We start from the raw sequence: 141,546 nt of genomic DNA on the forward strand, positions 1-141,546 counted from the left end.
TATGCGCAAGGCTTCTTCGATAACCGTTTAGTCATATAAACGCAGGGAAATTAATAGGATTTCACTCTCCCGTGATATCCAAGAAAGGACGTACCCGATGGTGGCTGTTCGGGGTACGCGATGCTCGGTCCGTGCGGGAGCCCGAGCACGGGGCTGTTTTGTACCTGAGAAGAAAGGGGATGAGGAGGGCACCGTGCGGACATTTCTCGGCCCGAACCCGGTACCCGGTCCGGACCTCCGCCGCCCCCTGGCCCGCCATGTGCGAGAGGGCGATGCATTCGCCCTCGAGCGAGCTCCGCGGACGGAAGGCGCGAGGCTCTTTGTGTCTCCTGAGCCCTGGCGGCGAGGCCGAGCGGCGCTCCGGGGCGCTCTCGGCGCCATCCCGCCGGTCCGGCCCCCCCCACCGTCTCCCCGGTAACGGCGGGGCGGACGGGTCGCGCGCACCAATCGGCGCGCGGCAAGATGGCGGCGGCGGGAAGTGCGGCTGGGTTGGGCGGCGGACGGGCGGGCGGCGCAGGGCCCGGCCCGGCTCCGCAGCCTGCGCCGTCTTGCATGGAGCGCGGCGGGAGCAGCCAGCTGGACCCTGGATTCTCGCAGCAGGGCACGCCCCTCCTCATCGTGGAGGACTCGCAGCCCCAGGGCGCGGAGGCGGACGCGGAGCCGGACGCGGAGCGGGCTAGGCTCGGCGTGCTGGCCCGCCGGCTGCCGGCCCGGCGGAGCCCGAGCCCCGTGCTGGTGAGCGCCTGGCGTGGTGGCAGCATCACTCGGCCTTGCCCAGCCCGGCCTGGCCCGGCGCGGCTCTGACGCGGCCCCTGCCTCTCTCTTGCAGGACGTCGTCCGCGGTCCTGCTGGCAGCCGGGCGCCGCGGGAGCGACTCGCAGGTAAGGGCGGGGCGCGGGGTCACGGTGGGTCCGGGTACCGCGGTCGCGCTGACGGCGCTGTGCTTGCAGAGCCCATGGAGGGCCCGGCCCGCCCGAGCGCCTCTGGACCGCGGGGCTGCGCAGCGGAGGAGTCTCCAGCGCCCGACCGGGAGAACAGGTACGTGGGGTGCGCCAGATGGCGGCTCTCGGCCGCCGCCTCTCTGGCCTGCTGCAATCTCTCTCGTGGAGGACAGGCCGAGAAGGCGGGCTCGCTGCTGTAGCGGCCGTGCTCGGCCCTGGCCAGGACGTGCGGTGCGGAGGGCTTGGAGCGCCTGGTCGGTGCCAAGTGACCCCTCGGAACCAGCCGCGGGGAGGCGGCCTGCAGGAACGCAGCGAGTCTCTCTGTTGCAGTGCCCTTGGAAAGGCCAGGGAACGAAGTGAAGATGATGTTGAGGACTGTGCTTCTTCGCCGTGTGTAGAAGGTAACCAACCCATTTCAGGTCGGTTTTTTGGGTTTTCGGAATTGGATCAACTGTCTGTGCAGTTTTTCAGTTGAGCTGACTCACTTGTCTCACCAGGGGTAATTATGCCGGTAGTAATAGGTCAGAAATTGACATCCTTTTCTGAAAGTTTATTTGTATGCTTTGGTGTTTGAAAAAAAAAAAAAAACGAAAAGAAGGTTGATTTATTATTGTTAGAATGGATCTTCAAGATTGAAGGTGGTTTAGAAGAAGCAGGGATGCATTGTGGTTATTAGGAAATGGAGCCTTATTATGAACTGGCATAATGGTCGTTGTCATCAGAGGATTTTCAGACACAGGCTGTGTGCTATCAAGATTATTTTCTATTCATGGAATGAAAGTCTGCTGCAGCTCCTAATGGCATTACATAAGCCCTTGCTGATTAATACAGATTTTTGAGTTAATGGCCACTGTCCCTGTTGTGATACCATATTTTAATTAGTACAGCTGAGATCAGATCAGTTAGTTTATTCAGAGTTCCAGCAATAGCCTAAATACTTTGCATGTTAGAGGGTATATCTTTTGCCCTTGCAAAAGTGATGGATAGCCCTTGATTTTTTCTTTTTGGTATGTATGTTTGTAATGGATTTCTGATGTTAGATACAGGCATGTCGCAGCTCCAGTTCGGAGTTCTAGAGCTGTCGCAGAGCCAGGACTTTGAGATTGACTTGGTGCCCAGTGAGGGAGATGCTAGGCATCAGCTCCACGCTGGACCCACTGTCGTTTCTTCCAGACTTGTTAAGAATGAGTCTAAATATGGTAAGTGAAAATGATCATAGATGTCTTCTTGCTGCTATGTAGATTCTATCTAGTTTCTTTAAATTATAAATGTTATGGTTTTTTGACAGGAAGTACGGTACTAGTAGTTTCCAAAAATGAGTTCACAGCTCACTGGTAGTTGCAAAGAATTTTGCCCCCTCTTTCCTTTGGACTAATTAATTTGTTTTCTTGTACCTCTCCAAGGGCTGTCAATGATTCTTTCACTTCTCTTTCCTAATTGATTTCCAAAATATTTAGACAATCAGATACTGAATTCTCTCCCTGGTAAAAACCTCATCCTGTTTTGTTTTTTTTTTTTTCCTTCTTTTTATCATAGATAGTTCAAAATTAATTTTTTTAAATATAAGGCTTGCCTTGGTATTTGTGTAAATTACAGACCTACATTTTCTTATTTGTATATGAATCCAGGTATTTTTCTTTTATCTCTCTAGAATTTTGTGCGGACAACATAGAAACTGACTCCAGCACAGAAGCACATACTGCTTTGGAAAGCCAGGCAGAGAAGTCTGAAAGGTAAAGCAAGTCTGTCTTTTCTGTAGGTTGTTTGCTGTAGGCACACAGTTTGTGGTAATTGGGAGTGGAGTGGGGCTGCGGCCCAGCCTCATCCCCAATGGGTGCAGCTGAGAGCAGCACTGACAGCAATGAGCCATGGAGTACCCGGGTGTGCTGAGCAACCACTCAGGGAACAGAGGGCACACAGGTGCCATGCATGAGCATTGGGAGTATAAAAGGTTGGGCTAAAGAATAAGAAGGGCAAATGCTTGAAGCCTTCTGAAGTGGTATGGTGTTACTTTGTATGGGCAGAAGCTTTCTGAAATTGTATGAGGATACGCTGTGTAGCGTGGCCATCTCAACTGTGACATATGCTGTGGCAGTTTGTGGGCATTCTGGAAGGTGATTTGTTTTTGTTTTTTTTTACTAGATTTTTAGATATGGAAGAGGGTTCAAGGCAAAAGAGAAAGGGAAAGATGACATACTGCTGAGGCCTTCTTGTAGCAGTGCTGACTAAGGAATGCTCTTAGTATTCCCTGGTGAGAAAAGATGTGATGTCAAACTCCTAAACACAAAGATATTGATAAGTTTGTTTTTAAGGGCAAGTTCATGGCATAATAAAATATGCCAGTAATTTTCCTAAAATGGTATGACTGGAATATGCTAGAAGCAATAATTCATTTTGAGTCACAGAAGTTATTGTAAAATAACTTATTGCTGTAGCATGGGCTTTCACTGCACAGGAGAAATATCGAGGCTAAGTGGTGAGTATTCCAGGATGCTTTTGCATATTTGCTATTGTAAGCTTTGTTTTAACTGTTTTAAAGTGTGAAACTTCAGTTTGTTGAACAGTATTGATTCTCTCTGGCATAAAATTTATATAATATTTACCTCATCATGTATTATCATATTTTGCTACAAAATAATGTTCAAGAGGTGAAGTGAAATTCCTAGACTGCATTGACTAGAAGTCAGTAGAACATCTGCATTCCATTTAAGCATTGCTTAGATTGGTAGAAAATGTGAAAAACTATTCCGAAAATATAACTTATCAAGGATGAAAATGTTATTTTGCCAGAGAAGCTGGTTTTCTTTCTTCTTTCCTTTTTTCCCCTGTGTTATACATGAGTGAACGCCTTCTATCTGTTACTGATAGATTTTCTTTACAATGCTGTGGTCTTCATATTTTGAATTTCTCAGGTCAAAGATTGTGTCTTGCATTTTCAGAACTCTGCAGGAAGCAGAAGAGCATACCAGAAAGGAAACACCTGTCAGTGGTGCCAGTAAAACTGAGGAATCCCTTGGTTCTGCTCATGAGGAGTCAGATATCTTGTCAACACAGGAAGAGATGTTTCCCGAGAATCATGCAACAGGTAACAACAGACAAGCAGAACCAACATGTCCATCCCAGAGCTAGTTATAGACAGCATACCTACTTGATCTTCACAGACATTTAGTGTTTTAGGGTGTAGAGCGCCATGAGTATTTTTCATGTAACTACTGCTAAAATTGAAAACACTTTGGAAATGAAAGGCCACAGCCTCATTTAGTATAGTATGGAACAATATCTAAACATCACTTCTTGTTAGAACAGCTACTGGCTTGTTAAATATATTTAATTTCCTTTATTTCTATGCCCCTTGAAGAGCAAAACCAAAACCTAACTTTTACCATCTTCTGAAACTAATGATGCTCTGCCTTTGTAATGACGCCCCAGTGTGGATAAGTAGTGTAGGCAGTATAGGCAAACTTCTGCCCAGTGGTGTCTGTTCTGGCCTGATCTTGTGAATGAACCTTCTGTATCCACAAGATTCAGTAACAACCTTCTCCTCACGCCAAGTCAGTGGTCAGTGCAAGGTGTCTTTCTTACAAGAACCTTGCCTATATTTGTATTTTAGTGCTGGATCAGGTGTGCTGATATTGGAGCCATTGGGGATTTTTTTAAAATTCCCAGGTAGAAGCACTTGTACAGTCTAAAATCTATTCAGATTTTTCTTTTTCATCTGAACTATTTTGTGCTCACATTTCACATACTGAACTGTCATGTGCAGTCCTTCACCAGCTCTGAAAAATCAGCTTGTTGTTGCCTATCTGAAAAGGAGCTGTGCAATAGCATGAGTTTAATTCCTCAGAATTGTCTAATCACTGTGATTTTTGACTGTATTTCTGTTCTTTGTTTTCTTTTGTTCAAAGCAACTGCAGGGAGTGGCTCTCTGATAACCAGGGTGGAAGAGGGAAGTTCTCTGGAGTGCACTCCTGCCCGCAGTCTGCAAGTCCTGCAGCTCTCTGGGCAGGCATTCCTTGTACAGGAGGGTGATTCCACGTAAGTGAAAAATCCCCAAGCTCTTTCAAGAATTTTGTTGTAGTAGTGCATTCCCCCTACTCTCTTCATTATTCAAGGACTTGTGCTTGATTTTAAGCAATCACTGTTTTAATTTTTGCGCTACGAAAGGAGCATGGCCTTATTTTGCAATGGAATGAACTAATGGTGGCCATCTGATCCCTGTCACTAGTCTCTTACTGGCGAACACCTGACGCTTCCCTTTCACGAGAAGAATTGTATTGTGGCATGCTGGAGCTTGATAGGAGAACTTAATGCATTTTTTAGTGAGGTGTGGTTTTCATTTCCCTGTTTCCTTTTGGTCTGCAGTGTCTCTTCAGGCCTAGTTATTCCTCCTCCTGTTTCCTTTGGACCCAATGCCCTTGTCCCCAGCAGTCCTACTGAACAGGGGAAAGCAGAAGGTAATGCTTTTCTGCATACTGTCTGTGGTCGTGTTTTTGTGCACTGGTTTTATCAGAGCTTGCAGCCTTTTCAAAATCTGTTAAAATTATGTTTAAAGAATAAAGTAGAACTGAGAACAGTGAAGGAGTAGATGGAGATCTGTATTTTTGACTCTGTTGTTTAGGATTCTCTATCTGCTATTGATATTTCCTGCATAGCTATCATAATTAAATTAGTACTGTTGACTAGTGACCTTTCATTTGAAAGATTGGAAATGCTTTGTATAGCATACAGATTTCTTCTGGCAATTATCTTCTTTAGGAACAAGCCATTCTTGCTACAGGCAGAAACCTGTATTAAGTCTATACTGTTAGGGCAGTAGGAAGGACAGATAAGAATTGCATCATAATAGGTTATTTTACCTTAATATAGACAACTTCCACAATATTTGTAAAACCTTTCGTGTGCTACAAGTGTGTATCCTTAATTGTGTTGCCTAAAGAGAAATTATTCTATGTGATACATTGGTTGTTAAATATTTTCTCTAAGCACACATTTACCATCAAGGATAAGATATCCATCCCTGAAGGTTTTTAGTATGATACAAAATCAAATATTCCTTTCTGAGAGATTCCTGTCACAGAATGTGAAATACTGTTTTAACAGATATTTTGTTTGCTGGGGTCTGAATGTAGTTGCATGTTAATAAAGATAGCAAAAGGAAAAGAAATGCCTCAGAAAAATGCTTTTTTTATAAGTTGCAGACACTTTTTTCCTAATTGTAGAAGTTCTAGACCTGTAGCAAAATAGTCATATGAATTTATAACAAAACACTTACTTCCCCCTTTGAAAGTAAGAGTACGGATATTTTTGTTGATTTTTTTTTTTCCCTTTACGAAAAGAATGCTGCTGCAGACAAGATTTTACAAAGTTGAATACACCACTGAAGACAAATCTTTTAATAAGATGTTGAAAACTTCAATATAACACAAGAATTTAGTGCTAATATCTTTTCTGCTCATTTAAACCAGATGAACAGATGGATATATCTATCCCTGCAGATGGAAGAGAACTGATGCAAAAGCAGAAAGGAGATATGCTGGTGGAGATGGCCTTCCCTTGTATCCCTCCAAGACCTCTCGTTCAGCCACAGGCTTCAACTCCAGTGTCCCAGAGTGCCCCAACCTTCTTTCCTGGATCTTTAGCTATGCCATCACAACCAGAGTTCTCTCATGTAAGGGTTCATGTATACAGCTTTTCTGAGGTTTTTATATAGCTGAGGCAGAAGATGTGTTTCAGTCAACCTCTGTTCTTTTATGTTGAGCTTCCCTACTAAGCTGTTCCCACCAGTTGCAATTATGTATTAGTCATACTGTGTGGCAGTTTTTCCTGCAGAGAAAATGCAGAACAGCTTAAGAGGGCATAGTGAGTTACAAAACATAGAAGCTGTTGACTTAGACTGTGCTGCCTTCTTATGCTGAACTGGCCATCCTGCATCTCAAACTGCATCATAAATTAGTTTTTTATTGGGCAAGACCTTAGCATAATTTTTGTGGAGAAAGGGAAGCTGTTCCATAATAAAGTATTTTTATTCTACAAGGCTAGAATTTATTTACTGCATTTTTCAAGTTTCTTATTCTTGCTGTTGTTTCCTTTGTGTATTTTGATTCTGGAAATTATAACTATTCAAAAGGATTTAACAGTTTGTGGGTTTATACCTAAATATTATGAGTGTCATGAACTTGCTAGAAACTTCACTAGTTGAAGCAGTGCTTCTCCTCAGCTGAAAACAGCATTTGTGTTAATATAATATTGATATCACAGAGGCTCTTTCTAAAACCCTTGGTGGTTCAAGTAAAAATAGCTACTAATTTGCCATATTGGCCCTGTATTTTGTGATTTGGTAGTGAAAGATACCAAAGATTGTGTCTGACTTTGTCAAAGATCACTAAATAGTAATTCATGGTGATAATTTTTCTCAGCAAAATCAGATCAATCATGGCTCTCATAAATGTGCGGAGAAAAAAGTTTTGGATGTTTTTTGTTTTCATTGGTTGTTTTTAATCTGTAGTTTTGTACTAAACTTGCTCTGATCCATAATCTAGTGTAATTTTTTAGGAATAGTAAACAGTCCTACTTGGGATACCCTAATACTCCATGTCTCACTTTTCTCATTTTAGGATATCTTTGTTCCAACTCAGAGTCCAGAGAATAAGCATGGAGAAGGAAAAACTGCTGGTTTAACCCCTTTATGCTTACCAGGAGACCTCTCTGGATCTACAGATGCTTTGTCAAAGATGTCTACAGATGACTCTGTGTTACAGCCTCCTGATTCCTGTAAACTGATGCTTTCTGCAAGTGCATGTAGCCAGCCCCCGAATACAGACGTCAGTTCAGGCTCTCTGAACACGGGCCAAGACTGTGAGACCACACAGGTAGAGAGGATTTCTGAATGCAAGGCCTCAGACTCAAGACTCTCCTCTGTGGACAATGATAAAATAAAACTAAAAGTGAATGCAGGTGATCAAGCACCCTCTGAAAACTGTGAAAAAGCAAAAAAGGAGGATGTAGAGACTGCAGGAATGCCTGTAGGACAGTTTGTTAGTGCAGGTGTTGGAGAAGATGGGCCATTAGCCTCTGCAGTTCATCGGGAGATTGAGTGTATTTCTGGAAGTCAGGCTGCTGCAGTTCAGTCTGGTCTGCTTGAGATTTTGTCATATGCTCAAGAGGCTTCCAAATCTGAGGCAGTTCCTGAGACTCAGTGTGAAGAACAAGAAGAGAAACTGCAAATAAAAGAGAAGCAAATAAAAGAAGATAGGTCTCTTGTTAATATAACACTTTCTCATAGGTTTATTCTTGAAAGGGAAGGACAGTGTCATGAAGATAAAGAAGTGAATGATTCTTGTAAAAATAGCAAAAATGTAGCCCAGGAATTAGAAAAGATTGGACCAGAATGTCAGGGAAAAGAAGCTTTGAAAGGTTGCACTTTTGATGCTGGAGAGGCAAAGAGTATGGATAAAATGACTGCTAACATGGCAAAGCTCAATGAAGTTTTAGCTAAGCCTTCTGTAGGGGAGTTACTGGAGCAACACGATTTGCCTCCAAAGTTGAAGAGTGATGTCCAATCAGAAGTGGCATTGTCTGCCAAAAACCATCCTGATTGTTCAGAACTGGGACAGGTAGTGATAATAAGCAATCAGCCATCACTTCAAGAGAGAGGGTTTGAAACACATGTGGTTCAGCGTGAGAATCTGGTACCAAAGAAAATGGAGGATACTGTTACGACAAGGAATCTGGAGCAAGAAGAGCAAATGCAGCCACAGGAGAAGGCAACTTCTAAGTCCCCCAGTCCTTCCAGTGGTAAGTGAATTTAGGTTAGTAGTTCACAGGTGTATATTTTGAGTAATGTCAAGGACAGCTGTATACAATCGTCAGTGTTTTCAGGGAGCACTGCTATTGGATGCAAGTTGAGCAGCACTCTACCTTACTGTGTTACATGCTGAACATGACTGCTGGTTTCCCCTGTGGTGTAATTCTCATTCCTGACTCTCACTGCTTTAAGGTAGAAATGCAGGGCGGGTTGAAGAACCAAAAATGCTGTGACCTTGGCAATGTTCAGGGATTTTTCTGACTTCTCCCCCACTCAAGAAGCAACAACAGCAGGGTCCTTGAAAGGAATAGAGTGTATGGTAGTCAGTATTTTCCCTTTTGTAGGTCTCCTTGATTTTCAGTGGAGACTTTTCTTTGTGGGGGTGTACAGAACAACTTTGAGCTAGAAGCTAATAAAGAAGTTTTTTTCTTGAGATTTTTTTAAAAGTAGAATGGCTTTTCACTCTCATGTAAGCTCTGGCTCAGCAGGTATTGTCGTGACCCATTAAAATAATTTAACATGCTGTGTGTCATTATACAAGATGTGGGATATTACACCTGTTTTATTTGTGCCTCTTAGCTGGCTTCATCTTTAAACACAGGTTTTTTAAGACAATTTGGCATAGTCAGGAGAACAGTTCTGGTCTTCAAACTTAAGAGTATGGGATTTATTAAATACAACAATAAGTTTGGCAGTACACTGCTGAAATGATGATAAAGAGAAATAGCTGCAGTTACATAACAAGGTTAAATGTCAGGTTCCACTTCAGTATTGTCTTTCACAATTTTCACAGTCCAAAACTTCCTTTTTAAGAGAAAATAAACATAATTGTGTTTGACTTTGGATAATATTTCGCCTCTCATACTGTACTGAAAATGTTTTGTTTTTTTTTCTTAGACAAATCTGAATGCAATTTAAACACATCACAGTTGGCTGGGTTTACTTTTAAAAGGGAACTATAAGCAAATTTTTAAAGAAAATGAATTCCAAAATTAATGCTTCTTTGTGTTTTATGCATTTCTATTATGCTGAAGGGCTGATTGGTGTTAGGAGAGAGTTCAGGCTTTTGGCCTACTCTACCTAATTGCCTTCAGACTCATGAAGCATGGTGGAAAAAGTATGTAGAGTGGTATTTGCTCTCCTGACATCACTCAGTCCTTAAGGTATGAAGAGCTGTAGAGCATCCCTCTACTCTTAAAGCAGCTTTGTTATTGTAATAATTATTTTCATAATAAATATTTTAGGAGACTAATCCCTTATCAACAAACTATGAAGCATAAATCAGTAAGCACAAACTTTAGGTGGGGGCTTGCTAGGGGTGCACTCTGTACCTTCATCCAGGTCACTGACGAATACGTGGAGGCTGGACCCTGCAGTGACCCCTGGGGACACCACTAGCTGCAGGCCTCCTGACTAGATTCTGTGCCAGTGATCACAGCTCTCTGAGCTCTCTTGTTCCGCCAGTTCTCTATTGACCTTGCTGTCTGTTCATTCAAACCACACTTCCTGGGATTACCTATATGGATGTTTCAGGAGACAATTTAAAAAAATCTTCCTGAAGGCAGTGTAGACACCGTGCACTGTTCTCTTCTCATCTACCCAGCTGGTCATTCCATCACTGAAGGCAATCTTGTTGGTCAAGTGTGATTGCCCCTTGGTCAATCCATGCTGACTACTCCTGATAACCTTCTCCTCCATGTGCTTAATGGGGACAACCGGGATGATTTGTTCCATCTTTCCATGGATGGAGGTGCAACTGTGGCCTGGTTCACTGAGTCCTCCTTCTTGCCCTTTTTGAAGACTGGAGTGACACTGGATTTCTGTCCTGAGGTGACTCCTGTACTCCATGACCTTTCAAAGATGAGGGAGCATGGCTTAGCAGTAACATCTGCCAGCTCCCATAGCACTCATGGGCACATCCTGTCAGGGCCCATATGGATGGTTGTGGGTGTCAGATTTGTCTAAATGATCTCTAACTTGATCCTCCTTGACTGAGGGGAAGCCTTCCTTTCTCTATACTTTCTCTCTTGCCTCCAGGATCTGGGTTTCTGTGCCACTGGGCTTATTAATAAAGACTGAAGCAAAGCAGGTATTCAGTAACTCTGTCTTCTCTGTATTCTTCATGACCATGGCATCCACCTCACTGAGCTGCAAACCTGTGGTGGTGGTCGCAGGGGTCCCAGGATGAGGGAAGAGATGAGAATCTCGACTCCGTGTTTCAGAAGGCTGATTTATTTATGATATATATTATATTAAAAGAAAATTATATACTAAAACTATACTAAAATAATAGAAGAAAGGATTTCATCAGAAAGCTAGCAAAGGAATAGAAAAGAATGATAATAAAATCTTGTGGCTGCTCACAGCCTCGATACATGTGGCTGTCATTGGTCATCAAGTAAAAACAATTTCCCATGCTGGGTAAACAATTCTCCAAATCACATTCCAAAGAAGCAAAACATGGAGGAGCTGAAGCTTCCCAGCTTCTCAGGAGAAAAGATCCTTGCGAAAGGATTTTTTCATAAAATATGTCTGTGATACAAACCCACATTTTCCTTAGGTTTCTTTTTGCTAGTGATGTTCTTGGAGAAACCCTTCTTGTTGTCTTTGACATCCCTTGCCATATTCAATTCCAAATGGTTCTAAATCTGTTACAGGTTGATGGTCATAAGAATGTAAGAAAAGTTTAACTGTTTGGATTAACTCTTGTCATTGATAGAACAGTTGAGACTTCAATGTGAATGAAAGCATTTAAACCTTTAGTTGAGGCATTCACATTTTTTTCAGTTCTTGTGAAAGCTTGTTTGTATTCTCTTTCATGGTATCCCTTGGTATAATAATTAGAATATGCTGTTGGTCATTGTCGCAGACATCTTTTTGTGAAAATCTTTTCTTTGGGATTTTTTCTCTTCTGAGAAACTGAGGCCTCAGAAAAAAAATGTAAACAATGGTTATCTGCTGCTGTGGAATGCAACAGGTGGATCCGTGATTGGTCTCCTGTGGATGTTTGGATTTACTGACCAGTCACAGCAGAGCTGGCTCTCGCGCTCTGTCCAAGGCAGCTGCTTTTGTTATCATTCTTTTCTATTCTGTTCTTAGCTAGCCTTCTGAGAGACGAAACCTTTCCTTCTATTTCTTTTTAGTATAGTTATAATGTAATATATATATATATCATAAAATAATAAATCAAGCCTTCTGAATGTGGAGTCAACATTCTCGTCTCTTGCCTCATCCAAGAACTCTGAACACTGTCACAGGTCATCACCTGTGCTGGTGATCATTTGTTACTAGCCTGCCAAATGTGGATTTGTAGGTTAGAAGGGATTGTGGTAGCTAAATCAATATTCAATTGAGTTGCTTCAGTTCTTAGATAAAAGACTTTTTAAATGGAGACATGCTCTAGGCCATAATATGACAAGCATTCATAAACTGTTTGTGAGGAGGGCGGTTTGCCTTACAATGTGTGAGTACCATTGTGCTAGAAGGTACCTACCCACTGCAAAAATACAGTGAAGTTCTTGGGTTGGTCTTCAGGATGTTGCAGTTGCTCAACTTAAATGTCTTTAAAGCTTGTGGTAATCAGATAGGTGATGGTTTTCAGAGTTTTCAAACAGATAATACATAATTGTTTGCTGATGGGGCATTTTTCTATGAGAGGATTATGGACGCTACTTCTCTATAACATTGAAAGTTTGCAAGTAAATGCATGGAATAAGGCAAAAGAGCATTTTACTAGGTTTTTGATTTATTTTATTTGTTAAATCCTGCAACATCTGCACATAGTAAATCCACCAAGGCATGGTTTCCCTGATGCGATAGGCCACCTCAGCCATCATTCTGAGTAAGTTTTAGGTTATCAGTTCAGGCAACATGTAGCTTTGCCAGTTCATTTTTGTTCTAATCTTCATTTCTGTTTTTGACCTCATTTTCATCTTCTTTGGAAAATCCTGAGCATCTCTGAGGGAAAGCTGCATTCTGTAGAAGTCCTATTCACGTCAGGATATTTAGTCTTCCTTTTATCTAGCACCTGTGAGCAACAGCATTCAGTTGACCACAGTCTAGATTTTCACTGGGAGAGATTTTTCACATAAAATGTGAGGATTAACAGTTAGAGCAGCTGTTCAGGGGGGGTTTGTACAGCACCGGTGTTATGCTTTTTCCTATTTCCACAGCACAGTGAATATGTGCTTTTGATACTTGAGCTAAAGTAGATCCTCTAAATTACTAATTCTGGTGCTCTGTGTCTTTTAGGAACCCCGTTTCATTTTACTTTGCCGAAGGAGGGTGATGCCATTCAGTCCTTAACTAGCATAACACCACCTCTTACTGGGCATCTCAAAATGGGACCCAGGAGACACAGCACACCAATTGGTGAGTTTGACCCAAATGGCTCTGTTCTGCAGTGAAAGCCTGGAAGCTTTTGATTCTTGGTGCAGTATGCATCAGGATAACTCAAACCTGCCTTGGCAAAAAATTGCTACATTCCCCTTCAATGGGAGGGGGGGCTTATCCCTTTCCCACAGTTTCCTTATCATGTTTTCTCAGTCTCTAGTGAAGGTGTTTGCTCCCTGAGTACAGGGTGGTATGGAGCATGTCTTCCTTGCACTCAATGTGATCCTGAATACAACTCCATTGAAGAATGTCAAAGAGCCTTCTGAGTACCAAAAGAAGATTGCTTCCAGTATTCATCATCTTTTATCAGAACTTTCTCTGCTAGATTCACAAAACAGCACCCTGCAAGTGCTAGATAAAAAGAAGTCTGTTTTGCTTGGGTAGTAGTAAATTATTCTGTCATAAACTATGGATAATACCTCTGCTACAGAATTTTCATGCTTCAGATCTCTAGAAAGGAATTTCTACTACTGCAGCATTACTAATAATGCATGCAGTGAAGTGTCTTCAAACCAAAACTAGGACCTCAACCCCAGCAATGTGAATGACAGTAGCTACTTCTTGTTTCTTGTTTTTGTTTTTCTGTTTTCAGTGGATGATACTTGCCCAGACAGCACTATAGCAACCAGTGATGTTACAGCAGAGGGCACAATGCGGACCAACGATGTCACTGTGGAAAGTGCAGTGGTATCAGCAGATGTGTCACAAGTGTATGAAAAAGGAGAGTCTGGTGTGGTTCCTGAGTTGGATGCAAAACTTTCTCTGCGAATGAACCTTGTGACCCCTGTGAATGATGGGAGTGAGGAGTCCTTGCCGTTCAGCTTGGAAAGTAAGAGGATGGAACCTGAAGTGTATGAGTCCTACTGGATCTCAGCCCTAACTCAGAACCTCTCTATGGCATTCCCCAAGGCAGTCTCTGAGTCCCTGTAATTTTTCTCATTTTTCTTTTTGGGCAGTGTCACTTAAATTTGTTTCTCTGTTTCTGCCATGCTCTAAGCAAGGATGAAGTGAGAGGAAAGGCTTCTGTTGTGAGGAAAGGTATTTCCAGCAGACTACAAATTGTGATGTATAGTGGCAATGGTACACAGGATAGGAAGCAAAGTTTGATTGTGTTGGGTGGGAAAAAAAAATATATAAGAAAATCATAGAATGGTTTGGATTGGAAGGGACCTTAGAGATCACATAGTCCCAAACACCCTCTGCCATGGGCAGGGACACCTTCCACTAGGCTAGGTTGCTCCAAGCCCTATCCAGCCTGGCCTTGGGCACTTCCAGAGTTGGGGCAGCCACAGCTTCTGCAGGCAACATGTGAAAGTGCATCACCACCCTCACAGGGAAGAACTTGTCTCTTAATTTAAAACTGTTTTCCTTTTTTTTTTTTTTTTCAATAAGCCCCCTTTTAAGTACTGAAAGGCCACAATGAGGTGTCTCTGGAGCCTTCTCTTCTCCTGGCTGAACAAGCCTGGCTTTCTCAGCCTGTCTCTGTGGGAGGCATTCTCCAGTTCATCTCATCATATTTGTTGCTTCCTCTGGACCTGTCCATAATCTGGAAAAAAAAGTTTGACAGGATTTCAACCAGAACAGTGGCATTCAATCTAATAGTCTAAAACTTGTAGAAACTTAGGTCTGTTCTGAGAAGTTGGATGGGAAAGCCTGGGCATCCTTTGTCCGGTGTTACTCAGCCTCTCTTCACTGAGTGTATGGAGCTAGGAAAGGTTGGGAAAAGTCCTTTTAGATGATGCCAAAATCATCCTTCCCTTCCTTGTTGTTTCAGAGCCTGCAGCCAGTGACAGGAAAGATGGATCCTCTGCTGCTGCTGAGGCTGCTGCTAGGTAACTGGGGCTTCTTGCTGGGCAGAGTTAATACAAAGGTCTGGGTAGATCCTTTCTCCACATATTATCAACTGTAGGGGAAAAAAATTAGAAGGAGACACAGAAGCAAGGAACATTCTAGCAGTAGATGTGATATTAACTCTATAGCTCTTGCAGCAGGTTTTAATTACATAGGCAAAGTGGGAACCTCACTTGTTTGTTCATTATGGGCTCTGTGGTTCCTACCAATGTCAGCATTTTGCCTCCATTAGATAGTAGTCAAAGCCAGAAGTTCATGTCTTGTGCAGTCCAGAATGCAAGTCTGCCTTATCCATGTCTTAAATTCCAAATATATGGGTTTCTGCTGTCTTTCATGGTGCAATTTTCTGCGAAGAATCTGAAAAGTTCTGAAAGAGAATTGTCTTTTTGGTATAAAGCTGATAGAAACTCATAATCAGTTCATGGATATACAGAAATCACAGGTTAACATTTTGACCAAAAACATTGAGTTATCCCCTTGGTCTTTTGATTTGTATGTATCAATCTTACCTCAAATTTAATGTCTAGCATTGCTTGATTTAGCTTGCAGGGAGTAATGTTTGTAAACACTAACAGGAATCTCAGTAGGAAGATGGTGATCTGTAGTAATCAGAGTGAAGAGTAGTGGTTTGAAGTAATGAGAAAACATAGGAACAAACTCAGTATCTTTTGTTACAGGATTGCTTGGTAGATGGTAATCATGCCTCAATGCTGAGGATGGGTGATAGTAATTTCTCACTGGTTGAGGATGGGTTACCTTTATGGGTATGGGATGAATATGAACTCTCAGGGTCTGCTTTATGACTGTAATTCCCACTATTCTTGCGGTGCCATGAAATTCCTGAGAAGTAAGCCATAAAGGGTCTAACTGGTGGGTACCAGAGGCACTAGATGCTGAAACTCTTGATGGTGCTGCAGTTTTCCACACAATGGTTTCTGGAACTGTTCCATTGCTCTTGGCTGTTAGGGTGTCTTCAGAAATGACAGAAATGCTTGTGCAATTGCAGCTTCATTCTTGATCTTTGAGATGGATCATATCAGTCATTCTGTGGCTGTGTAGGAGCCTATTCTCCTCTCACTCTGTTCTCACGAGGAGCTAGAGAATTCTTGTTTTGCTGTATGAGGGTTTTTCTCACTTCCTGATTAATTTTTGTTTGTTTGTTTGTCTTAAATCTGCACTGCTAGCTCCCAGAAAGCATCATCTGTGTTTAGTCGTGTCTGTGAAGTTCGTCGAGAGGATGAGGCCAGAGGTCATAGTCTTTCCACTTCTCCGTTTAGGTAACTCCTCACAGTCTTTGCCTGCCAGTCCTGGTTGGATTTATATTCAGGTGTGCATTTTCTACATCAAAGAAATTGTGCTAAGTCATTTTCTTTGAGTGACTTAGAAGGTTGGGGACAATGGGGTAAGTATACTAAATCTGCATGTTTGTGTCTCACTTGGTTATCAGGCTTACCTTCTGATTGAGTGGCCATGTGATTCCAGAAGACTGATATGCTTCAGTGAAGTCTTGGGTTTGAGAAAATTGAGACCATATTTAAGGCTGTTTAAATACCTTTTCTGTCTCCTCTAAGATCTTCTGACCAGTTTTGTTGGTTTGTTGTTGCTGTTGCTATTGTCCCCCTTCCAAAAGACGGTACAGCTGTGTATGTTACAGTGAGGAGGGTGCTGCCTGGAGAACTAGAAGTAGAAATCTGCTTCTTTAGTGTTTTCCATTCTATCTTTTGATGGGACAATGAGGTCTTGGTCTGTGTAGAAAGAGTAACCTGAGTTTCAACAGCCACATTAAAGACCATAATGAATAGGGAGTTCCAGTGCTGGGCAAGGCACAGCCAGAAGGGAAAACAGTCACTCCTCAGAATCCTCAAGTACCCAAGGGAAGCCAAATACGTACTTCTAGTTTGGATCAGTATAGTGTCCCATATAGTACCTGGCAGAGGCAGTACTTTTGGCAGAGCAGACAAATTCTAATGAAAACACTAGACAGCGTTTGTGTTTATGCTGCTGGGTCTTCTTGCTACCTGTGATTATCAGTTTCAAGCCAATCAAGCACTGGAGGAGCCTGAAGTAACTTCAAGATGACATGCTTCTGGGAAGTTGCATAGTTGGTGCCTAATGTGTGGAGTGTAGCAAGAAAATCTGTATTTCAAAAAGCACTTCATTCTGTACGGTGTCAGCCATGTGTTTTACCACCCTCTGTATCACTTGAGAAGTGTTGAAAGATTTTTTTATTATTTGAACTCTCTGAGTTTTGTGCAATTGTAAGAAGCAATTGAGTGACTGCCAAAGTGGGGTTTTTTTAATACTGTTTTTACTTGAGCGGCAGCATATTGGTTGTCTTGTTTTCTTAATCAGTAGTTTTGATCTGTGCGTAACTGGTTTGCAGGGGGGATCGGTTAATTTTTCCTGGCACACAAGAAGATGCTGAATTACCTACCAATCCTAGTGATTGGCAGTACCAGCAACAGAAGGCAGACGACAGTGGTGGACAGGACCTAATTCCTCAGAGGATGCAGCAGGACTGCCATCAGCAATCTTCTGGTGAAGAGGATGGAGAGTCTATGGAGACTGATGTTGTAAGCACTCAGGCAGAAGATAGGAGAAGAATGCAGAGAAAACAAAGTAAGGCTGTTCAAATTGATCAAAGTCAAGAGAGGTGGGAAAACATCAAGGATAAAGGGATCCAAACTACAGCAGACTGTCTTTTTACCCCAACAACTGTTACAACAGCAACACAAACATCAGAAGAAATCTGTAGACAGGTGGAAACAGGAACCAGTATGTCTGGGCAAAAACCTGGGCAACAAGATGTGAACGTTCAAACCGACGAGAGTGGGGAAAAGCTTGTCAACACCTCTGGAGATGACACGGACTCTTTGCGCAGTCAGGTGGGATGAGGGCTGCCTGTATTTAACTGCTTTAGGACAGTAAAGTATCCTTTCAGCTAGTAGATTCATTAACAGTTGGTTCTCTATTGAAAAAAGGCCAAGGGCCACTTTAAAATGTTAAAGTCACAAGCTGTCCTGAATCAACTGTTACAGTAGCAATACTCACTGGACAGCATGAATTTGGGAAGTAAATGTCTCCATAGGTATTTTCTGGAAAAATGTGACAAGTTTTGATTGGTTGGTTGATTGTTTTTGTTTGGGATTGGGTTTTTTATCAACAGAAAATCTAGATAGATGATTTTTTACTAAACGTGATTTAAGACTGATGTGTCCTGTGGGAAATAGGAGATAAACAGGGCCATAAAAAGACAGTGCAAGATTGATGTGATACATGTGGGAGTCTACTGAATCAAAGAGTATCAGAAGCCATGCTAAACAAGTTTGCTGTTTCCTCCTTGGACTGTTGTGATTTCCCTTCCTCTACTTGTCAGCAGAATGTGTTCAGTTCTCCTTTGTTTAGGGTCCTCTGTGTTGCATTAATTTGTAACAAGATGCTTAAAGGTTCTCTACTCTTGTACTTTAACATGCTATGAAGAAACTGTACTGCAGAGGTAGCCCTACTCAGAAACAGTTTGCTTTTTGTTGTGGTCTGTTTTGATTTTACTGTATCCTCTTTATTACAGGGAGAGGAGGAATTCAACCTTCTTCACCCACCCAAAGGCCAAATTCAGCGTCGCCACGTGCGAACCATTCGAGAAGTGCGCACTGTTGTTACACGTGTTATAACAGATGTCTACTACATCAATGGTGCAGAGGTGGAACGAAAGGTAGTTGAGGTAAGTTCCTGTTTTCATGGCTAAATGGGATGAGATACTGGCTGAAAAGTGGAAGTAGTTAAAGTGAGAACATGTTGTGACTGCAGGAAACGAGTTGAATGAACAAATCTTGGCTGTGATGCCAAGGCTTTCTTCATGAGCGGACTTGCAGGCCATTTAGTGAACGGCAAAAGCTGTGGTTTTGATGCTGGTATACTTTATGCCATGTGTTCTCAAGACACGTTCAAGCCCATAGAACTCAACAAAAGACTTACTGTAACATAAAAACGGAGAATTAAGCGTCCTGAAATATGCTTACATAGTTTGTGTAATCACAATCATATAACCATTTCTGCTTTACCTACCAACACTTGATATTGCTGTTCTGTAGATGCATGTTTTTATATCCATAAAGCTTTAGTAACTCCAGATGACAAACTGTCTGAAACTGATCTTGGATTATAAGCAACCCAAAGCTCCTAGTGTCTCATGTATTTGTTGCAGTCTCACACTCTAGAGGGATGGGAATTATTCAAAGCCAGACCAATTGGATACCAAGCTGAGCTCTGCCCTCTTGCTAAGGAAACTTCCCTGTCAAGCCATCCAGGAGCCACTCTGGCAGTCACAACTTTCACCACCTGAGCTGGGACTGAGGCCCCTTCACAGTGGACAGCTCCAGTGAGCTGATGGCTGCCCTGCTCGAGTCCCTATGCGCCCCACACTCACACTGTCAGATCAGGTTTCCTCACCCTGGACTGGACCCCAGGTTTCCCATGGCAGAGTCTCAGACATCTGGATCCTTAAAATGATTTAATCTTGTTGCAATAACTAAATAACAATAACAGCTTGAGCTGGTGCCTCCAAGGAGAGACCTCGAACAAAGGGCACCCTGGGCTTTTATACCCTTACAGTCTAAGCTGGAAAAATGCAGGAATGTCTGGGGGTCTTCTGTTCCTTCTGTGCCTCCAAGTGTCCAGGTCCCACGTCCTTTTGTCTGGGGCTCTCACCCCCCAGAGCTCAACATGCAGCTTGCACTTGCAGCCCTGTGCTACCTGCACTGAATGCATTCCTCAACACTGCTGACTGAGGTCTTAATGTGACTTCTTGATACAGAACAGCTGCAGGCCTGTAGTGAGAGATGCACTGTCTACCATGGATTAGCCCAGACTGAAGTTTGTGTGGCTGTCATCAGCTTCATGAATGTTGTATCAGCTTGTCTGCACTTTGGACTGGTAATTGTAAAGCGTCTAGCACTTGCATCATCTTAGACAATCCTCTTTTTTGCTTATTTTAAGGAAACTGAGGAGCCTGTAGTGGAGTGCCAGGAATGTGAGACCGACATGTCCCCTTCAAGAACTGCAGGGGGCTCGTCGCTGACCTCAGGGGACCTTGGTGATGTCAGCTCTTTCTCGTCTAAGGCCTCAAGTCTCCACCGTACATCCAGTGGAGGAAGCAGTGGTCACTCTGCCACGCACAGCAGCAGCATCTCAGGGCGAGGAACTGGAGCTGTAAAAGGGAAAATGTGTGGGACAGAAACCGGAGAATTTGCTTTACCCATTGGCAGAGGCATCTCAGGAAAATTGAGGTAAGTGCAGAGTCTTAGGAAAAGAGGAAGAGATGTCTTGCAGAAACAAGCATCTGGCTTGTGAGTGTGAAGTAGGGTAGACCTAAATCAAAGGTTTTCTGAAAAAGATCTGACTTGATGAACAGAATTAAGGAGGTAGTATTTGCTTTTGCATCTGTTCTGCCTGAAGGAGTAACTTGTTTTCTTGTGTGGTATTACTTTGCAGCAAAGAGGCAAAATTCTGGATGTGTTGTGATGATTAAGAAAATGGGAGGATCCTAGTGAGCTGGCTTCTCTCCTCAAAACAGTTAACTCATAAATTCTCTAGCCCTAGGAAAGGAGCTGGTCAGCCTGCATCGCCACTCAGAGTTAGCCAGACAGGAGCACTGCCTTGTGAGGAAGAGGAGGACTGTATGCCTGGCACTCGTCAGGCTGGCAGAGCACCTGTGACACTTCGTGGACGAGGAAGAAGAGGACGCCCATCATCTCGAACAACAGGAACAAGGTACCCTGGAAAAAGGAGACTGTAACTTTAATTTATTGCAAGAAAGAGAATAGGGAACTTCTGTCTTAATGTCCTAGAGGAAAAGGAGTACTGAGTATTTCAGAAGTTTCTGGTGATACCATATAGCAACTGCAAGCACCTCCTCCAGGTATTTTATACTTAGTAATTGTTTTTTCAGATCCTTCTGGGAATGCTTTTTGTCTTTTTTTTTGTCTTGGTTTTTTTTCTCCCCTCTCTTATATGGTGCTGCTTTTTACTACAGAGATTTAGCTGGACTGCCAGGTATGGAGGATCTCTCAACTACAGCATCACCCGAGGAGAAATCATTTACTCGTTCAGTTCGCCTGCCAGATGGAGGAGAGAAATCTGGCACTTCTGGCTTCTGTGCCTTACGCCGTAGTGACTCTCCAGAAATCCCATTTCAGGTGGTGACTGTTCCTTTGGACTGTGCAGACTCATCCACTGGGAGCAGCTTTGTGGGTCTCAGGGTTGTAGCAAAGTGGTCCTCAAATGGGTACTTTTATTCGGGGAAGATTACCCAAGATGTTGGAGCAGGAAAGTACAAGCTGCGCTTTGATGACGGATATGACTGTGATGTGCTTGGAAAAGATATTTTGCTCTGTGATCCTATCCCACTGGAGACAGAGGTGACTGCACTCTCTGAGGATGAGTACTTCAGTGCAGGTAAGAGCAGTGCTTGAGTTTCATACTTGGTTTTTTGATTAGCTGAATGTGGTGGGGAATGGATGCTTGTTCCAGGAGGATGAGAAGCCTGGGTATGGTTGACTAACAGCTGTTAGTTGCTGTCTTGTCAGGTGTGGTGAAGGGACACCGGAAGGAGTCTGGAGAGCTATACTACTGCATTGAAAAGGAAGGCCAGAGGAAGTGGTATAAACGAATGGCTGTTATCCTGTCTCAGGAACAAGGAAATAAGCTGCGGGAGCAGTTTGGGCTAGGTCCTTATGAACCTGTCACCCCTGTAACCAAAGCAGCTGACATCAGTCTTGGTAAGGAAAGGTGCTGTTGAGCTGCTGACTGCTATTCTGTGTCTTGTGCCTTTGAGGTAACTCTAGTGCCTGGTCTGAATTGCCAATATTTAAATGTTTTTGGATATTCAGTGATGCTTTTCGTACTTTATAGTGAGATTTTTGAGATCTTTTTATTGTTTGGCCTCAGAGACTTAGTGGTATTGACTGGCTTGTGGAAAGTGGTCTGCTTCAAGGACAGTGATGCTTGCCATATCTAACATAAACGTGGTGATGGCTGCTTTGATAATAAAGTCCCAGCAGTACTGAGAGGAAAATAGACAAGCAGGATACAGGGCTTGAGAAGAAAGATATATTTTTTCTTGCTTTCCTCTGTCAGAGGGTGGTGGCATGTATCTTCAAGGTACTATTGAGTTCCGCCACTTCTGTACAGATAGGTAGGGTTGAAAGCTTGTGGAGTTTGGTGAGAGCCCATGACTAATTCCTGCATACTATATTGCAGATAATCTGGTGGAGGGGAAGAGGAAGCGACGTAGTAACCTTGGTTCTCCCAGCACTTCCAGCAGCAGCACAACTCCCACTCGTAAAGGGCAGGAGAGTCCACGTGTCCCACCAGTCTCACTGTCTGGGAAAAGGAAACTTCTTGCTTCTGAAGATGAACGATCCCCAGCTAAACGTGGCCGCAAGTCAGCAATGATAAAGCCTGGTGAGAACTTGAATTCATCTAGTTTTTTCAGCACTGCTTTTTCTGTAATTATCTTTCTGCTTTCCATAACTAAAAAGTAGATCAGATTGCTTTTTTTTTTTCTGCATGGTTTGAGGCTGATTCTCCCTGGATGCATTCAGCAGCCAGAGATACTTTCAGCATAGTCTGAGTATTTACTTGCCATCTTTTGAGTTCTGCCTTTTGACTTTAATGTTGTGGTTGGTTGCAATAAATCCGTGGTTCTCTGGGCTAATATAAATCCAGATCCGGCTTGCTCAGGACTAAAGCCCACACGGAATTGCATAGACGGAAGATAAAAGACGAGAAGCGCTCTTTGCCATGTGGAGACAAGTATCCAGTTTATTAGCTAGAGACGGGACACTTCTGGGGGCAGTGACCACCCAGGTAGCAAAGAGGCAGAACCACACCTGCCGTAGGGTTTGATGCCCCAGGTGATGGGGGCGGGGAAAGAGGACCACGGCCAATGGGATAACATTGGGGAGGGGCGAGGGGAGGGACCACCCGTGGGACGGACCACCAGGGCATACAGAAACCAGGGGGTTATGTGAGGGAGAAACCATGTGAGGGGGAATATACCATCCACGTGATCCAATAACATTTTTTTCAACACCCAGTGCAGACAACTAAATAACTATTTAGTGCAATACAACAGTTGGTCTCTCTCTTATTTCTTTAGTCAGTCCTGAAAGCTGTTAAAGGGACCCCTCACAGCAGTCAGTGTTGTTTCAGGATGCTGTTAAGACTTGCAAACTTGTCCCATTAGTCCTTCATGTTTTGATTTGAAGATCCAGAAGGATAAAAGATCCCTACCTAGCTTAGTGTAATTTGTAGCCCAATCCTGCCTCTCTGTGTCTCCTGCAGTAAAATATCTGAGTTGAACTGGTTCCTCAGGTAAGACATACCTTTGAAGACTCATGGTGCTTCTGTCTCTCTGCAGGGGCTGTGAGAGGTGGAGAGTTTTTAAGCACCTGTGAAGGTGTAGATGCTGCAGATCCCCCAGTACTGGACAGTGACCATGGACCCTTGCCCCACAATAAGACCCTCTTTTTGGGCTATGCCTTTCTTCTCACCATGGCGACACCAAGTGACAAATGGGTCAATCACCAGAAGCCATCAGATGGTCCCACTGGGAGCAGTGAGGAGGAAGAAGGTGAGGCAAATCTTACCCATTGCATTTTCAAGTGAGATGCTGTGTCTTTAGGAAAAATGCTGGATACTCTCTGATCAGACATTTGCTCTTTAATCCTTTGCAGAAAGGACCTAAGATTCAGTCTCTGACTTAGCCAACTTGTGGCCTAAGATGTGACAAACCTCAGTGATGATCATAGGCTTGTTCAGCAAGCTAAGAAGGGTGTGAAAATTAGTGAGATCATCAGTGTCAGAATAGTATAATGTAAGTAGGAAGGTTTTGAGAGCTAAAGGATAGTGCTGGCAAGCAGAGAACATGAAAGCATGTATGGATTGCTCCAGTTAGCCTTTGCTGGTGTCATGTTTCATGCAGTCAAAGTGTCAAGGTGCTCACCTGGCTACTGGTGTGTTGTTGCCCTTTCTGCTGCCCTCCCCCCCCCCCCCCCTTGGGAGTATAGCTGGGATCCCTTACTGGAATAGATGAAGGCTTTGTAGACTAAGATGTAGGAATATAAGCAGATAGATTATAGTAAAAAATTGAACTTTCTGCTGTAGATTTTTTAGAGATGACTCCGTATGATAAACATTACATAGCACAACAGCTGCGAGCAGGAGCTGGCTATATCCTGGAAGACTTCAATGAAACCCAGGTAAGGGTTCACTTACTAATCTAGAACAACAGTCACAGAATAGTTGAGATTAGAAGGAATTTCTATAGCTTATCTTGTCCAACTGCTCTGCTGAAAGTGGGTTCAAATAGAGCAGATTGCTTAGGTCCTTGTCCAGTTGTGTTTTGAGTACCATCAAGGATGGAAAAAACAAAGCCTTTCTGGGCAACTTGATCCGAATAGGGGAAAAAAAAAAGGATTTCTTGTATTTCAGTTTGTAACTGTTGCTTCTTGTCCTTTTGAGTGGATAACACTGAGAAGAGTGTGGCTGCATTTTTTGTATACCCTCATATCAGTCACGAATATGCATTAAAAAGACCACCCAAGCCTTCCCTTTTTGATCTTTAACAAGCTCAGCTCTCAGCTTCTTCTGGTATGTCAGGTGCTCCCATGCCCAGGCCTCTTAGTGGTCCTTGGCTGGACCTGCTCTGGCATGTCTGGTGTTTTAGGTATACTGCAGAACCTGGGAGTGGATGAAGTACTCCAGATCTGGAGTGGTCTCACCATAGGTGTGTGCCTTGGAACACTTAGAGGTAGAGCTCTTCACTTACCAGATCTACTTGGACAACTAATTTAGTGTGGCTTTTACTTTTTTTTTTTTTTTTTTTTTTTTTTTTTAATAAAGAGGGTAAATTGTTTTTGGAACATCTTGCTTGAGGAAGCAATCTTGTCTAGTGACTTACTGAGTCTCAGACTAAAAGGTAAATCATCTCTTTTGTGTGAACTAGAAAAGAGCTATGATACAAAAACTACTAGTTTTTGCCTAGAGCAACTGCAGAGCTTGGAATAGGATATGATTAAACAGATTCTGAAATCAGTACTACCTTTATCTAATTCACCTTTCACATAATATAGCTGTGAAAATCAAGATTTCAGTTGTTTTCTTCTTTAACCTGTTTAGCATCAGGATAATTTGGGGGGATTTTTTGCAAGCATTGCCTCCTGTTTACATGCCTTCTTTTCTCCCCTGAAGTGTAATGCAGCATACCAGTGTCTTTTAATTGCGGACCAGCATTGTCGAACTCAGAAATACTTGCTGTGCCTTGCCAGAGGGATCCCTTGTGTGTCTCATATCTGGGTCCATGATAGCTGTCATGCTAATCAGCTTCAAAATTATCGGAATTACCTTTTGCCAGCTGGATATAGCCTCCAGGAGCAAAAATTGCTAGAATGGTGAGTGCCAAATAACCATGATCTGAGTCTACAGACTCTTGGAGAGACCTGTTACACTTGGGAGCTCTTGAATAGCTACAGATACTGAAGCTGACCTGAGTACTGACTCCCTATACTTTCCCTTCCATATAGGAGCAGCATTTCCATATCTTTCTTTGGACTTAAAATGACCTCTAATGCCAAGGTACATTTGGGTGCCATATACACAAAAAACAGAGTCTCTTTGGAAGTAAGGAAGGTGTCAGTCTTTCTCATGAGGAAGGCAGAATTCAGACAAGGCTTCCCACACCTTTGGCTAATTTCTCTAATTGCTCAGAAATGGATAAAGGAGAACAGTACTATGTTAATTTCCTTTTCCTTTGATACATTTTGAAGCTAGCTTCTACATTTTCTGTGGAGTCTAATCCAGTAAGCCTGTTCTGAGATGACAGAGGAGGTCAGACTCCTTAGGCAAGCTGAGGGGCAGACACGAATTTGTAGATAGCTGTAGACTTTTGGGCAGGAGACTGAGGTCTTCCTGCTCAGCCCCATCAAAGTGGAAGCAATTTGGATGTGCACAAAAAAGGTGGCTCAGGATTAGGAAGAGCTCCGTTTAACTTTGGATATAGGCTGCTGCGCACATACCCACCAACACTGTCTAGCTCAGTGTTAGTCTCTATAAACAAAGGATAGTCAGTCCAAGTACTTCAGGAAGGGTGGTAAGAGAGTGGGTCATGGTGTGCAAGATACTAAAAAAACATACACGGGTGCAAATCAGGTGACGAGGCTACTGGATATTCTTACCAGTCGGCATTTCTCTTCACTCTGCAGGCACCCACGAGAAAACCCATTCCATAACCTGAAGGTTCTCTTGGTGTCAGACCAGCAAGAGAACTTCCTGGATTTGTGGTCTGAAATTCTCATGACAGGGGGAGCAGCATCTGTTAAACAGCATTACTCACGTGCTCACAACAAAGGTACTCACTGGCCAGTTTCTCAAGGAATCCTATGCCACTGTGGTCTTTAGTATGGTTTAAAACCATGTGGGAGGGTTTACAAGGTTGTCTGTAACAGAAAGGCAGGCAAAAGGTGAATGCTCACTACTCTAATATAATCTGTATATAGATTACATCTAGGACACCTGTCTTGCAGAGAAGCTGCAGCAATTCAAAAGCCATCAGCTTCCAGCCTGTGTTGAAAGGGGGAAATTGGTGTCTCAAATTGTGCTTCTCTTGTCCTTCTGAACTGGGCTGTCTCTCCCTCCGTATGTGATGTAGGCCCTAGCACTCACAGCCTGAGGTCAGGACTCAGGGTCATGCCTATACTGCTGGCTACTGGTTTTCCCCTCATTTTTATCTGGACTAAAAGGAGTATTTTCTTGTGAGGTGCAGGGCTGCTGTAGATGGGTCTTATTACAAAGAGAATTCACTGCCTAGGAATGAGAAGACATAAGAGTAGTTCATAGTGGCAAAACTCACTGAGCTGCCAGGTTGGATGGGGCTCGAAGCAACCTGGTCCAGTGGAAGGTGTCCCCATTCTTGGCAGAGGGTGGAATGACGTGAGCTTTTAAGGTCCCTCTCAAATCAAATAATTTAGCATTCTGTGCTTCTATGATGTTCTGCTGCAGAGGAAAATCCTTTTTCTTCACCTGATAGATGCCTGTCTTTCCTCCCGTACAGATATTGCTTTGGGTGTTTATGATGTGGTGGTGACTGATCTTTCCTGCCCAGCTGGTGTCTTGAAGTGTGCAGAAGCTTTACGGCTGCCTGTTGTCTCGCAAGAGTGGGTGATCCAGAGTCTTATTGCTGGGGAGAGAGTAGGCTACAAGCAGCATCCAAAATATAAACATGACTATGTCCCTCACTGAGTGAAACTCTGCCCTGCTGTCCAGCTGTTGTGCAGTGTTTTAAACAGGTTTTAAATGTTTGTGAATTGGGCAGTATGCATGGATTATTGTATATAGTTTTATCTGCTGGACTTTTATGATTAAATAAATGTTTGATCTCTTGTGGTATCTGCTGGTACTCCTCGTTTATCTAAACTTACTCAGGGCAATGCCTTCAGGAAAGGAGTGCAGAGAAAAAAGAAATGCTTACATTTCTCTGAGCTGGATATCACTAATATTCTGCTTTGAGTAAAGCCTGAGCTAACACAAAGTCAATTACAGAGAAAGAGTGTTTTCCATTAGCAAAAGTTCAGGGCCATGGCATTTCTGTTTGTTGGGAAGAATACCATGTTGTGTTTTCCTCCAGTTTGCTCCAGTTGTTATTTTCTATTAATTTCATTAAGGTGCTGCTGAAGTGAGTGCTAGAGATAGACACAAGAACCTTGGACAACTAAACTACTAGGAGACTGAGGTACAAAGAGTGTGTAAACGCTGTGTATCTGTAAATGGTAGCGGGATAAATCATCTGCTTTTGAGCGGCTGCATTCACATCTTAGTGGTCAGCTGGTGTAAAGGCAAAAGCTCTTCACACAAACAGTGCTATAGGTTGAAGCCCTCCCTCCATCCTCATACAATCTTTAGTCCCTTGCTTCAAAAGTGTAAAGTTTTTCTCAATGTGTATTTCTTCCTCTATCATTTCATGGCTCAGACAGTTGACTGTGTTGGTCTGTAAATCCCACATCCAACCTTCAACACTTTCTCTGGCTTTCTAGCTTTTTCCATGGTCAAGGGCTTTTAAACCTTGCATCAGGCGCAGTCCTACCATAAACAACTGTAGTGCGTGGAAGGTGCCAGGTCTTATACTTGCTGGCTGTTGTTACTGTGTCTTCCTGAGTGAGCAGAGAGGATTTTTTTCCCCCAAGGACATGTAACTTCATGTGTGAGCTGCAGCTGTGTGCAAATACCAACCCTTTGAGGGGAAGGCTGGTTTCGTGGCAGCATTTGTGTTCAAATTGGGAAACCTGCTACAACACCCCAGTGATGGACTGGAGGCTTCTCTTTTGCCAGTCATTCAAGGGTCTGTTCATTATAGCAAGGCTAGGAAATCTTAGTAACAGGCAAGAGTTCCTGCCAGATCGCACTCTTCAGTGACAGACAAGGCCCTGCCATGCTACTCCCTTTGCACTGGGGTGCAGACATTGACAGTACTCCATATAATTGCACGACAAGATATTTTTATTTGGGTTCAGTAGGGAAGTCACTAGTAGCATTCTAAATCGTCTGGAATGAGAATAGCACAGGTGAACATCCTAGGTAAGCATCTCCTTACCATTTTCCTGCCGGCAGAGGGCCCTTTCTACTCAAACAGGGCAAAGCTCCTGTCTTGGCAAGTGTAATTTTAGCACATAAACTATTAAACTGTATAGAGAAGGCATGTTATATCCACAGTGTTTCCATGACCTATGCACATATACTAGACTAGTGCACTGCATGACAAGAGACTTAAAAAATATTTCTTTTTCCCTCCCCCTTCACTTCAATTGAAAACTGCTACTGCTGTTTCATTTATCTGGTGGTGTTTGATTAGAAGACATTGTGTACTGTAAATCAGCTTACTACACAAGTGGAACTTCTGAATACAGCCAAAACTTAGAAGAGGATTAATTCCTCCATACTCGAACTTGAAGTGGAACACAGTCCAGCTGAAGAGTAAAGAGACTGTAGTCCAGCTGAAGAGTCCAGACATCTAATTCTGGTTTTTCACTTTCTGAAGAGGTTCAGACTGCCTCCCTGGAAGCACTTATAAGTATATGCAGGGCTGCAGAAAGCATATTTTTATGATTTCAGAAGAAATAGAATAGCTTTCTGTAATTGCTGGGCAGCCTCAGATAAGAGGCAATTCCTGCCAATTCCCTGTGAAACAGCATTTCATCAGGCAAAAGCCAGCTACAAAGAAAAATTTGAGCGCCAACTCTGCAACTGTCCAAGAGTGCCAGTCTCCTGTGCTTGATGCATCACTAGTCACAGCCTGAAGCAAAGGCCTTTAGTGCTTAAACTCCAAAACTGCAAAAGAAAGGTACAATATTAGCTACATGTTGAAAGTAATTACCTTTACCAACCCACACCAGCATTTTCTGGCCAATATGAGCTAGCAGCTTGTTCAACTTTCTGCCAAAAGAAACTCAATAGGAAGAAAGCATATGAAACCCAAAAATTACCATATGCTGATTTGTTATTTTTCTGTCATAGTAGTTATCAACACTTAGTGTAAGTCAAAATAATTAGAAGCCATCAATAAAAAATGGCTTTGTACTTCAATTACCTCAGGATAATGCTACAAGCAGCCCTCAAGATATTCCTACCTGCCCAAGGTTCCTCCAGCCTGGGTGTAGTATTTGTTATAATCCAAGCGTAGCAGCAGTTGAGCTAAGTCGGAGTTTATCTGATGATTGCGAACGCTAGAGAGAATCTTGAAGAGAAGTGATGACTGACGACTGAATCCCTACAAATTTGAAGATGTCAGTTCTGGGCCTTCTCAGAAGAGAAGGAAAACAAGCATCTCATCTCTGTTTCTGCCTACCCAGTCCTTTAACAGCCTGAAGAAGAGAATCACTACAAGAGATGTGATGCTTGTGGTCCAGGATAAGGTAAGCTGTGAGCCACAAGAACTCCTAGATATTAGTTATACAAAAGGAAGGGTAGAGGTACCAACCTCTGCCTCCTTTCTATTCCAGTATCTGCCCCCATTCTGCCTCTCTGTGGACACAGAATTTCCAACTCAAGTTGATTAGGTAAAATAATTACAAGCACTTACATAGAAGGTCTTGGCTTACACTCACAGTTGTTCTGGAGCTTTTAAAGCCAAGATAACTGCTTAGTTAAAATGTTTGCATGGGAGGAGAACAGATCCACAGAAACAAATTCACCTTCACCAAAATACTGAGTTGTGCAGCTCCCCGCTCATCTAAGGGACCCAGATTCTGACTGACCAGAGAACAAAAGCTATGACAAAGATCCAGAATTTCATTTAAGCAGTGGAAAACCTACATGGAATAAGAAGTACAAGTTAATAGTTGAAACAGAGTTCGTACACAGAGAGAAAGCAGAAAAGTTGTAGCATTCATAACAAAGATGTTTCTGATACTGTACTTTTTATTCAGGAAGATATTGATGCAGCATTTAAAAAAAAATTTCTGTGGAAAAAGGATTTAAATGTTATGCTGCATCTCCCCTCTGCCCCTCCCACAACCTTTTGCTGACTTTTCTGGGAAAACAGCAATTGGCATTAACCATCCAGATAGGCACAGGAGTTGAACACTGGCTTCTCTATCCAACCAGCAGGTCATCACTGCAGCTTTGGGATTAAGAAGGCAGGATAAAGACCAACAAGAGCTGTGGTTCAAGGCGTTGGTTTCACTGTTTGCTAAACTAGGAATTTCCATTGTATCAGTTATCTGACTGGGCAATTACTATTCTGACACCTTTATTCTATAGTAACCTCATAGATGAGCACAGAGACGTGTTTCATTGAAACTAACCTTCTTTGCAAATGTTTTTGTGATGCTGTTTATAAAAATACTTCTAACTTTTCTTTTTATTTAAATGAAATTAAAAGTAGAAGACAAAATTTTTCCTAGTCTAACCCATATCTGTGAATCCCTCAGGAATACAGTTCCCTCAGGAATCCCAGCACTATGCTCATTAGTTCTTCTTTAATAAAATAGCCTGTGATAAAAACATAGTGATAAAATACAAATTATTAAGGTTAACTGAACACTGAAGTAAGCTTGACTTAGAATTGCCAGGAATACAGCATTCACATTCACCAGCTGTAAATTAGAAGATCTTAAGTCAATTATCAGTTATAGTTTATACCTGCCTAACTCCTAGAATTGTAGTCTGCAGGAGATTATCACTGATCTGTTTTAAAAGATGCGATTTGTCATCATATCTGTTCAAAAACGTGTGTTTCTTAGGGCACTTGGATAATTGGTAGAAAAAGGTGAAAACAAGACCTACTTACAGGTTTTAGAAGGATGAAAGACTGAGCCAACAAATTACTTAGGAAATGATCATGAGCCAATCGTATACTCTCAAAATCTCTTGTGGCATTTATCTGCTGCAGAAGCTGTGAGAACTGAGACTCCAGTACATCGACCTGATGAGTATGTGAAGATACCTCATTAGTGGTTTGAGGAACTGGGAGTGCTTCAGACCAGCCAGAAGTTTGGAATAAGAAATTTACTTTCCTTATTGCTACTCTTATGTTACAGGCTGAGGATCCCCTTCTCTCTGGCTGATCAATGAATTATATACAAGAGCAGTACATAATGTGGGGTATGCAACAATTTTTGATGCCTAAGTAATATCTAAGTAGAAAGGGAAATTGTGATTTTCTTTAACTAAGGAAAGGTATATGCTAGCATGTAGACAAAGGTATTTGATTGGAGTAATTTCTGAATTTTATTCTGGGAGATACTATTTGGAATCTTAGGGCAAAGACTGCAGTACAAGAGCTCAGCCAGATTACTGTGAAGAATTTAGAAATCCAGGCTCCTTCTCAATTCTTTAAAAACCAACCAAACAAAAAAGCCCAAAACTTAACTCAAAGTAGAGTTTACTTAAAGAGGCCAGAGAAGGAACCAGGATGCTATCTTAATGATGGTCCTTCAGAGATGAGTGGTTTCTCACAAACATTTAGTAGCATTAGAGAGCTACTAAAGAACTCCTTCATTTCACTGATTCACAAGTCCAAAAACTTCGTAATTGGAGCAGTAGTCTGGGAACTTGGAGGAAGCTCTAGACTTGCGAAGGAAATCCTGATTTCCTTAAGGTACAAGGAATCAGAAACCCGAGATAGGTCTTCAGTGCTCCCTCCATGCATTCCTTCCAGTTTCTGATTAACTGATACACTTTATCTTTCTCTGTAATACTGACCTGCAGATAATACTGAAGATTGTCCACAAGGAAAGCCATGTGATCCCTCAGACGCCACTTGATGGCATCTGTTCTATTAGATTTTAGGTGTTTACGTTGCATCTGGAGAGCCCAGCAGTGCTGCAGCTCAGCCTGAACTCGTCGCACACTTAGCAGGTATTTGAACACAACGTTGTACCTACAATCAAAAAGTACAAAGTTGTTTAAGACTAAAATCTTCCTCTTTTACTGGAAAATGGAGTTACTGGAGTATTGGAGTTTAGTGTTACTGGAGTTATTGGAGAATGTAACAATGCAAGACTGAAAAAAGAAACAGGAGGTGACTGCCAATAGTTAGGGCCAGTCAGGTCATGGCCCATGTGCCCCATGGCACATCTTGCAGAGTAAGATTTCTGCTTGTACTGATTACTGACCTAAAAAATATGAAGTTAGTTTTCAGTGTAAGGAGGGGAATAAATGAAAACACTGTCAAAGTAGCGCTGTTTGTAAATCAGTGCAGATCTGTCAGCATCCTGCAGGTCTTACTGTCATTACAAGTACTTACAATATGGGTAGGTGGAATGAACCATTTTAAGGTTCAGGGAGCAATTGCTCTGTCTTTCTCTCCATAGAGAATAAAATCCCCCAACACAGTAGTGAATGCCTCACATCAGGGAACATACAGATGAATATAGAAAGACCATACCTAGTACTTACTTCTCGAGAACAGCAGGAGTAAAAAGAATGTGCAGTGGCCACTGAACTTTGTAAGAAAGTCCCAGAGCTGCCCATCCAGATGTGGGGGCTTCACGTGGAGATAATTCCCGGGAAGGCCCTTCACGAGTCTGAGAAGTATCTAAAAACAAATAAGGTGCTGAATTATGTCATCTTCTCAGTCAGTGCAACCATGGCAAGGAAAAGGGAAAGAACAGAATTAAGAAGAGCCAAAGTAGTCTAGGCCATCACATAGGGCAGTAAAGGGTAAAAATTAGTATTTCTTTAACTTGAGAGAAGGGTTAGTAATCAATTTAAAAACAAGGTCACCATCTCCCCTCTTAATTTACATCTAAAAATGCAAGTAGATACCTTTATGTTCCTTTCCATGATACTCAATGGTTAAGTGAAGAAGAGGAAGAAGGTTGTCATCATCTAACAGTACCTTATGAGCAGACAGCTGAAATGCAACGTTGACATCTGACAACAAGAGAACATGTATCAGCACAAGATGATGCAGCTAGTGCTAATTTTGCACCCATTAATTATTTACTCTTGGTCCTAAAAGACAAAATTGATGCACTATTGACACTCTTTTCTTTTAATTACAGTTTCAAATAACTTCCATCAGAAGGTTTCTGAGAGATTGTTTTCACTCACTTTCTGAGACATTCTAATTCACAAGTGCTGTAGTTTCAAAACTAGAGAGTCAAGAAAGAACTCTTCTGTACTGGACATGGCTTACCACTTTCCTGCTATACCACAATGAGGCCAGTTTGGTTAGCAAATAAGCAACACTCACCATGTTCAGTTACAGCCGTAGGTGGTGTCTTTAACATGTGCTGTGCGGTGTCTATGAAAGCCTGAAACAGCTCACCTCTTCCCAAAAGGTAAAAGTCTTTTATAATCTGTGGAGATAAATTTGTTGTACCTAACATACCAAAAATTGAGCAGAAATTTTAAGCATCCTAGCTGATGGCACCCATTTTTATTATTTGGACAAGTGCTGTTTCTAAACACAGCTCTGAATTTCATTCACTGAACAAAAAGTCTACGTCGTGTTTGCTTCAAGATGCAAAGTACACATATCCCTCTAACTCTGTCTTTGAGCGTACACTGATAGAACTTGGCCAATCTTGAGACTGGAAAGTGAAAACAGCTTTACCTAAATGAAGAAAGCCCAGAGTGTAAGGCAGTAAAGTATTTAATAGAAAGAAACAAAGAAGAGAAGAAAGAGCTGCTTAAGCAAAAATAAAGTAGCAGTTGCATTACCTTCAGTTGTCCTAGTAGATCTGATTCCTCCACCATCAGTTTCCAAAGATGCTAGTGAAGTACAAAAATCAAATGAAACAACAGAAATCTCCCGTCAGAATTATCTCGGCCATTCAGAGATAAGAGTAGCTGCTGTCTTAAAACACTTGCGATGCATACAAAAAGAGCACCTATACAAAATACTACATAAAGTACAAGAGAACACAGTCAGAGTCCTGTGCAGCAGCTCATGCTACCAGTTAAAATTCTTGATATATACTGGCAAAAAACTCTGCCTAAGAAACCTGAAGACCTGTGGCAAAAGAATGCAAATTTCTATGAAACCAATTCTACTCCAGCTTTGTTCTTGATTCTCTAACCTCCCCCTTTTCTTAGGTTCTCCTCCCTGCCCCAAGTGAAAAAAAAATTAAAAATTGCCAAAGCACGTGCACAGCAAGATGCTATTATGCTGAAAGCAAATGAAAAGTTCTGAAATAATTTCAAGTGAAATTAAAAAAAACCCCAAAATTCCCTTTCCCTCATGAAAGAGCATAGTATTTGTTAATGACCTTTTGTCACTAGAAGTTTGGTTTACATGAAGCTCTGAGACCAGTTAGAACAGCTGCACCATTGATATGTTTGTTCAATCACTGGCACTGACGAGCCCTCTTCTTCCAAGTCCTCAACAAAACTTAAGAGCTTCTCAGCCTGCACAGTAGTTACCCTTCCTAGGACGCTCACCTCAGCAACAGTGCTCCGTATCCAGTCAACCACTGATTCAAAGTCCACCAAACTAAAAAGCGGTTGCTGCTTGAGTCGATGTAGTTCTGCTGCAAAAGTGTCCTCCTGGTTTTTTAGGATGGAGCCTGTGCAGCAATGAGAAGAATTTCAGAGAGTAAAAACGGATGCCATTTGGAGACGTGCAGACAGAACAGAGGAACAGAAAGGCTGTCCAGGCAGCACTGTTTCAGGTCTGGCAAGGAATGTGAAGAGGAGGCTTCAAAGTACAAGTATACAAAGGTATAACATTACTATTGCATGTACAGTTGCAGTATATTTACTTGCCTCGGCAGTGCTGTGGTATCAGTAAAACCCCCAAATATTTTCTACATAAATGGTTTCTGCTAAAAGCCCTTTTTCGAGGACTGAGCTAGATCTTCAAACACACAAACTTTTCTGCAACATTAACCAGCTGGTTTGGGTCTCCCCTTACCTCTGCCCCTTTCAAATCTATCCTACTGCCTGAACTTGGGGACTTTGTTGTTTTTTTAACCAACTGAGGTAGAAGACAAATTTTTTCCCCCCTTGCTTCTGCTACTGCAAGAAAACAGTCCACCTGAATTGGTCCTTTGTTCTCTGTAATGTCACTCAAGTAATTTAAGTACTTTTGCATAGGCATGCTCAAGTACCACACAGTCCTCCCCCAGCAGTCCTCCCCCACTGGCGTAGAAATATATTTCCCAAACCACTCTCAATGTAAACTTTTCAAGCTCTCAAAGTGAACTATCAGGTAGAAACTTCTCTCCCTTGCTGTCTTTAAGGCTCCATATAATTTGTCTTTCATAGCAACTTTGGCACTACCTTGCAAGTGAATCTCTCATGTTTGTGGATGCAAATTAATCCCATGACACCATTCTGCAATATATACACTCAGAGCAAGATGTGCCTTTGTGTCAGTTTGCAGCCTTTAGGGAGAGGGATGCAAACTGAAAAGAAAACAAGGCCTTTGCAATTGCTTTATGCAGAGCAAATCACATGGTAACTTGCTGCTGGAAACTTGGAGACTATGCTTGGAAAGTGTTATCTACTCATCCTGTTCTTACACCTCTCCCTTGGAATCAATCAGAAGCAGAACACTGGGACTACTGCTCTGTCCTGGCACAACTATCCATACAGTCTGAAGAATAATGGCCAATAGTCAGTGACTGTTGAGGAATTCATTAATGTGACATTTTGGAAACTACATGTCAGTCTCCTAACTGAGGAAAGGTTGCAAGATGTTCCTTACCTTTTCTGGTCAGGTTAACATTCTGATTCTCAAACATCTGAACAGATTCTCCCACAAAGAGGATCTTCTCAGCAACTCGTACAGGAATGTATGAAGGCAGCATTTCTACTCTCAAAGAAAACTGCTTTAGAGATGGAGCTAACATGTTCTCCTCCTCAATCAAGCGCTGCCAGAGACACCAGGGAAAACAAAAATCAAGTGCAAAACAGTGTCAGAAAACCAGACAGAAAAGGTGTATAAAGGGGAGTGTGTGTGAGGGGGGCATTTAAGAGCTTTGGAAGTAAGCAGAAAGGTAGTGGAACTGATTTGTATCATTTAACTAAGCCAGTAATCTTCCTTATACTTCTGGTATGCTAGCAGATCCCCCTGGAGATATTGGTTCCATCAGAGTGCAGCAGAAGGGAGAAAAAGAAGCTAAAACTTTGTGGAACAGCAACAAATTGGCTGTATTAAATGGTTATGATACATAAGAAAAATGAGTGTTATTGCTGCCATAAAAATGTTAACTAGCATTACCAAAAATAATCCTCCCCTACACCCATTCTTATGTTTCAACACTGTTAGAACACTTGTGATACAGGCTAAATATAAACACTTCCACTAGTGAGCAAATAGGATAAAGATCCAAAGGCTTACTAGCAAAGATAAGGCAATTTTCTCAGTTCCTGTGAAAGCTGTCTTAGAACAATACAGTAGGTTATTAATTTTTTTTCTGAATGTTAATAAGAAACTCCAGGTATGGAGGCAAGATCTTCCTTCAGGAATGAAATATTAATAATCTCATCTGGCTTTCTTGTTACTGGAGAATTAGTTTCAGTGGTCCGTAATCCAGAAAAAATCACCCACGGTTTTGAGAATGTTTGCCATCTATAAAATTCTTTATTTCAATAGGAGAATTCAGTAATAATTTGTATACTGATGCTAACAAGTTGGCAATTCTTAAGATTCTAGCAACACTTTTAGATGAGGCAATACCCAAGTATTTTATGATCTATTCCACTAAAACTCAAGAGCTCCTATTTTACTCTTTGACTGAAGAATTGCCAATGCTGTTAGTCGATAAGACTGAAGAAAGAAGTTGCTTAGTCTACAATTTCCACCATGGACCTAGAAGACTCAACAATTTTCACTTTCTTTATCCAATATAGTGAAGTAACAGATTTTTCCACTAACTGCCTTTTAAAGTTTTTCCCTGTTTTTCTCTGGGTGTAGTCCGTTTTCAGCCCTGTTGGCACAGGGCACCTAATTAGTATGCAACACAGTTTCTGAGTAGTCACAGCAAAGCTGCATGTACCACACTAACTCCATAAGTGCCCATGAAATGTTTTCTCACCATAAACTAGAGGGTAAATTTAGAGTTGAACTTGCTCCACACTATTCTCTATTAAGACACTATTCAAATGCTCAGTGTGGAAAACTACTCCATTGAGAAAGGTGCTTTGCAAAAGGGCACTCTAATGGTATAGCATCTACAGGAAGTGTTACCACATTTCACCAATGTGCTGGCAGGTTGCTCCCTTGCTTAGCGGTCCCTTGACTCTCACATAACACATCTTCTACCAGTAATGTCAGTAGCATTAACCTGTTATGTAACATTTGCACAACTAATGGTTGTACAAGAAAGGTACCTGACCCAGGTGCCCATAGAAAGTGTGCAAATCAAATCAACAGCCAAGTTCCCCACACCCTGTTTCTTGCAATTGCTCACACTACCACCATTGCCTATGCTAAACAGATCACGGTGTTGACCATAAGGAATGAGGAACCAGTCAGTCAAGAGCAGTGGGCATGCAGCAGTTCCCATTACTTGACATCAGCGTCTATTCCGTCCACAGGGCTTTCTGCTGTGGGGTTATCCAGCTGTGCCAAACAATAGCTCTCTGCCCCTTAGGCCTAGCAGCAACCTATTACAGTATTATTTCACTTTACCATCCTAGAAGGTTTCAGTATAGTCTAGCACAGCTCGCACCAAAGTAGAATACAATAAATACACATCTTTAGTTCACTAAGAACCAAAGATGCCAAGTTATGACTCATAGATCTTACCAGGTCCTGCAGTTCTCGTAGCTGTTTTCCTGTAAGCCCCCCAATTCCTAAGTCATCGTCATCTTCTTCAGGTTGGCTAGGGACATTTCCAGAAGAGGGGCCTTGTTTGATAAAAAACTCTTCATGTTGGTCTAGTAGCAATCCATGCAGCATCCAGGCAGAGAGCTGCTTATACATGACTCCATGACACACAGCCAGAATCCTGAGGTCATGTGAAACAGTCAATCAGGCCTTTGCACACAATAATCAAAACCTCATTGTATGTTGTTCCAGAAAGTCCAGTTGGTCAGCCAAGGAGTATGGCAAGTACTAAATGCCTAAATGTGGTATTTTATATCTTTTTTTTTTTTAAACAAGGGTGGACAAAACTAGAAGGTGCAAAACTAAGCTAACATATCCTCTGAATATGTGGCTTCTCCATGGAAATCTGCTAGTATACCAGATGTATAAGTCTGCAGTGGTTGCTGTTTCTACTCAAAGGACATTTTAAGTGGTTTGACTTTCTCCACAAGGACATACAAATATCAGAACACTCACAGAGTCACATTTATAATTTTGAAGGATCAAAGATCAGAGATCAGTGATACGCACAAAAAAGAAGAAAAACCTGGGTCTGAAGTTTTCTAAGCCCTTAGCCTTAATTCTCACCACAAGCCTGCTTTAGATAAATAATGGGGATGGTGACAGTTTTACTGTCCCCTGCATGCTATTCCTACTTTTATACCAAGGCTGTTTTGCATGTACTGTTTCAACAAGTAAGAAACACTTTGACACTAACTCCAGAAGAATGAAGTAATAGTTTTACTGGATCTACATACTTTTCAAGAGCACTGCGAACAGGAGGCAACCCCCCACAGCTATGTTTGTGGACTGTCTCCAATATCTGGCACCCATGAATCTGCAGAAAGAAAAGGTTAGACTAGGTCTGTTGTTTGGATATGTATCGACCTTTTTAAACATTTAAACAATACACTTTCAGCTAACAAAAAAATGCCTTCACAAACTGAACAAGTCTTGCAGAAAGAAAGGTGTAACATGCTGCATGTAGTGATGAAAAAGGCCTTCCATGTGTGGCCTTACACTCAAGCTTCTCTCAATACTTTTCCTTAAAAAAATGTAAGCGTCTCTGGATTCTTAAAACATTAGCCTCTGCCTTTTTTATTTCAGGCAACAGCCAGAAAAAAACAGTCACAGAAGAGAAAAATTCCAACCTACTCAGTATACTGTCCTATAAAATTCAAGACATCAAAGACTATGGGATAAGGGGAAAACTCAAATACAGTGTAAATGAATTTGTAAAATAGTCTCAATAGTTACAGTAGAACTAGTAACAGGGCATCCTTACTGGAACTACATTATTTTCTAGTATTAGAAGTCTGGGATGGGGGCAGAAATTACTTTGTCAGTTAAAGAGAAAATCTGTTAAGAGAAACTAGCTGCAATTTTACTGTACCTTCTGAGTTTTGATCTGTTCCACCATGACCATCACAGAGGGGAAGAGTAACTGAAACTGCAGAACAAGAAGTGAAATATTGATTTAGGTAGTTATGTAAGGAAGAGAAAAAAAACTCTACTTGAGTAACTGTGGACAGCAGCTGAACACAGTAATTTAATAAAACTATTATCTATGTTTCCTCACAAATTAGAAACATGACATGCAACTCTCCAGGAAGTATGTCTTCCCTTCACTGGACCAAGATGCACAAAGATACTATATCCCAGCAGTAGTTCAGGCTAAACACAGTCAGTGAGGAATGTGTGAGGGTCAAGGAATGTGGAGGACCTTAGCTTTGTGTTGAAGTGCAGGTGATCCTCTGAGCATGATTAAGGAACTACAGAGGTAGAGGCATTAGATAGAAATGGCATGACATGATGGAATAAGCCTCGTTTATCCCACCCACTTTCTTATTAGACTCAATGAGGGATAAGAGCAAGCCAAGAACAGTACCTCTTTAATAACATGACATACCTGGTCCAAGGAGTAATTAACATGTGAGATGGAAAGATGTGGGTCAGCCAGAAACTATAAAGATAAAGCAATTAAAGAAGATTAATTATCACAACCACTGGATGGTGACACTACCCAAGGTATGACAGCTACTAGTCTAGCAGAGATTAATCAAAACCTCTAAAACTGAAAACAGAAGCCACAATAGTCTGAGACAGCAGATAAAGATGGAGCCCTTACTGAACTGAAGAAAGAGGGGACAACACTTAATAGGATGAAAAGTAATTTACAATGGCATCTTATAGGAATAATTCTCACAGGAAGGCATCCCTAATGTGGAAAGGAAAATACCTTGTTTCATTTTAGAAACTACTACTCCTATATTAATTGCAGAAATGACAAGTTTCCACAATCTGTCAGCAGCACTACAGCCTATTGTTCTGTATCTCTCTCCTTTACCTCTTGTTCTAGGTCAAGTAGTGCCTGTCGATAAGGCTGCAGCACTGAATCGAGACCTGTACAGAAGGCTCTCAAATATATGCCATGCAATCCACTCTGGTTTTGCTGAGATGGATGGTGATCCTGAAACCAAACAATAAAATCTGCATCAGCGTCCTCACACAAGTCTGAAGAGTAACGTAGTATCTGTGCAGTATCACAGCAGTAGTCAGTGCTCAGACCATGTTGAAATGCACCTTAGCTCACCACAAAGTGATCATAAAAACAAATACAACCTTGTCACAATTAGAGTTACTTGAGCAGACTTATATTTAGCTCTTTTGTGGACCTATGAAAGTGCTGGGAGCCACTGGTACCAGTGCTTCTTTTCACTTAGGTGAACCTCTTGGTGTACCTTCACTTAGGTGTACCTCTTGGATCTCAAGGGTCTTCGCAAATCATGAGGAGATAGTCATGAGCATCCTGCTCAGTTGACAAACCCTAGCCTGTCCGGTGTGGTCAGAAATTATTACAAGACGTCCCCAAGAATAAGATTTTACATTTGATTCATTCTTCATTGCTCTCTATCCTCCCTTACAAGCATCGCAGAGAGCTTTCTGGAGCTCTGCTCCGTGCGAGCACGCATATGGGCCACGGTATGACACTCCTGTGTCCTGGGCAGCTTGGCCTTATTAGCACCTGCCGCGCTCTTCCCGGGAAATACCTCGGCCCGGCGGCCCCACCTGCTGCTGTACGTGTCCCGTGTATTGCTCCACGAATTCGGCGAAGCGGATGTAGTCAGTGCCGAGGCGGCAGAGCCGGTTCAGGACGCTGGTCTCGCTGGGATGCAGAAACGGCAGCTCCTGAGACACCTGGAAGGGGAAACAGCGGTGACGGACGGACGGGCCGTGCAGGGTGGGGGACAGTGACCAGGCGGGGCGGGGGCCGGGGTGGGCTTTGCCTGGGGGATGGGCTTTGCCCGGGGCCGTGCCACACCTGGAGGCCGCCGCGCTTGCTCCAGGTGAAGGCCGCCCCTGGGTACCCGCTCAGGGCCAGCAACAGCTCGTGGATCATCCTGCCGCGCGGGGCCGCGCGGGCTGCCGGGAGCAGCGCGGGGGCCGCCGGGAACGGCGGGCGGGGGCCGCAGAGGAGACGGCGGGGAGGGCGGGGAGGGCGGCGCGACGGAGCGGGAGGGACCCCGGGGGGAGGGGCGCCGTGGGGGGGGGGGGGGGGGGGGGGGGGGGGGGGGGGGGGGGGGGTGTGCCGCCGTGGGGGGGGTGCCGTTGTGGGGGGGGGGGGGTGCGCCGTTGTGGGGGGGGGGGGGGGGGGGGGGGGGGGGGGTTGCCGTTGGGGGGGGGTGGGTGCGCCGTTGTGGGGGGGGGGGGGGGGGGGCCGTGGGGGGGGGGGGGGGTGCGCCGTTTGTGGGGGGGGGGGGGGGGGGGGGCGTGGGGGGGGGGGGGGGGGGTGCCGTTGTGGCGGGGGGGGGGGGGGTGCCGTTGTGTGGGGGGGGGGGGGGGGTGCCGTGGCCCGCTCACGTCCCGACCGCTTCAGAGGCGCGTTGGCTTTGGCTCGCGGCAGGAGGACAGTGCTAGTAACGTGAGTGGCTGTGATGGCAAGTGCCTGTTCGAGAGGTCCCAATCCAGGACAATAGCAAATGCGCAGCCTTCTATGTAGACTTGGTTTCGGTGTGCCGCAGTAGGTTTCTTTATCGGTTTCGCAGGTTATCTGTCAGTGTTTTATCTTTCTCTCTTTATTATATATTGCTTTCCTTCACTTCCTGTCATATTCCGGGTAGTCTTTTCAAAACTTCAAAACGGTCTAGTTTGAAAACTATGAAGTTATTTAATAAAGTAGTTTTTAGCAGCCTCCTTTTTATTTCCCCCCTATTTTTGACAGTGTTTTTCTCTATGTGCATTTTTACTCTTCATTTAGAAGAAATGATTGTTTATTCTTAAGGGTCATCTAATTTCTATTCGGTTCAGCTTGCCACAATAAGGTCTGAAATGTAGCAAGAATATGGGCATGTACTGTCTATAGCTGTACAGCTTTATGTGTAAATTGGGAGCCCCAACATTATTGTTTAACATGTATGAGTATAATAAAACTATCGTCTTTCTGTTGACAAATCTAGCATCATAATAAAGACTGAGGGGTTGGGCTAGACATTTGTTAGGCATCCTTGACATAAATATCACAGAAAACATTTGGTCCGGAAACCCCTGCAAAAGAGCAGATAACAGTAGTTTATTTGAAGGATTTTGGTTTTCTCTGGGAAGCCTAGTGATTAATCATTAAGGCAAAAAACTTAAAATATTTTTTTTACAGAATTAGTTGCTCAGATTTTGAAATGAGAGAAAAATAGGTATCTCTATAATACTTGCAGGGCCATCTGACTAGTGCTCATTCAATATTAAGGGGAAAAAAAAAACCCCAAGGAACAGGAAAGGCAATAAATTAGACATAAATACACAGATCTTAATAAAAACATTTTGCAGAGTCAATAACAAACACCAGAAATCTTAAATCAGGGGAGCTGTTAGAGATACCATTGACTATGACCTTGAAGAGGTACAGAAAGGTTCTTTGATGATAATAATTGTGTAATAATTGTGTTTTATTTTTCTTATCAGAATAAGATGTTTTTGAGGGAGTATTGTGGCACTGTGCAAAAAATGTTACGAGATTTTCAGGGGGAACAAAATGAATTCTGCATTCCACAGTCTACATATAAACATTATTTTAAATGTCTTCTCATTGCATAACTTCCAAGTGGCCACATGTGAAGTAATGCAAATGTTAATAAATAGAACCCTAACTGTATTATGAAACCTTTTGTTTTGTAATTTATGTCTGGCATTCCCCAATGTCGTTATTTCTGTAACCATTGAATTATGTCTTCCTTTAATCAATTAGGTTCTCTAAGATTGTTGAGTCCAACCAATGATCGAACACCACCTCATTAACTATACCGAGGCACTAAGTGCCATGTCCAATCTTTCTTCTAACACTTCCAGGGATGATGTCTCTACCACGTTCCTTGGCAGCCCATTCCAATCTCTAACCACCCTTCCTGTGAAGAAACCTGCCCTGGCACAGCTTTAGACTGTGTCTTCTTGTCCTATTGCTTGTTGCCTAAGTATATATAGTAAGGAAATGTACTTTTTGATGGGCTCATGGAATCATTGAGTTTGGAAGTGACCTCTAGAAGTCTCTAGTCCCACCTTGTTTCCTCAATACCAGGTGAACTCGAGTGGGTTTGTCCAGGACTATGCCTAGTTATCTCCAAGGGCAGAGACTCCACAACTTCTCCAGGTAACTTGTTCCAGTGTTGGATCACCTTCAGAATACAAATATTTTTTATTTTGTTGAAATGGGACTTTTAATGTTTTTCAGTCCATTGCCCACTGATTCTTGGCATGTTCTCTTGTGCTCTCCTCATATGTCAGATGCTCCAAGCCCTTAATCAATTTCACTGTACTTGTTCCATTATGTCCATGTCTTCCTTGTACTGGGGAAGCTGAAACTGAATCCACAGCTGGAAAGATGACTCCCTTAACTGCTGGTGATGCTTTTCTTAACAGAGGCTATTGGTCTTCTAAATTACTTAATATGGGCTTAGGTAGTAAATGTATGCCCTGGCACTGAAATTCATGGAACTAATTAAAATGGATACATGGTGGCTGGCATTGTCAGTGCTCTGACCCTTGAACAAGAAATAGGCAAAGCAACAGTAATATGTACTGAGGGGAAGGAAATTTTCCAGGCACGATTCTCCTGTGGCAGTGCTTCTGGATATTGCTATTGGTTTTGGGCACTCTGCTTCCACTTGTGGCTGACATTTCAGGTGAGTTACCGCGGTTTGGTCAGTAGAGATGTTTAGATGGAAAGGTATGGCTGCTTCCAGCAAGGCCACGTTTTGTTACTGTGAAGGGCAATGCAGCTGGGGAACCTGGCAGGACAAGAGGGCTTAGGCAAAGCAGCATGTGGGAGGCAGCCGGGCCGTGGAGGCTGGGCTGATGAGGCTGCACTGCACACAGTGGGGCTCACATGGCTGGGCTGGGAGGGCTGAGAAGGTAAGACGTGGGTCATGACCAGTTTGACCTGGGTTGTCCCGCATATGCTGGCGGAGTTTGAGAGCTTAGCTGGGTGTTAGGAATGAGCCTAACAGGAAGATTCAGGGCCAGGGCGCTGGCCCTGTGAGAGGGAGGGACAAGGCGGCCAAGCCGGGTCCTTCAGGTTTACGGGATGGGCCGAGCTAGGCTGGGGGCTGGGTCCGGCCGGAGGGGGACTGCGCAACTCGTCGTTTCTCTCCAGCGGCGGCCGAAGGTGGCGGGGGCGTCTAGGGTGCGGCCAGGGCGGGGAGAGGGAGAGAGAGCGCGGAGGGGCGACTCCTCCCCCGCCACACCCGGTGCGGCAGGAAGAGGAACAGCCGCGCCCTGCTCCCGCTAGCCCCGGCCCAGCGCAGCGCCATGGCGGCGGAGGACGTGGACGGGCTGGCCGTGTCCCGGCCCCACTATGGCTGTGAGTACCGGGACCCCGAGGGTCTGGGAATCCGCGTGGCCGCCAAGCGACGCCCAGCCCGACCTGTCCGTGCCTTCCAGCGTCCAGCACTGGGAGGAGAGGCTTGGTCACCGCAGGCATGGGGGCAGCCGCGGGGTCCGGGCTCCGGGACGGCCCCGCGGGCGCGGTGCGCCCCGCCGGCTCTCCTCGCGGGCCCCGGCGAGCTGCGCCTCCCGCGAGATGGGCGGTGTGCCGCGCGGGAGCTCGTCAAAGCTCGACGGTCCTCCTGAGTGCTAGAGAGGAGTGCTGAGAGAAGGCAGTGGATGAGCAGCGACGGGGCGTCCCACGGCTGTGTCGCCGTCGTCTGCCGCGGGCGAGCCCTGCGCCTCGCCCAAGATGTCCGCCGCGGGCGGGGCGGGGGCGGCCCTGCCTTCCGCCTTCCCGCCGATTTTGGCGACCACACCCCATTTGCCGGGCGAAACACCGCTCCCATCGGACTTGCCTTGTCCCACGACTGCCTTGTCGTGAGCTTGCGGTGGAGAGGGAGGATCTTGGCGTCCGACGCGTGGGCTCGCCTGTGCTACGACACTGCGTCAAAAATGATCAACGGTGGAGGAAAACGTGGTGCTGTGGAGGGGCGATGTTGTAGGCGGCAGTCAGTCGGACCTGGTCTTTTAACACTTCCAGGGATGGGGTCGCCACAGCTCTGAGCAGCCCGTGCCAATGCCTCGCTATCTTCTTGGTTCCAGAATTTCTCCCTATCATCTGGTCTAAATCTCTCCACTTCTAGTTTAAAACGGTTCCCCCTTGTCCCATCAGTATTGCCGTCTTCCTTTTATAAGCCTCCTTTTCAGTACTTTTAAGTACTGAAAGGCCACAGCGAAGTATCCCTGGAGCCTTCTCCATGCTGAGCAACCCCTGCTGTCTCTGCCTGCCGTTTTGGGAGAGGGGTTCCAGCCCCCGGAGCATCTTTGTTGCCCTCTGGATGTGCTGTAGCAGGTTTTGTGCTGAGGATGCCAGACCTAGATGCAGTGTTCCTGCTGGGGTCTCACAAGTGCACTGCAGATTGTTGTTGAAGTTACTTTAGGTATAAGCTAACCTTTGCTTAATAACAGTATGAGATATTTCCTATTTGTCAGATTGGTTCATAAAACCTAAAATCTGTAGGTTTTTCTTCTTTTTTTGACATGAGATGTAAGTATGGGAAGAGAAGACTTTTTCACTGAGGCTTTGAACACACAGAATCTAGAAGATTTAGGCATATTACCCCTATGTATATCTTCAGCATGATCTGAAGACGGCATGCAGGTTGGGAATCTGAATGATTCTCTTCCATATAGGGAATGTGAGTAGCATTTCCACCTTGTTTTAGAGGTGGACTATAAAGATATAGAAGGGATTATATGATGTGAATATGTATTTGTGTCCTTCCTTAATCTTTTGCATCAAAATTGGAGGATAGGTGAGGAGACAAGTGGTCACTGATGTGCTTTTGAGGAAGACAAAGGCAAAGCTAGAAGAAAATAAGAAAATAAAGGATTGTTTCTAAGCAATTGTGAGAGGGATGCAGTCAATTTGAGAAATCGGGAAGAAGGAATCTGGCAAATTTATGTGACAAGGATAAGGAAATGGAGAGTTTTCTCTTGCTAGTAAAGAACATTAGATCAAAGTCATTAGATCCTTAGTTTTCTGAATTAAAAAAAAACCAACTGTGATGAATTTCTGTGGGAGAGGTTGGATCTGATTTTTGATGTGCCTGTTCCATTACATTCAATCTTCAACCATCTGAGGGCTGTGTTTTGTTTATTTTCAGCCGTCTTGGATAATGAGAGGTTAACAGCAGAGGAAATGGATGAAAGGCGACGCCAGAATGTAGCCTATGAATACCTTTGTCATTTGGAGGAAGCAAAGAGGTGAGAATAATTGATTTTGAAACTGCTGGTGCTGTAAAAGAAGATGTGACCTTTGGTACGGGGAATAATTTGGATGCATCTTACCTCTTGTCTTGGTTTCTTAGTGGCTATATAGTTTTGCTAGAAAGAACAACCAATCAAAAAAATCAAAGAAACTCCCTTCCTCCCCAGAAAAACCAACCGACCTCTGATGTGTATTTCTAAGGTTCTCAAAGACTTCATGACAAGGGCTCTGTAGCTGTTTGTTCTGTTATTCCTAGCACTGGATGGGTTCTCCTGATGCTATGATGATTTTTTACCTTTTCTTTTTATATACCACTTACATATTCTCAATACTCTTAACATGCATACTTGTAATTCTTTAAATCTAATATCTTAGCATATTCTATTCTGGTATTCTATTAAGCCAGAAGACCAAACATCCTGAAGGCCTTGCACTTGGAGGCCAAAAAATCTTATGGTATCTTGAAAAAACAAGACTCCCTCTAAAACATTTCCTGTAAACTAAAATTAAGTCCATCTGGGGGAAAATACTTGAAGATAAGAAAATGTGACACTGTTCATTTAAACCTCTCAGTGGAGCATAATTTTTAAATATACTAATTTACAAAGTCTGTAAAATTGTATACGTGATCTACTGTGTGTGTACATTTTGGTCTATTCCACCTTGGTGAATTATTGCACCATAAAAATCCTTATTAGATACCGAGATAAAAAGCCCGTTGTCCCATAACCCTGTCTAACTCTTAATTCTAAACCCAAAGGCATCGCGTCCCGTTGTCTAACTTGTATATGTCTGGTGCAATATTGCCTCCTGGCTTAGCAGTGCACATGAAAAACAGTTACTCCCTTCCTCTTAACTGAAACCTTTTACAAATTTAAATTGTAACAGTGTATATTCCTTGCACACTGAGACCTCGATTCTTGCATAGTTCTCCATGCATCCATCTATTTAATAGATCTGTAGTACTTTTCCCTGGGTTGCTCAGACTGCTTTCTGGGCACTCAGTATCTTTCTGGAAGTTCACTGCCAAAAGAGAGAAAACTTTTCCAACAGGGCCTTAGTGGGCATACTTACAAAAGTGCAATGATTATTTTGTATACTCCAACGGATTTGGTAGTATCATACATTATTGCATGGTATCTGCTTTTTCATGATGTTATGGTATAGTAGAGTTTTGCTGAGTTGTCACCTTGAAGTTGTGCTGCTGACATTTGTTTCTCATCTTTTATTTATATAGTCTGTTGTGTTTTCCTGAGTGTTACCCTTCACTCAATCCTGCTGAATTAGATTTTTCCTGATTTTTGTTTAAAATATTGAAATAACTTTTATTCTTATTTTCCCTGACTGGGTGATGAATTTTGTATAAATCTGTGTCATTCTTCCTTAGCAAGGCAGGCATGTTCAGCTGTAGTGATTTTACTGAGGAGGAAGTACTGAGTTTGTACAAGTTCAAACTCAGTTCTGCTGGCAGAATATAAAGGATTGAATTCCAGGACTTTAATTTTACCAAGAATTTTTAGTATATTTTTGAAGGGACAGGGAGCACGCAGTTTATGCTGTAGTCCTTTAGGAGCTTTATGAGAGTTATCACTGTTGTAAGTTCGCAGAGACTGCTTAGTTACTAGTAGATAATAATTTTCCTTCCATACAGACTTGAATGAAGTTTGAAGTAAAAAGCAAGATCTGACTGTGTTTCAAAATAACTCCTTCCCTTTGAATCCAAAGTCTAGCAGCAAATACGGGGCAAACAGGAAGAGATGAGTTGCACTGTAGTCATCGTCCAAGCTTGAAGGAGCCCCAGATCCTTCACTTATAGGTTCTTCCTGCATTCAACCTCGGAGTAAATGCTAGAGGAGGTGCTGATTCCCACTGGAATTCCATGCTCAGGTCTGCAAAAAAACCAAAAACCACCTCAGGCAAAAATACATTTTACAATAACAGCTTTAATATTTTTGTCTAGCTCTTGCTTAATCGTGGGTACTTACTCTTTAAATAAATCAGCTTTGACTCCGACGTTCTTAGTGATCTTGTTTCTGCTTCTGAGTGTTGTCTTGATGTTGATGAGGTTGAGCAGCTGGGCATTTGATTTTTGCCACACCTCGTCAGGAAAAAGAAGTGTTCACTCTTGTCTCAGGGTGAGCATTGAGATGTTTCAAATAATGCCTAGTGGTAGCCAGTATGTTTTGTAAAGAATGAAGAAACAGCTGTGCTGCTCTAAAGGCAAGTGTACAGCCTTCCTTGTATCCACCTTGGCAGTAGGAGCACATATTTTTGAAGTGGAAGGTCTGCTTGGAGAGCCTCAACCCTTATCCAACCCATAACTCATGTTTGCTTAGTGGCATACAGGCTATTCATGTATATGTGAGTGGGAGTTCCTGATTCCTATAGAGAAGGCCGTATCACTTAACATAGGAGTTAAAGATTAAATCTGCTCCAGGAGGGGGGAGCAGACTTCTGAGTTTAATAATTAAGATACACAAGGGAGAGCAAAGGCTTGAGTTCACTGTCTACTTCCAGGAATTTTTTTTCCTTCCTGAGAAATTATTTTGTAAATTGCCCTTCAAGTTTTATTTATTGCTACTAGTGCGGTCTAGAAGAGGGCTCTTGGCTGCTTTGCTGGTAAGGAGTTTATTTAGCAGAAGCAATTAAACAAGAACTATAAGAGATCAGTGTGTTTGAAATTAATGCCCTTGATCTGAGATTTTCTATATTTGAGTTCTTTGCCAGTAGTGTAACTGAGACGTAGCATCTGAATTAGATACTGTGGCCTTTTTCTTGTTATATTGATTACAGTCCCTCTGAGCTGTGAGAGGGCTAATAATCTTTCTTCATGGTGAGAGAATGTCGGATTGGAAATTATATCTCTAAGGAGAAGAGGAGGACCTAAGAGCCAAGGAAGGTAGCTGGTGTACTCTGTGTCACGCTCAGAAGCTGGAAAGGTGAATGTTGTAAAGGTGTTGTAAAGGTAGCCAAGGCAGGGTGGGAGGCAGCTGAAGAGCAGCAGTTGGTGACTCCTCTCCTCTTCCCTGTAATCATGCTATATTATTACAGTATAGTATTGCATTCAAACACTGTAGTTTGTATTTATTTTTTCTTCTACAACATAAAGACAAGTAAAATCATGTGGTTAACAACATGCTGATTAGCATTGTATTGGCATTGTTAGAGGCTTGCTAGCCCTTTAACTGAGCAACAGATATGGAATCTAGAAGCAAAGTGGGTTTTTTTAGATGTTAGAAGACAGTAAGATAATAATTGGCTAGCACCTAATTTAGTACTGAAGTAAAAAATTTAGAAAAGTTTGAATTTCTGATCTGTTTGATGTGATGGCCCATGTGCAGTGTAACTTCAGGCACTTCTGTACTCTATTTATGGCAATTTATAGCTGTTTGCAAGACCTGTCTGCTAATGAGCATACATCAGAAGCATTATTAGAGTTGTTTGATTGGTCTTTTTCGACTGTCACTGTTTTTCTATTGTTATTTAGTAGTTTTTTATTTCAGTTAATAATGTGCAACAGTCTTGTGAAACAGGAATTAATTCTTGCTAGTTGGAGAAAGTTACACTCTGCTTCCCTAAGTTGCTCAAGATTGCGAAAGACTGAAATGAAATTTGGAGTTAAAATGAAGATTGTGAATAGAGGGATTCCTCTACTATGTGTGAGCCAGGTGCCTCATTCTTGAAGAAAAATGGCTTTATTAATAAGTGTTGTTTAATACTTCAAATTTTCTTTTCCATGTTCTTTTGTTTGTTTGTTTGGATTGCTTTACTTTTTGTTTTGTTTTGGTTTGGTTTTGTTTTTTTGTTTTTCCCTGTCTCCAAATCACAGTAATCTAATAGAAAAGCTGTGGCAGTGCAGATAAAACTGCAAAAATATACTCTGTTCTGTTGCCAGCTCATTCTCACAGAAGGGTAAGGGTATATTTGTCTTAATAGAAGCAGCCTGAGACCTGATTTTTTGTGGTCCTTTTCTAGAAGTCAGGGTGTTTTACTATAATATCCTTCATCAATGTTTCCACTTGGAGATTGGGTCAGATACTGGTTTTGGGTTGGTTGTTTGGATTGGTTTTTCACATGTGTTGTTTTGTGGTGGGTTTTTTTGTTTGTTTTCTGCTTCTCTCAGACACAATGCAAGTGTCGTGTTAGATTGTAAACCAGGAGTATTCATAGACAATATTTTATTATCACTAGTTATAAGTTGAAGTAACTCCTACTTAGCTCTTACTGCTTTATTTGGGCTTTTATCAGCTCCTGTTTGGACTTGAGGTATTTCTCTACAGATCCTGTTCTGTTTCGTGTGACCTCATGCAGTTGCAGGGAGTGGCTGTCTGGACTGGAAGTGACTTGGAATGCACATTCAGGACTATTTTTTCTGAGAAGTGGGTGGAGAGAGGTACAGAAAGGACAGTGGTGGAGTACCACCATCTTTGCCTTACTTCAGATACTTCTTTTATGACTCACTGGGAATGGTAATGAACAGCAGGCAAGGAAGAAAGAAACAACTGTTTGTTCAGAGACCAGGATTTTTCTTTTTGGACGGTGCTTTCTGAAGGAGTACTGTGTATAATGTAAGGAGAAAGCAGCCCAAAATAACCAAAGCAAACAGATGTTACTAACAGTTCTCGGCTATTAAGTACTGTGGACTGCTTCTTCATAACCCTTATTTACAAGAAATCAAGTTGGTCTTGAGGAGTGATAACTTCAGTGATGTTGTAGCTTCCAGGCATTTAGGCCTATTTAGTTTCTAATGCTAAATGATCAAGGCAATTATCTTGAAAAAGATTTCTGTGTGTTTGATAATTACGTTCCTCTTGACTGTGGGCTCGATACTCATCTGAAAGCTCTGCAGGACAAATGATCAATCTTTTTTGGCAGACATGGCAAGTGCAGCAGTATCCTCATCAGCAAGAGCAGCTAAGAGAATTTTTACAGGTTTATGGCAGTGTTTGCAAGGGAGCAAAGAGGAACCTCATATTTACTTTTAAGGAGATGGGGAGTAGTAGAGGGAAAGATTTTAATGACAGAGTATCAGTATTGTCTTTGGTTCAGCTGCATGTTGCCAGGAAAAGTACATCAATCACTGGGAAAAATCTGACATATGCTACTCGATTATTTCTTGCTCTCTTGTATCTTTGAACTGAAAATGCCTGTGTGGATAATGAGAATGTTCTTTTAGCTGTGGCTAGTACTTGTTTTCCTAGCTCTCCATCTGTACAAACCTTACTGAAAGGCATTTAAATATCCACCTACTTTTCTGGAGGATAACACTCCTGATGTGATACATTTATTCTACTTTGCCATTGTTAACTCTCTGAGAAATCTTTCTTTCATCTTTTGAGGTGATTCCTTGATTTGTGTAGAGCTGGTAGAATGAGTTATTTTGAGGAGAAGTTTTTGTTGGGGTTTTTTCCACGGCTGTCTAGTGCCCTTGTTCAGGTGAACTGGATGAAGAGCTGAGGCTGTCTTCCAAGTTTTCTCTTCTTAACCATCTGTGAGAATGCCTGCCAAGTCTACGTTTGTAACTGCAGTAAAAATATTTGAGATTGCCTCTACATATGAATGATCTGCTGGAGTATGGGAATCTTCATCTTTCAATAAAATGAATAGTATGGTTAGTCAAAAAAATGCCATACCTGTGGTGTTGCAGTAGTGAGCAGTGAAAAAGTTTTCAGGCCATAGTCTTGTACATTCTTTTGGGTGCTTAATGCAGATACTGTTGGGAAAAGAAAAAAGGTGCTGCCCTTTTGCTCTCACCACTTTTTCCTCTGCTGTGGTGCTACAGCAGCCATGCATCTTTTCCTTGGTACATTTCTGGGGAATTGCATTAGAAGAAGGACTAAACGATCACAAACAGAAGCATCTAGATGTGAAGGTGCGATGTGCAACAGTTGGAATGAATTGTCTTTAACAATGCCTGGATTAGCTGCTAGTCATCCAGATCCCAGCATGTTTGGTTTCGCTAGACCCCCTTTGAAGGCAGAGCATAGTGAACAAATGCTGGTGAATCATGGAGGTGGTACTGGACAGAGATAGTCATCGCTGTTTACTATCAAAAGGTATGGAAAGGTTTATCCTTATCTGTAACCTGTAAATTCTCCATCTGGTTGCCAGCTGAGAAAATGTGCAGAAGATGTGAGGAGAACTTGATGACTGGTCACCCTCCTTGTCAGGGCAACAGGTCCTGGACCTCCTGATCCTTGTTGGGCCAGGTGTAATGGCCTCTTCTGGGTGGATAGCTTGAACATCCTTTTCCTGCTTGAGCAAGAGCTTTTTCTTTTCTGGGGCAAGTAACAAAAAAACTAAATTTCTATTTTGGCTTGTTAGATTTTTCAAAGCTATTTGAGTTGAAAGTGAAATTAAGAATGATGCTTTTGGTAGAGAAATAGAGGGTTAGAAATAGACCAATCAGCAGTCAAATGTGTTTTAGTAAACACATATAGCTCAATAGAATAAGTCAATTTACAATCCTGATAGTTTTATAGTAATTACTGGTGTAATTTTAATGGTTGTAAAGGTACCTGACAATGTGTCATACTGATATGAGCAAAGTCCTCTGAGTTTAACAAGTGTGATTTTGGATTTACGCGCTTTGGAAGACTTTAAGGGACTGATCTTGAACATTGTATCTCTTGATGGTGATCTTGTTTCCCAGGATGTTGATTGTTGCACCACTGTGAAAGCCTTCCTGTGCTCCTCTTCCCTCCACCCTTCCCTGGGATGTGATTATGATCTTTGAAGAGTGGAATTCTAAATAAGTATTGTTGGTACCTTCCTTTAGATAGGACACCTGCTGTCTGGAACGTGCTGGTGTCCCTTAGTCTTCTTTTATGAGCCTTGTTTCTGTAGGATGAGTTCTCAGGCAAAAGATGATAACGCTTTAAATTGTGTCAGCGCTGGGTGCTAGACAAGGCGGGCAAAAAAAGTTGATGTATTATACAAATATGGACCCTGAGGGTGAGCAAATCCATTGGGGAGTTAGGGAAAGGGAAACAGTTTTTCTTTATTGAGGTTTTGTTGTTCTGAATGGAATGCTTAGTATGCTGTAAGTCATTGTGTGACATAATTTGTCATTTTTGTAGTAGGAATTAAATGGCAGGCTAGCATTATTCACTATCTCATTTCCAGCTTCTGACTGATGGTTATACTGTGATCACTGAAACTCCATTTGTCAGAGTTCTGACCTCTTGTATGTTTTCTGCCATCTCTTAAGATTTTTGCCAAATTCTCCTGTTACAGCAGCCACATGAAGAATAAGATGCTATCACAAACTATTACTTAAGGAGGTTTATATTATTTACTGTATGTCATAAATCCTGTGAAACAAACTACTTTCCACATAAATAAATGTAGTTTTCAACACAGGAACAGGTTGATCATGTTACAGGTCTTTCTTGCTCAAAATGTAGCTGTCCTGGAATTGTGAATCTAGCTAAGTAACTACCAAAAACTGAAGTACTGGAATATGTCTGGGTCTTTACTGCTGCAGGTTTTCATACCAACTTTGGCATATCAAGAACAAATTTTTCATTTATTTTCTTGTGAGCAAAACTATTATTATATGTTTTATGCTTTTCTTTTTTTAGCCCTGACTAGACAACTTTAGGAACTTTTGCATTAGCACTGTGATATTTGGTAGAGTTGTACCACAAAAGTATCCAGTATTGATTTTATTGATGCTCCAGGCACTTCAAAAGTGCACAAAAATGACCTCATTTCAAGAATTTGTACTCACAGTCTGAGCATGTGCATGGAAATCACGTGTTGAAAATGTCTTTGAAGAATGTGATTTTGGGCAAATAGCCTGCCTGTTTCATGGTTGTGAGAAGGAGATGTTTAAGGCAGTCTAACTATGTTGTTAAAGCACAAACTTAGGTAGGCTTGTTTTCCTAATTAAAATACATTGGTATGGTATATAGACAGTGTTATGAAGATCAGAGACTAACAGTCATATATGCCCCTGGAAAGAGAGTTAAGCTCTGTGCCCCTCCGGTCTCCCTCCGTTTCCTCATTCAGGCGGAAATGGAGCATACACTCTTGAAGAAGAAGACAATGACCTTCTGCAATGTAGTTGGTAGGGGAACGCTGGAAGCAAAGAAGCGCTGCTGTGGCACTGACATGCTTACAAAGAGAAGACTCACAGGATTCTGACCTACGATCAGGAACTCTGTGGCCAGTGCTCTCAAACTAGTGACTCAGAAGTTCACATGGAGGTTCTGTGTGCATCTTTCCTGCTAATGAAACTGGTGAGGTATTCAGTAAGCAGAATGTGATGTGGAACTGAGCTTCAACCAATAGTGTTGGTACTGATACAAATTGTACCAGTTATTCTTCAGCATGATGTGTCAAGGTTACATACTTTATCTTCTTAGAGTTCTTATTTGCTGGAAGTGGTATAATGTCACTCTTGAGCCTGCACAGTGGAACTGACCACCAGATGCAGACTTAGATGGTGTGTTGGGCCACTGTGTCATCTCAGAGTTGAAAAATGTCCCTGGCTAGGTCTGTGTTTTGGAGTGGTAGGAGAATTGAAGGTTAGAAAATGTTATTTATATTTCTGGCCCCTTCAAATAATTAGTTTTACTTGGAAATTATTGCTACTTAATGATGACCAAGAAGTGAGCTTTCCTCATTGGTGGATAAAATCACTTTTTTCAACTATTGATGCCTTCTGTATTTTGTGTGCCATGCTCTGTTTTCTTTTTGTGCTGGAACATACTGCATGATAGTCCTGTCATGAAATGAGCAGCCTTCCGTAGAGTCTTTTTCCATTTTTAAAATTTTCTGCTCTAGTATTTTTGTTTATTTAATTTGCAACAGTTTCTGGAGAGATGGTTTGCTAGTTCTACTTCCTCAGGCTTGTCTATAATCAGTCTGAGAGGAAAAGAGTGGCTTTTTATTTATTTTCCACACTATTTCAATTGTCTCAGGTTTAGCCAGACTCAACATTTTCACAAGTGAAAGAGCAAAAGGTATGCCATATGATCAGTGTTAAGTTTTTGCTGTGTCTAAACTCCAGTAGTGGTTCAATTACACCTATGATACTTTTCAAACATAAGGACACATTTGTGTAAATTTGTCATAACTCTCAATAACGCCATATTGTGGGAGAATAAAAAAGTTGCTAGTTGAGATGATGATGTTATTTTTTTTCCAGTCCTTGGTAATGGAGCAGTGTTTCCTTTGAAAGCTTGAAGACAATGTTACTTGAGAGACTGGCTGCCCAACAATACCTGATGTTACCTTTTCATTGTCATGTCTTGTCAGGAAAGCCTGGCTCTAAATTGCAGTTGATGGTAGTAGCTGCATGTAGGTATTCAAGAATCTTTTTCTAGGAGGGGAATTTTGTAACACTATGACTAACTGATTGGAAAGTTGCACTTACTACTTTAATTAGAGCTAGCTTCAGTAAAATTGTAAGTCCAGTATTATCTATGCAGTCATGTGATGAAACTTGATTGAAAAAATAATTCTGGGTTAAACATTGTTTTCTGTACTGGTGAGAGGGAGGGAGCATAGTGGAAACAAGTAGCAGAAGTAGCAGAAAATAATTGAAAGTTTCTGCAAAAAGCTTATTGATGGCATATTGTTCTAATGCCTAACGTCGAAAAGGAGTAGAGGTTGTTGCCCAACAGCTGGGTTCCCTGCTCATTGAGAAATGTATTTGTCTCATTCTTCTGGAAATTCCACATGTATTTCTGCCTTTTAAGGATGACAGGTGTTAATTTTAATACAAGTATGTGAGCTTTTAAATATAAAAGGTACTGAATGATATTTTCTGAAAACATAGCTTTGTCCTCTGGCTTAGCAAATGGTTAAGCAATGCTACACCAAGCAGGAACATTACTGTATGTAAATTGCTCTAGTTTTGTAGTTATAATAACACCCACCTAAGAACCTGTTGAAACAGGTATGAGTACATTGAGATAGCTTATGTTCTAATTATGGGCCATTTATCTTTCGTTATGGAGACAGACAAAACTCACTGCCTCTGTGTCCTTCCATAAGGTACTAATTAAATTGTTTGGTCACATGTCCTTCTACTTACTTTAGGTCTTGTAGTCTGAAGAAAGTGGATGTTTTTTGGTGTTTTTTTTGTTTTCCCGGTAAGGTAGTTGGGAAGGTGTTGTGAAAACTGTTGCTATGATTTGGACTCTATCAGCATCTGAGTAGCTCTGTGTCCTCTCAGGAATCTTTGGTTCTAATGGTCTGTGGCATGCAAGTGACAGTATCTTTTTGATAATAGTCCAGAATTTTTAAACTTATGTCATGTTTATCACATATTCAGTTAGTATGCACATTTTTCTAGAACTTAATATTCAAGAGCGACTAAGTTTTGAGAGGAAAGTGGCAAAACCTGGAAAAACAGTAGTTTTAAGAACTGAGTTTCTTTTTGTAGTTTATGTATAGATATTTTCCAGGTGTTTCCAGAAACCTTTTCTTCCTGGTAAACACTACTTTCCAGGTCCTGCTTTAGGTTGCAAGCCCCACCTTTTTCCTGGGCTCAGGCTGCAGTCCACAGGGCAGTGGTGTCTCATTTGGGATTTAAAGTGCACTGGGTTGCAGCAGGATCAACTACTTGCTTGTGTTTCAGATCAGTGCCAGTAATGTGGGTTTATAATCCCTGTAAGCCAAATTATTGACTTTGTTTACCTTATACTGTCTGTCAGCTCGGTTTTGTAGTATGGACTGTTGCTATTTTGGATCCCCGTTGTCTTGAAAGTCGCCTTTCTGTGATCTTAATTGGTCCAAGTCCTGTAAGAGCTTTAGAGTTCAGCTGCAAGTGAGGCATGGTCTGAGTAAGACACTTTAGAAAATGGCCTGTGGTTGTGCAGGTCCCTTTTTTAGAGACTAGAGCAGTCAGGTAGCAGGTCATCTTCAGGTGAAACTGTAGCTGAGCTTGCAGTTTACAGCCTCCAGTGGCTTGTATAGAAAAAATATCAAGATGCACCTCTGTTTTGAGAACAGTGATTTTTTTCAAAATGTTTTGCTGTAGTCTTTATTTTTGTCATGAGGTCTGTGATACCATTTGATGAGATAGAAGGCAACAATATAAGGGAAAATAAGTTATGAGGAGTAGAATGCCTGTTCCATGTTTTTTTCCCTGTTTTTGAAATGTAATAGTAGGATGGGAGAAGACATATAGGAAGATAGACTTGTGAACATCATCATTGAACTGAAAGAGGGTAGGTTTAGATTCGATATAAGGGGAAAAATTCTTTACTGTGTGGGTGTTGAGGCACCTGGAGCAGTTTGCCCAGGAAATTGTGGCTTGCCCTATCCCTGTAAGTGTTCAGGACCAGTCTTGGATGGTCTGAGCAATTTTGTCTAGTGGAAGGTATTCCTGCTTATAGCAGAGGGTTGGAATGAAAAAGGCCTTCAGGTCCTTTCTGACTCAAACCGTTCTATGATTCTGTGAACATTGTAGGGCCTCTCTGTGAGATCATTTAAAAGAGCTTGAGTAAGTGGCACAAAGTCCTGAAATAACTAGCAAATACTTTATGAGAGTAAAGAAATTCTTGTGAGATAAACCGGTACAAGGGGAAGATTTAAGTTAAGTTAGTTAAAAGGACAGGATGGCCACACTATCTGTAGACCAGTACAAACTAAGTCATGGGCTGAAGGAGAAACATGAAGATAATTTTTTTACTTTTGAAACTCTGGCTGATGAACTGTGAACTCTTCTCCTTAATATTTTCTCTGAAGTGTTACCGACTAGCATTTTAATGATGCCACTCTGTGTTAGTGTTATATCTGTTTTCAACCCCTAGTGCTAAGTGAATGGTATGCTTGAGTATGACAGCAGCAGCAGCATGAGAGTTGTTTGGCATGGGATTTTGTTCACAAATTAGAAATGTATTAATATGACCAACTTTGTTGTTTTTGCACTTCCAGATGGATGGAGGCTTGTTTGAATGAGGAGCTTCCTGCCACAACAGAGCTGGAAGAAGGATTGAGAAATGGAGTCTACCTGGCAAAACTTGGAAACTTTTTCTCCCCTAAAGTAGTTTCTGTGAAGAAAATCTATGACAGGGAACAGACTAGGTATAAGGTGAGTGCTGTTGATCATGGATACTTATTTAGGTAGACATCTAAAATGGGAATATGTACGCATGGAAATACTATGAGAAAATAAGCGTGAAGTTAATTTGTATTAGTCTTTCCTGAGAAACTCTGCCTTCGTTCTAGAACAATGGTTAGATTGGGGGTGGGCGGACTCTTAGCTTTATCTCTAAGCTTGCACTTAGGTAAAATAATTTCTTGTAAACAGTCAATATGAGTGTTTATAGAAGACTTCGGACTTCTTTCCTGCAAAAGTGCTGTTTTCACTATCTGTGTTAATGAAACTCATTGCTTTTCTTGACAGCTGTGATATTTTGTTTCTAAGTGCCCTCCCTCTTGTTTCTGCCGGTTTTTATTTCAGGCAACTGGTCTTCACTTCCGACACACAGATAATGTGATCCAGTGGCTGAATGCCATGTCTGAGATTGGTCTCCCCAAGGTAACTTCTGTCTTGTACATACAAATAAATAAATAATCTCAAAAAAGCTTTGCATTCTGTGGAAGCATTTACTGTTACAAAAAAAATCAGCACACTTACTCTAGTTCATTCTTAAATTTCTAGATTTGTGTCCCTATAGAAACTCTCTCCTAAAACTTGCTGAAAGATTTCATTCTGCTACATGTGTGAGAATGACTAGGAGCAAAATAATTTATCCCTGTGTACCATATCCCTGATATTACTTATCTTGCATAATATCTGCAATATGTGGTTCTTGCCATGCATTCTTTTGAGCAGTATCCAGGTGACAGTTTGATTGTGAAAGTTTTTTTAGAAATCAATGCTAAACATAGCAGCACAACAGAAAATAGTATGTTCTCTGTTTCTTCAGACTTTCCTGTTAAATTTTCACGTCAAGTTGAAAATGTTCCTGGTGTGGCTTAATCAAGTATAAATTATTGACTTGACTAGAGAAATGGCCAGATAAACTTTTCAGAGCTAATAAACACAGTTGCCTGAAAATGTATGGAACTGTGGTAGCATTAGGCTGATAGTCAAGTTTTTTTGTAGCCATGTTATGCATAGTCTCACCAAAACTGGCATTGTGTAGTTTAAGTTGATGCATGTTTTCTTTGCATATGTACTTGCAAATTGAACACTTGGGTTTTGGCAAAGATTTTTAAATAACTTGTTGTGATTTACTAGTTGAGCTTTCCTGGGATCTATGATGATCTTACAGAAACACATTTTGTATTAGAAAATACTGAAATATGCCGTTAGAGCGGTTAGGTAAAAAGAAAAGAGGGATTTAGACGGAGGGGCATTAAGTGCCAGGTATGAGGTAAGATTTTTCAGATGCATTAGGCTTTGAGTGGAAGTAAATATGTGAGAAGATGTTGAGGAAACTAGGTTGGGGTTCAGTACATTTACATGAGATACTGGTGCTTTAAGTATTTTACCATGCAGAACAGCCAGGGAACTGATGCTGTGGAATTAAGGGTCATTCAGTTGCTCTTGCCTTTACAGAAAGAGCAGTGCTATTTTGTTCTCATAGGCAACAGCAAGGAACCTTCAAATAGCTGGAAAATAACATACTTTATTATGTTACAATAAATCAGGACTTCTGAAATAGTTGAAATGTCATTTGTTAAACTTTGAAGGCTTTGTGTTTGAAAGCTTTTGGGTCCAGCTAACTGAAAATATAGTATGCAGAGCACCTCAGTGCTGGTCTGGGATTCCAGTTTCCCTTTGAAACTGTCTCTCCTCTTGTTTCACAACCATATTTAATCCAAACAAAATTCTGTTTTCTCTCTTCTCCTGTAAGTCTTTTTTTTCATCCTTTGGCTTTCACTGAAGTCCTTGCTAATACCTCATGACCCAGTCAGTATCTTGGTGTACACACAAAAGAAAGCTTCTGCCCATTCACATATGTAGAACTTGGCAGGAAAAGGGCAGCTCTGATTTGGGTATTGGAAACAAAAGGAAGCATTGACACATCATTAGGAGAAACATTGGTCCAGGGCAGAGAAGCTTGAAGAGTTGTGTTCCATGAGCTGTTTCTCTAGTGTAATGTGGAAGAATTGAGCTGATGTGATTTGGCTGTATAGAGTGAATAAAATTCAGACTGCTACCTTTGTTTTATCTTTAGATATTCTACCCAGAAACAACAGATATCTATGATCGCAAGAACATGCCACGCTGTATCTATTGTATTCATGCACTCAGGTAAGGAATACTAGACAGAAATCTGATTGCTTCTGAAATCTTTCTGCAAAGCTGAAACGTGACAGGAGAGAGAGCTGAACGGAAGGCTGGATGAGGGCAAATCTTCTAGCAGAACAATCTCATCGGGTCAGCAAAGATCCATTAAGCCAATATTTTGCCTACGGCAGTGGCCAAATCAGATTCTGAAGGAAAAAAGCCAGTCAAGTATATTGAGATTACTACCTTTTCATTCTGGTTCCCACCCTCTCTGCTGTCTGAGGCAGAGCTAGACATTGTTTAACCAAGAAGATAGTAAGGCACTGGCACAGATTACCCAGAGAAGCTTTGGCTGTCCCATCCCTGGAAGTGTTCAAGGCCAGGTTGGACTTTAGCCTGGGATAGTGGAAGGTGTCCCTGCCTGTGGCAGTGGGATGAGTTGAAAGTAGATGATCTTTAAGGTCCCTTCCAACCCAAGCCTTTCGGTGATTCTGTGATCTGTGTTGAGCTAGCATGACAGGCAGAAAGTAGGAGTTGGTTTTCTTTTCCCAGACCCATGTTTCTGCAGCTGTATGGGTTCATCCCTCCTTTGTAGCGATTCAATTTCTCATCAGGCCGCAGGTGAATACATTAACCCCATTTTAGTGAGCCAAATCAGCCCAGTGAATACTTTGCTATTAGAGATGCCACACCTGCAGTCCTGTGTCCAGTTCTGGGCTCTCCAGCATAAGAGAGATACAAAGCAGCTGGAGAGAGTTTAAGGAAAGGTCACTAAGATGCTTAATGGACTAGAGGATCTCTCCTATCAGGACAGGCTGAGACAGTTGGGACTATTCATCTTATATAACATATAGTGCCATGGGAATCTCAACGATGTGTGCAGCTATCTGAAGGGAGGATGCAAAGGAGAAGCCAGGCTCTTCTCAGTGATGTCCCATGATGTGATAAGAGGCAAATGGCATAGTCTGAACCACAGGAGAGTCCCTCTTAACATCAGGAAATTTATCTGTGAGATTCTGCTTCGTTTATCTGTGAGATTGACCAAAGAGTGGCACAGGTTGCTCTGAAATGTGAGGTCTCCACTGTTTTGATCCTCAAAAGCCATCTGACATGATCCTGGGGAACTTGATTCTATGTGACCCGGTTTGAAAAGGGAGCTTGAACAAGACAAACTTGAGAGTGCCCTTCTAGCCTCAACCATTCTGTTATTCTGTGAAGACTTCATAGTGGTGGGCCAGTTACATTCCACTAAGGGGGGAAGGGAAGAGTCAGCTCACTCTCTTGGTGATTATGAGCTATTATATTGGCTTACCTCTCCTTGAATCTGTATCTCCTAAAACTGTATCATTGCCAGAACCACAAGGAAAAATGCCTAGTTCTAATTATTTGCTTCTTTTATTTTCTAGCCTGTACCTTTTTAAACTGGGTCTTGCCCCTCAGATTCAGGATTTGTATGGCAAGGTTGACTTCACAGGTAAAAAAACCCCAGCACTTATGTATGCTACCTTCATCTCATACCCTTCTAGATCAGTTATTGAATGCTTGTTTAAGTCAATTTTAAAGGATTGTTGCTGTGATATCCTTAATGTAAATAAAATTATAAATTAATGGCTATGAGGAGTTTTAGTAATTTAAGAAAAAGAACTTCATTTGCCAGCTTCCGAGACAGGCAGTTAGACAGTCATTGCTTCATTTATTGTACTGTAAACATTTATTTCACAAATAACGTCTTAATTCTTTTGTCACTGTTGTAAGATGCTTAAGCCTTGCATCCATCTCCTTGGGAGAGTTTTCAGTTTGGAACTTAGTACATGGTTCTGACCTCCTGTGACAGTTTAGAGGTGCCATCAGCTGAAGAAGTGTTTGACAGCTGATCTGTTGCAGGAGATGGCAGCACAAAGTTATTGTGCCCACACACCTCCTCAAAGTTTCACTTCCTTAATTTTGTAAAAGTGTCAAATTCTCTGTTTTGCATTAGCGAGGCTCTTGCCTGAGGGCACGCATCTGGTTTAAAAGGTGTATAAACTTTATTTCCCTGCAAATTGGTTGTTGATTATACTTATAAAATGCTAAACTCTTAACTGTCTTTTAGAGTTGTGTGATATTTAGCAACCGCATGTGTTGACGCACTGCATTCGCTTCTCTCAGTGTAGCCTGTTTGTGGGGAAAAAGAATATCTTAAACTACTGCCTGTGTGTTTTCCTGACCTGTTGGCAACCACAGTTGAGGTACCTCAGAATGGAGTCGGTTTCCAGCTCCTCATGAGAGTTCTTGCATTGTTTTCTAATAAGAAAAACTACAGAATACTCCCGTATGAGTTTCTGGGAGAAATGTAGATTTTAGGAGAGTGTGCAAAATGTCTTAGCATTTTCATTTATTTTGTTTCACTTACTGAGTTACATTCAAAGTATTATTTAAATAATAATTGTCATCTGTTGTAGCTGTCCTATTTTTTTTTTAGCAGCAGTTAGTACTACAGTGCTAATGGATTGTTAATGATAATGCCATGTAACACTAATTTAACATATGTTTCAGAGGAGGAAATCAGTAATATGAGGCTTGAACTGGAGAAGTATGGCATTCAGATGCCTGCCTTCAGCAAGATTGGAGGAATTCTTGCAAATGAGCTTTCTGTGGATGAAGCTGCATGTAAGGAAAAATGGCATCTTGTTTGCTTATTCAAATCAGCAGATCATTTAAGTGCTGGTTTTAATGCTGCAGGTTTTAAGGCTAGTACAGTCTTTCTGATAGGCCTTTTCCAAAACTGGGAAGATGTTTTTATTCTTTCCCTTGTGTATTTTTCTTTTTTCTGGAGCATGATGATTTGACTACTTAAAATATTGTAATTAGAAATTAGGCTGCTATTTTTTTCAAAACACAAAGCCATGATGAAATGAGATATACTTTGATAATTCTTTTGCTTTCCAGTTAATTTTCAGATGATTTTTCTGCTCTTTTCAAATAAGGGATTCTGTATTTCTTGATTTTTAACAGTGCTGTTTTATTTGGGACTAACTGGCAGGCTGTGGCTTGTTTTTCAGTGCATGCTGCTGTCATTGCCATTAATGAAGCAATTGACCGTCAGGTTCCAGCTGACACTCTTACAGCAATGAAGAACCCTAATGCTATGCTAATAAATCTGGATGATCACCTGGAATCCACTTACCAAGCCACACTCTACAGAGCAAAGCAAGACAAGATGGACAATGCTAAAAATAGGGTAGCTCAGTTCTTCTTTCAAACCATTTGCATGTGTTGCTATGTTGTATTGCAGTGTAAACTGTGGGGAATTTGCTGAATGTGTGTTAAGGTCATGTATGTGTGGTCTTGGGTGGATTTATTCCTCCTGGCATTCTGTTATGTTCCCCAGTAACCTATCTTCTTGCAGAAAACAGGCGAGAGTTAACTGCATTAGTCTGTTTGGCTGTCTGAAATATGGGCTGCATAGATACAGAATTCCTGTCAGCGTTTTTATGTTGGGAATGCATCCTTCTGTTTTCACAGATACGTTTTTCTAACAATGAAATGATGAGCAAAACTGACTGATGCTGAAGGTGGTCCATGTTGCTTTAGAACACTGTATAATACATACCTAACTCTGTGTACTGCTTTCTGTGTTCTGGAGCTCTACTGTGTGTTCAGTAGAGCCATTAGATTGAAATAAGATGGTTCTAAGCTGTCTGTATCAGAGTTTGACTATAGTTACTCCAAATGTATTTATGTCTAGGGCTTCTTTTTGCATGTGTAAAGGTAGTGTATGTATGGCCTATCACAGCTCTATATGGGTCAACATTTACCCTTCCTGACCTTTTCAGTTAGAAGGTCTGTAAGGGAGAAGGAAGCTGTAGAAACCCTGATTAGTTTTCATTTCATCTTCAGATTGCCTCAGAAAGTTCAGATAGAGAGAGAGATGTGTATGAAGAACTTCTGACTCAAGCTGAGATTCAGGGAAACATCAATAAAGTGAACAGTAAGTGTAATGTTATACTAATAGTGTTAATTAAAAGAATACTTCAAAATGATACCTGTGCTCCTCTTTTTCTGTAATGCTGACAAAATTTCAAGACAGTTCCCTTGTTATTGTGGGTTGTTTTAGTGGTGGGGTGTTTTGGTTTTCTTCAGTTGTGTGGTTTTGTTGTTGTTAGCTGGTTTTGGTCTCGTTTTGTTTTTTTTTTTTAGTCATTATTAGTACATAGTTGTAAGCTTAATTCACTACGAGTTCTGTTACCCTTCCTTTTGGAAATGGACTGTCGATGTTGCTGAGCCCTTCAATTCTTCATCCTGAATAGTGCATGCCATTTAATAGCCTGTTTTTCAGGCTAATAATTCATAATTGACTTCATAATTGATTCTGGAAGTGTTCCTTTTGGATTACATACATAACTTGCTGTCTATGAGGTCTAAGAGTATTTCTTTCTGAGTGGTAGGTTGTGTAAACCATGGCACTTTCTCAAGACTCTGTTTTACTGTTGCTAGCACATGCAGCCATATCAAAGATTGACCTGGCTTTGGAACGAGGAGATGCACTAGCACTGTATGAGGCTTTGGCAACACCAGCACTGGGACTTCGAGGATTGCTACAAGAAAATTGTGACTGGTATTTCAAGCAGTTCTTGTGTGATAGACAACAGAAACAGGAGGTATGGAAAAGTATAGATTACCCTGATTTGTGAGGTTTTTCCCTGCCTTTCACCATACAGCTGTGTACTAATCACTTGGTATATACCTGCATTATGGTTTAGTGTTGTCTAGAAAAAGTCAGTGTTAAGAGATGGAAGCATTGAGTAAGCCTATTATTTAGGCTTTATCTCTCATGTGAAAGGCCAGTATAATTTTTATATGTAGGTGTACATATAATAGACCAAACCTTAAACTGCCAACTTGTGTGTGTATAGAACTATTAAAATTAAGGTGTGTCATCCCTCATTTTGCTATTGTCAGTGCACAAATAATGTGAATATGTGTGTTTTATAAACACCCAGCAGATAAGCCTGAACTACTTTCACTATGGAGAATACTATTATAGACCGCTTGAAGGCATGGTGCTTAGGGACATGGTTTAGTGGTGGATTTGGCAGTATTAGGTGTACGGTTGGACTCAATGCTCCTAAGGGTCTTTTTCAGCTTCAATGATTCTGTGATGCTACCCAAGTTATTAAAGTCCTCCTACTTCTTTTCTATTTGTATTTGTGTAGTATCATAATAGTCCAAGAAGTGTGTATGTATAAGCCAAAGCTGCATGTTCTCCATTTTGATGTTCTGCTAACTCTATAGTTGCTCAGAGGTAAAACGTAACATTACTTAATGGATTGTTTCATGCCAAACTGCACAATTGCTAGTCTCACTCCAGCACGCAGCTCATGTACAGGGAGCCTTTTCCCTCAAAGTTGTGCCTTTTGTCTTAAGTATGTTATCACTTTGGAAGCAATCTTGCCTTTTATTGCTATGTCCATGGGACTGCAGTTGTGATATAAAAAAGATCAGGTTGTACACATACAATCTTTCAGCACCTGAACTGAGAATCTGGTGAGTAATTTCTTATTTCCTTATGTATATTCTTTCTGGTTTAAGTTCAAGTGGAGTATTTTTATTGAGGTAATTGAAATTAACTTGACATTGTTTCACCCTTACAGTTTCTGTTTTTTCTTTAGGCTGGCCTTACAGGTCCTCTGCAGAAGGAAGAGTTGCAGTTGGGAGTGGATGCTGCTAACAGGGCAGCGCAACAGTACCAGCAAAGTAAGGATCAGCACAAATTATTGTAGCAAAGTCACTGTGGATGTGATCAAGAAAATGAGGCAGCACAGTATTTGGGTCTATTATGAATGGTCATTGTGGATGTTCTTTAAGTATTTTACAGCTGCTAAGAACATGAAAGAGAGTTGGTTGCCCTAATTATTTGCAGTGTCTTTTATCCGGCTCTTACAACGTGGCTGGAGATAACAGCATTAAAACATTAATTTGAATTAAGAAACATTGAATTTTTGCATCCATCTGAAATAACCTCTTTTTATAGAATACTTTTATGAATTTTTATGCTGTGAATCTGTGAAGAAAATCTGGATTGCTGAAAGAGATGTGAAAGATAGGTTTATCTGCTGATCATACACACTGATCTTTAGAACCATTACTGTTTCCAAACATCAGGTAGCAAATAAAATGCCGATAATTTGCTGAATGTTTTTTGATAGATGCTTCTGAGACCACACAGGGCTCTCTTACTGTCTGGGAGCAATTTGCTTTGGGATAGGTAGAAAGGAGAGTAACAGAGATTGGAGGAGAGAGGATTTAGAATACAAGAGGAAAATAGCGAATGCTGAATTAAGTAGGCAGCTACCTTTGAAGTACCTTATTTGTTAGGCATGGAAGTCCACATTTGTTTACCTTCTTGTGGTGTTTTAAGTTAGCCAGCATGTACCCAACTATGGAGTGCCTGTGTTACTGCCTTGAGCAGGATAGAGGTAGAAAGGAAGAGAAAATCGGTATGATTCACCCATCCAAAAATTTGCAATGAGGCTTCTTACTATCAGAATCCTGAAATGGTAAAACAGTACCTTGATAACCAGACAAAAAGGTGAACTAGTATTAAATATGAACATTGTGTGTTTTAATGATCTTCAGTAATGGAAGACTAGCTAACTAGTGTAGGGGGTGTATGGATCTGAGAGTTTGGCTCTTTCCCTGCCGTTTGGGTATTATTCTTTCTCTAGTTAAGTATTTGAGTAAAATGAAAGTGCTAGTAAGTATTATGGGAGTCCCAGCTGTTTGCCTTCCTCATTTTTTATGCTCTTTGAATTACTAGAACTAGCAGCAGTAGCCAAAATTAATTCAGCAATTCGAATGGGTGATGCTGAGAAGACTGTGGCAGAAATGATGAATCCAGAGGCCCAGTTACCAGAGGTTTATACATTTGCTGCAGATCTTTACCAAAGGGAGCTGGCCACCTTACAGCAACAGAGCCCTGAAGTAAGTATCATCTTCTCTGTTATTTCTGAAAGTTGGCATGGGTCACTGGGTCTACCTTGTCTGTTTTCCTAAATGCGTTCTCTGGAACAAACCTGTCCTGAGTCTTCCCAGAACTGCTTTGGTGTTCAGTCTGTTCTGATGTGGTTTAATCCTTTGATCTTGATCTGATCGGCCTTGTAAGACTTTACCTCAGTCTCTTACTTAGTGATCTAGCTTTGTTTATGATACTCACCTTTCTACTTTGTCTTAGAGGATGTCAATTTGCCTTGTTACATGTCTGTTCTGACAGCTACTCCATTGTTCTCTGTGTGCAGCAATAGTTTGTATAGAGTGAATAGAATTAATTTATTGTTCTCTTTGTATGCAGGGTCACCTCACCCATCCAGAACTGTCTGTTGCTGTAGAGATGCTGTCTTCTGTGGCCCTGATTAACAGGGCTTTGGATTCAGGGGATATGAACACAGTGTGGAAACAACTGAGCAGTCCTGTCACAGGCCTTACAAACATTGAGGATGAGAACTCGCAGAGGTGAGTAATTCAAGGAATTGTAGCTGTCCTTGATGGTGCATCTGCTCTGTGGCTTCATGAATTTTCTGTTCCTTCTCTTAAATTTTACATGATTTCTACATCATTTGTTACAGTATGGATTTAATCTCTGCTATCTCTTGCATCTTGTTCTTGCGATTACTGTTTCTTATTGGTCTGATTCCTGTGTGGTCTTTCAGTGCTTTCTCGTGGATTTCACATTAAAATCATGCTGTAATGCCATTAGGTTGTCAGTAGTACTTATGCCAGCTCACCCATTTTCTTTGCCCTGGACTCTTACTCAGCGTTTCAGTGCTTTTTTCTGTTTGGCAATTTTGTCTGTTTGAACCTACTTCACATTTGTGCTGATATCCTTCACACACACAAGCATTTCTCTTTCTCCCCATTTTCAATTTCAACTCTCATGTTACCTCTCCCACTTAGTGTGCAGTTCTCAGTGCTGGGTTGTGTGCTCCCTGAGCAGCTTGTTGCAATGTCATGTTTACTGGATTTGGGTTTTGTTTTCTGACAGATACATTGATGATTTGGTGAAGCTGAAAGCTGAAAGAAGTGCAGAAGGAAATGAATTTATCACATGGAATGATATCCAATCATGTGTTGATCATGTGAATCAAGTTGTGCATGAAGAACATGAAAGTAGGTTTTTCTGTTTAATTCATGGTAGACTGATCGTAGCTTATAAGGAGTGCTAAAATTAGATGTCAATCCAAAAATTATTGATTGACTTGTAGTTGTGTTATGCATTAGATATCTAGGAAGATCTTAGTTGTGAAGAAGACTTGGTGTTCTGTTATACGAAAGTCTTAATTGCAGGACTTTTTGTTGATGGAGAGATCAGGCAGTCTGTTGTGTTTGTGGTATTGATGTCAGTATTTCAAAGCTGTTTATTAATACTTCCAGTGTAAATTTCTACCCTTTTTGGATTGGTGTGTCCTGCCTGGCTTCATCTGGCCCTGCTGCTGGACCAAAGGCGGCAGCTGTGGCGTTTTTCACCCCAGAGATGCCTTTGGCCAGCTGGGTGCTGCAGCTGGGCGCTCAGAAAAAAGTCCAGGCAAAATTGGACCTCAGTTTACCTTTGGTGGAAAAGGTTCAGACGACAGTGAAGAGAAAAGAAGCGGGTTCTGCCGTGGAGCTTAGATCCAGAGTTTTATTGTAGCATGGTAGACTTCTGAATGTGGTAGCAGCTCTCAGACAGACAGACGACCCGGCCGCATGGCCTTGTGTTCTTTTTAAGCCCCGGGGACAGGGGGAGGGTACGGACAGGTGAGGGCCAACCAGGTGTGAGCAGGGGAAGGCTCAGGGGATGTGGACGCTGGGACAAACCAATGAGCCCAGACCTGGGGGGGCATCTGCCAATCACTCGACGCCTTGCTGGAAGGTGAAAATTAATGGACAGCTGCCAGGCAGGAGGGCAAAGGGGGAGGGGGAAAGGTTGGCATACCTGAGGGGGATGGGATAGGTGAGACAGGAAATGACAACACACTGCAACATGGTGTTAGTGTCTAGGATTAGTCTAGAATCTTCTCATTTTGCTTCAATCCCCTAATTTTAAGCTAGTATTACCAAAATCTCTCAATTAGTTGTAGCCTTGTCTTGGTGTGCTCCATCCTTCTTCCTAATTTGCTGCATTCAGTAGAAGAGATTTTTCTTGAAGTCTTATCCTTTTATTTGATGGCTACTTTTTCCCTGTTCAGGTTTTCCTCTTCTTCCTTTTATTCTTTTTTATTTTTTTTTTTTTTTTAATCTGCATTGGTCTTTTTACCTTCCCAGTATTTCATTCCCTGGTTTAGTTGCCAGTAATTTAGCTCTGTAATCAGAAGATGTGCAAAAACTCTCTGAAGTTGCAGGTGTCTAACACAGATCACTGGTGATACTCCTGCTCCCTGGGTGCAGGGACACTGATATTTGAGCTCTCACAGTGACCATGCTTCTGAAGTTAATCCTTCAACTGTACTATGTGTCTTACACCCTGCAATCGCGCTGCTCAGTGTTTCCCTAGACAGCTTATTGACCTGGAGCATGGAAGCCGGTTTCTTTGCATTCATATAAAAGGTGTGCTCGAGGAATCACCACTAATGCATTACACTCACTTACAGGCATTTGGTCAGTAGTCCTATATTGAAGAGAAAGGAAGAGGTGTAGCATATACACACATATACAGTGCAAGGTTCAACAGGACTTGGAGCAGCCTTGGTCTATAGTCTTCTTGGCCTAGTGGAAGGTGTGCCTTGCCCGTGGCAAGGGGCCTTGGAGCTAGGTGATCTTTAATGTCCCTTCCAACCCAAACCACTCTATGCTCAAGTGTGAGTACTGAAAATTATATACTCATGAAGGAAAAAAATTACTGTTGAAAGCTGAAAATGGTGAATGAGTGTTAATATAATTTCTATGCTTCTAGTCCTGCAAGTTTTTTACTTTCTATTTCTCAGTATTATTTCTGTTAATAATGGTCTTTTAGCAGTGATCAAAGACTGGGTCTGAGTGTAATTATGAAAACTTCATCAGAAAAGAAAACTAGAGTAATTCTTCTTGCGCTAAGACAGTATTAGTTGACGTAAAATCCAGAGTGGAGATAGAGGAGTCTTTGAAAATACTACAGTTAAACAAACTTATTCTTCAGTAGACCCTTGTGATGTTCTGTTGCGTATGGTTTAATTTTGGGTTTTTTTTTTTCTTGTTTTCATTAAGGGTTCTTAATTTTTGTTTATTACCAATACTGAAAACCTCCTGGGTTTGACACTAACTTTGAAACTATATTTGTAATATTTATAATTTTATAATATTTAGTATCTCAGCAAGGCTTGGAGCTTTGCATCATAAAGTGGGAGAGATTTGTCACAAGTGTGGAGGTGATGATGAAGTTTATGTTGTACACAGAGACAAGCTGGTGTCTTCTGCCGCTACTTGTTGTGTTGTGTTTTGCCTTGCAAAGCTTATACTCTAGAGAGGGTTAACTTTTAAATTAAAAGCTTGCTATCTTGGTTAACTTGTTTTCTGCATCTCCAAATAGACACTATGTTTCCTATTTGGGTCCTACATAAGTAGATTTGTTCCAACCACACAAACGGGGCACCTGCACTGGGGGTGCACACACCGGTGCTAGTTTTATAGTATCTTTTCTGTGTAAGAGGTTACAGTGGAATTCTAAAAGTCTGTGTAGTCCCAACATCCTGTTTCTTTTAACACTCCTTGTCCTATAAGAAAAGCTGCAGAAAGTCCTATAATGAAGTAAATTGTTCTCCTGGGGAATTTCCTAATTCTTTGGTCTGCTTTGTATATGCCCTTATAGAAAGATGCATTTATCTTCTCTCTATGAATAACTTAAATTAGTCTGAGAAGGTCCTCAAGCTTTGTGGTTGTATATAAATATGTGTGTGTGTATGTGTGTATTTTTTTTTCTGTGTTCTTTCTTAAGTTATCGTATCTTTTTTTTGATAGAAACCATGCCATTGTTTTAGTGATGCAGTTCTTGCAATGTCCTCAGCATATATTTTTCCCTGATCTCTACTCTATCCAAATGTAATCTCTTCCCCAAGATGTTCTACTTTTTTAATGAACTTCTGTTTTGTGAGTCTTGTGCTGAAGAGTCACAATCTTTGAATACAACCAAAGTTGGAGATTCCCTCACTGATCTCCTTTCTTTTATCTAAAAGAGTTCTTTGTTCTGCACTGAACCAAACCATGGCTGGATCCCTCTTTAAGTAGAGAATTGAATCGGATGAACTCTGGGATTCATCTCAACCTGAGTTATTTCATGATTTTCAGGATCAGTTGCTATAGATGTAGATTCTGTTTGCATTTAGCTAACTGTAAGGTCTTTATTTTGCTGAACAGTAAATTTTACTGTACTTGAATAGCATGCACTTCTCTGATAATACAGCTGATACTACATATGTCCTTAATAAAAGAGTTTTCTAAAATACAAGGTTACTGTATTTTTAAATGGTATTCCATGCAGGGCCTTAGTTTCATGTGAAGATTTTTTTCTAGAGAAGCCATAACCTTGGAATATTGTGAACTCTGGCCATTTGGGCTTTCTAGAAGCTCTGAGCTGGGTGTCTGAGGATTCAGTTTTGTCCCTGCATGTGGTCTCCCTGAGGTGCTTTTTTTTTCTTTTGAAACTTTTTTTTTTTATTGCAGCGCTCAAGAATTACGACTACTTTTGAGGGGAGAAATAGCTTTGGTTTCTTTGCTAGTAAATAATGTTTTCTGCTGTTAATGTTAACTGCTGTTCTGAGCTGTTACTTGATTTAGGAAGGACTAACTGCACTTTTCTTCTGAAGCAATGCTTGTGATTATTGTTAACCAAGAATGGAACTTTGTCTTTCTCCTCCCCCTTTGCATTTCTCCCTAGGGATTTTGGCAATTGGTCTTATTAATGAAGCTCTGGATGAAGGGGACACCAAGAAGACTCTTCAAGCCTTACAGACTCCTGCAGCAAAATTGGAGGGTGTAGCCCCAAAGGTAGCACAGCATTACCAAGATACACTACTTCGAGCCAAGAGAGAGAAAGCGCAGGTGAGTGCAGTTAAATGCACCTCTTGAAAGACCTTTGCATTAGTGTTACTGTAATGTTACTGGTCTTGAAAGTCCGGAATCAAAATTGGCAATGAAGAGGTGGGCATTCTGCATGCCTTCAACCGATCTTAACCAATCAGAAAGAGATCTCAGCTAGCAGTGTGAATCTGTGAACTGTGGAGATGGGTATAAGGATATTAAGTGCACATGGTGGCTTGCTGTAGCTAAACTTGGGTCCCAAGTGAGGTATGTATCTTTTTTGTGAAAAAATAATATTCATTATCTGTTTTTGTGAGGAGACCATGTTCATTCCAGGAGTACTGAACTTCTGCTTGCAAGTTTTCTGCAAGCTTAAGTACTTTATTCGAATGTTCTGTGTTAAATGTACTCTTAGCTATAGTTATATATATGGCAAAAAAGAAAGTTTCTGGAAGTGGAAAAATCTGTAAAGTGATAAATTAGAAAAAAGGTGTGAAACAACATACATGCTACCAGCTAAATATATATGCTGTTGGTCACCTGATGACACTTCCATAGCTTATGACTTTTTTGAGCTAAAGTTGTCATTAGCCAAGGACTTCTACCTGCTTGTACTTAGTTGCAGTTTTCACTAATTGAAAGGTGAAGATGAAGAGAGGAAGAGCAAGTTTCATCTTACACCTTTCATCAAGGTATAAGAAAGGATGACGAGTGCACGTGTGTGTATGCAAGTGATTTTTGGGTAGTAGGGAGGGGACACTGATTTTTTTTCCCATATCTATTTACAGAGAAGTAGCAGATGTCTGCTTTCAGTGACTTGAGAGTGTTTTGTTTTCTTTTTTCTGCTGTGGAGCTCATTGCTCAAGTAGCAATGCACAATTTTGTACAGAGGCTAAGGTCTAGATTGTGTTTAACATTTTGTTTTTGACTAAAGGTAAACCAGTGTGATGACAATAGAAAACTATATGCAATTCTGATGAAAATCATTAAGCACCTTTCCCAAGGGTCTTGACAGGGTTAATGTTCCTCAGGATCCATTTTGTACTGAAGCATTTCCTCTCGCTGAGTCAGAATGAAACAATGAAATCTTTTTATCCTGTACTTAAAACGTGTGCCAGACTGTGCTGGTAGCTTCTGGGTTGGTATGAAATTACCTTATTTAGACATAAGATAAATTAAGGGCTTCTCCCAGCAGCATGGGAATAATTCCAGAAATAGAAAGATCATATTATACAGTAACAATGTGGGGAAAATAAGCACAATCTGAAATCAACTGTTATGAACTAGTGATTTCTGTACCTTGGGGCTAAGAAGGATTAATGTTCACCTGAAGATGTTGTTCAGTTGCTCACTTGATTGGGGAGTGCTGTATCATGCATGTTTCTGATGTGATGAGGTGAGAAAGAAAAAAGCAGTAGACTCCATAGTATGTTACAATGTGTGTATCTTGCAGAAAGCCTTGCAGCAGTAAAACTGTAGAGAAGCACAACATGGTTTTGACTTCTGTGGATAGATAGTACAGTGGAGTTACAGTGATGATTCTCCCCCACATCCTGGACAGGAATTTTGCTGTTGCTGGTACTCTTGTGGGACTGTCTGGCTTTCAGATGAAATCTGCCTGTGAAGGTCATGTTAAGCTCTTGAATAAAGTATCATTTAGCCAGTTAGTTTCAGATCTGCCAAAACAGTGGTTAAAATGTGGAAAGCACATAAGGAAATGTTCATTTTAAGTCTGGCCTTAAAGCCCTTGAATGTTGTAAATAGTGGTTCTTTTGTGCACTGTGATTATTATTCCCTTCCAGAACTAAAGGTTTCCTGTGTTCTGTTTGTATGAGAAAAGTTGTCAGAGGGATGGTAGTTGCATCTTAGCATTTCTTTTGGTAGTTACCTACAGGAAGGACCAGTGGGTGGAGAGAAGCTTATGCTTGGCAACTGCTGGGTCATTGTTCTCTATGTATATTTTGGGACTTGCAAAACACTTGTCCCTTTCCTCCTCTCAAATTTCTGCATGTAACATTAGCTCATTTGGCTAGATTTCCCAGCCAAAATGCAGGATACTGTGTGATCACTGCTCCTTGACAGGCCATCTGTTAAAATAAAGATTTAAAACATGGCTTTGACTGCTGTGTGTGTACACCCATCCACAACACATACGATGCTTTTTGCTTTGTTCGTTTGTACAGGTTTGTGAAGTTTTGTGGGCAGGGAAATGAACAGCCTGATGTGACGTTAGTTGCCCAAAGGTTTATTAGTTTCTGCACACATATGTGCATCAGCAGCTCTCTGTAGTCCTTCTGTTGAAGGACTAACTTCCTGGAAAATCATGTATCTTAGCTAGTATGGCTTTAGGACTAGCTGGTACTAAGTCCCTGGCCTTGTGTTTGCTCATCTTATTAGAGTGATTCTTACTGATAGAATTTCTTGTTTGTTCTGTTTCCTGAGAATTTCTTTTGTCCGGGGAAAGTGTTGAGTTTGGTAATGCCATAGTAGTCTCTGCCAGTCACAAATCCACATGATGTCCTTATGCTGGAGTTAGTTAGGAAGACTGAAATACTTCTTTTTCCCTCTGTTATGGAAAACTACTCTATTGGCTGTTTCTGAATATAGGTTATCTTACTCGGCAAAAATAGTGATACTTTTCTCCTGATATTGTATGTTTGTCTTGTTGTATTCTCTTCAGGATACACAGGATGAAACAGCTGTACTTTGGCTAGATGAAATTCAGGATGGGATTCATAAGGCTAACAAGGACACCGAGGAGTCCCAGAGATGTACGTATTATCGCACAGTATTGCAATTAATCCCCACTACCAGCCAAATACCAGTTATTTAAGGAAAAGGTGGGGACTAGAAATGTCATATACATGTGGCAAAGGAAACCAGAAGAGCCTACAGGCTTCTGGTACAGGTGTGGTTTTTTGAGGAGTGAATGTCAGATTCTTCAAATACTAAATTTCTTCTGTTGTGGGGGGATATGCATTTTTTTCCAGTTTTGCATGTGACCATTAGACTACGTTACCTTGTTGGACCAATCTTTTTCAATTTGTTTGTCATTTGCGACTAATTGTGTGTGTCTGTGGGTGATTGGTTAGAAGTGAGAGTGTTCACATGCACTATTGAAATGATGTTTTCTGGTGAGCATTACCTTTTATTTGTGTGAGGTACTGTTGTCTTGTCTTGGTTCTCTTAGGTATTACCAGACAAACACTCACATGTTTTTCGAATACAAAGAGTACTACACGTCAGTGATACTCACCTTTGCTCCTTAACACAGTTGGCAGGTGGACTGGTCCAAACATTGTTGCATCCCAGTCTTTATAACAATGTTGTTTCTGTCTGCAGAAACAATTAAGTAATTACTGCTCTGGTTGTTAAAAAGGCCTCTTTTGAGTTGTGACTGGCTCTGCCAGAAGAAACTGTGTTAACTGAAACAGACATCAGAGGGGAGCTGTAACTGTGTGTGTTGAAAAGTTCTGGCAGTAAATCAGCACCATACTGGGACTTTGGGCGCACCATTACGTGCTGTCAGGTGCAGTTCCACACATGGTTGGATACTCTGTACTGAAGCGACCTCTATACTGCAAGTTGTCTAGTTCGTTTTTTATTTATGTTTCATGTTTATGTACACTTAAAATTTGCGTATCTTACATACAACCCATCTATGAGGGTGTGTTCATGTTGCCTTGCTCTGTTCTTCCATTCTGTGCTTGCTGTGAGCTACTGAGCCCCTGCGCTAACTTGCTTTCTGGTTTTATCCAAGTCTCCTTAGGAATTCTAGCCATTAATGAAGCAGTAGATCGTGGTGACGTTAGCCAGACCCTGAGTGCCTTGCGTTCACCTGATGTTGGGCTGTACGGAGTCACTCCAGAATGTGCTGAGACGTACCAGCAAGAATTGTCTGAAGTTAAGAAAAGGGCAGCAGGTACACCTTAAGTAGCTAACTATTAGTGAAATAGACACAAGATTATTGTACATGGAATTGGAACTAGAGGTAAAAAAGCCCCTGGAAAAAAATCCTGTGTTGTAGATAGCAGCTGTGGATGCTTTGTGAAATAAGGGGTTTTTTTTAAAAAAAAGAATATGAGTAGTATAATGTTCTCCACTTGTACAATGTGTTGTGTTTAGGTAGCTCTCATATGAGGTCATTAGGGACTCAGAAACATTCCTTTCCTTGTTTGGAGAAAGAATAATCTGTAAAGGAAATTTCCTGGTTGTAAAATTTGTATGTGTGAAAGGTAAGACACTTGTCAGTGTTTCAGACTTCTAATTGCAGTTTCTGCTCTTAGGGGGCAATGGCAGTGAGTGGGTGAAACACTGGGTGAGAGGAGGCTATCATTATTATCATAACCTGCGGACCAAAGAGGGAGGATGGGATGAACCAGCAGAATTTGTGCAAAATGACACTCAGCTGTCACGGGAAGAGATACAGGTAGAGTAATAGATTAACACATGCTCCTTCTCTCAAAAGTTGACGTTCTCACCATTCCCACCCTTAATGCAGCTCTAAGATAGAATGCTTCAATGCCATAGTCATGTTAACACGCTTAGTAACTCATTTGATTTGCTGGGCATCATCAGATTGTGTGTGTCACTACTCCTTGTCCTATTTCATGAAAATTTATCCTGTCACTAAGAGAGTACAGGACTGTGATGTCACTGTTTTTTGAGACAACTTTGGAGTTTCTTGTAAGCACAGTGTGGAAAGCTGATGTAACATCCTTTTTCTTGTATTTCCATTTCCTTTTTCTGGCTTCTCTTCCTATCATAACATTAAATCAGAGCACCATATCTGGAGTCACTGCAGCATACAACCGAGAACAGTTGTGGCTTGCAAATGAGAACCTGATTATGAAACTTCAGGCTTGCTGTCGAGGGTATCTTGTTCGCCAGGAATTCAACTCAAGAATGAATTTTTTGAAGAAGCAAGTCCCAGCAATCACTTGCATTCAGGTAGTGATACCCTTTAATTCTATTTGGAACTTGTACTCTGCAGTTGTTTTCTGTACACAAGCTTATTAACAGTTTTTGTTCAATTCAAGTAGTTACAGCACACAATTGTCTTTGCCTCATATTGTAACTTATCTAAAAACATTTCCTTCTCCAGTGAGTTTTGGTATATTATTTGCTTTTAGGTGTCATATATAATCAATCCAGTAATCATATAGAATTGGAGAGAGAAAAAGTTACTTGAGGAAGCTTTAACAGTTATTTTTTTACGTGTTTCAATGTTTTGGGAGTAAGGAAATACGAAGTGTGTTCTATGTGTTGATGGTGACAGTACCATGAGATGCATTGCTGCTGTGATTCATCATGAATTAAAGAGAAACAACATGGTCTTCAGTATTCTTGCTTCTCTTCAAATTTGTCCAGGGATTTGGAGGATAGTTGGATAATTCAGCATGAAATCAGGTGCATTTACAGGACAGCCACAAAAAAATTCTTCTGTGATGTTGTAACTGAATTATGTGCAAATGCAACAGTTGCTTTGCACCCTATTACCATTTTATTATTTCAGCAGTATATATCCAATTGTTTCTGCCTAAGTAGCAGATACTCTGCCTGTATATTTAACAAAACCTCCACACCCACTCCCAGCTCATTAAAATAACACAATCTCCCTTTAAGTGTAGTACAACCCCTTGCCTGACTTCTCTTCCCAAGTGTGAATGGCAGTGGATCTGCTGGGAAAGCTTAAACTGTTACACCATTGTTCTCAGCAGCAGCAGCTAACACATGATCCTCATGTAGAACAGTTTCTGTCAACTTGACTGTTTCACTGTATCCTTGACCCCTAATTGTGTTTCAGAAGGCCCAGGCTCTTCATGGTGTAATTTCAAGTCTCTCATGATTACATTTGGAAAATAGTTAATGCCTCACACAGTATCTCTTGATAAGACAAGCGTGTCTCCTTCATGTTTCATTTAGCCAAAAGGGCAGTTGGAAGCTGAGGAACCCAAAGAAGCTCAGATTTGTAATGACTTCTGTTCAATTAGAAAAGTAAAGTGAATGTGCCTGTTTTGTTTTCAGTCTCAATGGCGTGGCTACAAGCAAAGGAAGGCATATCAAACCCGTTTGGATTACCTACGTGCACAAAAGGACCAAGTAGTAAAGGTAGTGCAGGTTCTCTGCTTACTGTTTTGGTAAGCCTTTGGGGTAGTGAACTTCATAGATAAGTTTTCGATCTGAGTGTTTTGGTTACCCTTCAATAGATTCAGTCAATGACCAGGATGTATCAAGCCAGAAGACGTTACAGAGATCGTCTGCAGTATTTCAGAAACCACGTAAGAGGCTATCTTGTTAAATATATTGTGTACCTGACATTGGTACTCTTTCCAGAATGATGTCAAGTGCTTTTTTGTTTCTTAAATCCTAGATAAATGATGTCGTAAAAATTCAAGCCTTTATTCGAGCAAACAAAGCCCGAGAAGACTACAAAACCCTCAGTAAGTATTGCCAAGAGGATAAAACTGCTGTGGCTCAAATCTCTGTTTGTGAGGGATCATAGATTCATAGAAGAGATTCCCCAACTCTCTCTGCCTGTCTCCATAGGAGAGATGCTTTAGCCCATGATCATCTTTGTAGCCCTCCTCTGGGCTTGGCCCTGCAGCTCCACATCCTTCTTACTATATTGGAGGCCCCAGAGCTGAACACAATTCTTCAGATGGGGTTTCATTAGAGTAGAGTAGAGTAGAGGAGGAGAATCACCTGCCTTGACCTCCTGACCACACTGCTTTTGAGGCAGCCCAGGATGCAGTTGGCTTTCTGTGCTGCAAGTGCACATTGCTGGGTCATGTCAAGCTCCTTGTCAACCAATATGATATTGGCTGTGTGATCTATAACATCAAGACAGTTTTGAGGAGCAGTCAGGATGAAGTTGATAGGGAAGTGCAGGGTGTAGGTAGTTCTTGAGGCTGAAGGAAAAGATGATTCTAGCTGCCTTTTTTTTTTTTCCCCTGCTGAAAAATAGAACTGTAGCTTTGCAGTTAGCTCTGACAGTGTGTACTACCCTATGCTAATACTGACTTTGTTCTTGATTTAGTTCTCTTACAATTTTCTCAAAACAGGAGAATCAAAATGTCTGAAGCTGGTTAGACGAGATGGTACTAATTTGACTCTGGGTACTCCTTGATGTGCTGTTTAAACATAGATAAGGCATATATTTACTTCTGTTTGCCATCCCCTAGTGTTGTCTATTTTCTTTCCTGTTTTTAGTTAATGCTGAAAATCCACCTATGGCTGTGGTTCGGAAATTTGTCCACTTGCTTGATCAGAGTGACCAGGATTTTCAGGAGGAGCTTGAGCTAATGAAACTCCGTGAAGAAGTTGTAACCTTGATCCGATCCAATCAGCAACTGGAAAATGACCTCAATCTCATGGACATCAAAATTGGTTTGCTAGTGAAAAACAAAATTACATTGCAGGTAAGAAATGTGTTGTTGGGAGACTAGCTACACATAGAATTGAGCCCAGTGGTAGTTGGCATGGAGAGCTCCTGGCCTCAGATGTTGGTTGCTCAGACCCAGTGGAAAACATTTCCCCTGACTTAGTTTTTACTTCCAGTATGTTCTTAGTTAATTCCACTGATTTAGTATGTATCCCTAGAAAGAAAACTGTAGGAGGAGAAGAAACAAGTCCTGAAGGTAAAAAAGGCAACAAGACTATCTTGAGCTAACAAATGCAACAGGTTTTGTATTGACAGGCTTTGAGACTCTTTTTTGTTGCTCCTTTGGGGTTAAACAAGTCACACTGTTTACAAGCTACAAGCTTTCAGCCAAGGGGGTGATTCTGTAATTTTGGAGGCAGGAGACACGCTTGTGTGGCTTGGTTGCTTGTTGGTTAAAGGAAGTGCCCTCTATCTAAGCTTGGCTGGTGTGATTCATTTCCAAAAAAGCAAAAAAAAAGGGCTCTTGCTGATACAGCATTGTCTTTTCTTCAAGCTGAAGTACTGGTCAACTTTTCATGTGGTCCTGAATTCATTACACTAGGCTTCTCTGAGTGCAAAACCTCAATTGGTGTAGTGAAATTTATCTTAGAAGGAAGCTGCAGTGGTTGGGCTGATGATTGCAGTGAAAAGTGCCATTGCTGTCAGAGTATGTGGAGGTAGTGAGCTAGGTGAATATGGAACAATATTTGTAAACCGTAAGCCCAGTTTAAAAAAGGAAAACATTTCCAAGTGTCTTCAGAATGCTACCAGCTCTGATGGTAATTGCTGCCAAGAGTGACTAACCCTTCTAGGGTTTCAGACAAATTCACAAAGTCAGGAACAAAGCAGAACATATACTTCCAGTTGGAGAAACTGCTGCCATAGCAAACAATGCTTCACTTTTATAGCCCCAGGCATTCCTTGACCCTGCATTTCCACATCCAAGAGAACTAGCTCTCAGATGCAACTGTTTTCCAGCATTTCTTGTTTGAAATCTGTACCTTTTCTTTCTTTCCAGGATGTTGTTTCTCATAGCAAAAAACTTACCAAGAAGAACAAGGAACAGCTCTCTGACATGATGATGCTGAACAAACAAAGGGGAGGTTTGAAAGCATTGAGCAAAGAAAAGAGAGAAAAGTTGGAAGCCTATCAGCATTTGTTCTACCTACTTCAGGTAAGCAACTTCTTACACTGCTCGGTAACCTTTTGTCATAGAAGGTGATATGTCTTAGCCCAGTCTTTGCTTGTGCACTGTAGTTGTCATAGAAGCAGTAAGGTTGGAAAAGACCTTTAAAATCAAGTCCAGCTAGCAACTGTTTTGAGCCACCTTAGTTTTTTAGCAGCACCAGCGGGGACATGTACACTAAGTAATTTTTCTTGTTGTTGTAGACTAACCCAACCTACTTGGCCAAGCTGATTTTTCAGATGCCTCAAAACAAATCCACAAAATTCATGGATTCTGTCATCTTCACGCTGTATAACTATGCATCCAATCAAAGAGAGGAATACCTGTTGTTGCGACTTTTCCAAACAGCACTGCAGGAAGAGATCAAGTATGTGGTAGCATACGGCACATTCTTGCTGTTGAATCAGTTTTGGCAGTTCCTGAAAATGAGGCACATTTTCATGTGAAGTCTAGTGCTTATATGCAGATAATGCTAATCTGTCCCTTCACTGTCCTTTTCCCATTTCATATCAATTAATGTAGTCTATCAAAAAAGAATCAAGTATGTCGATAGAAGATGAAGGCTTTTCACTTGAATCAAGATTTCACTGCTCAACAGGGCAGATACTTCTGATCTGATGCAAAGTCATTCTAAAATTTAGTCTAATCTCAATTCTCCAGTGTCTGATTATAAATATGTCCAACAAAGTGCAAACTCAGGCTTAGCCAGGAAGAGAGCTAAATCTAAGCTGTCTGGATTTCCAAAAACTAATGAGGAGTCTGAAATCTCTGTTGTTCAGCATTTCTATTTCCTGTCAGTGTTAGAAACTCTGGCTGTCCTCAGACATGTTTTGTTGGATTGGTTAGGCCTTCGGAGCTCAGTGTTACATGACTTACATGACTGTAACTCAAAGTGTCAGTTTGAGTTACATGACTTTACAATGCAGAGTGGCCCAACTTGCTGTGAGGAAGAATATGCAATGACTTTTTAAGGAACTACCCTCAAGCATTTTTGGGAATGTTTTTTAAGCATGCAGATGGCCTGAAACAAATAACAACTTCTAAAAAACATGTGTGTCTCCCCCCACCACCCCACCCCCAAGGTTATGCTTGGAACAATAGTCCAGGGAAGCGTAGGCAGTGACAGAGTTATGCATACCTAAAATTTCATATGGATTCTTTCTTCTTCAGATCAAAAGTAGACCAGATACATGAAATTGTGACTGGGAATCCTACTGTTATTAAAATGGTGGTAAGTTTCAATCGTGGTGCCCGTGGTCAGAATGCCCTGAGGCAGATCCTTGCACCAGTTGTGAAGGAAATCATCGATGACAAGTCACTTAATATCAAAACTGATCCTGTGGATATTTACAAGTCTTGGGTTAACCAGATGGAATCTCAAACTGGAGAGGCCAGGTATGGGACCTGTTAATACTGTATTTTTCTAAACGTTGCTTGGCATTGCTCAGTCATTCAAAACTTGCATCCTTGGCTCCACTGCATGCATCTGTCCAACTGTCTTGTCAAGACAACTTTCATCTGAGAGTTCTAAAGTTCTTACTCTGGCTGTGGTGCTGAGAGTATTGAACAGGAATGTCATAAAATTATGGAAAAAGAAATGCTCTTTGGTATTTTCCTATGTTAACTTGATAGTTAACTATGAGATGCCCTCTAACCTAAAATGATGTATTGTAAGAAAATGTACGTGGGAATTGTTTCCATGTCAGTCCCTGTTCATGTCATGCTTGGCCTGTGCAAACACGTACTTCTTCTCAAGCACACAAAGTCGCTCTTGCTGGCAGGAAGCATCACATTGCATTTAATTCTCCTTGGTCCTAACATCTTTCTAATTAATATCAGCCATTGATGATAATTGTATTCAGCTATGTGATTTTGTGTCATTCTGGTTTCTTTTTCTTCAGTGGTTGTGATTTGCTAGAACTTGAGGATTTTGTTGTGTTATTGGGGTTTTTTAACGCATTAAAAAAAAAAGCAAAAGCCCTACTGATGAATGACTTCCTCCATATCTAAAGCAGTCGTATACCTTTGCACACTTTATGAAAAATTCTGGGTATGGTAAAAATGGAAGTGATGATGTGTATTCAGATTCTTCTCTATACATGAGATTTAGGATACACCTTTATGAATTACCAGCTTCATTTGTCTGTGTTCACTGGAATACTATGCAACAGTTTCAGCTGATTGAAAAAAGGATAACTATTCCTTCAGCAGCATGTTATATTGATTTTATGGATGCTGCTCTGCTTGTGTCCAAGTTTTCATCATCTTAATACTCAAATGTGTAGCTTTCATTTTCACCAATTCGCAGTCTGAAGTACCACTATGTATAATGGATGGTGCTTTTTTTGCCCCGTGTGCATGCTGTAAAAAAGATTCAATTTTGAGTTAGCCAGGTCTTTCTCTCAGTGGCCAGTGCAAGGGAAAGTAAAGGAAGTAAAAGCAAAAGAATTTCAGTTCTGACGGTGCCAAACAGGTTAATTAAAAGCAGTGAATAGTTTTTTGCAGCGAAGTGAATATAAGTTTCTGGTTTTGGCAGTGAATGTTTCTGTGTCAGGCTATACATTCTTGAAGTGTACTAGCCTGAGTAATACTCTCCTTTATATGTCTGACTTTTTCAAATAGCAAACTGCCATATGATGTTACTCCTGAGCAAGCCCTAAGTCATGAAGAGGTGAGGACGCGCCTGGATGCCTCAATCAGAAACATGAGGACAGTGACAGACAAGTTCCTATCTGCCATTATTAGTTCAGTGGACAAAATCCCGTGAGTCTGATGCACCACTGTTATCCCTGAGAAGTTGCTGGTGTCTTCATGCTTGCAGCAGTCTTATTTGACCTTTTCTTTCTCTCAGGTATGGAATGCGTTTCATTGCCAAGGTCCTAAAAGACTCCCTGCATGAGAAGTTTCCTGATGCTGGTGAGGATGAGCTTCTGAAGGTGAGGATCTATACACCTTTGTGAGTAATTGTCAGCCAAATTGGCTGTGGTGAGCTCATCTCATTCTTCTCTCTTGTTAGGTGTATGTGTGGAGACGAGCACATGTAAACCTATTCATTTACCTCTACAGATAGAAAATATTTCACATCAGGCTATTGACATCAGCTTCATACACATCGCTTGAGATGTAATACATTGTTTAGAAGGAAGTATCCTGATGCTTCTGTTTTGTTTTTAGTATCTTGGGCATTTGGACCTTTAGGTTTCTTGACCTGGGGTTTACTGTTGCTCCTAGAAAATAAACCTTGGGTTAACTACTGTGGTCACTGGCTGCTGCTCCTTCCTTAAAGAGACAAGTTAAAAAGTCTGTGTGCCAAATTCCTAATGCCCCATCTGGAACACACTGGGATATTTTGACGGCAATATGTAGAATCGCTTCCCATGATGCCTGGTCAGTTTTGTATTTTGCATTTCAGTTGGATTGGAGAACTAAAAGGATCCTAATATTAGTTGGTCTTAGATGACTACAGCATCGGGGTTTTTGTTGAAATTTCTTTGGTTTTGTGGCTTCTGGGAAATTCTGAATTTATGCCCATGAATGCTTTACTTTTTAGTACAATATAGTTTGGTTATTAGAATACTTGACAATGTCTCTTTAAGCTTCTCTGCCTCTGCTTCATTACAAAATAATTACCAATCTGAATGCTGTTTTCTTCTCTCTTCTAGTTCTGTGCTTTCCCATTCTGAGACATCGGTTCTTTCTATGCAGGTGAATTAATTTCTTCCATCTGTAAATTTAGGTGGAAAACTGCAGGTTTTGTTAATCCTCATGGAAATAATGTAACTGTCCACATGAAAGTCAAAACTGCAGTTGCGTGCAATACCTACCTGTAGATTTTTTTTTTAGCAACTGAAGATACTCATATAACATACTGTTCTTTTTGCCCCACAAGTTCAAATGTCATTAATTAAATTTCTTTCATGGATGTTTTTTTCTTTTTACTGGCAGTAAACAGACTGTTAATAGTCAGCAGACTGTTAACATCCCACAGCATAATTTGTGAGAGTACAGCAGAGGCTTGCATAAAACACTTGTCCAAACATGGCCTGACTGAAACCAGTTATTAATTTCTGGGACTTACCAATGGCTAGGTTTTTTCTCTGTGTTTTCACCTGTTTGTTCAGACCCCAATCTCTTCCATGCATTTTAGTCACATGAAAAGCAGGTGAAGCCAAGGTTCAGTGACCTGGCCTTCTGCAAATGAGCATGTGGTGAGAGAGCTTTTGCTTTAAATCAGCATGGTGAGTTAATACCTTTCCTTGCTAGAATTACTTTTGGCAAAATATCCAGCACGGGGTAGAAGAATATTGTGAGCATATGGATAATGTGATAATCTCTATTTGTAGTTCTTTGAAATATACTGCTGCTCACATTTGACTAGGTAAATTGGATTTTCAAAGCATCCGATGCCATTTGTTTTCTCTACTTCTGATTTTCTTACTTCTGGATTAAATGGTTTCTCACTAACTAGGGGTCTGTGCCTGAATATCTTGCTGGGTTATAGAAGAAGGCTTTTATTCTGAAAGAGAGAAGGGCTTTGGACAAGAAATGGAAAAACATTTCCTCAATTTACCTTCTTGGTGTGCCATTCTTCCTCCCTATTTTTTCTTTATCAGAGATGGCAGCCAGTGCTTTATGCTTCTTTACAAATTGGCTCTTGTTCCACCCTGAAACTTCATTATCAGATTCCTCTGTATCGTGGTCATTCTGCCCTCTGTTAGGCTAATTCAGTTGCATTTAATTCTCCTGACAGACTCTCTCATGCTCATATCAGTAGTTCATTGGTAACTTATAGTATCTCTTATCTGTACATTTTTGTAAGTTGGAGTTCTAAATCTTTACGCATAGGAATATCTGCTGCTGTATTGTCCTGTGACTGATGGTGCTCAGGCTTTCCTCTGTGTTGACTGCCCTATTGCATCTTTATGATATTGGTTTTTTTTTAACGCTGTAGATCTTTTGGGATGGTGTGTGCTTCTGTACAGCAGAACCTTTGTGTTGGAAAGAGGCTTACAAGAAAATAATTTATCTAAACACAGAGTAGTTTCAATAAAATTTGGTTGGGTCCTGAACTTTTGTTTATTGATACATTTCTTCTTTCTTTCCCAGATTGTTGGCAACTTACTCTATTATCGCTACATGAATCCAGCCATTGTTGCACCAGATGCATTTGACATCATTGACCTTTCAGCTGGAGGTCAGCTGACAACAGATCAACGCAGAAACCTTGGTTCCATTGCAAAGATGTTACAGCATGCTGCATCCAATAAGATGTTCATGGGAGACAATGCTCATCTAAGCATCATTAATGAATATCTGTTGCAGTCATACCAGAAATTCAGGTAGAAGACCGTAGCTAATTAATTGGGAAGTTTGTCGAAGGGTAACATTGCAAGTAAAAGGGGAAAACAGTAAATTTAGAATATGGAAAATTCTGTCTCTGTCAAATATGCAGTCTATTTAAAATAAAAGAGATTTCAGTCCCGACTGCCACGAGCATCAGTGACAAGGGCAGATAAAATATGTACCTGGGATTTATGAACAATGGATTGTATGTTCATGAGATTGCAAAGTCAAGAGTTTCAAGTGTCCAAAATAAAGGTAGCTTTTGCACATACTTATTACAGTACTTTGGACGGGACATACATTCTTCTGTCCTATGTGAACCCTGGTTGCATATGAAAATCTAGTGGTGATCAGGAATAAAGCAGGTTGGCATTTAGCTATTCATGTAGTTGAAGTAGGCTTTTGTTCAAGAATTGTGATATCTCCTGTATTTTGGAAAAAGGGTAACCAGAGGTAGTTGGGGGCAAAGGATGATAATGCAGTCGAGGCAGGAGAATGAGGTCACTGAAGGCAGTTCTGTCAGTTTTGAAAATGAGCAAATGTCAACATGGCCAGTATCAATGAATGAATTTACTAGGTTGCTTCTGATGTGTTAAACTAAAGCTGCACATTGTAGTATGCCATAGTGTACCATAGTTTAAAGGGGAGAGTCTATGCTTGAAATTGTCATAGGGAAATTGTCATACATTAAATTGTAATACTCTTGACATATCTCAGAGTCATACTGAGTGTTCTCTCCTTCTTTGTTCTGAAGACGTTTTTTTCAGGCTGCCTGTGAGGTTCCCGAATTGCAGGATAAATTTAATATTGATGAATATTCAGACTTGGTGACTCTCACTAAACCAGTAATTTATATTTCTATTGGTGAAATCATCAATACACACACTGTAAGTATGCATTAGTCACAGTTGCTCCTTATAAGCAGTGTTTGTGAAGAAAATGCTGTTTCTGTCTGAAACACAAAGGTACCAAATACAAGGCCGACAGTTGTCATGATTGTAGTTTGTGAGAGCTTGTTGGTTTATCGAGTATAGTAGTTTAGGTATGGCTTCACTAAGTTTCTTTGGAAAGCATTTGACTATTGTCACATTATTATCACGATATTGTCAATATTGTGATATTGACACAGCTCTGAATATTGACATCACTGCTTTGGAGTTCAGTGATTTTTTTCTAAAAGATACCAGCCTAATGTAATGAAATTCTACTGTCTAGAAAAGGATATATTGTTAAAACATGATTGTTTTTTTCTATTCATCTAGTTGCTCTTAGACCATCAAGATGCAATTGCTCCTGAGCACAATGATCCAATTCATGAGCTGCTGGATGATCTCGGAGAGGTTCCTACAATTGAGTCCTTAATAGGTGGTCTAGTTTATTCTGCTAAAATAATATGTGATATTACCTGAAATGACTTAAAGTGCAGTAACGAAACAGTAAGAAATCGTCACTGGTCCTTCGGGAGGACATGCTCTAAAAAGCAGCCACAGAATTGTTGCATAATTTACTGCCCTGAAAAAAACAGGGGTTCTTTCTCTTCTCCCCACCCACCTCACCTCATCCCACTCTAGAAGTTTCTTGAAGACAGATGGATTTTGACATATTTTCTTTGTTCCATTACACTGGAGCCATTTCTCTGTTCTTGTGTCCCTGTTCCAGCTTGTTTGCAAGGATCCGTCCTTACTGGAGACCTGTAGGTATTCCTTTCAGAGTGCAGTAATAAATGTATTAAATAGCATGTGTTCCTTTAAGAGTCTTTGGCATGTGGACAGGTGATCTTCCCCAACAGACAGGTAACATATTTCCCCTCCTTTAGAGTTATTTTCCATAAGGAAAATAGAATTTTATTCTCTTCTGGTTGGGGAAGGAAGGAACTAACACTACTAATCTGTGAAACTGTTCTGGAAACCTGAGACACAGTTTACTGCTTCAGGATGTAACACATACTGGAAGGATGCACAAGTTTTTCTCCTTCATTGGTTTCTATGTTGCAGTTATTTGAAGTTTCTAGTCTAGCAGAGGGGAGGGAGGCAAACCAGGCACAGTTTTTGGAGAGGATGCTCTGAAAGCAAACACTAACCTTGAAGTTGCTTGATCAGAAAGGTTAGAATCTTCTGAAGGAGTGATTGCAAGCACATTTTCTTCCAAGCGCTGGCAAAGAACTGCAAGAGGCATTATCTGAACAAGAGAGACCATGGGTTTAGCTAGAACTTGCCCTCCTTCCCCATTTCGTTTCTCCTGTGTGCATTGTTTCACTGTGGCTAATATGTCAGATCTTTCTGCAACCCTTTATAAAATGGGAGGAAAGGTACCAACTATTGTTCTGGTGAAAGTTCATATGCAGTTAGAGCAAGAAAATTTCTTTTTGATGGGATAGCTTACTTTGTTCAAGAGATGATGATAGGCTCAGTTGCTAACAAGCTCTTTGCTCTTAGCTTGAAACATGCATTTTGATGAGGACATGGACATATGGGCATCATCACATTTTTGTTTTCTACTTTTGGCAGTTCAGCCACTCTTCTCAGTGAGATACTGAGCTAGAGTGTGGAATGCTTGTAAATCTTTAAGGCATTCAAAGTGGTGACTTTGTGGTGCTTTTCTGGCTGGTGCATTCTCTCAGATTTGTTATGAAAAAGTCTGATATTCAAGATATAGTCTGATATATTCAAGATGATGTCTTTAAAAGTTGGTTTGGGTTTTGAAGTGTCCTTTGGACAGTATAGGAAACAGTCTAGTTTCTCTGTGTCTGTTATGTAGGGAAAAATTACGAAGTCCTAACAGTCAAGAAGGTAAAGAATGTGATTTAATCTATAAACTCTCTCTGCTTGGCAGGAGAAGGCTCTGGCAATGTTAATGACCCCAACAGGGAAATGCTAGCAAAGACTGAGGTTTCTCTCACACTCACTAATAAATTTGACGTTCCTGGTGATGAGAATGCAGAGATGGATGCAAGGACAATTCTTTTGAAGTAAGTAGGAGGTAACTACCTGGTATGTTACTCAAAAGAAGGAGCAACTGGAATTTTACCAGTTAATCAGCATGTGAAAATGAGAGAATTGAGGCATAATTTAAGGAAATGTGGGGGGACTGTTACTCCAAATACACTGAGATTGTAGTCATGTCCTTTTCCATGCTGTGGCATGACTTTTAATTGATGAAGTCTAATAGCCTTTTTGAGCAGCATAGGTCTTATAACCTAAAGGAAAGAGAGCAGTGGACTGTCATTTTATCTCACCGATTAAATTCTTTCCGCAATAATAATTTTATTATTGCCAGAATCTTTATTCTGGAAAACCTTTAACTAACAGTGACTCTTGGCTGGTTTTAAGCAAATCCCTATTGCTGAGATGTACAAAGCAGTGACCTGACATTCAAATGCATGCCTACCTCCTCTTATGCATTCCTGCTCAGATGGTAGTTTGAAAAATCTTTGCTCAGCATGTACTTGGTATAGGCAGACAAATGGTCTCCCACGAGAAGATTTTGTCTCCGAAAATAACTTTAACTGGACTTCTTAAAAGATACATCAGTATTTTCCTACCCACCAGACAAAGGTGACACTGGTTTCAAACGTAAAGATTTACCAGCTGCACTGGTAGTCGTTTAAGTTGTGGATGATGAGGAAGGTGCGTATGCAATGCAGTTTGTGTGATTCCAAAAATAATTCCAGCTGGACTGCAGAGATCTATTTGGTTTTATTGTGTGGCTTAAGGACAGAAGTGCTTCGGAGTGGAAACTGACTGTGATTAAATCTCAGCTCAAATCAAGGAAATGACCCTGTCTATTGCCAGGCTGGACTTGAGATCTACCTGTCTCCCATCCCCATAAGAAAATAATTCTTCTGAGTTTTTTGATACCTGTTAAAGATCACTGAAGCATGCTTATGGGTGGATAATATTATAGAGCTTTTCTGGTTGCACAAATGGGCTGTGGCTGCTACCTGCGTTATTGTTCACTTTAAATGCAGTTTCTGTGGTCCACCTGGCAGTAGTGGGGCTACCTTCTAATATATGGGGTAGCCTCCTTGCTGTTTGAAGAAGTTTTGGGGAGCAAATTGTGCGTATTACAGAGAGGAACCTTTTGAGGAACTAGTTTCTAATAACGCACTGTCCAAGAAGTAAAGTGCTTGTCAGGGGTCTGGTCTAGTTTAGCTTATGCCTACCTGAGTGCTTATCCAGTAATAGTCCGACTTTAAATAAATCAGTAGCATTGGTATTGTTGCAGAACAGAAAAGTATTAAAGGTCTTTCTGTTTAAAATTTTTTTTCTCCTATTATCCTTGATCTCTTTGCAGCACAAAACGTTTAATTGTTGATGTAATCCGCTTCCAGCCAGGGGAGACGCTGACTGAAATTTTGGAAACTTCAGCTACCTCAGAGCAAGTATGATGTTGTTTGTCTGTGCTGGTTTTAGACTTGGAAATCATCATCTATCTAGATATATGTGGGATTCTCTGTTTAGGTATTGCAGTGACGCTGTCTCCACTGATGATGGAGCGGGGTGTTATCATAATCAGGAGGGTGTACATTGGAAATAAATTGTACGTGTGAATCTTACTCCTGCAGCAGTTGCTAGAAACTGTTTATGTAGAAGACCACTCTAGATGATAAGTAGACTTCTCCTGGTCCCCATGTGTAGAATGTGTTCATCAAAATGTCATCATCGAATCATTCGAATCGGTACGGGAATCACCAAACAAAACTCTTAATCCTGTGTTATGCCAGAGATCAGACAATCTGTTTCTGCTACTTTTTGTCTTCTTGTAATTGATTTGCTTATGAACTCGCAGGTTTTTGTTTTCTTCTAGGAAGCAGAGCATCATAGAGCTATGCAGAAACGGGCCATTCGTGATGCTAAAACTCCTGATAAGATGAAAAAATCTGTCTCTGTAAAGGAAGATGGCAACTTGAATCTCCAAGAAAAAAAAGAAAAAATCAAGGCAGGCCTGAAGAAGTTGACAGAACTGGGGCCAGTGAATGCCAAAAATAAATACCAGGAACTAATCAATGACATTGCGAAGGTATACCATTTGATGGTTTCCTAATAATGATAGTTTTCCCAGTTTCCAGCTTTGTGAAACTGGCATGAGTTTTCAGAAAGAGAGTAAAGTTTTAGTAGCTAATTTATGGAGAAAAATCATGCCTTTTGTTGCAGCATTTCCACCTCTTGGCATGTGGAAAGTCCTTTAATTTTATACAGTGTTTCTGTTCTCTCAAACAACTGCGTTGCCTGGTTCTCAGGTACTTTAAGAAAAAACTTAATAGCTTGGAAGGGAGGTCCTGACGTGTGATGTGTTTTTTTGCTCCATTTCACTAATTCAAGTAGTGCCTCTACAAGCTTAGTCACACAAAGAAGTTTTGCTCATAACTCTAAGACATCCTAATTGTTATTTTGATTTAAATGTGCCTGTTAAAGAATCCCTAAATGATGAGGGGAGTTGCTATGAAAAACTTACAAAAGAGATCCAGTACTGTTGTATATTGCTACAGTGACAATATATTTTACATCACATTGTTTACTGAAAAACTATTTGGGAAATGTTACGTAAGTAAACCAACTAAATAATCACTTTTAGGGATTTGATAAGAATTAATTGTACTATAGATAATACGTGTCACAAATTAAAGTATCAGTCAATGAATGTAGTGTTTTCTTGTTGAGATATTAAGGCAAGTGATGCTTAAAGGCTGACTAACAAAGAAAAATAATGGAGTGTGTGTGCTGCTCGATTTGTAAGATACTTTCCAGTGCTGGCAGAATTGCTGCTTTTATATCATGGGCTTTCAGTGCCCACTCTAGTATCACAACTAGAACAGAACTGAAGTTTGAGAAAGCCACAGAAGGTGCAACTTGTAGAGTTGGTTAGTTCCACAAATAGTCATAACAGAGAAAAAGCTGTGACACTTAAACTGGGGCAAGTGCAAATGAGTGCTCAAGCCTTGCATTGAAGCAAAATCAAATTGTGTGTTTCAAGTACTCAGTGGCTCTGGGACTGAGCACCTGGAGAGCTCAAATCACTGTTAAGTCTCTGCCTGTCTTTCTTTGTGCTGTAGGATATCAGAAATCAGCGTAGATACCGTCAAAGAAGAAAGGCAGAGCTAGTGAAGCTGCAGCAGACATACAGTGCCTTGAACTCCAAAGCTACTTTTTATGGAGAACAAGTAGATTATTACAAAAGTTACATAAAGACCTGCTTGGATAACTTGGCCAGCAAGGGCAAGTAAGTATCTTGGAACCGTAGAACCATAAAATGGTTTGGTTTTGAGGGGACCTTTAAAGACAATCTGGTTCCCACCGCCCTGCCGTGGGCAGGTACACCTTGCACTAGATCGGGTTGCTCCAAGCCCCATCCAGCCTGGGCTGGAACAGTTCTGGGATGGGTTAGCCACAGCTTCCCAGGGCAACTTGTCCCAGGGCCTTACCACCCTCACAGGAAGCTGTTGACTGCAATTCTTTGAGTGTGACCATCCAGTTGATCCTTATCCATCAAGTGGTCCATCTATCAAATCCCTTTTTCTTCAGTTTAGACACAAGGATGTTGTGTGGAACATTGTTGAATGCTTTTCCACAAATACAGGTAGATGATTGTCAGTCAGAAATGGAGAAGAAGTTAGAAACCTCATCCAGAAATGGTGTATTAACCCCGTTGTAGCAGATCACCAAATTGGCCAGGCACCTGAGTGAAGGTATATTGGCTGTCACCAATTACCTCCTTGTTTCTCATGTATCTTAGCACAGTTTCCAGGAGGACCTTGCCAGTCACAGAAGTGAGACAGATTGTGTCTTCCTTATTTTCCCTCTCCAGTTGATAGGAGCTTGACTGGAATGCCACGTTTCCTCATACATGATGGATAGTGGCTTAGCCACTTCTTCCACTGGTTCCCTGAGGACCCATCTCATCAGACACATCTCATCAGGGTCCATGGACTTCCACACCTTCAGATTCCTTAGATGGTCTTGAACCTCATGACCTGCAGCAGGTGGTTCCACGGCCCTAGAGGTGCTTCTTACAAGAAAGCATGTGTTGCTAAGAAGAACCATAATACTATCTGCTCAAAGCTCCTTGTCCAAGCTCTTTCCCACAGCAATAGTCTTAGCAAAAGGGTCTCAGCAGCAGTAAGAAAATACAGGGTGAGGTCCTTGCCATGAATGATGTCAAAAAGACAATCTTGAAAGACTTTTTGGTCCCTTTGGGAGAAGAGAGTGCAGAGAGTCCAGTGGTACGAAGGTTGTTGTCCACATAGGCACTTGCTGCTCAGTCAGTCTGTCCTGTTATCCTTATTAGAATGAAATAACATAGTTACCTACAAGGAAACCCTTGATCACAAATTGTCCCCATTTCTATGCCAAATGAAGTCAGCTGTTATAGTGCTAGACAAATCAGATTTTCTGGGGGGGGGGAGAAAAGTTGTCTTCTCCAGTCAGATGTGAGAATGTGAACCCTTTTTGTTTGCAGAATGAAAATACAAGCAAGTTTCTGAGTAGTCTCAGCTTTTCTCCATATCAGTTGTCATTAGACCCCATTTTGCTTAATGAGAGATGGTATTGCTTTTTATGAAGTACCATATCCTTATGTTTTGGGTGGAATTTTTTTGGTTTTGTTTTTTTGGTTGGTTTTTGTTTACTTTGATATTATTATTATTATTATTATTATTATTATTATTATTATTATTATTATTATTATTATTATTATTATTATTATTATTATTATTATCATCATCATCATCATCATTATTATTATTATGCTTAAATGTCATTGGTAAATAGTAGAAAATTAAGGATCTGATCTGGGCTACAAGTGCTTTGTAGGTAAACTGACTAGTAGAAGTACATAGTTATCTATCATTAGTCACAGTTCTTTAGCTGCACTGATTCTATCCCCTCTTTCAAATAGGATTGAAAATTTGCTGCAGTGTCTTTACTTGTGACCTTCTAATTTGTTTGGTTTGTCTTTTTTTCCCCAGAGTCTCCAAGAAACCTCGAGAGATGAAAGGCAAAAACAGTAAAAAGATTTCTCTGAAATACACAGCTGCTCGACTTCATGAGAAGGGAGTGCTTTTAGAGATTGAGGACCTGCAAGGTAACCAGTGAGTATCTATTATTTAAAACTCTTTGAGGCTAAATAACCTTTTTGGAGGAAAAGGAAAATAGGTATGCTGAATTCCTGTCTTTTTCTTAGAACTAGTCTAGGTGCTGATAGTTGAGGACCAGAAATTTTGAGATCTATTTGAGACTGTGTGACATTGTCTTGCAATTTTGTTATTTGAATTTTAGTGTTATTGGTAGACTTAGTTATTAAAGCTGGAAAAGTTGCTTTGATGACCTAGGCTGGCATCCCTAGGGCCAAGACACCTTGCATAGTGATCACTCTTCAGTTCTCTTTTTCTGGTTGGAGCAAAGCAATTCTTTGATTGAGAAGTGTAATGTGATTTAAACATGACATCGTCTTTCCCCCAACCGCTTCTCTGTCACCTCCACAGTTATGGAAGGGTACCTCCTTGGGTGAATTGTTATTATGGCTAACAGCTTCCATTGTTGAAAAGTCAGCTTTATGCTAGCTTGAGTTTTTCCAGCTGTAGTTTGCTAGCCTTGAGAAGCTGGCATGTCTTGTGTGGAGTATAGAGGAGCTGGCTGTTACTAGAATTTTTTCAACTCTGAGTCATACTTTGTACTCGGTGCACTAAATGAGGCATAAATATGCGGCACTAAAGTAGACTGCTTAGATTGTGCAAGCTAAATTAAATGACCCTCTTTCCTGCTATGCTTGTGTGAAGATAGGATTTACCGGACATAGAATCTGTTAGGCTTCTGTTCATTGTTATATTGAGTCTCTTTGGCTTGTATGGGCTGCTTTCAAATAGGGATAACAGAATAAAGAATTAAGAAGAGAATTTTTAAAAGTTTATCTTCAGGTTTCATCTCATATATTCCTTCCCTGTGATTTTTCATTTCTCAATTTCATAGGTTTAAAAACGTGATTTTTGAAATCAGTCCAACGGAAGAAGTAGGAGATTTTGAGGTTAAAGCAAAATTCATGGGTGTACAGATGGAAACGTTTATGTTACATTATCAGGTAAGAACTGTCCTATTTAATAGCGTCGTGTAAGTTCCCATGCCAGTCTCTTCATCAAAATAGCAATGACACATTTTTTGCCTAAATGGTCTGAATAATGCTCTCAAAAATAACCCATTTGTTGCAGGTGAAACAGATGCAACACATACAGGGGATCCAAACTGCTTTTTGTTTATTTGCTAATGAAAGTCTGATGTTGGTCTGTGTTCTTAATTATGTGTACACATACGCACACAAAACAAAAACTTGTGTTTTCAACAATTTCCTGCTACAGAGGAGAGCTTTGGAGTCTGTGGCAGCAGTCACCCAGGCTTGTGTGTGATGGTTTCAGCCAGTCATTGTGTACTGGTATTCTTTCTGCTACCCCACACTTACCCATTTGTTTCCAGATCTTAAGTGTCCTCCTTAGGTGTCAGCCTTTACTTAGGCCACCAGAACAGGCATGCTGACTTGATGGTTCCCTGTTCTTTTTCTCATGCCAGTATTTTCACACCTAGTGTCTCTGTCCCTTTCTTTCCCCACACCCTGTCCATCTTGGTCTTCTTTAGGTTTGTTAGTTGTGGAAGCCTCAGGCCTTTCAAAACAGATTGTGTGCAGTAGCACCGTGCATTGCAGTTAGTCCGTGCCAGCTTGGCTGCTGGGATGGACAGCTGCCTCACACCTTTCGTTTGCTTTGAGGGCTCCCCTGGTATGTTCCGGTCCTAATCTGTTAGAGCTGGTCATTAACTTGTTGGTTCGTGGGGCTACCCAAGGTCACTCACTTCTCAGGCACATGGTTTGCTATACCACTATGCCTTTGTAGCACTGCCTTGCAGATAAAGCAGATGTCAGAGGACAGCACAAGGGATACAACATCACACACGTCCACCCATATGCCCACACCTACCCACCGTGTTACCTGCAGGAGTGGGATTACGGAAAGAATTTAATCGGTGAGATAAAATCAGTGCAGGTGCATTGCTGGCAAAGCAAAGTATAACTAGAAATACTGCCTACGTAAACATCTGAGAAATTGAATCGACATCATACGCATACTGACTGAGACACCATTTCTTTTTGCGCCGTAAATTGAAATGCTGTAAGTCACTTCCCTGAGATCTGTGGCCACTAAAGCTTTCAGAAAGGGACACTGTGGAATGTTGTAATGTTTCATGGGTACATGATAGAATTAGGCACACAGGAAACCTAAATGTTCTAAATGTCACAGCAACTTTATGGCTACTGTGCAAATCACAAGGCTAGAGATGGCTAGATCTGAAATTCGGGTTACTTATAATGGTCTTCTATTTCTGTTCTCTTTTGTAATTTTTTTTAAACCCACTGCTTAAAGTAATTAAGACCGTTAATGCCTTAGAATGACTACTTTTTACACAGTATAAGTGGCTCTTTAATAAGTCTCTTGCTTTTCTATCTTATGCCGTGTACTTTTTTGTTGATATTCCTTAAGATCTACTGTACTACAGGGTCTTTTATATTCTCTGTCAGCTCTTGAGGATTCTTCACTCATTAAGATGCTCTCTTTGGCAGGATCTCTTGCAGCTGCAGTATGAAGGTGTTGCTGTCATGAAGTTGTTCAACAGAGCAAAAGTGAACGTCAATCTTCTGATCTTTCTTCTGAATAAGAAATTTTATGGGAAGTAACCGACCTCTGCCAGCAAGTCTGTGAAAGGGGAGATGGATAGAAACCTGCACATACAACTTTTAATAATGTGGTGATGTATCAGTATATTCCCACTAATTGTGTACTAATTGTATCAAATGTATCATGAAGGAGGACTAAGAACCTCTTGGGAGTTGACAACCCTGATTGAGTCTGCAGGGGGGTTGGTTTCTTGTTTATTTATAATCTTCCAATTTTGAAGATCCCCTTTAAAGAGGTTATTTTAGAATGTACTTTACATGGGTTTGGCAATTCAACTAATATTAGAGTATATTTAGGCCATCTGAATGCTTAATTTGCCTAACCGTGTGCTTTATGAGGCTTGAGTTCTTGTTGCCTATGCAAAGAGAAAGCTGGCACTATATGGAGGTCTATTAGCCTCTTCCTGAGAGCCAAAAAAAGGGTTGCAGGTGGTATTTGGACTCCAGTTATTCTCAAGCAAAGATGACCAATAGAAAACATGGTTAAGGTCCAGGTTATCCGTTTGTTTGCAAGCTTGCATTGGTAGAGGTGGCAGTGGCCAGTTGACAAGATTAGAACTACTGCGGTCAGGTAATCAGTAAGCATCATAAAAAGTTACTGAGCTATTTGTGATGATGTACTACAGCCACATATAGCAGCTTAAGTGTCTCATTTTTCTCCATTTGCTTCTGTTTATCACAGTGTAGTAATTTACAGGTGCCCCCTTCAATGGAGGGACCATGGAATGTATTTACTGGGGCTTATAGATAAAAAGATTTTTGTGGAAGGGGAGAGTAGCTGAAACAATTTCTTGTGACATGTTAACTTTCAATGTTGCTTGCAAAGCATTTGAAATGTAAAATTTACTTTTTTTTCCCCAGTTTAGAGCAATGTTCTATATATCTGTGTCTGATGCAATAAATGTTAGTTTTCTTCCTTGGACAAGTCTGTAGGTAGAGCCTATCTCAAATAGATTAGCTTTTAAAAAGTTAATTTTTTCTAGCTACACTCAAATTCCATTATCTTTTATTATTTCATGGGGGCTTTGCGCTTTTTCACAGTGGTGGTGGTGCTGGCTGTTCTGTTATATCCAATAAAAATGAAGAGACTCTTACAAAATATAATTGACCTTTAAATTCATTTGCTTCAGCTGTTCCCCGTTTTTTCCTTCAGTTTTTTTAACGGACATATGTCCTGCAAATTTCAAGTTGGCCTGCTTCTTCAGGTTACTGTACAGAGTTTAAATGAACTTTTTGATCTACTCCGAGGCAAGTTCTTTCAGCTTATGTCTTTTTTTCTCATGAAAGACACTCCTACTATTTGGAATGTCTTTGCCACTGAGTATAACTTTTCTGTAGTTCTCTTGGAAAGAAATAAGTAAACTTGCTGGTGTTTAGACTGTATTTAAACATACTCTAGTACTGGTGTATGTGTGGTCCAACCCGATAACAAAAACTGCTTACCGAGCCCAAGAAAGATGGAGAACATCAACCATTTAGCTTTCCCCTCTTGTTGTATCAGGGAGTTTATGGCCCTGCCGAGAGACATATGATAATTAATGAGTTCCAGGACGAGCTGTGACAGTAACCAGTTCTGTTCATGATTTATTGACACTCATCAGCCACACTCTCTAATAAGTCTTGGGGTTTGTTCCTGTTTTTTTCAGCCTTATATCCAACTTTCCACCCCTTCTCTCTGTCTGGTGTGTCTTTAGTGTTCCTTTCTTGTCCTGTGTGCTCCCCCTCCCATTCCCTTTCACTACTTCAATCTCTCTTGTTCTTGTTTTTCTTTCAAGAAACAAATACTCAATATTTGTTTAATAAATATTTCTCAATCCCTCTCCTCTACTTTTTGTGTCTCTCCCTCCCTGCCCGCCTCTTTATTTCTCCTCCTTTCTTCCTCTCCTTTTTCCTTTGTCCTGGATGTGACTGTATTTCTTTGTCCCTCTCACTGTCCTTTTGGCCTGTACCTGTCTGCAGCTGCGGCCCAGCCCTTCTCCCTCATTGTACCCTTCTCTTGGTAAGCCTCTGTCTTGCTGGCCATGCCTCTCTTTCTCCATTCCTCTGCTGTGCCTTGCCTGCCTTCCCCACCCCCCCCCCACCTGCACATGCCATAGTCACTTCCTCTCTCAGTCCTTCTTTCCCTCTTTGTCCCTGTAACCCTGTCCTTGCTGTGTGTGTAGCACTCTGTCTTTTTCTCTGTCCTCCTCCATGCCTCACTTGTGTTCCTTTCTATTCTCTGTGGCTCTGTGGTGCTCCTTGTGCCATTGTCCCTCACAGAATCCTTGTGTTCCGTTTGCTGTCCCTGTTCCTTTTTAATCCGTCTCTGCCATGCTACCCATCCCAGGGGTTTTTTGTTTGGCTTTTTTCTGTTAGGGATTTTTGGTTTTTTGTTTTTGTTTTGGTTTTTTTGGGTTTTTTTTTGTTTGTTTTGTTTGTTTTGTTTTTTGTTTTGTTGTTGTTTTGGGTTTTTTTCGGGGGGGGGGGGTTGGTCAATTTCATCCTGCACCCCGTTCTTCCTTCCTGTGTCCTCTCTGCTATCACTCCCTGTTTCTGCTGCTCGCCTGTGACAGCAAGGCTGGGGAGGAACTTCAACCCTTCTGGGGGCTGCCCTCCTTTCTTGGTGGAGCAGTCCCTTTCCAGAGGGATGTACATGTGGAAAGGGCTGGACTAAAGTGCCACGCTGCTGTTCAGGTCAGTTTGACTCATTCTGTGCCTTCTTTGGGGGTGAGGAAAAGGGGGTGAAGACTCAGGACTCTGATGTCATTTGGGGCACTCCAAGGTCTCTGGGAGAAGGAACCATACTGTGGTGGAGGAGCAGGTGGGTGGTGAATGAGGGGAGGTCATGCTGGGTGCTGTCCCCCAGAGGGACCCAAAGCTGCCAGAAATTTCACAGGGAGGGGTGGGTGTAGAATACTAAAACATGTCAAGTTTTTCATTTTTGTAGGTATTGGCAAAGAAAAGGAATTTATCTCTAAATTCATTTGGAAAGAAACCCTCTCTCTATCTACTCATTTGTATACAGGAATGTAGGAAACTCTTGACTAGAGATGGGTAATAGTTTTGAAAATAAAGACATAACGTTTTTATCTAGGAATGAACCAATCAAGTGCCCTGAAACCATCAGAACAGCTGCAGGGGCTGAAGGGAATAGAAAGGGTTCTCTGGCAACTTTTGCCTCAGTTCTCTGCCTGCCTCCAATGTACGTCGCAGCCCCGGCCGGAGCTCGGCGGCACTGCTGCCTCCTTGTGGACAGAGAGCGGTACTGCCGGCCCCCGACCCAGCGCGTTTTCCTTCCAGTTGTAAAACTGCAAACATCTCAGTATTCCTCTGACACCAGCGGTTCTAGGAAGTAGAGGTGTAGGTGGCCTTGGCCTCCCTTAGGCCCTCATGTCAACTTACTCTGAAACATTAGGGTGGAAGTTATTTTATCTCATGAACAGAGGTACCTTTTCCTTACAGGTGCTTGTGCTGTAGTTTGGATTCTGCTTCCTAACATTTCTAGTGTGACAGGGTTTACCATAGAGACAATCTGCCAGGAAGTAGCACTTTGGGGGCCATGGCAGTCCTGGGTGTGTATTCTGAACTCCTTCAGAATGTTAGGTTTGAAGTATTTCTTATCTCAGGAAAACAGCAGTCTTTTGCATCTGCATATCAGCTGTTGAAATTTTGGGTTCAGTTTCTTGAATCACAAATGTCATAGGATTCCTCCCAAATGGCAGCTGCCAGGAACTATGGCTCTTCTTGGTCTTGGGTTTCAGGGGCTGTTTCCAAAGTGACCTACAGACATTGGAATGAAATCTTTACTGTGTGAAAGAATCACTCTCCAAAGCATCAGCCAGGGTCTAAATATGCCATTCTGCCTTTTAAAAGTACCAACATCACAGGATTTTTCTCAGATTAAAGCTTCCATGGAGTCAGATCTCTCAAGCCTGGCCCTTGAGAACTGTGGGCCTCCTGTGAACTGGTCTTGCCAGAAGGGCTTACTGAGTTTTCCATTGTGTGAAAAGAGATCCCATTTGGAGCCTGAAGCCTCATGTTTCCTGTAGGATTTCCACTCCTAGAATTGCACACTTTGAAGGATTTCTTATAGCAGAAGTTTTCTGGGAACTAGGACTCTGGCTCGGTTTGGGTCTCGGGAATCTCAAGTGAAGTGACCTAGAGACAATAGGGCATGGAGATTTCCTTGCTGTTGAAAAGAGCTATTGTTTGCACCCAGGAGCCACGGTCTGAATGGGGGTGTCACCTCTTAAATTTGCAAATGTCACAGGATTTCTTCTCGATGAATGGTGCTAAGAACATAAGGTCTGGCTGGCTTTGGACTTAGAGGTGCCTCCTCTAAATTGGTCTTCAGACGCTAGGTTGGAACGTGTTCCTACATATGCCTAATAGCCCTTGCTATGCAGTTAATAAGCTTCAAAGTACTATGGAGTTGCTGCCCCTGCAAAGATTTTGGCAGAGCCTGGTTGTGGTGCCCCATTCCACTCCACCCCCCTTAGCAGGTGCTTATGGTTGTATGGGGAATCATCGTGGAGCATGCCAACCCAGTTCCATCCTGGGAACAGCACCTGTATTTTACCCTAAAATTTCTGTCCCATTATAGCTTCTGGTAGGATACAAATGTAACTTCTCAGTTTCCTCTGATTTTACCCCCAGTCATCTTTCCATACAAACATCGCTCCACTCTCCAGAGGATTATTGTGAGCAGATGTGAGCTCTGCTGTCCCTTTGGACTGAGAAAGACAGAGGTTTTTTCCCAAGTTCTTTTTGAACCTGTCCTGCACCTGTTACAAGTCCTCAGTCTCCTGCAATTTTGTGGGTCAGTCACGTGTAAAACAGCACAACTGGCTGGCATGCTCTGCTCATGAGGGGAGACAAGAGAAGAATCCCTCTGCTCACACCAGACCTGCAGCTGCCCAACCTCACCAAAGCACCTGAGGAGCCCCCAGGGATTGATGGTACAGAAGGGAGGTGATGGAGGACAGCACAGCAGGCAGCCTGCCCTCCATCTGGGTGTGAAGAAGGCAGGGCTGGGAACTGTCAGCAACATCCCAGCAGGTCTGGCTCATGGTGCCACCCTGAGGGCTTCCCCTGCCTTTGGGCAGTCCCAGCTGCTGCAGCTCACTTGACAGAGACTTGCGGTCTATACTATGCTTGGCTGCACTGGAGAGGATGAAGCTTAGGACAGCAATGGTTGCTTTCACATCCCCTGACTGCAGAGCTCTGTCACCTTGGGAAGGCATCTGCAGATTCATTGCTGCCCATCTCTGGAGCATGGCTCCACTGGGGGATTGTGGTAAGGACAGCAGTGCTCACCTAACTTTGCACCTGAGGTCAGCTTCAGGATCTTGTCATACTGTGGGAGAGCAGAGCTTCACAGTAAACACCAGCTAACATACTCGCTACCAGTGTTAACACTAACAATTCTTACCCAAATATTAATACTAATAACACTTACTATGCATATTATTAATGCTAGTAGAGGCTGGTAGCGTTCTTAACGCTGAGGCTTGCATGAAGAACACAAAATTAATTAATGATGCTGATTCTGCTATTGTGGTGTTGAACTACTTGGCCTCCACTGCGGTAGCCCCACACTTACCTCGATGGCCTCCCCCAGCACGTCCTGAAGCACTGGGATGCAGATCAGCTTAAGCTTCACTGATGTGATAAACAGAGTTCACTCTGTAAAATTTTTAAAAGTTTAATAAAGGATAAAAGGACAAAATAATCCAGCACTGGGATGCTTTTAGCACACAGCCGAAGAGCAGAGAAGTAGCTTAAAATCATGTTCACTATATAATACATTGCTGAGGTTACATGCATATTCATTAGCTTACACATTATTCAAACATTCCTTTGAGTTTTTGATGTTCCAGGAACTCTCTTGTTTGGTTTTAACCGCTGACTTGTCTGCAGAACATTCTGTAAATTAGGTCTACATATTTTATTTCTTCCTGTAGTTTTATCCTGTTGCTTCACACTCCCTGATAATGCCGATAAGAGTCGATAAATCCTTCCTGGATGCTTAAGCTCTTTTTGTCACTGTTATCTTATCACTTAGTAGGGGCAGTCTCGAGTTATAAGAAACAGAATAATTGCTTTGCACCATTTTCTGCGTTAGTTACATAGCAGTGTTTTAGTTTCTATTTTAACATTTTGCTAAAGCCTACGATATAATATATTTATCACACTACTATTCATATGAAATATACAGTGCATACATAAACTGGCCTATTACACCATACAAAGCAGTTAAAAGTAAGTATAAGTTGTACCATATCAGAATGCTTGTGATGCAAAAAGCTAATCTATGAATGTGAAAGCCAATATTGTTTTATCATCTATAACATCCGACAACTGTGGGGGAAAACGAGGGTGAGCAGCGGGCCCGCAGCAGGCACAGGGCGGGCAGGGGGACGCGGGGCACCTAACTTTGGCCAGGGTGATGATCTCGGCCAGTCGGGGCAGGCCAAGTCTCCGCAGAAGCGGAAGGAGTGCGGGAGAAGAGGCGCCCAGAGCCCGCAGCGGGCTCTGCAAGCCCCCCCCGCTCCCGAGCCCCCTCCTCACCTTGTCGCCGCCGCTCCCTGGTGCGCGCTGCTGTCGCAGAGTCCGCCTTTACGACCCGGAACCACTCCCGGGCTACACCCCTCCCCGCCCCGAGGGGCTCTGCGGGGGTCTTTTCGCCGGGACCTGGGCGAGAGAGGGCCGGAGGAGGGGACAGGGGGGGATCTCGCGAGCGGGACCCCCGGGCCCTTCGAGCAGCCCGGTCTCCACCCCACGCTCCCACGGGCCGCAGCCTGACGGCTCCCAAGCCTGCCAATCACGGCCCGCCTTTCTCCGTCCGCCCTGTCCAATCACAGCCGCCCTTTCAATCCGGGCGCGGTGCCGCCAATCTCAGCCCGCTCAGTCGCGGCCCGGCCCCTCAGCCTGGTCCCACTCCCCCGTACACCTGAGGAGCCGCTCCCGCCACCGCCGCTTTGGGAGCCGGCGGAGCTGTGTTCCCGCTGCCTCGGCAGGCGCTGTTGGGGCCGGGAAGGGCGGCCGGGAGCTTCCAGTTCAGGTCCTGGTCGGGATCAGGTTCTAGTCCAGGGAAACGAGCAGACGGCGGGGAGCGGGCGGACGCGGCCCCTGCAATGCCGGCGGGAGCAGCGCTTGAGGGAACTGCGGGAGGTCGCGGAGCCGAGCGCGGCGGGAATGGGCGGGCTGGGATTGGTGGGGCCGGCAGGCGCTGCCTCGGCTTGTGATTGGCTGGCTGGTCCGGCCCTGGGGCATAAATAGCGTGCGTTGAGGGGGCGTAGGCGTCAGTTCGGCGGCGGAGCTGGAGCGACGGGAGGTGTGGCTGCGCGATCGGAGGAGCGGCGCCGTGGGAGCGACGGGAGCTGCGGATGCGCGATCTGAGGAGCGGCGCTGCGCCAGGACGGGACCCCAGTGGCAGCTGATCCGGGGAGCGCTGGTGAGCACGGGCGCGACGCCTGCGGCAGCATCTGGGAGCCGGTCGTGTCCAGTTCTTTCTGCCGCGCCCTGCGCGGCTCGGGTAGCTGGCGGCTGGTGTGCGGCCTGGTGTGGCGCGGGGGGGGAACCGGCTGCTGTCACTGGGGGCCGGGAAGAAGCCGTTTCGCGGTTTCTGGATTTAAAGTATTGTTCAGAATACGAGGAATAAAGCTTGTTTTTTTTTGCATTTTTATTACTTTATTTTGTTTCTACTTACAATTATTTTCTCTTTATTGTGTTATTATTGCTTGTTTTATTACATCTTTTTGGTTTGATTTGTTTTCTTTACTAGATATCTGATGTTAATTCAGTAAGGGTTGTGGGACTGGGGCTGAAACACTATTTGTGAGATCAGTGGGGATATAAAACCCCAGGGTGTGGAATAATGATTTTGACATGAGTCAGGCCCAAAACAATGTGGAGCGGTGGAAATGCTGGGGCTAGATAAATGCCATGGGAGAAGGGCACGGAGCTGCAGCACAGGGCCTGCAGGATATGCCTGGGGGTTCCCAGCCCCTGCCCCGTGGTACCAAGCAGAGAGGCTGAGGGTGTGGGGGCTCAGAGGGGTTCCAGGGCCCAAGAACTAGCCCAAGGGTGCCTTTTGGGATGGGGGAGCAGGAGCCCGGTGGCTATTCCCAGCCCCTGGAGCTGCCTGGGAGGAAGTGAGGGGGCCTTTGTGCAGGTGCTGGGCTGAGAGCCAGAGTGAGGGAGAAGGTAGATGTTGAGCTTCAGGCCTCAAGTGTCCCCAAAGCTGGGATCCCACAGGGGTGGGTGGGACAATTTCTAGAGATATTGAAATGATGGCAGTAACTGATTTGTGACCTTACCAACAGCCCCAAGCTGCAGTGAGAAGCAGGAGCAGCTTTTAGCTACAGCCAGTAGGAAGCTGAGGAGCTGGAGCTGAGGCAGCAGAGCTGGAGGAGACAGAAATATGGTAGGGTTTGGGGTAAAACCCCTGTGGGGCTGGGAATAAGGAATGTGGAGCTGGGAGGTGAGCTGCATGGTTGGAGTTGAAATTGCTGTAAGGGCTGTGATCTAAGCTCAAACCACACACAGCTAGAGCTAAAGCAAAGATCCTGCCCTGAGAAGCAGAAGTAGCGTTATGTGGCACTGCTGTGAAGATGTTGAGCAGGAAGTGGAACAGAAGAGCTGGCAGTGTAATAAAGCTTGTGGGACTGGAGCTGAAATCACTGGGGCCAGGGTAGGGACTGCAGTGCTGCAGCATCAATCACTGCTCAAAGGGATACTCACTGTAGATCTGAGGAATAACCATAGAATGGGACACAAAATGAAAAAGCTGGAAATAGAATAATAACTGCCAAAATGGGGTGGCAATGGTGATACTGAACGTGGAGGTGAAACCCCAAAACTGCAGCCAAAGCCAAAACCCTGTTTCAACCTGAGAGCAGCTTTGCCTGGCAGAGCTGGAAAAGAGCACAGCTGGAGATGGAAGAAGAGAGCTGGCAGTGAAATAAAGGTTGTGTGTCAACAGCTGAAATCACTGGGGCTGGGAAAGGGAAACTGTGGGGTTGGGATTGAGACTGCACATGGGATGGAAACTGGAAGGCTGATATAGAGACTGTATGATTTATGTGCTAAACTCACTGCAGGCCTGTGATACGGATGCTGGGGCTGGGTATTATGACTGAAACTAGAACAGGATATGTGAAGTGGAAAAGGGGACTGCAACCTTGTGCCTGAAAGCCCCGTCGATGCCATGATATTGCGGAGATTTGTAATGGCATCTCTAGGGATCGAGCTGAAATCACTGTGGGGCTGGGATTGTGGTTGAAAATGGATAAGAAACTAAGGCTGAGAATGGGACTGTGAGCATCGAGGGGAACTTAGGCAGGGGCTGGCACAATGACAAAAGTGTTCTTGTGCTGAAATCACTGTAGGCCTGTGACATGGATGCAGGGGCAGGGGATTGTGACCGAAAGTAGAAGAGGACGTGTGGAGTGGGAAAGGGGGCTACAACCTTGCGCCTGAAAACGTGGTTGGTGGTAGAATATTGTTTGTGCCTGGGATGGAACCTCTAGAGGTGGAACTGAAATCAATGTGGGGCTGGGAAGTGGACTGTAAGGCTGTGATTTGAATGAAAACAGAAAAGGTCCTAGACCTGTGAATGGGGCTGTGGGCAATGAGATGAACTTATGCAGGAGCTGGCACAGTGACAAGGGATTGTTGGGCGGGAGGTAAAATCACTGCAGGGCTGGAATATTGCTGGTGGGGGGGTTGTGAGAGGCTCATGCGGGAGCTGAATTGTTGCCGAGGTGGAGCCAAGATCCAGATGCTGCCCTTAGAAGCTGGAGAAACACAGAGCTGGAGCTGCAAGAAGTGAGCTGGCAGTAAAATAAAGCTTGTGGGTCAAGAGCTGAAAGAGCTAAAATCACTGGGCCTGGTGCTGTCATCATTGCAGGTGTGGGATGGGGGCTGAATATGGCATAGAAACCATAGGGCTGGTACGGAGACGATAAAATAAAGCTTGTGGGTCAAGAGCTGAAAGAGCTGAAATCACTGGGCTGGTTCTGTCATCATTGCGGGACTGGGAGGGGGGTGAACATGGCATAGAAACCATAGGGCTGGCACGGAGACCTTAGTGTTCTTGCAATAAAAGCACTGTAGGCCTGTGACGTGGCTGCAGGGGCTGGGGATTGTGACTGAAACTAGAACAGAACGTGTGGAGCGGGAAAGGGGGCTGCAGCCTTGCGCCTGAAAACCCCGTCGATGGTAGAATATTGTTTGTGCCTGGGATGGAACCTCTAGAGGTGGAACTGAAATCAATGTGGGGCTGGGAAGTGGACTGTAAGGCTGTGATTTGAATGAAAACAGAAAAGGTCCTAGACCTGTGAATGGGGCTGTGGGCAATGAGATGAACTTATGCAGGAGCTGGCACAGTGACAAGGGATTGTTGGGCGGGAGGTAATATCACTGCAGGGCTGGAATATTGCTGGTGGGGGGGTTGTGAGAGGCTCGTGTGGGGGCTGAATTGTTGCCGAGCTGGAGCCAAGATCAAGATGCTGCCCTTAGAAGCTGGAGAAACACAGAGCTGGAGCTGCAAGAAGAGAGCTGGCAGTAAAATAAAGCTTGTGGGTCAAGAGCTGAAAGAGCTGAAATCACTGGGCCTGGTGCTGTCATCATTGCAGGTGTGGGATGGGGGCTGAACATGGCATAAGAACCATAGGGCTGGCATGGAGACGGTAAAATAAAGCTTGTGGGTCAAGAGCTGAAAGAGCTGAAATCACTGGGTCTGGTTCTGTCTTCATTGCAGGTGGGGAATCAGGGCTGAACACAGCATAAGAACTATAGGTCTGGCACGGAGACCTTAGTGTTCTTGCGTCAAAATCACTGTAGGCCTGTGACGTGGCTGCAGGGGCTGGGGATTGTGACTGAAACTAGAACAGAACGTGTGGAGCGGGAAAGGGGGCTGCAGCCTTGCGCCTGAAAACCCCGTCGATGGTAGAATATTGTTTGCGCCTGGGATGGAACCTCTAGAGGTGGAACTGAAATCAATGTGGGGCAGGGAAGTGGACTGTAAGGCTGTGATTTGAATGAAAACAGAAAAGGTCCTAGACCTGTGAATGGGGCTGTGGGCAATGAGATGAACTTATGCAGGAGCTGGCACAGTGACAAGGGATTGTTGGGCGGGAGGTAATATCACTGCAGGGCTGGAATATTGCTGGTGGGGGGGTTGTGAGAGGCTCGTGTGGGGGCTGAATTGTTGCCGAGCTGGAGCCAAGATCAAGATGCTGCCCTTAGAAGCTGGAGAAACACAGAGCTGGAGCTGCAAGAAGAGAGCTGGCAGTAAAATAAAGCTTGTGGGTCAAGAGCTGAAAGAGCTGAAATCACTGGGCCTGGTGCTGTCATCATTGCAGGTGTGGGATGGGGGCTGAACATGGCATAAGAACCATAGGGCTGGCATGGAGACGGTAAAATAAAGCTTGTGGGTCAAGAGCTGAAAGAGCTGAAATCACTGGGTCTGGTTCTGTCTTCATTGCAGGTGGGGAATCAGGGCTGAACACAGCATAAGAACTATAGGTCTGGCACGGAGACCTTAGTGTTCTTGCGTCAAAATCACTGTAGGCCTGTGACGTGGCTGCAGGGGCTGGGGATTGTGACTGAAACTAGAACAGAACGTGTGGAGCGGGAAAGGGGGCTGCAGCCTTGCGCCTGAAAACCCCGTCGATGGTAGAATATTGTTTGTGCCTGGGATGGAACCTCTAGAGGTGGAACTGAAATCAATGTGGGGCTGGGAAGTGGACTGTAAGGCTGTGATTTGAATGAAAACAGAAAAGGTCCTAGACCTGTGAATGGGGCTGTGGGCAATGAGATGAACTTATGCAGGAGCTGGCACAGTGACAAGGGATTGTTGGGCGGGAGGTAAAATCACTGCAGGGCTGGAATATTGCTGGTGGGCGGGTTGTGAGAGGCTCGTGCGGGAGCTGAATTGTTGCCGAGGTGGAGCCAAGATCAAGATGCTGCCCTTAGAAGCTGGAGAAACACAGAGCTGGAGCTGCAAGAAGTGAGCTGGCAGTAAAATAAAGCTTGTGGGTCAAGAGCTGAAAGAGCAAAATCACTGTAGGCCTGGTGCTGTCATCATTGCGGATCTGGGAGGGGGCTGAACATGGCATAGAAACCATAGGGCTGGCATAGAGACGGTAAAATAAAGCTTGTGGGTCAAGAGCTGAAAGAGCTGAAATCACTGGGCTGGTTCTGTCATCATTGCGGGTCTGGGAGGGGGGTGAACATGGCATAGAAACCATAGGGCTGGCACGGAGACCTTAGTGTTCTTGAGTCGAAATCACTGTAGGCCTGTGATATGGCTTCAGGGGCTGGGGATTGTGACTGAAACTAGAACAGAACGTGTGGAGCGGGAAAGGGGGCTGCAGCCTTGCGCCTGAAAACCCCGTCGATGGTAGAATATTGTTTGTGCCTGGGATGGAACCTCTAGAGGTGGAACTGAAATCAATGTGGGGCTGGGAAGTGGACTGTAAGGCTGTGATTTGAATGAAAACAGAAAAGGTCCTAGACCTGTGAATGGGGCTGTGGGCAATGAGATGAACTTATGCAGGAGCTGGCACAGTGACAAGGGATTGTTGGGCGGGAGGTAAAATCACTGCAGGGCTGGAATATTGCTGGTGGGCGGGTTGTGAGAGGCTCGTGCGGGAGCTGAATTGTTGCCGAGGTGGAGCCAAGATCAAGATGCTGCCCTTAGAAGCTGGAGAAACACAGAGCTGGAGCTGCAAGAAGTGAGCTGGCAGTAAAATAAAGCTTGTGGGTCAAGAGCTGAAAGAGCAAAATCACTGTAGGCCTGGTGCTGTCATCATTGCGGATCTGGGAGGGGGCTGAACATGGCATAGAAACCATAGGGCTGGCATAGAGACGGTAAAATAAAGCTTGTGGGTCAAGAGCTGAAAGAGCTGAAATCACTGGGCTGGTTCTGTCATCATTGCGGGTCTGGGAGGGGGGTGAACATGGCATAGAAACCATAGGGCTGGCACGGAGACCTTAGTGTTCTTGCAATAAAAGCACTGTAGGCCTGTGACGTGGCTGCAGGGGCTGGGGATTGTGACTGAAACTAGAACAGAACGTGTGGAGCGGGAAAGGGGGCTGCAGCCTTGCGCCTGAAAACCCCGTCGATGGTAGAATATTGTTTGCGCCTGGGATGGAACCTCTAGAGGTGGAACTGAAATCAATGTGGGGCAGGGAAGTGGACTGTAAGGCTGTGATTTGAATGAAAACAGAAAAGGTCCTAGACCTGTGAATGGGGCTGTGGGCAATGAGATGAACTTATGCAGGAGCTGGCACAGTGACAAGGGATTGTTGGGCGGGAGGTAATATCACTGCAGGGCTGGAATATTGCTGGTGGGGGGGTTGTGAGAGGCTCGTGTGGGGGCTGAATTGTTGCCGAGCTGGAGCCAAGATCAAGATGCTGCCCTTAGAAGCTGGAGAAACACAGAGCTGGAGCTGCAAGAAGAGAGCTGGCAGTAAAATAAAGCTTGTGGGTCAAGAGCTGAAAGAGCTGAAATCACTGGGCCTGGTGCTGTCATCATTGCAGGTGTGGGATGGGGGCTGAACATGGCATAAGAACCATAGGGCTGGCATGGAGACGGTAAAATAAAGCTTGTGGGTCAAGAGCTGAAAGAGCTGAAATCACTGGGTCTGGTTCTGTCTTCATTGCAGGTGGGGAATCAGGGCTGAACACAGCATAAGAACTATAGGTCTGGCACGGAGACCTTAGTGTTCTTGCGTCAAAATCACTGTAGGGCTGTGACGTGGCTGCAGGGGCTGGGGATTGTGACTGAAACTAGAACAGAACGTGTGGAGTGGGAAAGGGGGCTGCAGCCTTGCGCCTGAAAACCCCGTCGATGGTAGAATATTGTTTGTGCCTGGGATGGAACCTCTAGAGGTGGAACTGAAATCAATGTGGGGCTGGGAAGTGGACTGTAAGGCTGTGATTTGAATGAAAACAGAAAAGGTCCTAGACCTGTGAATGGGGCTGTGGGCAATGAGATGAACTTATGCAGGAGCTGGCACAGTGACAAGGGATTGTTGGGCGGGAGGTAAAATCACTGCAGGGCTGGAATATTGCTGGTGGGCGGGTTGTGAGAGGCTCATGCGGGAGCTGAATTGTTGCCGAGGTGGAGCCAAGATCAAGATGCTGCCCTTAGAAGCTGGAGAAACACAGAGCTGGAGCTGCAAGAAGTGAGCTGGCAGTAAAATAAAGCTTGTGGGTCAAGAGCTGAAAGAGCAAAATCACTGTAGGCCTGGTGCTGTCATCATTGCGGATCTGGGAGGGGGCTGAACATGGCATAGAAACCATAGGGCTGGCATAGAGACGGTAAAATAAAGCTTGTGGGTCAAGAGCTGAAAGAGCTGAAATCACTGGGCTGGTTCTGTCATCATTGCGGGTCTGGGAGGGGGGTGAACATGGCATAGAAACCATAGGGCTGGCACGGAGACCTTAGTGTTCTTGAGTCGAAATCACTGTAGGCCTGTGACGTGGCTGCAGGGGCAGGGGATTGTGACTGAAACTAGAACAGAACGTGTGGAGTGGGAAAGGGGGCTGCAGCCTTGCGCCTGAAAACCCCGTCGATGGTAGAATATTGTTTGCGCCTGGGATGGAACCTCTAGAGGTGGAACTGAAATCAATGTGGGGCAGGGAAGTGGACTGTAAGGCTGTGATTTGAATGAAAACAGAAAAGGTCCTAGACCTGTGAATGGGGCTGTGGGCAATGAGATGAACTTATGCAGGAGCTGGCACAGTGACAAGGGATTGTTGGGCGGGAGGTAATATCACTGCAGGGCTGGAATATTGCTGGTGGGGGGGTTGTGAGAGGCTTGTGTGGGGGCTGAATTGTTGCCGAGCTGGAGCCAAGATCAAGATGCTGCCCTTAGAAGCTGGAGAAACACAGAGCTGGAGCTGCAAGAAGAGAGCTGGCAGTAAAATAAAGCTTGTGGGTCAAGAGCTGAAAGAGCTGAATTCACTGGGCCTGGTGCTGTCATCATTGCAGGTGTGAGATGGGGGCTGAACATGGCATAAGAACCATAGGGCTGGCATGGAGACGGTAAAATAAAGCTTGTGGGTCAAGAGCTGAAAGAGCTGAAATCACTGGGTCTGGTGCTGTCTTCATTGCAGGTGGGGAATCAGGGCTGAACACAGCATAAGAACTATAGGTCTGGCACGGAGACTTTAGTGTTCTTGAGTCGAAATCCCTGTAGGCCTGTGACATGGCTGCAGGGGCTGGGGATTGTGACTGAAACTAGAACAGAACGTGTGGAGCGGGAAAGGGGGCTGCAGCCTTGCGCCTGAAAACCCCGTCGATGGTAGAATATTGTTTGTGCCTGGGATGGAACCTCTAGAGGTAGAACTGAAATCAATGTGGGGCTGGGAAGTGGACTGTAAGGCTGTGATTTGAATGAAAACAGAAAAGGTCCTAGACCTGTGAATGGGGCTGTGGGCAATGAGATGAACTTATGCAGGAGCTGGCACAGTGACAAGGGATTGTTGGGCGGGAGGTAAAATCACTGCAGGGCTGGAATATTGCTGGTGGGGGGGTTGTGAGAGGCTCATGCGGGAGCTGAATTGTTGCCGAGGTGGAGCCAAGATCCAGATGCTGCCCTTAGAAGCTGGAGAAACACAGAGCTGGAGCTGCAAGAAGTGAGCTGGCAGTAAAATAAAGCTTGTGGGTCAAGAGCTGAAAGAGCTAAAATCACTGTAGGCCTGGTGCTGTCATCATTGCAGGTGTGGGATGGGGGCTGAATATGGCATAGAAACCATAGGGCTGGTACGGAGACGATAAAATAAAGCTTGTGGGTCAAGAGCTGAAAGAGCTGAAATCACTGGGCTGGTTCTGTCATCATTGCGGGACTGGGAGGGGGGTGAACATGGCATAGAAACCATAGGGCTGGCACGGAGACCTTAGTGTTCTTGCAATAAAAGCACTGTAGGCCTGTGACGTGGCTGCAGGGGCTGGGGATTGTGACTGAAACTAGAACAGAACGTGTGGAGCGGGAAAGGGGGCTGCAGCCTTGCGCCTGAAAACCCCGTCGATGGTAGAATATTGTTTGTGCCTGGGATGGAACCTCTAGAGGTGGAACTGAAATCAATGTGGGGCTGGGAAGTGGACTGTAAGGCTGTGATTTGAATGAAAACAGAAAAGGTCCTAGACCTGTGAATGGGGCTGTGGGCAATGAGATGAACTTATGCAGGAGCTGGCACAGTGACAAGGGATTGTTGGGTGGGAGGTAAAATCACTGCAGGGCTGGAATATTGCTGGTGGGGGGGTTGTGAGAGGCTCGTGTGGGGGCTGAATTGTTGCCGAGCTGGAGCCAAGATCAAGATGCTGCCCTTAGAAGCTGGAGAAACACAGAGCTGGAGCTGCAAGAAGAGAGCTGGCAGTAAAATAAAGCTTGTGGGTCAAGAGCTGAAAGAGCTGAAATCACTGGGCCTGGTGCTGTCATCATTGCAGGTGTGGGATGGGGGCTGAACATGGCATAAGAACCATAGGGCTGGCACGGAGATGGTAAAATAAAGCTTGTGGGTCAAAAGCTGAAAGAGCTGAAATCACTGGGTCTGGTGCTGTCTTCATTGCAGGTGGGGAATCAGGGCTGAACACAGCATAAGAACTATAGGTCTGGCACGGAGACCTTAGTGTTCTTGCGTCAAAATCACTGTAGGCCTGTGACGTGGCTGCAGGGGCTGGGGATTGTGACTGAAACTAGAACAGAACGTGTGGAGCGGGAAAGGGGGCTGCAGCCTTGCGCCTGAAAACCCCGTCGATGGTAGAATATTGTTTGTGCCTGGGATGGAACCTCTAGAGGTAGAACTGAAATCAATGTGGGGCTGGGAAGTGGACTGTAAGGCTGTGATTTGAATGAAAACAGAAAAGGTCCTAGACCTGTGAATGGGGCTGTGGGCAATGAGATGAACTTATGCAGGAGCTGGCACAGTGACAAGGGATTGTTGGGCGGGAGGTAAAATCACTGCAGGGCTGGAATATTGCTGGTGGGCGGGTTGTGAGAGGCTCATGCGGGAGCTGAATTGTTGCCGAGGTGGAGCCAAGATCAAGATGCTGCCCTTAGAAGCTGGAGAAACACAGAGCTGGAGCTGCAAGAAGTGAGCTGGCAGTAAAATAAAGCTTGTGGGTCAAGAGCTGAAAGAGCAAAATCACTGTAGGCCTGGTGCTGTCATCATTGCGGATCTGGGAGGGGGCTGAACATGGCATAGAAACCATAGGGCTGGTACAGAGACGATATAATAAAGCTTGTGGGTCAAGAGCTGAAAGAGCTGAAATCACTGGGCTGGTTCTGTCATCATTGCGGGACTGGGAGGGGGGTGAACATGGCATAGAAACCATAGGGCTGGCACGGAGACCTTAGTGTTCTTGCAATAAAAGCACTGTAGGCCTGTGACGTGGCTGCAGGGGCTGGGGATTGTGACTGAAACTAGAACAGAACGTGTGGAGTGGGAAAGGGGGCTGCAGCCTTGCGCCTGAAAACCCCGTCGATGGTAGAATATTGTTTGTGCCTGGGATGGAACCTCTAGAGGTGGAACTGAAATCAATGTGGGGCTGGGAAGTGGACTGTAAGGCTGTGATTTGAATGAAAACAGAAAAGGTCCTAGACCTGTGAATGGGGCTGTGGGCAATGAGATGAACTTATGCAGGAGCTGGCACAGTGACAAGGGATTGTTGGGCGGGAGGTAAAATCACTGCAGGGCTGGAATATTGCTGGTGGGGGGGTTGTGAGAGGCTCGTGTGGGGGCTGAATTGTTGCCGAGCTGGAGCCAAGATCAAGATGCTGCCCTTAGAAGCTGGAGAAACACAGAGCTGGAGCTGCAAGAAGAGAGCTGGCAGTAAAATAAAGCTTGTGGGTCAAGAGCTGAAAGAGCTGAAATCACTGGGCCTGGTGCTGTCATCATTGCATGTGTGGGATGGGGGCTGAACATGGCATAAGAACCATAGGGCTGGCACGGAGATGGTAAAATAAAGCTTGTGGGTCAAAAGCTGAAAGAGCTGAAATCACTGGGTCTGGTGCTGTCTTCATTGCAGGTGGGGAATCAGGGCTGAACACAGCATAAGAACTATAGGTCTGGCACGGAGACCTTAGTGTTCTTGCGTCAACATCACTGTAGGCCTGTGACGTGGCTGCAGGGGCTGGGGATTGTGACTGAAACTAGAACAGAACGTGTGGAGCGGGAAAGGGGGCTGCAGCCTTGCGCCTGAAAACCCCGTCGATGGTAGAATATTGTTTGTGCCTGGGATGGAACCTCTAGAGGTGGAACTGAAATCAATGTGGGGCTGGGAAGTGGACTGTAAGGCTGTGATTTGAATGAAAACAGAAAAGGTCCTAGACCTGTGAATGGGGCTGTGGGCAATGAGATGAACTTATGCAGGAGCTGGCACAGTGACAAGGGATTGTTGGGCGGGAGGTAATATCACTGCAGGGCTGGAATATTGCTGGTGGGGGGGTTGTGAGAGGCTCGTGTGGGGGCTGAATTGTTGCCGAGCTGGAGCCAAGATCAAGATGCTGCCCTTAGAAGCTGGAGAAACACAGAGCTGGAGCTGCAAGAAGAGAGCTGGCAGTAAAATAAAGCTTGTGGGTCAAGAGCTGAAAGAGCTGAATTCACTGGGCCTGGTGCTGTCATCATTGCAGGTGTGAGATGGGGGCTGAACATGGCATAAGAACCATAGGGCTGGCATGGAGACGGTAAAATAAAGCTTGTGGGTCAAGAGCTGAAAGAGCTGAAATCACTGGGTCTGGTGCTGTCTTCATTGCAGGTGGGGAATCAGGGCTGAACACAGCATAAGAACTATAGGTCTGGCACGGAGACTTTAGTGTTCTTGAGTCGAAATCCCTGTAGGCCTGTGACATGGCTGCAGGGGCTGGGGATTGTGACTGAAACTAGAACAGAACGTGTGGAGCGGGAAAGGGGGCTGCAGCCTTGCGCCTGAAAACCCCGTCGATGGTAGAATATTGTTTGTGCCTGGGATGGAACCTCTAGAGGTGGAACTGAAATCAATGTGGGGCTGGGAAGTGGACTGTAAGGCTGTGATTTGAATGAAAACAGAAAAGGTCCTAGACCTGTGAATGGGGCTGTGGGCAATGAGATGAACTTATGCAGGAGCTGGCACAGTGACAAGGGATTGTTGGGTGGGAGGTAAAATCACTGCAGGGCTGGAATATTGCTGGTGGGGGGGTTGTGAGAGGCTCGTGTGGGGGCTGAATTGTTGCCGAGCTGGAGCCAAGATCAAGATGCTGCCCTTAGAAGCTGGAGAAACACAGAGCTGGAGCTGCAAGAAGTGAGCTGGCAGTAAAATAAAGCTTGTGGGTCAAGAGCTGAAAGAGCTGAAATCACTGGGCCTGGTGCTGTCATCATTGCAGGTGTGGGATGGGGGCTGAACATGGCATAAGAACCATAGGGCTGGCACGGAGATGGTAAAATAAAGCTTGTGGGTCAAAAGCTGAAAGAGCTGAAATCACTGGGTCTGGTGCTGTCTTCATTGCAGGTGGGGAATCAGGGCTGAACACAGCATAAGAACTATAGGTCTGGCACGGAGACCTTAGTGTTCTTGCGTCAAAATCACTGTAGGCCTGTGACGTGGCTGCAGGGGCTGGGGATTGTGACTGAAACTAGAACAGAACGTGTGGAGCGGGAAAGGGGGCTGCAGCCTTGCGCCTGAAAACCCCGTCGATGGTAGAATATTGTTTGTGCCTGGGATGGAACCTCTAGAGGTGGAACTGAAATCAATGTGGGGCAGGGAAGTGGACTGTAAGGCTGTGATTTGAATGAAAACAGAAAAGGTCCTAGACCTGTGAATGGGGCTGTGGGCAATGAGATGAACTTATGCAGGAGCTGGCACAGTGACAAGGGATTGTTGGGCGGGAGGTAAAATCACTGCAGGGCTGGAATATTGCTGGTGGGCGGGTTGTGAGAGGCTCGTGCGGGAGCTGAATTGTTGCCGAGGTGGAGCCAAGATCAAGATGCTGCCCTTAGAAGCTGGAGAAACACAGAGCTGGAGCTGCAAGAAGTGAGCTGGCAGTAAAATAAAGCTTGTGGGTCAAGAGCTGAAAGAGCAAAATCACTGTAGGCCTGGTGCTGTCATCATTGCGGATCTGGGAGGGGGCTGAACATGGCATAGAAACCATAGGGCTGGCATAGAGACGGTAAAATAAAGCTTGTGGGTCAAGAGCTGAAAGAGCTGAAATCACTGGGCTGGTTCTGTCATCATTGCGGGTCTGGGAGGGGGGTGAACATGGCATAGAAACCATAGGGCTGGCACGGAGACCTTAGTGTTCTTGCAATAAAAGCACTGTAGGCCTGTGACGTGGCTGCAGGGGCTGGGGATTGTGACTGAAACTAGAACAGAACGTGTGGAGCGGGAAAGGGGGCTGCAGCCTTGCGCCTGAAAACCCCGTCGATGGTAGAATATTGTTTGCGCCTGGGATGGAACCTCTAGAGGTGGAACTGAAATCAATGTGGGGCAGGGAAGTGGACTGTAAGGCTGTGATTTGAATGAAAACAGAAAAGGTCCTAGACCTGTGAATGGGGCTGTGGGCAATGAGATGAACTTATGCAGGAGCTGGCACAGTGACAAGGGATTGTTGGGCGGGAGGTAATATCACTGCAGGGCTGGAATATTGCTGGTGGGGGGGTTGTGAGAGGCTCGTGTGGGGGCTGAATTGTTGCCGAGCTGGAGCCAAGATCAAGATGCTGCCCTTAGAAGCTGGAGAAACACAGAGCTGGAGCTGCAAGAAGAGAGCTGGCAGTAAAATAAAGCTTGTGGGTCAAGAGCTGAAAGAGCTGAAATCACTGGGCCTGGTGCTGTCATCATTGCAGGTGTGGGATGGGGGCTGAACATGGCATAAGAACCATAGGGCTGGCATGGAGACGGTAAAATAAAGCTTGTGGGTCAAGAGCTGAAAGAGCTGAAATCACTGGGTCTGGTTCTGTCTTCATTGCAGGTGGGGAATCAGGGCTGAACACAGCATAAGAACTATAGGTCTGGCACGGAGACCTTAGTGTTCTTGCGTCAAAATCACTGTAGGGCTGTGACGTGGCTGCAGGGGCTGGGGATTGTGACTGAAACTAGAACAGAACGTGTGGAGCGGGAAAGGGGGCTGCAGCCTTGCGCCTGAAAACCCCGTCGATGGTAGAATATTGTTTGTGCCTGGGATGGAACCTCTAGAGGTGGAACTGAAATCAATGTGGGGCTGGGAAGTGGACTGTAAGGCTGTGATTTGAATGAAAACAGAAAAGGTCCTAGACCTGTGAATGGGGCTGTGGGCAATGAGATGAACTTATGCAGGAGCTGGCACAGTGACAAGGGATTGTTGGGCGGGAGGTAAAATCACTGCAGGGCTGGAATATTGCTGGTGGGCGGGTTGTGAGAGGCTCATGCGGGAGCTGAATTGTTGCCGAGGTGGAGCCAAGATCAAGATGCTGCCCTTAGAAGCTGGAGAAACACAGAGCTGGAGCTGCAAGAAGTGAGCTGGCAGTAAAATAAAGCTTGTGGGTCAAGAGCTGAAAGAGCAAAATCACTGTAGGCCTGGTGCTGTCATCATTGCGGATCTGGGAGGGGGCTGAACATGGCATAGAAACCATAGGGCTGGCATAGAGACGGTAAAATAAAGCTTGTGGGTCAAGAGCTGAAAGAGCTGAAATCACTGGGCTGGTTCTGTCATCATTGCGGGTCTGGGAGGGGGGTGAACATGGCATAGAAACCATAGGGCTGGCACGGAGACCTTAGTGTTCTTGAGTCGAAATCACTGTAGGCCTGTGACGTGGCTGCAGGGGCAGGGGATTGTGACTGAAACTAGAACAGAACGTGTGGAGTGGGAAAGGGGGCTGCAGCCTTGCGCCTGAAAACCCCGTCGATGGTAGAATATTGTTTGCGCCTGGGATGGAACCTCTAGAGGTGGAACTGAAATCAATGTGGGGCAGGGAAGTGGACTGTAAGGCTGTGATTTGAATGAAAACAGAAAAGGTCCTAGACCTGTGAATGGGGCAGTGGGCAATGAGATGAACTTATGCAGGAGCTGGCACAGTGACAAGGGATTGTTGGGCGGGAGGTAAAATCACTGCAGGGCTGGAATATTGCTGGTGGGGGGGTTGTGAGAGGCTCGTGTGGGGGCTGAATTGTTGCCGAGCTGGAGCCAAGATCAAGATGCTGCCCTTAGAAGCTGGAGAAACACAGAGCTGGAGCTGCAAGAAGAGAGCTGGCAGTAAAATAAAGCTTGTGGGTCAAGAGCTGAAAGAGCTGAATTCACTGGGCCTGGTGCTGTCATCATTGCAGGTGTGAGATGGGGGCTGAACATGGCATAAGAACCATAGGGCTGGCATGGAGACGGTAAAATAAAGCTTGTGGGTCAAGAGCTGAAAGAGCTGAAATCACTGGGTCTGGTGCTGTCTTCATTGCAGGTGGGGAATCAGGGCTGAACACAGCATAAGAACTATAGGTCTGGCACGGAGACTTTAGTGTTCTTGAGTCGAAATCCCTGTAGGCCTGTGACATGGCTGCAGGGGCTGGGGATTGTGACTGAAACTAGAACAGAACGTGTGGAGCGGGAAAGGGGGCTGCAGCCTTGCGCCTGAAAACCCCGTCGATGGTAGAATATTGTTTGTGCCTGGGATGGAACCTCTAGAGGTAGAACTGAAATCAATGTGGGGCTGGGAAGTGGACTGTAAGGCTGTGATTTGAATGAAAACAGAAAAGGTCCTAGACCTGTGAATGGGGCTGTGGGCAATGAGATGAACTTATGCAGGAGCTGGCACAGTGACAAGGGATTGTTGGGCGGGAGGTAAAATCACTGCAGGGCTGGAATATTGCTGGTGGGGGGGTTGTGAGAGGCTCATGCGGGAGCTGAATTGTTGCCGAGGTGGAGCCAAGATCCAGATGCTGCCCTTAGAAGCTGGAGAAACACAGAGCTGGAGCTGCAAGAAGTGAGCTGGCAGTAAAATAAAGCTTGTGGGTCAAGAGCTGAAAGAGCTAAAATCACTGTAGGCCTGGTGCTGTCATCATTGCAGGTGTGGGATGGGGGCTGAATATGGCATAGAAACCATAGGGCTGGTACGGAGACGATAAAATAAAGCTTGTGGGTCAAGAGCTGAAAGAGCTGAAATCACTGGGCTGGTTCTGTCATCATTGCGGGACTGGGAGGGGGGTGAACATGGCATAGAAACCATAGGGCTGGCACGGAGACCTTAGTGTTCTTGCAATAAAAGCACTGTAGGCCTGTGACGTGGCTGCAGGGGCTGGGGATTGTGACTGAAACTAGAACAGAACGTGTGGAGCGGGAAAGGGGGCTGCAGCCTTGCGCCTGAAAACCCCGTCGATGGTAGAATATTGTTTGTGCCTGGGATGGAACCTCTAGAGGTGGAACTGAAATCAATGTGGGGCTGGGAAGTGGACTGTAAGGCTGTGATTTGAATGAAAACAGAAAAGGTCCTAGACCTGTGAATGGGGCTGTGGGCAATGAGATGAACTTATGCAGGAGCTGGCACAGTGACAAGGGATTGTTGGGTGGGAGGTAAAATCACTGCAGGGCTGGAATATTGCTGGTGGGGGGGTTGTGAGAGGCTCGTGTGGGGGCTGAATTGTTGCCGAGCTGGAGCCAAGATCAAGATGCTGCCCTTAGAAGCTGGAGAAACACAGAGCTGGAGCTGCAAGAAGAGAGCTGGCAGTAAAATAAAGCTTGTGGGTCAAGAGCTGAAAGAGCTGAAATCACTGGGCCTGGTGCTGTCATCATTGCAGGTGTGGGATGGGGGCTGAACATGGCATAAGAACCATAGGGCTGGCACGGAGATGGTAAAATAAAGCTTGTGGGTCAAAAGCTGAAAGAGCTGAAATCACTGGGTCTGGTGCTGTCTTCATTGCAGGTGGGGAATCAGGGCTGAACACAGCATAAGAACTATAGGTCTGGCACGGAGACCTTAGTGTTCTTGCGTCAAAATCACTGTAGGCCTGTGACGTGGCTGCAGGGGCTGGGGATTGTGACTGAAACTAGAACAGAACGTGTGGAGCGGGAAAGGGGGCTGCAGCCTTGCGCCTGAAAACCCCGTCGATGGTAGAATATTGTTTGTGCCTGGGATGGAACCTCTAGAGGTAGAACTGAAATCAATGTGGGGCTGGGAAGTGGACTGTAAGGCTGTGATTTGAATGAAAACAGAAAAGGTCCTAGACCTGTGAATGGGGCTGTGGGCAATGAGATGAACTTATGCAGGAGCTGGCACAGTGACAAGGGATTGTTGGGCGGGAGGTAAAATCACTGCAGGGCTGGAATATTGCTGGTGGGCGGGTTGTGAGAGGCTCATGCGGGAGCTGAATTGTTGCCGAGGTGGAGCCAAGATCAAGATGCTGCCCTTAGAAGCTGGAGAAACACAGAGCTGGAGCTGCAAGAAGTGAGCTGGCAGTAAAATAAAGCTTGTGGGTCAAGAGCTGAAAGAGCAAAATCACTGTAGGCCTGGTGCTGTCATCATTGCGGATCTGGGAGGGGGCTGAACATGGCATAGAAACCATAGGGCTGGTACAGAGACGATATAATAAAGCTTGTGGGTCAAGAGCTGAAAGAGCTGAAATCACTGGGCTGGTTCTGTCATCATTGCGGGACTGGGAGGGGGGTGAACATGGCATAGAAACCATAGGGCTGGCACGGAGACCTTAGTGTTCTTGCAATAAAAGCACTGTAGGCCTGTGACGTGGCTGCAGGGGCTGGGGATTGTGACTGAAACTAGAACAGAACGTGTGGAGTGGGAAAGGGGGCTGCAGCCTTGCGCCTGAAAACCCCGTCGATGGTAGAATATTGTTTGTGCCTGGGATGGAACCTCTAGAGGTGGAACTGAAATCAATGTGGGGCTGGGAAGTGGACTGTAAGGCTGTGATTTGAATGAAAACAGAAAAGGTCCTAGACCTGTGAATGGGGCTGTGGGCAATGAGATGAACTTATGCAGGAGCTGGCACAGTGACAAGGGATTGTTGGGCGGGAGGTAAAATCACTGCAGGGCTGGAATATTGCTGGTGGGGGGGTTGTGAGAGGCTCGTGTGGGGGCTGAATTGTTGCCGAGCTGGAGCCAAGATCAAGATGCTGCCCTTAGAAGCTGGAGAAACACAGAGCTGGAGCTGCAAGAAGAGAGCTGGCAGTAAAATAAAGCTTGTGGGTCAAGAGCTGAAAGAGCTGAAATCACTGGGCCTGGTGCTGTCATCATTGCATGTGTGGGATGGGGGCTGAACATGGCATAAGAACCATAGGGCTGGCACGGAGATGGTAAAATAAAGCTTGTGGGTCAAAAGCTGAAAGAGCTGAAATCACTGGGTCTGGTGCTGTCTTCATTGCAGGTGGGGAATCAGGGCTGAACACAGCATAAGAACTATAGGTCTGGCACGGAGACCTTAGTGTTCTTGCGTCAACATCACTGTAGGCCTGTGACGTGGCTGCAGGGGCTGGGGATTGTGACTGAAACTAGAACAGAACGTGTGGAGCGGGAAAGGGGGCTGCAGCCTTGCGCCTGAAAACCCCGTCGATGGTAGAATATTGTTTGTGCCTGGGATGGAACCTCTAGAGGTGGAACTGAAATCAATGTGGGGCTGGGAAGTGGACTGTAAGGCTGTGATTTGAATGAAAACAGAAAAGGTCCTAGACCTGTGAATGGGGCTGTGGGCAATGAGATGAACTTATGCAGGAGCTGGCACAGTGACAAGGGATTGTTGGGCGGGAGGTAATATCACTGCAGGGCTGGAATATTGCTGGTGGGGGGGTTGTGAGAGGCTCGTGTGGGGGCTGAATTGTTGCCGAGCTGGAGCCAAGATCAAGATGCTGCCCTTAGAAGCTGGAGAAACACAGAGCTGGAGCTGCAAGAAGAGAGCTGGCAGTAAAATAAAGCTTGTGGGTCAAGAGCTGAAAGAGCTGAATTCACTGGGCCTGGTGCTGTCATCATTGCAGGTGTGAGATGGGGGCTGAACATGGCATAAGAACCATAGGGCTGGCATGGAGACGGTAAAATAAAGCTTGTGGGTCAAGAGCTGAAAGAGCTGAAATCACTGGGTCTGGTGCTGTCTTCATTGCAGGTGGGGAATCAGGGCTGAACACAGCATAAGAACTATAGGTCTGGCACGGAGACTTTAGTGTTCTTGAGTCGAAATCCCTGTAGGCCTGTGACATGGCTGCAGGGGCTGGGGATTGTGACTGAAACTAGAACAGAACGTGTGGAGCGGGAAAGGGGGCTGCAGCCTTGCGCCTGAAAACCCCGTCGATGGTAGAATATTGTTTGTGCCTGGGATGGAACCTCTAGAGGTGGAACTGAAATCAATGTGGGGCTGGGAAGTGGACTGTAAGGCTGTGATTTGAATGAAAACAGAAAAGGTCCTAGACCTGTGAATGGGGCTGTGGGCAATGAGATGAACTTATGCAGGAGCTGGCACAGTGACAAGGGATTGTTGGGTGGGAGGTAAAATCACTGCAGGGCTGGAATATTGCTGGTGGGGGGGTTGTGAGAGGCTCGTGTGGGGGCTGAATTGTTGCCGAGCTGGAGCCAAGATCAAGATGCTGCCCTTAGAAGCTGGAGAAACACAGAGCTGGAGCTGCAAGAAGTGAGCTGGCAGTAAAATAAAGCTTGTGGGTCAAGAGCTGAAAGAGCTGAAATCACTGGGCCTGGTGCTGTCATCATTGCAGGTGTGGGATGGGGGCTGAACATGGCATAAGAACCATAGGGCTGGCACGGAGATGGTAAAATAAAGCTTGTGGGTCAAAAGCTGAAAGAGCTGAAATCACTGGGTCTGGTGCTGTCTTCATTGCAGGTGGGGAATCAGGGCTGAACACAGCATAAGAACTATAGGTCTGGCACGGAGACCTTAGTGTTCTTGCGTCAAAATCACTGTAGGCCTGTGACGTGGCTGCAGGGGCTGGGGATTGTGACTGAAACTAGAACAGAACGTGTGGAGCGGGAAAGGGGGCTGCAGCCTTGCGCCTGAAAACCCCGTCGATGGTAGAATATTGTTTGTGCCTGGGATGGAACCTCTAGAGGTGGAACTGAAATCAATGTGGGGCAGGGAAGTGGACTGTAAGGCTGTGATTTGAATGAAAACAGAAAAGGTCCTAGACCTGTGAATGGGGCTGTGGGCAATGAGATGAACTTATGCAGGAGCTGGCACAGTGACAAGGGATTGTTGGGCGGGAGGTAAAATCACTGCAGGGCTGGAATATTGCTGGTGGGCGGGTTGTGAGAGGCTCGTGCGGGAGCTGAATTGTTGCCGAGGTGGAGCCAAGATCAAGATGCTGCCCTTAGAAGCTGGAGAAACACAGAGCTGGAGCTGCAAGAAGTGAGCTGGCAGTAAAATAAAGCTTGTGGGTCAAGAGCTGAAAGAGCAAAATCACTGTAGGCCTGGTGCTGTCATCATTGCGGATCTGGGAGGGGGCTGAACATGGCATAGAAACCATAGGGCTGGCATAGAGACGGTAAAATAAAGCTTGTGGGTCAAGAGCTGAAAGAGCTGAAATCACTGGGCTGGTTCTGTCATCATTGCGGGTCTGGGAGGGGGGTGAACATGGCATAGAAACCATAGGGCTGGCACGGAGACCTTAGTGTTCTTGCAATAAAAGCACTGTAGGCCTGTGACGTGGCTGCAGGGGCTGGGGATTGTGACTGAAACTAGAACAGAACGTGTGGAGCGGGAAAGGGGGCTGCAGCCTTGCGCCTGAAAACCCCGTCGATGGTAGAATATTGTTTGCGCCTGGGATGGAACCTCTAGAGGTGGAACTGAAATCAATGTGGGGCAGGGAAGTGGACTGTAAGGCTGTGATTTGAATGAAAACAGAAAAGGTCCTAGACCTGTGAATGGGGCTGTGGGCAATGAGATGAACTTATGCAGGAGCTGGCACAGTGACAAGGGATTGTTGGGCGGGAGGTAATATCACTGCAGGGCTGGAATATTGCTGGTGGGGGGGTTGTGAGAGGCTCGTGTGGGGGCTGAATTGTTGCCGAGCTGGAGCCAAGATCAAGATGCTGCCCTTAGAAGCTGGAGAAACACAGAGCTGGAGCTGCAAGAAGAGAGCTGGCAGTAAAATAAAGCTTGTGGGTCAAGAGCTGAAAGAGCTGAAATCACTGGGCCTGGTGCTGTCATCATTGCAGGTGTGGGATGGGGGCTGAACATGGCATAAGAACCATAGGGCTGGCATGGAGACGGTAAAATAAAGCTTGTGGGTCAAGAGCTGAAAGAGCTGAAATCACTGGGTCTGGTTCTGTCTTCATTGCAGGTGGGGAATCAGGGCTGAACACAGCATAAGAACTATAGGTCTGGCACGGAGACCTTAGTGTTCTTGCGTCAAAATCACTGTAGGGCTGTGACGTGGCTGCAGGGGCTGGGGATTGTGACTGAAACTAGAACAGAACGTGTGGAGCGGGAAAGGGGGCTGCAGCCTTGCGCCTGAAAACCCCGTCGATGGTAGAATATTGTTTGTGCCTGGGATGGAACCTCTAGAGGTGGAACTGAAATCAATGTGGGGCTGGGAAGTGGACTGTAAGGCTGTGATTTGAATGAAAACAGAAAAGGTCCTAGACCTGTGAATGGGGCTGTGGGCAATGAGATGAACTTATGCAGGAGCTGGCACAGTGACAAGGGATTGTTGGGCGGGAGGTAAAATCACTGCAGGGCTGGAATATTGCTGGTGGGCGGGTTGTGAGAGGCTCATGCGGGAGCTGAATTGTTGCCGAGGTGGAGCCAAGATCAAGATGCTGCCCTTAGAAGCTGGAGAAACACAGAGCTGGAGCTGCAAGAAGTGAGCTGGCAGTAAAATAAAGCTTGTGGGTCAAGAGCTGAAAGAGCAAAATCACTGTAGGCCTGGTGCTGTCATCATTGCGGATCTGGGAGGGGGCTGAACATGGCATAGAAACCATAGGGCTGGCATAGAGACGGTAAAATAAAGCTTGTGGGTCAAGAGCTGAAAGAGCTGAAATCACTGGGCTGGTTCTGTCATCATTGCGGGTCTGGGAGGGGGGTGAACATGGCATAGAAACCATAGGGCTGGCACGGAGACCTTAGTGTTCTTGAGTCGAAATCACTGTAGGCCTGTGACGTGGCTGCAGGGGCAGGGGATTGTGACTGAAACTAGAACAGAACGTGTGGAGTGGGAAAGGGGGCTGCAGCCTTGCGCCTGAAAACCCCGTCGATGGTAGAATATTGTTTGCGCCTGGGATGGAACCTCTAGAGGTGGAACTGAAATCAATGTGGGGCAGGGAAGTGGACTGTAAGGCTGTGATTTGAATGAAAACAGAAAAGGTCCTAGACCTGTGAATGGGGCTGTGGGCAATGAGATGAACTTATGCAGGAGCTGGCACAGTGACAAGGGATTGTTGGGCGGGAGGTAATATCACTGCAGGGCTGGAATATTGCTGGTGGGGGGGTTGTGAGAGGCTTGTGTGGGGGCTGAATTGTTGCCGAGCTGGAGCCAAGATCAAGATGCTGCCCTTAGAAGCTGGAGAAACACAGAGCTGGAGCTGCAAGAAGAGAGCTGGCAGTAAAATAAAGCTTGTGGGTCAAGAGCTGAAAGAGCTGAATTCACTGGGCCTGGTGCTGTCATCATTGCAGGTGTGAGATGGGGGCTGAACATGGCATAAGAACCATAGGGCTGGCATGGAGACGGTAAAATAAAGCTTGTGGGTCAAGAGCTGAAAGAGCTGAAATCACTGGGTCTGGTGCTGTCTTCATTGCAGGTGGGGAATCAGGGCTGAACACAGCATAAGAACTATAGGTCTGGCACGGAGACTTTAGTGTTCTTGAGTCGAAATCCCTGTAGGCCTGTGACATGGCTGCAGGGGCTGGGGATTGTGACTGAAACTAGAACAGAACGTGTGGAGCGGGAAAGGGGGCTGCAGCCTTGCGCCTGAAAACCCCGTCGATGGTAGAATATTGTTTGTGCCTGGGATGGAACCTCTAGAGGTAGAACTGAAATCAATGTGGGGCTGGGAAGTGGACTGTAAGGCTGTGATTTGAATGAAAACAGAAAAGGTCCTAGACCTGTGAATGGGGCTGTGGGCAATGAGATGAACTTATGCAGGAGCTGGCACAGTGACAAGGGATTGTTGGGCGGGAGGTAAAATCACTGCAGGGCTGGAATATTGCTGGTGGGGGGGTTGTGAGAGGCTCATGCGGGAGCTGAATTGTTGCCGAGGTGGAGCCAAGATCCAGATGCTGCCCTTAGAAGCTGGAGAAACACAGAGCTGGAGCTGCAAGAAGAGAGCTGGCAGTAAAATAAAGCTTGTGGGTCAAGAGCTGAAAGAGCTAAAATCACTGTAGGCCTGGTGCTGTCATCATTGCAGGTGTGGGATGGGGGCTGAATATGGCATAGAAACCATAGGGCTGGTACGGAGACGATAAAATAAAGCTTGTGGGTCAAGAGCTGAAAGAGCTGAAATCACTGGGCTGGTTCTGTCATCATTGCGGGACTGGGAGGGGGGTGAACATGGCATAGAAACCATAGGGCTGGCACGGAGACCTTAGTGTTCTTGCAATAAAAGCACTGTAGGCCTGTGACGTGGCTGCAGGGGCTGGGGATTGTGACTGAAACTAGAACAGAACGTGTGGAGCGGGAAAGGGGGCTGCAGCCTTGCGCCTGAAAACCCCGTCGATGGTAGAATATTGTTTGTGCCTGGGATGGAACCTCTAGAGGTGGAACTGAAATCAATGTGGGGCAGGGAAGTGGACTGTAAGGCTGTGATTTGAATGAAAACAGAAAAGGTCCTAGACCTGTGAATGGGGCTGTGGGCAATGAGATGAACTTATGCAGGAGCTGGCACAGTGACAAGGGATTGTTGGGCGGGAGGTAATATCACTGCAGGGCTGGAATATTGCTGGTGGGGGGGTTGTGAGAGGCTCGTGTGGGGGCTGAATTGTTGCCGAGCTGGAGCCAAGATCAAGATGCTGCCCTTAGAAGCTGGAGAAACACAGAGCTGGAGCTGCAAGAAGAGAGCTGGCAGTAAAATAAAGCTTGTGGGTCAAGAGCTGAAAGAGCTGAAATCACTGGGCCTGGTGCTGTCATCATTGCAGGTGTGGGATGGGGGCTGAACATGGCATAAGAACCATAGGGCTGGCACGGAGATGGTAAAATAAAGCTTGTGGGTCAAAAGCTGAAAGAGCTGAAATCACTGGGTCTGGTGCTGTCTTCATTGCAGGTGGGGAATCAGGGCTGAACACAGCATAAGAACTATAGGTCTGGCACGGAGACCTTAGTGTTCTTGCGTCAAAATCACTGTAGGCCTGTGACGTGGCTGCAGGGGCTGGGGATTGTGACTGAAACTAGAACAGAACGTGTGGAGCGGGAAAGGGGGCTGCAGCCTTGCGCCTGAAAACCCCGTCGATGGTAGAATATTGTTTGTGCCTGGGATGGAACCTCTAGAGGTGGAACTGAAATCAATGTGGGGCTGGGAAGTGGACTGTAAGGCTGTGATTTGAATGAAAACAGAAAAGGTCCTAGACCTGTGAATGGGGCTGTGGGCAATGAGATGAACTTATGCAGGAGCTGGCACAGTGACAAGGGATTGTTGGGCGGGAGGTAAAATCACTGCAGGGCTGGAATATTGCTGGTGGGCGGGTTGTGAGAGGCTCATGCGGGAGCTGAATTGTTGCCGAGGTGGAGCCAAGATCAAGATGCTGCCCTTAGAAGCTGGAGAAACACAGAGCTGGAGCTGCAAGAAGTGAGCTGGCAGTAAAATAAAGCTTGTGGGTCAAGAGCTGAAAGAGCAAAATCACTGTAGGCCTGGTGCTGTCATCATTGCGGATCTGGGAGGGGGCTGAACATGGCATAGAAACCATAGGGCTGGTACGGAGACGATATAATAAAGCTTGTGGGTCAAGAGCTGAAAGAGCTGAAATCACTGGGCTGGTTCTGTCATCATTGCGGGACTGGGAGGGGGGTGAACATGGCATAGAAACCATAGGGCTGGCACGGAGACCTTAGTGTTCTTGCAATAAAAGCACTGTAGGCCTGTGACGTGGCTGCAGGGGCTGGGGATTGTGACTGAAACTAGAACAGAACGTGTGGAGCGGGAAAGGGGGCTGCAGCCTTGCGCCTGAAAACCCCGTCGATGGTAGAATATTGTTTGTGCCTGGGATGGAACCTCTAGAGGTGGAACTGAAATCAATGTGGGGCTGGGAAGTGGACTGTAAGGCTGTGATTTGAATGAAAACAGAAAAGGTCCTAGACCTGTGAATGGGGCTGTGGGCAATGAGATGAACTTATGCAGGAGCTGGCACAGTGACAAGGGATTGTTGGGCGGGAGGTAAAATCACTGCAGGGCTGGAATATTGCTGGTGGGGGGGTTGTGAGAGGCTCATGCGGGAGCTGAATTGTTGCCGAGGTGGAGCCAAGATCCAGATGCTGCCCTTAGAAGCTGGAGAAACACAGAGCTGGAGCTGCAAGAAGTGAGCTGGCAGTAAAATAAAGCTTGTGGGTCAAGAGCTGAAAGAGCTAAAATCACTGTAGGCCTGGTGCTGTCATCATTGCAGGTGTGGGATGGGGGCTGAATATGGCATAGAAACCATAGGGCTGGTACGGAGACGATAAAATAAAGCTTGTGGGTCAAGAGCTGAAAGAGCTGAAATCACTGGGCTGGTTATGTCATCATTGCGGGACTGGGAGGGGGGTGAACATGGCATAGAAACCATAGGGCTGGCACGGAGACCTTAGTGTTCTTGCAATAAAAGCACTGTAGGCCTGTGACGTGGCTGCAGGGGCTGGGGATTGTGACTGAAACTAGAACAGAACGTGTGGAGCGGGAAAGGGGGCTGCAGCCTTGCGCCTGAAAACCCCGTCGATGGTAGAATATTGTTTGTGCCTGGGATGGAACCTCTAGAGGTGGAACTGAAATCAATGTGGGGCTGGGAAGTGGACTGTAAGGCTGTGATTTGAATGAAAACAGAAAAGGTCCTAGACCTGTGAATGGGGCTGTGGGCAATGAGATGAACTTATGCAGGAGCTGGCACAGTGACAAGGGATTGTTGGGTGGGAGGTAAAATCACTGCAGGGCTGGAATATTGCTGGTGGGGGGGTTGTGAGAGGCTCGTGTGGGGGCTGAATTGTTGCCGAGCTGGAGCCAAGATCAAGATGCTGCCCTTAGAAGCTGGAGAAACACAGAGCTGGAGCTGCAAGAAGAGAGCTGGCAGTAAAATAAAGCTTGTGGGTCAAGAGCTGAAAGAGCTGAAATCACTGGGCCTGGTGCTGTCATCATTGCAGGTGTGGGATGGGGGCTGAACATGGCATAAGAACCATAGGGCTGGCACGGAGATGGTAAAATAAAGCTTGTGGGTCAAAAGCTGAAAGAGCTGAAATCACTGGGTCTGGTGCTGTCTTCATTGCAGGTGGGGAATCAGGGCTGAACACAGCATAAGAACTATAGGTCTGGCACGGAGACCTTAGTGTTCTTGCGTCAAAATCACTGTAGGCCTGTGACGTGGCTGCAGGGGCTGGGGATTGTGACTGAAACTAGAACAGAACGTGTGGAGCGGGAAAGGGGGCTGCAGCCTTGCGCCTGAAAACCCCGTCGATGGTAGAATATTGTTTGTGCCTGGGATGGAACCTCTAGAGGTAGAACTGAAATCAATGTGGGGCTGGGAAGTGGACTGTAAGGCTGTGATTTGAATGAAAACAGAAAAGGTCCTAGACCTGTGAATGGGGCTGTGGGCAATGAGATGAACTTATGCAGGAGCTGGCACAGTGACAAGGGATTGTTGGGCGGGAGGTAAAATCACTGCAGGGCTGGAATATTGCTGGTGGGCGGGTTGTGAGAGGCTCATGCGGGAGCTGAATTGTTGCCGAGGTGGAGCCAAGATCAAGATGCTGCCCTTAGAAGCTGGAGAAACACAGAGCTGGAGCTGCAAGAAGTGAGCTGGCAGTAAAATAAAGCTTGTGGGTCAAGAGCTGAAAGAGCAAAATCACTGTAGGCCTGGTGCTGTCATCATTGCGGATCTGGGAGGGGGCTGAAAATGGCATAGAAACCATAGGGCTGGTACAGAGACGATATAATAAAGCTTGTGGGTCAAGAGCTGAAAGAGCTGAAATCACTGGGCTGGTTCTGTCATCATTGCGGGACTGGGAGGGGGGTGAACATGGCATAGAAACCATAGGGCTGGCACGGAGACCTTAGTGTTCTTGCAATAAAAGCACTGTAGGCCTGTGACGTGGCTGCAGGGGCTGGGGATTGTGACTGAAACTAGAACAGAACGTGTGGAGTGGGAAAGGGGGCTGCAGCCTTGCGCCTGAAAACCCCGTCGATGGTAGAATATTGTTTGTGCCTGGGATGGAACCTCTAGAGGTGGAACTGAAATCAATGTGGGGCTGGGAAGTGGACTGTAAGGCTGTGATTTGAATGAAAACAGAAAAGGTCCTAGACCTGTGAATGGGGCTGTGGGCAATGAGATGAACTTATGCAGGAGCTGGCACAGTGACAAGGGATTGTTGGGCGGGAGGTAAAATCACTGCAGGGCTGGAATATTGCTGGTGGGGGGGTTGTGAGAGGCTCGTGTGGGGGCTGAATTGTTGCCGAGCTGGAGCCAAGATCAAGATGCTGCCCTTAGAAGCTGGAGAAACACAGAGCTGGAGCTGCAAGAAGAGAGCTGGCAGTAAAATAAAGCTTGTGGGTCAAGAGCTGAAAGAGCTGAAATCACTGGGCCTGGTGCTGTCATCATTGCATGTGTGGGATGGGGGCTGAACATGGCATAAGAACCATAGGGCTGGCACGGAGATGGTAAAATAAAGCTTGTGGGTCAAAAGCTGAAAGAGCTGAAATCACTGGGTCTGGTGCTGTCTTCATTGCAGGTGGGGAATCAGGGCTGAACACAGCATAAGAACTATAGGTCTGGCACGGAGACCTTAGTGTTCTTGCGTCAACATCACTGTAGGCCTGTGACGTGGCTGCAGGGGCTGGGGATTGTGACTGAAACTAGAACAGAACGTGTGGAGCGGGAAAGGGGGCTGCAGCCTTGCGCCTGAAAACCCCGTCGATGGTAGAATATTGTTTGTGCCTGGGATGGAACCTCTAGAGGTGGAACTGAAATCAATGTGGGGCTGGGAAGTGGACTGTAAGGCTGTGATTTGAATGAAAACAGAAAAGGTCCTAGACCTGTGAATGGGGCTGTGGGCAATGAGATGAACTTATGCAGGAGCTGGCACAGTGACAAGGGATTGTTGGGCGGGAGGTAATATCACTGCAGGGCTGGAATATTGCTGGTGGGGGGGTTGTGAGAGGCTCGTGTGGGGGCTGAATTGTTGCCGAGCTGGAGCCAAGATCAAGATGCTGCCCTTAGAAGCTGGAGAAACACAGAGCTGGAGCTGCAAGAAGAGAGCTGGCAGTAAAATAAAGCTTGTGGGTCAAGAGCTGAAAGAGCTGAATTCACTGGGCCTGGTGCTGTCATCATTGCAGGTGTGAGATGGGGGCTGAACATGGCATAAGAACCATAGGGCTGGCATGGAGACGGTAAAATAAAGCTTGTGGGTCAAGAGCTGAAAGAGCTGAAATCACTGGGTCTGGTGCTGTCTTCATTGCAGGTGGGGAATCAGGGCTGAACACAGCATAAGAACTATAGGTCTGGCACGGAGACTTTAGTGTTCTTGAGTCGAAATCCCTGTAGGCCTGTGACATGGCTGCAGGGGCTGGGGATTGTGACTGAAACTAGAACAGAACGTGTGGAGCGGGAAAGGGGGCTGCAGCCTTGCGCCTGAAAACCCCGTCGATGGTAGAATATTGTTTGTGCCTGGGATGGAACCTCTAGAGGTGGAACTGAAATCAATGTGGGGCTGGGAAGTGGACTGTAAGGCTGTGATTTGAATGAAAACAGAAAAGGTCCTAGACCTGTGAATGGGGCTGTGGGCAATGAGATGAACTTATGCAGGAGCTGGCACAGTGACAAGGGATTGTTGGGTGGGAGGTAAAATCACTGCAGGGCTGGAATATTGCTGGTGGGGGGGTTGTGAGAGGCTCGTGTGGGGGCTGAATTGTTGCCGAGCTGGAGCCAAGATCAAGATGCTGCCCTTAGAAGCTGGAGAAACACAGAGCTGGAGCTGCAAGAAGTGAGCTGGCAGTAAAATAAAGCTTGTGGGTCAAGAGCTGAAAGAGCTGAAATCACTGGGCCTGGTGCTGTCATCATTGCAGGTGTGGGATGGGGGCTGAACATGGCATAAGAACCATAGGGCTGGCACGGAGATGGTAAAATAAAGCTTGTGGGTCAAAAGCTGAAAGAGCTGAAATCACTGGGTCTGGTGCTGTCTTCATTGCAGGTGGGGAATCAGGGCTGAACACAGCATAAGAACTATAGGTCTGGCACGGAGACCTTAGTGTTCTTGCGTCAAAATCACTGTAGGCCTGTGACGTGGCTGCAGGGGCTGGGGATTGTGACTGAAACTAGAACAGAACGTGTGGAGCGGGAAAGGGGGCTGCAGCCTTGCGCCTGAAAACCCCGTCGATGGTAGAATATTGTTTGTGCCTGGGATGGAACCTCTAGAGGTGGAACTGAAATCAATGTGGGGCAGGGAAGTGGACTGTAAGGCTGTGATTTGAATGAAAACAGAAAAGGTCCTAGACCTGTGAATGGGGCTGTGGGCAATGAGATGAACTTATGCAGGAGCTGGCACAGTGACAAGGGATTGTTGGGCGGGAGGTAAAATCACTGCAGGGCTGGAATATTGCTGGTGGGCGGGTTGTGAGAGGCTCGTGCGGGAGCTGAATTGTTGCCGAGGTGGAGCCAAGATCAAGATGCTGCCCTTAGAAGCTGGAGAAACACAGAGCTGGAGCTGCAAGAAGTGAGCTGGCAGTAAAATAAAGCTTGTGGGTCAAGAGCTGAAAGAGCAAAATCACTGTAGGCCTGGTGCTGTCATCATTGCGGATCTGGGAGGGGGCTGAACATGGCATAGAAACCATAGGGCTGGCATAGAGACGGTAAAATAAAGCTTGTGGGTCAAGAGCTGAAAGAGCTGAAATCACTGGGCTGGTTCTGTCATCATTGCGGGTCTGGGAGGGGGGTGAACATGGCATAGAAACCATAGGGCTGGCACGGAGACCTTAGTGTTCTTGCAATAAAAGCACTGTAGGCCTGTGACGTGGCTGCAGGGGCTGGGGATTGTGACTGAAACTAGAACAGAACGTGTGGAGCGGGAAAGGGGGCTGCAGCCTTGCGCCTGAAAACCCCGTCGATGGTAGAATATTGTTTGCGCCTGGGATGGAACCTCTAGAGGTGGAACTGAAATCAATGTGGGGCAGGGAAGTGGACTGTAAGGCTGTGATTTGAATGAAAACAGAAAAGGTCCTAGACCTGTGAATGGGGCTGTGGGCAATGAGATGAACTTATGCAGGAGCTGGCACAGTGACAAGGGATTGTTGGGCGGGAGGTAATATCACTGCAGGGCTGGAATATTGCTGGTGGGGGGGTTGTGAGAGGCTCGTGTGGGGGCTGAATTGTTGCCGAGCTGGAGCCAAGATCAAGATGCTGCCCTTAGAAGCTGGAGAAACACAGAGCTGGAGCTGCAAGAAGAGAGCTGGCAGTAAAATAAAGCTTGTGGGTCAAGAGCTGAAAGAGCTGAAATCACTGGGCCTGGTGCTGTCATCATTGCAGGTGTGGGATGGGGGCTGAACATGGCATAAGAACCATAGGGCTGGCATGGAGACGGTAAAATAAAGCTTGTGGGTCAAGAGCTGAAAGAGCTGAAATCACTGGGTCTGGTTCTGTCTTCATTGCAGGTGGGGAATCAGGGCTGAACACAGCATAAGAACTATAGGTCTGGCACGGAGACCTTAGTGTTCTTGCGTCAAAATCACTGTAGGGCTGTGACGTGGCTGCAGGGGCTGGGGATTGTGACTGAAACTAGAACAGAACGTGTGGAGCGGGAAAGGGGGCTGCAGCCTTGCGCCTGAAAACCCCGTCGATGGTAGAATATTGTTTGTGCCTGGGATGGAACCTCTAGAGGTGGAACTGAAATCAATGTGGGGCTGGGAAGTGGACTGTAAGGCTGTGATTTGAATGAAAACAGAAAAGGTCCTAGACCTGTGAATGGGGCTGTGGGCAATGAGATGAACTTATGCAGGAGCTGGCACAGTGACAAGGGATTGTTGGGCGGGAGGTAAAATCACTGCAGGGCTGGAATATTGCTGGTGGGCGGGTTGTGAGAGGCTCATGCGGGAGCTGAATTGTTGCCGAGGTGGAGCCAAGATCAAGATGCTGCCCTTAGAAGCTGGAGAAACACAGAGCTGGAGCTGCAAGAAGTGAGCTGGCAGTAAAATAAAGCTTGTGGGTCAAGAGCTGAAAGAGCAAAATCACTGTAGGCCTGGTGCTGTCATCATTGCGGATCTGGGAGGGGGCTGAACATGGCATAGAAACCATAGGGCTGGCATAGAGACGGTAAAATAAAGCTTGTGGGTCAAGAGCTGAAAGAGCTGAAATCACTGGGCTGGTTCTGTCATCATTGCGGGTCTGGGAGGGGGGTGAACATGGCATAGAAACCATAGGGCTGGCACGGAGACCTTAGTGTTCTTGAGTCGAAATCACTGTAGGCCTGTGACGTGGCTGCAGGGGCAGGGGATTGTGACTGAAACTAGAACAGAACGTGTGGAGTGGGAAAGGGGGCTGCAGCCTTGCGCCTGAAAACCCCGTCGATGGTAGAATATTGTTTGCGCCTGGGATGGAACCTCTAGAGGTGGAACTGAAATCAATGTGGGGCAGGGAAGTGGACTGTAAGGCTGTGATTTGAATGAAAACAGAAAAGGTCCTAGACCTGTGAATGGGGCTGTGGGCAATGAGATGAACTTATGCAGGAGCTGGCACAGTGACAAGGGATTGTTGGGCGGGAGGTAATATCACTGCAGGGCTGGAATATTGCTGGTGGGGGGGTTGTGAGAGGCTTGTGTGGGGGCTGAATTGTTGCCGAGCTGGAGCCAAGATCAAGATGCTGCCCTTAGAAGCTGGAGAAACACAGAGCTGGAGCTGCAAGAAGAGAGCTGGCAGTAAAATAAAGCTTGTGGGTCAAGAGCTGAAAGAGCTGAATTCACTGGGCCTGGTGCTGTCATCATTGCAGGTGTGAGATGGGGGCTGAACATGGCATAAGAACCATAGGGCTGGCATGGAGACGGTAAAATAAAGCTTGTGGGTCAAGAGCTGAAAGAGCTGAAATCACTGGGTCTGGTGCTGTCTTCATTGCAGGTGGGGAATCAGGGCTGAACACAGCATAAGAACTATAGGTCTGGCACGGAGACTTTAGTGTTCTTGAGTCGAAATCCCTGTAGGCCTGTGACATGGCTGCAGGGGCTGGGGATTGTGACTGAAACTAGAACAGAACGTGTGGAGCGGGAAAGGGGGCTGCAGCCTTGCGCCTGAAAACCCCGTCGATGGTAGAATATTGTTTGTGCCTGGGATGGAACCTCTAGAGGTAGAACTGAAATCAATGTGGGGCTGGGAAGTGGACTGTAAGGCTGTGATTTGAATGAAAACAGAAAAGGTCCTAGACCTGTGAATGGGGCTGTGGGCAATGAGATGAACTTATGCAGGAGCTGGCACAGTGACAAGGGATTGTTGGGCGGGAGGTAAAATCACTGCAGGGCTGGAATATTGCTGGTGGGGGGGTTGTGAGAGGCTCATGCGGGAGCTGAATTGTTGCCGAGGTGGAGCCAAGATCCAGATGCTGCCCTTAGAAGCTGGAGAAACACAGAGCTGGAGCTGCAAGAAGAGAGCTGGCAGTAAAATAAAGCTTGTGGGTCAAGAGCTGAAAGAGCTAAAATCACTGTAGGCCTGGTGCTGTCATCATTGCAGGTGTGGGATGGGGGCTGAATATGGCATAGAAACCATAGGGCTGGTACGGAGACGATAAAATAAAGCTTGTGGGTCAAGAGCTGAAAGAGCTGAAATCACTGGGCTGGTTCTGTCATCATTGCGGGACTGGGAGGGGGGTGAACATGGCATAGAAACCATAGGGCTGGCACGGAGACCTTAGTGTTCTTGCAATAAAAGCACTGTAGGCCTGTGACGTGGCTGCAGGGGCTGGGGATTGTGACTGAAACTAGAACAGAACGTGTGGAGCGGGAAAGGGGGCTGCAGCCTTGCGCCTGAAAACCCCGTCGATGGTAGAATATTGTTTGTGCCTGGGATGGAACCTCTAGAGGTGGAACTGAAATCAATGTGGGGCAGGGAAGTGGACTGTAAGGCTGTGATTTGAATGAAAACAGAAAAGGTCCTAGACCTGTGAATGGGGCTGTGGGCAATGAGATGAACTTATGCAGGAGCTGGCACAGTGACAAGGGATTGTTGGGCGGGAGGTAATATCACTGCAGGGCTGGAATATTGCTGGTGGGGGGGTTGTGAGAGGCTCGTGTGGGGGCTGAATTGTTGCCGAGCTGGAGCCAAGATCAAGATGCTGCCCTTAGAAGCTGGAGAAACACAGAGCTGGAGCTGCAAGAAGAGAGCTGGCAGTAAAATAAAGCTTGTGGGTCAAGAGCTGAAAGAGCTGAAATCACTGGGCCTGGTGCTGTCATCATTGCAGGTGTGGGATGGGGGCTGAACATGGCATAAGAACCATAGGGCTGGCACGGAGATGGTAAAATAAAGCTTGTGGGTCAAAAGCTGAAAGAGCTGAAATCACTGGGTCTGGTGCTGTCTTCATTGCAGGTGGGGAATCAGGGCTGAACACAGCATAAGAACTATAGGTCTGGCACGGAGACCTTAGTGTTCTTGCGTCAAAATCACTGTAGGCCTGTGACGTGGCTGCAGGGGCTGGGGATTGTGACTGAAACTAGAACAGAACGTGTGGAGCGGGAAAGGGGGCTGCAGCCTTGCGCCTGAAAACCCCGTCGATGGTAGAATATTGTTTGTGCCTGGGATGGAACCTCTAGAGGTGGAACTGAAATCAATGTGGGGCTGGGAAGTGGACTGTAAGGCTGTGATTTGAATGAAAACAGAAAAGGTCCTAGACCTGTGAATGGGGCTGTGGGCAATGAGATGAACTTATGCAGGAGCTGGCACAGTGACAAGGGATTGTTGGGCGGGAGGTAAAATCACTGCAGGGCTGGAATATTGCTGGTGGGCGGGTTGTGAGAGGCTCATGCGGGAGCTGAATTGTTGCCGAGGTGGAGCCAAGATCAAGATGCTGCCCTTAGAAGCTGGAGAAACACAGAGCTGGAGCTGCAAGAAGTGAGCTGGCAGTAAAATAAAGCTTGTGGGTCAAGAGCTGAAAGAGCAAAATCACTGTAGGCCTGGTGCTGTCATCATTGCGGATCTGGGAGGGGGCTGAACATGGCATAGAAACCATAGGGCTGGTACGGAGACGATATAATAAAGCTTGTGGGTCAAGAGCTGAAAGAGCTGAAATCACTGGGCTGGTTCTGTCATCATTGCGGGACTGGGAGGGGGGTGAACATGGCATAGAAACCATAGGGCTGGCACGGAGACCTTAGTGTTCTTGCAATAAAAGCACTGTAGGCCTGTGACGTGGCTGCAGGGGCTGGGGATTGTGACTGAAACTAGAACAGAACGTGTGGAGCGGGAAAGGGGGCTGCAGCCTTGCGCCTGAAAACCCCGTCGATGGTAGAATATTGTTTGTGCCTGGGATGGAACCTCTAGAGGTGGAACTGAAATCAATGTGGGGCTGGGAAGTGGACTGTAAGGCTGTGATTTGAATGAAAACAGAAAAGGTCCTAGACCTGTGAATGGGGCTGTGGGCAATGAGATGAACTTATGCAGGAGCTGGCACAGTGACAAGGGATTGTTGGGCGGGAGGTAAAATCACTGCAGGGCTGGAATATTGCTGGTGGGGGGGTTGTGAGAGGCTCGTGTGGGGGCTGAATTGTTGCCGAGCTGGAGCCAAGATCAAGATGCTGCCCTTAGAAGCTGGAGAAACACAGAGCTGGAGCTGCAAGAAGAGAGCTGGCAGTAAAATAAAGCTTGTGGGTCAAGAGCTGAAAGAGCTGAAATCACTGGGCCTGGTGCTGTCATCATTGCATGTGTGGGATGGGGGCTGAACATGGCATAAGAACCATAGGGCTGGCACGGAGATGGTAAAATAAAGCTTGTGGGTCAAAAGCTGAAAGAGCTGAAATCACTGGGTCTGGTGCTGTCTTCATTGCAGGTGGGGAATCAGGGCTGAACACAGCATAAGAACTATAGGTCTGGCACGGAGACCTTAGTGTTCTTGCGTCAACATCACTGTAGGCCTGTGACGTGGCTGCAGGGGCTGGGGATTGTGACTGAAACTAGAACAGAACGTGTGGAGCGGGAAAGGGGGCTGCAGCCTTGCGCCTGAAAACCCCGTCGATGGTAGAATATTGTTTGTGCCTGGGATGGAACCTCTAGAGGTGGAACTGAAATCAATGTGGGGCTGGGAAGTGGACTGTAAGGCTGTGATTTGAATGAAAACAGAAAAGGTCCTAGACCTGTGAATGGGGCTGTGGGCAATGAGATGAACTTATGCAGGAGCTGGCACAGTGACAAGGGATTGTTGGGCGGGAGGTAAAATCACTGCAGGGCTGGAATATTGCTGGTGGGGGGGTTGTGAGAGGCTCATGCGGGAGCTGAATTGTTGCCGAGGTGGAGCCAAGATCCAGATGCTGCCCTTAGAAGCTGGAGAAACACAGAGCTGGAGCTGCAAGAAGTGAGCTGGCAGTAAAATAAAGCTTGTGGGTCAAGAGCTGAAAGAGCTAAAATCACTGTAGGCCTGGTGCTGTCATCATTGCAGGTGTGGGATGGGGGCTGAATATGGCATAGAAACCATAGGGCTGGTACGGAGACGATAAAATAAAGCTTGTGGGTCAAGAGCTGAAAGAGCTGAAATCACTGGGTCTGGTGCTGTCTTCATTGCAGGTGGGGAATCAGGGCTGAACACAGCATAAGAACTATAGGTCTGGCACGGAGACCTTAGTGTTCTTGCGTCAAAATCACTGTAGGCCTGTGACGTGGCTGCAGGGGCTGGGGATTGTGACTGAAACTAGAACAGAACGTGTGGAGCGGGAAAGGGGGCTGCAGCCTTGCGCCTGAAAACCCCGTCGATGGTAGAATATTGTTTGTGCCTGGGATGGAACCTCTAGAGGTAGAACTGAAATCAATGTGGGGCTGGGAAGTGGACTGTAAGGCTGTGATTTGAATGAAAACAGAAAAGGTCCTAGACCTGTGAATGGGGCTGTGGGCAATGAGATGAACTTATGCAGGAGCTGGCACAGTGACAAGGGATTGTTGGGCGGGAGGTAAAATCACTGCAGGGCTGGAATATTGCTGGTGGGCGGGTTGTGAGAGGCTCATGCGGGAGCTGAATTGTTGCCGAGGTGGAGCCAAGATCAAGATGCTGCCCTTAGAAGCTGGAGAAACACAGAGCTGGAGCTGCAAGAAGTGAGCTGGCAGTAAAATAAAGCTTGTGGGTCAAGAGCTGAAAGAGCAAAATCACTGTAGGCCTGGTGCTGTCATCATTGCGGATCTGGGAGGGGGCTGAACATGGCATAGAAACCATAGGGCTGGTACGGAGACGATATAATAAAGCTTGTGGGTCAAGAGCTGAAAGAGCTGAAATCACTGGGCTGGTTCTGTCATCATTGCGGGACTGGGAGGGGGGTGAACATGGCATAGAAACCATAGGGCTGGCACGGAGACCTTAGTGTTCTTGCAATAAAAGCACTGTAGGCCTGTGACGTGGCTGCAGGGGCTGGGGA

At 44.2% G+C, this 141,546-nt stretch overlaps 3 protein-coding genes and 2 long non-coding RNA genes across 8 annotated transcripts; 3 read left to right on the plus strand and 2 right to left on the minus strand.

Moving 5' to 3' along the window:
• Positions 1-481: 481 nt before the first annotated feature.
• Positions 482-27,432, plus strand: TP53BP1 (tumor protein p53 binding protein 1). Of its 4 annotated transcripts, XM_036389600.2 has the most exons (27): positions 482-735; positions 830-881; positions 951-1,038; positions 1,272-1,342; positions 1,982-2,140; positions 2,593-2,674; positions 3,881-4,026; positions 4,847-4,976; positions 5,304-5,395; positions 6,407-6,609; positions 7,556-8,735; positions 12,997-13,116; positions 13,730-13,966; positions 14,912-14,969; positions 16,173-16,265; positions 17,372-17,873; positions 18,557-18,709; positions 19,984-20,273; positions 20,581-20,757; positions 21,020-21,441; positions 21,573-21,764; positions 22,246-22,449; positions 23,408-23,620; positions 24,154-24,248; positions 25,240-25,439; positions 26,250-26,395; positions 27,098-27,432. In XM_036389600.2, the coding sequence occupies exons 1-27, from the start codon at positions 553-555 to the stop codon at positions 27,283-27,285; spliced, it is 5,676 nt and encodes a 1,891-aa protein (XP_036245493.1). In that variant the 5' UTR covers positions 482-552; the 3' UTR covers positions 27,286-27,432. The 4 variants fall into 4 exon arrangements, with proteins under 4 accessions (XP_036245493.1, XP_036245491.1, XP_036245492.1 ...); XM_036389598.2 differs by having other exon boundaries at positions 830-1,038; XM_036389599.2 differs by having other exon boundaries at positions 830-1,038; positions 6,437-6,609.
• A 1,086-nt stretch (positions 27,433-28,518) lies between these two features.
• Positions 28,519-41,734, minus strand: TUBGCP4 (tubulin gamma complex associated protein 4). The gene is made up of 18 exons (XM_036389627.1): positions 41,622-41,734; positions 41,369-41,497; positions 40,647-40,769; positions 40,209-40,262; positions 39,693-39,749; positions 39,058-39,137; positions 38,240-38,441; positions 36,194-36,359; positions 34,927-35,051; positions 34,207-34,257; positions 33,737-33,842; positions 33,307-33,414; positions 32,938-33,076; positions 32,242-32,419; positions 31,328-31,462; positions 30,231-30,347; positions 29,667-29,806; positions 28,519-29,367 (listed from the first exon to the last, which is right to left on the minus strand). Exons 1-18 carry the CDS (start codon positions 41,697-41,699, stop codon positions 29,355-29,357), a joined length of 2,001 nt encoding a protein of 666 aa, XP_036245520.1. The 5' UTR covers positions 41,700-41,734; the 3' UTR covers positions 28,519-29,354.
• Positions 41,735-44,961: 3,227 nt separating this feature from the next.
• On the plus strand, positions 44,962-99,033 carry IQGAP1 (IQ motif containing GTPase activating protein 1). The gene is made up of 38 exons (XM_036389357.2): positions 44,962-45,146; positions 46,939-47,038; positions 58,935-59,091; positions 59,464-59,541; positions 61,190-61,266; positions 62,649-62,716; positions 63,778-63,891; positions 64,284-64,462; positions 65,122-65,212; positions 65,719-65,882; positions 66,894-66,978; positions 68,042-68,205; positions 68,573-68,733; positions 69,263-69,387; positions 73,106-73,269; positions 75,929-76,019; positions 77,009-77,170; positions 77,535-77,677; positions 78,028-78,198; positions 79,276-79,359; positions 79,458-79,529; positions 79,622-79,691; positions 80,461-80,669; positions 81,690-81,845; positions 82,061-82,224; positions 83,028-83,252; positions 84,480-84,620; positions 84,709-84,793; positions 86,964-87,196; positions 87,955-88,087; positions 88,463-88,565; positions 90,033-90,168; positions 91,494-91,581; positions 92,007-92,219; positions 93,253-93,419; positions 95,164-95,286; positions 96,164-96,272; positions 97,800-99,033. The coding sequence occupies exons 1-38, from the start codon at positions 45,095-45,097 to the stop codon at positions 97,911-97,913; spliced, it is 4,971 nt and encodes a 1,656-aa protein (XP_036245250.1). The 5' UTR covers positions 44,962-45,094; the 3' UTR covers positions 97,914-99,033.
• LOC118690563 (uncharacterized) lies at positions 96,428-105,215 on the minus strand. The gene is made up of 4 exons (XR_004980872.2): positions 104,463-105,215; positions 103,495-103,577; positions 99,357-99,427; positions 96,428-97,932 (listed from the first exon to the last, which is right to left on the minus strand). It is a non-coding gene; the product is annotated as an uncharacterized LOC118690563 (long non-coding RNA).
• Positions 104,823-105,587, plus strand: LOC118690564 (uncharacterized). Its single transcript, XR_004980873.1, has 2 exons — positions 104,823-104,955; positions 105,194-105,587. It is a non-coding gene; the product is annotated as an uncharacterized LOC118690564 (long non-coding RNA).
• Positions 105,588-141,546: the final 35,959 nt, after the last annotated feature.

Source organism: Molothrus ater, chromosome 13 (genome assembly GCF_012460135.2).
Source record: "Molothrus ater isolate BHLD 08-10-18 breed brown headed cowbird chromosome 13, BPBGC_Mater_1.1, whole genome shotgun sequence".
NCBI lineage: Eukaryota > Metazoa > Chordata > Aves > Passeriformes > Icteridae > Molothrus > Molothrus ater.

Bases quoted from the DNA above. Each gene is read 5' to 3' on its own strand.
- TP53BP1 (XM_036389598.2), top strand. From the start codon at position 553: ATGGAGCGCGGCGGGAGCAGCCAGCTGGACCCTGGATTCTCGCAGCAG. The intron at 16,266-17,371 runs GTAACTCCTCAC...ACTGGTTTGCAG, and splicing joins CTTTCCACTTCTCCGTTTAG to GGGGGATCGGTTAATTTTTC. The intron at 21,442-21,572 runs GTAAGAGCAGTG...CTGTCTTGTCAG, and splicing joins GGATGAGTACTTCAGTGCAG to GTGTGGTGAAGGGACACCGG.
- TUBGCP4 (XM_036389627.1), bottom strand. From the start codon at position 41,699: ATGATCCACGAGCTGTTGCTGGCCCTGAGCGGGTACCCAGGGGCGGCC. The intron at 36,360-38,239 runs GTAAGATCTATG...TGTCTCTGGCAG, and splicing joins TACGAGAACTGCAGGACCTG to CGCTTGATTGAGGAGGAGAA. The intron at 33,077-33,306 runs GTATCTACTTGC...ATTTGTTTTTAG, and splicing joins TCATGGAAAGGAACATAAAG to ATACTTCTCAGACTCGTGAA.
- IQGAP1 (XM_036389357.2), top strand. From the start codon at position 45,095: ATGGCGGCGGAGGACGTGGACGGGCTGGCCGTGTCCCGGCCCCACTAT. The intron at 59,542-61,189 runs GTAACTTCTGTC...TTTTATCTTTAG, and splicing joins CTGAGATTGGTCTCCCCAAG to ATATTCTACCCAGAAACAAC. The intron at 78,199-79,275 runs GTAGTGATACCC...TTTTGTTTTCAG, and splicing joins CAGCAATCACTTGCATTCAG to TCTCAATGGCGTGGCTACAA.